We start from the raw sequence: 144179 nt of genomic DNA, 5'->3' as shown, positions 1-144179 counted from the left end.
TTATATGGTAGTAATCACTGGTTTATACACATTTGGTTTTCTAAAATGTGCCTCAAGCCCGTCATGAACGTCACCTGGGTACTTACTGCCGCACTATACGCGGCACCTGTATCTCAGTTTGTCATAGAAATAAAAGTGCGTGCGAATACAGACATTGTGCTATGTGCGCCTTGTTCCGTGGTTTGTAAGCGTGGGCCTATGCTGCACTGCCATGGCGGTGCCGGCTGGTGTGCTCAATGTAACATACGATAACTGAGACAAAAATTTGCGCCACGTATTTCTACTTTCTTCTATTCCGGCTATTTCCCTCCTTTCACTAGGTCCACTTCATGGTGCAGAAGTTTCATGACGGATGGATTACGTATCCGGTTACCACGGTGTTTATTTTACATTATATGTGGTTTATGACTGATGGGTCACATATTATGCTACTTTCACTATTTTACATTATACGTGGTTTTATGATTAATGAGTCACATATCCAGCTACTTTTACGAAGTTGTTAATAGTTTTTTCACGCTGTCTGCGTAGCCGTGCAAGAGAGAACTATGCCTTTTTCCTCCATTTTTATCTAGTTGATTGGTTTCTTGTTTTGTAGACAATCTGATGATGCCCCAAAAGGGTGAAACGTGTCATTGATACTACATAATTTCGCAGTTTTATTCTGAAATAACTTACATCTAGTACAACAGTAAAACTGTATACTAAAAAAGATAATTTGAACAAAGAAGCCAATTCTACCTTTCTCTTTTTGAATATAACAGTTTCAACAACCAGCTTGAATATGTGTCTTACGACAGGATGGTTAATAAAACTAAAATCAGTTTTACAAAAACAAAAACAAAAAAATGACCTATTGTGTATAGGTCTCAAATATAATGTAGAAACTAGGCGTAGTGATGCTACTGTTGTAGAAGATTTCATTGCTGATCTAAGGATGGATCTTGATAACCAAAAAATAGAAAAATCGCAAGAGATTAGGATCGCTCATGAATGTTGTAATATGCCAGCAAAAGAAATAGTAAATGTTTTTAGAGTAAACGAACACCCAATTGAGCATAAAGTAGTAAGTAGCATAAATCGTGAACATAAACAGAATGATGCTCTTATACCTAAGGCTAACGAAGATAATGCAGTAATTATGGCTTTTAAGAACGAATATACAGAAAAACCAAAAATTTTTCGAAGAGAATGACTAAACTACAAAAAGAAATTGGAATCGGTTTGAATAGTAGCCAAAAATTGATTGGAAAGTTTTGTAAAAAAAAAAGTTAGTAAATATGAATCCTAAGCCACCTACGCGGAGGAGTCAACTTGAAGTCCATACACAGGGGCATCCGATCGGTCGATCGTCGAGAGTACCCATAGTGCTCATCACAAGTTAGCCTGTTTTTTACACACACAGCTTATGTTTTTGAGAAAAACTTGTCGGTGAAAAAATTCTGAAGAATTGATTAGTATATTAACTAATATTATATACTCTACTCAGACGAAATTAAGTTTCCATTGATGTACTTAGTTTATATGCTCACGTCCCAGTGGACACAACTCTCGAAATAGTGGAGAAAAATTTGTTAATCCACGGGAAGATAACTGTTTTGGAAATTACGGAACTCAGGGCTCTGCTCAGGACCGTTTTCAAATATGACTTAGTCAATAAATTGTGCACACAGCCATGTGCTGCCTCTGGCCGGCCTGCTAATAGAAACATTCTAAAAATTCTTTCGATGTGAACTATTTTAAAGGAAGCGTCGAAACACTGAATAACATTAGTTTCTATGCACGATACATCTGAAGGGACGAGGGATGAATTAGAGCACCTGTTTTTAAACTTAATCAGTTTCACGAAAAAATTGTTTTTAAAAAAGAAATGGAAGACAGTAGCAGAGAACTGATTTACCTTGATCTTATAATACGAGTACATGACGACCAAATAGATTTCAATATTCTCCGTAAGAAGATTTTTTCTAATAATATCATTCCATCTGATTCGGCTCACCGCCAAGTGCAGAAACCAACCTTCTTACATTCTAGTATTCCTCGAGCACTGATTACTACATTAACATCGGAGAGCTCGTGAGATGAGATTCAATTAATTAAATCTCTTGCCACCAACAATGACTATAGTCCCATACTAGTTGACAGCATTTTGGATGAGAAAACCTCTTAAAATGTTACACATCAGATGTTAGAAAAGTGGAAGATGTGGATGGGAAAATTTGCTTAGAACGTAAGGAAGATCCATTTTCACAGTCGACTTTTACAAGATAAAGTGTAATGAATGTCCACATTTTTATATAGGTCACAAGGGGGAGGGGGTAATTAAAACTAGGTACAAGGAACATTAACCGAGCAAAGAGGCTATTACTATTCTTGGCTCCACATACGCTGCACATCTTGTGCAAAGCGGACATAACCCCTGTAATTTGGATGATACTGTTATTTTGCTTAGGAAGGAGAGTGTTGGGTCTATTGGACGAACTTAAAATTTTTAAACACTGTTTCAACAATAAGAATTCAATTTTGAACGATCAGCTGCAACTGTAAAACAAAAAATTTTTTCGATGGATTAACATAATTATTACATCGGGCTAGTATATGTTTTTTTGAATGCCAAACTCTACACGAGCGTTCCCAATAAAATGTCGTACTTGTTTTGTATAATCAGGTCACTTCTCATGAAATTTCCTAAGCCCAGTTTCCCTGCTACTACCACGTGGATGGATGATCATCCGGTCTGCCGAAAGCTATTGGCTGTGCACTCAGGCCTTGTGAAGCAAACTGAGGAGCTACTTGATCGACAAGTAGCGGCTCCGGTCTCGTCAACTGACATACGGCCGGGAGAGCGGTGTGCTGACCACATGCTCCTCCATATCTGCATCCAATGACTCCTCTGGGCCGAGGATGACACGGTAGCCGGTCGGTACAATTCGGCCTTCATGGCCTGTTCGGGAGGAGTTCAGTTTCGTTTTTGGTTGTCGTATTAGCGACATCTAGGCTCAGTTTTCTCAATTCCTGGCCACACATGAATCTTGCTCCATCAATTGGAATTTTATCCGTTTGTGGTCACACACACCACATCTAATATGTAAATTATTTAATTTATGAGAGATCCAGACGGCTGTTCTTACGATTGTCAGTTTTAATTTGACTCGGCAGTTTAATCAGCAGCTTATGGGTGGCCCTAATGCTTTTCGTGGACTACGAATGGAGTTCACCTGTGATATAGAAGCTGTATTTGGAGGCAGTACATGGCTGACCGTGGCCGTTGTTTGGGGCAATCATGCTGATTATGGTAGCCTCGAACCTTTCCCTGATGCTAACATCCTGGGTTGGATGGCTTTGGTGGCACATCACGATCAGCATGTAAAACGTAAGTTGTGGCTTATTTTAATGATTAAAAACTCTTGCCTTAGTTAGGCATTTGGTCTGTCGCTGAGTCTGCTGTAATATGCACGTGGCCATTTAGCTTATATTTATGATAACAGTTAGAAGTGTTTTTATTGCGTTATTGTAATAACCTCCACTATATGTATGTTGGTTTTAATAAAATGCTACTTTTTTAAGCGTTACATTTTTCTGTATATACTTATTTCTAATTTATTAGACTTCTGAAGAAGGCCCATTTATATGGGTTGACTACTACCTTTCGCAACCGGTGGCTGTTTTTGTTCCATATGTTACATTTGCACAGTTGTTTCTGTAGCCATGCTTAACGTTCTACAGACTGGCAATAGTTGATAACTTGAGAATGGATTGGTTCGCTGAGAATCTGATTTGTTCTTTCTCATAGGAGTGAAACTACAAATATTGTGCTAGTTATATACGAATGCATGGTTTAAAAACCACGTTTTTTCGGTGGATGACTCCTCGTCCATTGTCAAGTGGTGACTGTCATATGATTATTGTGACCATTCCTTATAAAGCAGCGCCACCTTCTTTGATGTCACTGGCACTCACCCAAGAGTCATATATGGTAACGGTTTCGTTGCGCCCGCGCCGCACCCGTTTCAGTCTTTTGATGGGCTGGTCCGAAGCTGTACTTAGTGCACACCGCCGCCTTTATTGAGTGTGTTGACATAAATCATTATCTCGATCGCTTCGTTTGTGGCTCTATCCAGAAACTATTAATCCGTATGACAACAGATGTCTCTTCGAATGCATACGATGTCCGTTTTCTAGACATTTTCTATTGCCGCTGATTACTCAGGTTACCGTAAGCGAAAACATCTCTCGTGTTCTACACCGCACTGTTTAATAGAACATACAGTCTGACCAACATAAAACTGCAGACACCCACGCGATATTTTACACACTCCTAGCTTTCTGAGACCTGCACCGTCGTTCACACGCCTCATTGATTTTAAAATGTTTGCTGGAGCCGAGAATATCGAACTGCTAGTGCGCTTGTTTAGAAACCGACTGTTAACTGAGCAGGAGAACGGCAAAAACGCAAGCTTCTTCGTGCCCTGAAGACACGTAAGCAGAAGGCCCCGATGAGAAAATAAAGACGCATATACGGCGCTGGAGCGAGCACCAGTTGCCAATTAACTGCTTAAATTTATTTGAGTGAAGGTGGATATGTAATGTTGAGTGTATTTTTAATGTTAAATACTGACTTTAAACTTCGGGTTTCCTATTTCGAATGGTGCCAATGCAAGATCGTAACACTAACCGTTGGTGGCACCATTAGACTGCCAGAGTGGATAGAGAAATTTAATACGAGAATTCTAAGAAAATCATGCCCTGTCTGAAACATTTGGCTATGAACTTTGATGGAAAACTGATTACTTCGAAACTAAAGATGGTCGCTGTGAAATTTAACCAAAGAAAGAATCTGTTTTCTACCCTATTTGGTTTACCTAGGTCGCACTTGGTAACGCCGCGCAAACTGCTTTCGTAGCTACAGCGCGTCTCGATAACAGCTGCAAAACCTAATTACTGAGATAACGCAAAGGTGCAATGAGTTCCCTAAAAACACTGCTACCATTCTTGCCTCATAATTTCTAATAGTGGTTTTAAGTAAATCGAAATTAACTCAATCAAATGTAACCAGTGTCACGAATGATGATGAAAATAGAAACACCCAGACCCCGGGTAGAGAAAATCCCCAAACCGGTCGGGAATCGAACCCAGGACCCCGTGATGCAGATGCAGCAACGCTAGCTACGTTTTCTTCCTTTTTTTCATTTTGTTCCTTTTTTTTTCATTTTGTTCGGTACTGTCCGTTGCGTTTGACCTGGGTGGACGACAGATGACATCCGTTCAAGTAGATCGTCGATTCCTTTACTCAGTTTTTTTTTATTAGAGAGCGAAAGCAGCCTCCTGACCGAACACCTTGAGCTACCGTGCCGGCTCCACCAGACCACGAGCTGTGGACTACAGCGGGAGAGCGGTAGTGTTAGAGTTACGTGCAGGCGGTGTATGGGTAATGCCGAACGCTAGAGGGGAATTGGGGCTCTAAACTGAAGCCTGCACTTACATTTGTTATAAATATTAAGTGAAGCTCCTCCCTGCCCACACTTGCCTGGTGACCATTCAAAAAGACCCTTCACCTCTGCTTTGATTCGTATCTAACAAGAATTCCGCTGAAAAAGCAGCGATTTGTTTTCACTTGGCTTCTTAACAATTTGTAACTTTCGGAAAAGCGTCATGAATGGTGAATTTTGAGTAAACATTTTAAGTAGATATTTCTCTTGTTGCCATGTTAAAATTTGCTTCTTTTGCCAAAAAACATAACAGTTTACACAGTGTCACCTCTCTGACGTGTTGTACAGACGCAATTGTAGAGAATTCTGAAACACTGGTTTATTAAATGAGGAACTGAGTGAAAGAAAGTCAATAGCTTATTAAAAAACCACTTACTCGCTACAAAATAGACGTGGAATGGTTTCACTTATGTTGTTCCAAGCCCCATTGCATTTCTCATTCCACCAACTATCGATGGCCCTTAGAAATTACATTATTTCATCGAAAAAGTCTGTATTTAGTAGAATAGATAAGGAACTTTTACATAATACGGTAAAATACTCTCCTATTTGTGAGATATTTGCCAAAATCTCATTTCAATATCTCAAACCACTTAAGAAATTGTAGTGTACGATGTAGTGGATATATATATCATTCGGCCTTCTTTATCGGTGGCGCGGCGCGATCGGAAAAGTGTGTGCTACGTCAGATCAGTTTTCTCGATACTGGTGGCACGTAGACACCTCCGCTCAAGTCTAAAGAAAAATTCGATAGATTATCTAAATTTCATACGCAGTAATTCATATTACGTAATTTGCACCAAACGCAAAATCATAGCGACCCCAATTCTCACTGCAACTTTTTCAGGTTTCGCGCACTGTATCACTTCCATGTAAATACCAAAATAACTACACTGAAGAGCCAAAGAAACTAGTACACCTGCCTAATATCGTGTAGGGCACCCGCGAGCACGCGGAAGTGCCGCAACATGGCGTGGTATGCATTCGGCTAATGTCTGGAGTGGTGCTGGAGGGAATGACACCATGAATCCTGCATCGCTGTCCATAAATCCGTAAGAGCATGAGGGGGTGGAAATCTCTTCTGAACAGCCAGCGGAAGTGTTTTAACTCAGAAGAGTGTTTCTGGAGACACTCTGTAGCAATTCTAGACGTATGTAGTGTCGCATTGTCCTGCTGGAATTGCCCAAGTCCGTCGAAATTAACACTGGACACTATTGCATTCAGGTGCTCAGACAGGATGCTTACGTACGTATCACCTGTCAAGAGTCGTATCTAGACGTATCAGGGGTCCCATTCCACTCCAACTGTTCACGCCCCACACCATTACAGGGCCTCCACCAGTTTGAACAGTCTCCTGTTGACATGTAGGGTATATGGATTCATGAGGTTGTCTCCATACGCATACACGTCCACCCGCTCGATACAATTTGAAACGAGACTCGTCACACCAGGCAACATGTTTCCAGTCACCAACAGTCCAATGTCGGTGTTGACGGGCCTAGCCGAGGCATAAATTTGTGCCGTGCAGTTATCAAGGGTACACGAGTGGGCCTTCGGCTCCGAAAGCCCATATCGATGATGCTTGTTGAATGGTTCGCACACTGACACTTGTTGATGGCCCAGCATGGAAGTTTGCAGCAATTTGCGGAAGGGTTGGACTTCTGTCACGCTGAACGATTCTCTTCAGTCGTCGTTGGTCCCTTCTTGTGAGATCTTTTTCCGGCTTTGGACGAAACCTGGTCACTGCGCATCGGCCACCTTGTTCTGTGCGGACTCTACCTCATTTCATGTAAATTATAAGCCACAATGTTGCAATTTATTTAGTTTTGTACTGCATTCTATACGGTCAAAGGACATTGTGCGAGCTTTTTCTTTGATTCGGCGGAACGTATAACCGCAAAGAATGGACTGTCGGCGACTCAGGAGATTTACAAGCAGTAACTGAGGCCTTGTGTACCAGGCAGTGAATTTCCTCTGAATGTGGCGTCCCGGAGCAGCGGCTGGAAGATCTGGCGGCGGCTGCGCGCTGCGGCGACAATGGCGGGGTGGCCACTGTGCAGACTTCCCTCCGCCCGGGCCGGCGCGGCGGTCCGCCGATAACATTGCAGCGGCCAGCCACAAAGCCCTCTGCGGGCGGACCACGCGGAAGGCCTTGTATTCGACGGAGCTACTGGTGTAAGAAGCGGTCAGCTGCGGAGGCGGGCACTAGCTCAGACTAATTCAATGACGCTGTGGTCCAGTGTATGAAATAGTCAAGAAAGACGACACGAAACATTTCGTTACCCTTCGCCTACACGATGTTACAAAGAACACGATAGAGAAATGAACAATATAATCAAATGTTCAAATGTGTGTGAATTCCTAAGGGACCAAACTCCTTAGTCATCGGTCCCCAGACTTACACGCTATTTAAACCAACTGTTACAAAGAACACGATAGAGAAATGAACAATATAATCAAATGTTCAAATGTGTGTGAATTCCTAAGGGACCAGACTTCTTAGTCATCGGTCCCCAGACTTACACGCTATTTAAACTAACATATGCTAAGAACAACACACACACACCTATGCCCGAGGGAGGACTCGAAGCTCCGGTGGCAGGGGAACAATATAGTTGTTTCTGAGGTATCGGTTGATAATTTAGCATACCCCTGAGATACTACCAGATCAGAACCCACAGATCTACAGGATGAATCGGTTTCTCCCCATGAGATCGTGTGAAATGAAAAAGCGAAATGGCACAGGGAATAATTAATTGCCTATCTGAATTACACAGAGGTGGCCCAAACGAACATTAAATATGGCGCGCATGAAACTAATAATAAGGATTTCCATTAAGCTACTAAACATAACTAAAGGTTGTTATAACGATCCACTTTATTGCGAGATTCATTGGCTTGGTTCAAATGGCTCTGAGCACTATGCGACTTAACGTCTGAAGTCATCAGTCGCCTAGAACTTAGAACTAATTAAACCTAACAAACCTAAGGACATCACACACATCCATGACCGAGCGAGGTGGCGCAGTGATTAGCACACTGGACTCGCATTCGGAAGGACGACGGTTCAATCCCGCGTCCGGCCATCCTCATTTAGGTTTTCCGTGATTTCCCTATATCACTTCAGGCAAATGCCGGGATGGTTCCTTTGAAAGGGCACGGCCGATTTCCTTCCCCATCCTTCCCTAACCCGAGCTTGTGCTCCGTCTCTAATGACCTCGTTGTCGATGGGACGTTAAACACTGATCTCCTCCTCCACCACACATCCATGCCCGAGGCAGGACTCGAACCTGTGACCGTAGCGGTCGCTCGGCTCCAGACTGTAGCGCCTAGAACCGCACGACCACTCCGGCCGGCGCGAGATTCATTCACATGATTCTAATCACTGAATTATCAAATAATTGTAAAATGGGACAAACATACAAAGGGATGCATGTCAGTCCTGGGCACAGGTGGTTGTGATTCAGATAGAGTGATATAAATACTGGGCCCAAGAACATAATTGCTGAATAGGTTGACAGTCCAAAGAAAAGACCCAGAAAACTACGAAGAAGCACCTAGTAGGCTATGAGTTAACTTAAAAAAACGAAACTTTGACTTGAACAATTAACTCCGCAGTTCACTCCTCATAACGTACACAAATGCACCTCATGCTTGCCACTCTGATGACATTCAAGTGCAGAGGATGTATGTAGTTGGGACTCACAGTTTTGAGTACAGTCGCAGCACCAGTGATGAAGATATCTCTGCCTGGAGATCTGAGCTGAAGCCTTTACTCTAATATGCATTGAGATGAAATCTCCCTGCCTGCCGTCCCAAGATGAAGTGTCTTTCTATTATTCTCCACAAAATATATCTGGTTCTGCCAGCGCCGTAATATTGGTATACTGGGCCCACGAACATAATTGCTGAATAGGTTGACAGTCCAAAGTAAAGACCCAGAAAACTACGAAGAATCACCTAGTATGGTATGAGTTAACTTAAAAAAACGACACTTTGACTTGAACAATTAACTCCGCAGTTCACTCCTCATAACGTACACAAATGCACCTCATGCTTGCCACTTTGATGACATTCAAGTGCAGAGGATGTATGTAGTTGGGACTCACAGGAGGAGGCAGCATGTCATTCTCAATGGAGAGAAGTCTTCCGAAGTAAGAGTGATTTCAGGTGTGCCGCAGGGGAGTGTCATAGGACCGTTGCTATTCACAATATACATAAATGACCTTGTGGATGACATCGGAAGTTCACTGAGGCTTTTTGCGGATGATGCTGTGGTGTATCGAGAGGTTGTAACAATGGAAAATTGTACTGAAATGCAGGAGGATCTGCAGCGAATTGACGCATGGTGCAGGGAATGGCAATTGAATCTCAATGTAGACAAGTGTAATGTGCTGCGAATACACAGAAAGATAGATCCTTTATCATTTAGCTACAAAATAGCAGGTCAGCAACTGGAAGCAGTTAATTCCATAAATTATCTGGGAGTACCCATTAGGAGTGATTTAAAATGGAATGATCATGTAATGTTGATCGTCGGTAAAGCAGATGCCAGACTGAGATTCATTGGAAGAATCCTAAGGAAATGCAATCCGAAAACAAAGGAAGTAGGTTACAGTACGCTTGTTCGCCCACTGCTTGAATACTGCTCAGCAGTGTGGGATCCGTACCAGATAGGGTTGATAGAAGATATAGAGAAGATCCAACTGAGAGCAGCGCGCTTCGTTACAGGATCATTTAGTAATCGCGAAAGCGTTATGGAGATGATAGATAAACTCCAGTGGAAGACTCTGCAGGAGAGACGCTCAGTAGCTCGGTACGGGCTTTTGTCAAAGTTTCGAGAACATACCTTCACCGAAGAGTCAAGCAGTATATTGCTCCCTCCTACGTATATCTTGCGAAGATACCATGAGGATAAAATCGGAGAGATTAGAGGCCACACAGAGGCATACCGACAATCCTTCTTTCCACGAACAATACGGGACTGGAATAGAAGGGAGAACCGATAGAGGTACTCAAGGTACCCTCCGCCACACACCGTCAGGTGGCTTGCGGAGTATGGATGTAGATGTAGATGTAGATTGGTAGCCAGTCACATTATACTGTACGTTCCAAGACTGGACCAAATGTAACAATTTCCTTATTGGTTAATCAGTACTGCTCAGTACTCTCACAAAGTGGGGCAGTACGTAGAGAAATTCCCTCCCACCACGCTCATGTTCTCACATTTCACGCAATGGAAATGCATGCACATCTGCATTTAGTAAGCAGTACCAAAATAATTACTGTGATCTAATTGTGAGTTTCCTTACAAACTTTAAACATGAACTTGTGTGACTTATTTTCGCCCACAACAGCTGTCTGCCAAGCTGAGTGCATTACATTTTTCTCCTGCCGAAGCAAATTTTGTATTTTCTAAGGGCATTCTTAAAATTCCTCGCTTTCTGAAAGATTATAACCTGCTGGGTACTCTCTCTCGCCTTGCCGCCCAGTCAGCAACCCCCTGGTGATTTTGCATCTGCCAAAAAGCAGCGCTCTGTTTCTGGTCAGTGCGTCCCATACCTGGCTGACTCGTGGCTTTCAGCGAAAACAATTTTTATTGTCTGCTTGTTTGGCTCCTTCTTGGAGCTCTTATTCACTCCTGTCCCATGTTACAGAAAAAAACACTAAAGGCACCCTCACCGTACAGAGTTACAGAAAAGATTACTACCCACATGTGCAGTCATTGGTTTGAGATTCAGTCCTGTATGTACTTTCATGCAACACTGATACATTAATAAATTTACACAACAGTTTGGGAAAAACTGTCTTGTAACATTACCAGCTTATTACACAGCACTGACAGGTAGCTTGTTTATCCGAATTCCGTGAGGCACATTTGTAACCTAAGTACTCTTCTTAAATAAAACGAAAACAGTATTAAACAAGTTTATTTTTACATGAAAACGTGGACCTTAATCTTATTTTCAAGACCATTTCTACCTACATCAGGGCACTTACCGTATCCTACGACCAGCTTCTCAAATCCATTGTTGCTGCCAAATCTAAAATTGCTTAAAATTCGTATACGGACGTTTCGACGTTGTCATGTTCCTCGTAGTGCTGAATAACAAGGTGATTCTTTAAGTGCAACAACATATGGTAACCAATAGCCGCTGGGTCAAAGCTATAATCGTTCCTAACAACATGATATGATGAGATCTTGAATGCGATAAAGCATATGCAGGCGGACATCGTCGTGCAGCAAAATTATCCGTCTACAGAGCATTCCATGCCTTTCTTCTGCTTTTCACGGTACAGTTTCTTAAAAATCTCGCAATACCTGTCTTCTTCATTGACTGAGCTACCCCGATGCAAAAAATTCATCTATCCAGTCTATTACAGCATTTCATCATTGCAGGTGCATACGCTGAGGATTACATTTCGCACAAATTTATTGTTGGGAACGGGAGAAGAACAGTCAAAGCCTCTGTGGCAAGCAGTGTTTATTGACCACGAGCCATGTACCAAAGATCAAATGAAAATGATTCATAGGTTTCGTTTGACATATTTTCTGGCTTCTGCAAGTGGTTCCACACTTTAATCTGATGTCATTTCGAAAAAGGATTCACAGGTTTTGTTTGACATATTTTCTAGTTTCTGAAAATCAGTTAAAAAGGATACAGATATCATGCATTAATTTTCAGTTTTGTATTCTCTCTACAGAAAAGTACATCTCAAAGGATGAGAAGATATCATGGAGGCAATTGGCCCGAGTCCTCAAATATTTCCTTGGCCTGTGGCCTCATCAGCGAACACATTCCGTGTCAAAAAGCTTTCTATTTCTCCCTTACCAACGCTAACAATGCAAGAATCTAATTTTTAAGGTGGTTATTTTGTTGTTAGTACTGAAAACTGTTGCCTGTTTTCTTTGTAAAGATTGACTGCATTCATTCATTTTTCCAAATATATCTGCCAAGAAAGCTATTCTGACTAACGAAGTTACATCGTTTAAATGGTCTTTTAACTTAAAAGAAATTTCAGTCTTAAAAGCTTAGTTCAAATAATCATGTTAATGTCTTACAATGTGATAACCATCTAACCTAAGTTAGGGGCAGTAGTCTTTTATGTCTGCTCCAAAATATTCCCACAATACTGAAAAGAATCGCCATTAAAGAAGGCATACATCAATGAAATTAATTGTTTTTCTGCTTCATCAAGAACTAATTTTAGATTTGGCAGCAATTCTTTTTCATCTAAGCAGGGTACAACGGCTGGAACAACAGTTTGAGGCTTTAGCGATACCACTTCTGTTGTTTCACCAGTCATTGCCTTTGCCCTACCTGTACAAATGTCGATACAATTGTTCTAATCGAGAAGAATTATTAAAAAAAAATGTTAATTGTGTTAAAAATTCGTTTTCGAATAGATTTAGTTGGGAGCAATGTGCACATAAGCAAGTCTTCTTAAAGTGAATGTTTATATAGATATCATACAATTATCAGCAAGGTGGCCATTCTAGCAACATCAGTCAATTCATTTATTTGCAAGACGAATTTGTTATGCTGAAGGCGACCAACTAGTTCTTGTTTGATATAGCCTGTGACATCGTTAATTTGATGCAAAATTGTGTCGTTTCAAAACCGCGTATGGGTTTATTAAATTCTCAGCGGTAATGTGTGCTTCACCCACTTGTATAATGCGATAGCTGACCGAATACAATACCTCCATAATTTTTTCATTCACAGTTTGGTCACATACAGCTTAGTTTCTTGACTTGTTAGAACTGTCTATTCTTACGTACAAAAAATTCTTCATTCTTGTTGTTTCAATCGGAGTGTATAGTCGGCGCATGTTAGCGTGTACCATGGAATTATTAGGAAATAGCTTGTTAGATAACACGCAGAGAGCTAAGCCGGTAGAATAAAACAAAATCCAAGACTGAAGTAAGATTCGTCATAGTTTCTTTTTTCAGCTTTAGTGAGTCATTAGATATCTTACTGTTTGAAACCACGGAGCTTGAAGTCATTAAATCACGTTTTTTAATCTCATGGTGTTGACTGGAACTTTTTGAGGTTGATGCCACATCTTTTAGGCGAACCACCTTTGAACTGTGAAACTTTTTGTTGCAACACATTTAAGCAAAGCTTCCAAATATCTTTTAAAATTAACACTTTAATTTTGCAATATAACAAACATAAAATAATATCCCCACAAAATACTGAATTTTACAACTGTATTCAATAATAAACACGAATCAAATACAGTGCAGTCCAAGAGCGGTGCGCAGATACGCAATGTCGCATTGGACAGTGCGCTGCAGTCGCAAACGGGAGTAGGAACAGTGTGTGTTCTGTGGTACGTGGCACGCGTTTATATAACACACACAGCGAAGCGACAAAGTCATTCGAGGCAGCTCGACGAGTTTGTGAATGAGAGAGAGATGGAGAGAGCGTAGTGCAATGTTCAGGGCGTTTGTGGATGAGACAAGGTATATATATATATATATATATATATATATATATATATATATATATATAGAGAGAGAGAGAGAGAGAGAGAGAGAGAGAGAGAGAGAGAGAGAGAGAGAGAGAGACACGGATACTCTTAACACAGCCCGAACAGGCCATGAAGGCCCAACGGTACCGTCCGGCCGCCATGTCATCCTGAGCGAATAGGCATCACTGAATGCGGAAATGGAGGGTCATGTGGTCAGCACAACGCTCTCCCACTCGTATGTCAGTTTACGAGGCCGGAGCCGCTACTTCTCAATCCAGTGGCTCCTCAGTTTGCCTCACAATTGCTGGCTACACCCTGCTTGCCAACAGCGCTTGGCAGACCGGATGGTCACCCATCCATGTGCTCGCCCAGCCCGAAAGCGCTTAATTTCGGTATTCTGACGGGAAACGGTGTTACCACCGAGGCACGGCCGTTGGCAGAGAGAGAGGGAGGGAGGATGAAAGAGTCAGCATGGCTGCTGAGCGCATCTGTAGGACGAGTATCGGGTCGACACGTAAGTTATCTACTCATACGAACTAAATTCTTTTATTTGCCGTTTTTGATCATAGCATTGTTTTAGATTTATTATGCTGCTTGTTGCCTCATTTTCGGCTATTAAGCACCGAGAGAAAAAAATAGCCTTCATAAAACGAACATAATATGATATTTATAAGAGCTGTTTTTGTCAGTGTGTGAAAAGACTTGACGTGCTTTGTTCTAGAAGCCTTGCGGGGCCCCAGGACTCCACGTAGCGCACTTTGAGTATCACTGACCTAGGAGTCTCCAGATCAAATCTCTCTCTACTGAGCTGAGAGAGCAATATGAGTAAACTTGCAGGCAGATTAGATCCATGTATTGGACTGGGACTCAGCCCAGAGTCTTGTCTGGCATGTACAGCATTGTTACTGACTGAGCTACCAAGCCTGTGGGAGAGTGGTACTGGTAGAAGTGGTACTGGTAGAAGTGGTCAGGGAGTCGCCAGCTGAACACTGATAGTACAACTGGTAAGTACAGTGACCACTGGAGGCTCAGGGTCTTAAGCTGCCGGTAAGTTAAAAGAGCGCACATCCAGCTGCACAATGAATTATTCATCCTAATGCTGTCTGTATGCCATTCTTCTTCTTGCTCTTCGTTCACGTATAAGCCACTATGGACTACGTTTATTTTGACTGTTCCTCCTTTCTTTTTCCCAGCTGCACTGGATAGCCGTGCAGTCTGACGCACCTTGTCACTGTTCGCGCTTCCCCCCCCCCCCCCGTAAGAGGTTCTAGTTCTCCCTCGGGCATGGGTGTGTGTTGTACTTAGCGTAGTGTGTAAGCCTAGGGACCGTTGATCGCTCCAGTTTGGTCCCATAGGAACGTAACACAAATTTAAAATTTTCTTTTCTTCCACATATCATTCATCATTTCGCGATGTATCTCCTCTCACTTCTCTCCAAGTGGCTCCTGACTTTCTTTGTAAATTTTTTTATAGAAGCCTTTGGAATCTTACAATTTCTTTTTCAATGGCATTCCTTCCTCAGCATCTTCTGGAATATTTCGAAGTTCATTTATGTCTCTTCCAATGTCTTTGCATCTTATGCCCCATATAAATGCATATTCTTTTTTCACTCTGTTCGGATTCACCCTTTGAATGTGGAAACAGAAAGTTATTTCCCTTTTCTTAATAATTTCCAAATTTCTGTACATGCACAAAGTTCACTGTTATTATGTCTCTGCATTGTTTTTCATCTTTAAGTGGTCCCAAAATTTTCCTTACTATTTATATTGTGATTCCCAGTGCTTTCATCATCGCTTTCTTGTTTAGAATTAAACATTCTGCTGAAGAAGACTTCTGGGCCAATTACTATAGAGCTGTATCTAAGAGGGGCAGTCAAATGAAAACGTGAGGGATCAAAAAAATAAATAGCTTTATTATTTAAAATCTAATTTCCATAAATTATAACACATTTAACCCACTGCGAGATCAGTACTTTCACGGAAAATGTTTGCGGTGTCCCACAGAACCATGACTGTATCCGTGCGTGCACCTTTTCGTCCGAAGCAAAATCGATGGCCCAGAATGTCTTTCTTTACGGTTCCAAAAACATGAAAATCACATGGGGAGTGGTAGGAACTCTCTGGAGTATGTGTAAGGGGTTCCCGGCGAAAATTCTGCAGCGTAGTCGCAACAGTTTTAGCAACATGCGGGAGGACTAAAATCGGGAAGAAACGGTGATAATAGGAAACAGATAGTCATTTTAAGCGAGGTAAGAGCACAGCGACGTGGTGCCTCAGAACAGTCCCAGTCCCTACGTTTTATCAATCAGTACGTTCGTGGGAAAACTAGTTACCGACTTCGAGATATCTTAGATGGAAATTACCACCTCAGTCCCCTGCAGGAGGCGTTGCCTGTATCCTGAAGAACATCTATCTGCATATGACTGAAATTATAGTAGCTACTTGGCAAAATAAAGCAGCAAACAGGAAACGGAGGACATCTCTTCACAGGGAAACCGGCGCCGTTTGTAATGCTGCTTTAAGGAGACTGTGGCTGACACGACATAAGCTATTTGTAGGAGCCGTGGTACGACGTTGATATGCTATGTGAACGCTCAGCATCCAAGGTCCGGACGAGATATTCCAATTTCGACCGTTGGGCCACTTGTCAGGAAAGAAATTTTCATCACTAAAGATAGGATCATTACAACTAAAATAAATGTGTGACTAGGGCCTCCCGTCGGGTAGACCGGTCGCCGGATGCAAGTCTTTCGATCTGACGCCACTTTGGCAACTTGCGCGTCGATGGGGATGAAATGATGATGATTAGGACAACACAACACTCTGTCCCTGAGCGGAGGAAATCTCCGGCCCAGCCCTTAGGATTGACATTCTGTCGCGCTGACCACTTCTTTTGTTGTATTTTGTCGTTGCGGGCGTCACATGACATCCGTTGAAGTTCGTTGTTGATCCTTTCACTCAGTTTTTCTTATTACAGAGACCAGCTGGCTCTCTGACCGAACACGCTGACTACCGTGCCGGCATCACTCGGCTACGGGGGCTGGACGATCATTACATCTGTTAATTACAGATAAGAAACATAACCTCAGCATGCTCCCTAGACACAGAAATGTTGGTCAGTCAGTTTCGCTACCTGTAGGAAACACAAAAGAACAATATTCATAATTTGGATTTCCTGTTCTTCCTTTCGCAGATAAAATTATTGGATATAATGCCCACCTGTTACGCAAAACGCTGTTTTTTCATGTAATCCAAACATGTTTCAGTAGCTTTGTGCTACCATCACTGGGCTTTCCTTCTTCTAATATCTGAAATGTAAACAAAAAAATTGTTAAAATGACTCTGAGCACTATGGGACTTAACATCTGAAGTCATCAGTTCCCTAGAACTTAGAACTACTTAAACCTAACTAACCTAAGAACATCACACACATCCATGCCCGAGGCAGGATTCGAACCTGCGACCGTAGCGGTCACGCGGTTCCAGACTGAAGCTCCTAGAACCGCACAGCCACACCGGCCGGCAAATGTGAACAAATTTTAAGTGATAACTAATCTACGAAAATAAGGCCTAAGGACAGGTTTTGTCTGTTGTTGACATTATCTTAATTTCATATTATACATTACCATCTACTCGTAGCTTATCATCTGCAACTAAATTCCATCAGTACATGATAATGAACAGACGGTCCTGCAGAATCGCATAATGCAAAATTACGACAGTGAGAGCACCAGACAAAGACTCCACAGACCTAATTTCTGTAGATTAGTTATCACTTACGTTCCCTTTTTACGGATTTCAATACGGTAAACTTATTGATGGTAGCACAAATATGCTGAAACATGTTCGAGTTATTTTTGCATAACAAGCGGACCTTACATCCAATAAGAGGAAAAAAAGACCTAAGATGAACAGGAACCACTGTAATATCAGCAAAATGGTACTTCGGTTAACGGTCACATTTGGTTCATGACCTTCATGTCCATGGAATTTCATTTCTATAAACGCTGTACTTAACATTATTCTCTAGGAGTTTCCATCTAGTTTATATGGATCAAAACGTTATGACCACATGATTAACAAAGTGCTGGTACACTTTCAAAACGTAATGAAGCAGCGATTACGCATGGCCTAAATTCGAGAAGTTCTAGTTATGTTTCCGGATGCTTGTTAACACCAGATTTCAGGTAACGCAATTTCTGTAAATTAAGGGACAGTGGTTTGTGTACGCGGAGCTGACGCCAGATAGCTTCCTATATATGTTCCGTCATGTTCACATCAGGCAAATTTGGTGCCAAAGACATCTGTAGTTCACTCGCCGAAACGAGACAGCAGAGGTAAAGATTATGAGTCACGTGCGAGGCCGACGAGAACGACAGGCCGCGGCACGTTTCCGTGACGTCACCAACTCGAGCCTACCTCGTGGCTCACGAGATCGGCCGTGTCGAACTTTGTTATTGTGATTGTGATTCATGGCGGCCGGTAACTGCTTTCTCTGTGCTAGTTTTCAGTGAATTGCACTCTATAGTGTGAGCTATTTCTACTAAATTTCTTACTGTTTACGCAACAAAGTCATCCAATGATCACCCAAGATTTTAAATGCAAAATAAATGCTAATGTAATGATGAGAAGCACGCATTTCAACTTCACAGATTTCAAGTAGCCATGTATTTTATTTCATTGTGAGTTTTAAGTTACAGTCGCGAGGTAGCTGTCAAATAATCCTTGAACAAACATCGTGGTGGTTACTTGCAAGAGATATTAATTGCATTTCGTTTTATTTCTAGATTTGGATAAATTTCGAAATGCCACGAAAGTGTAGTGTTTTTGGGTACAGATCCAATTACAAAATGGAAACAGAAAGAACAACAACATTTATATTGCCATCGGATGAAAATCGTCGTAATGTGTGGCTTAGACACATTCCAACTGACTTTTCCGAAGTGAAACAACCAGGTGTTTGCATAAAACATTTCGATGAGTCGTATGGGATTAGATTGGTTGGTTGGTTGGGTTGGGGAAGGAGACCAGACAGCGAGGTCATCGGTCTCATCGGATTAGGAAAGTACGGGGAAGGAATTCGGCCGTGCCCTCTGAAAGGAACCATCCCGGCATTTGCCTGGAGCGATTTAGGGAAATCACGGAAAACCTAAATCAGGATGGTCGGACGCGGGATTGAACCGTCGTCCTCCCGAATGCGAGTCCAGTGTCTAACCACTGCGCCACCTAGCTCGGTGTATGGGATTAGAGTGGACAGAATTATGGACAAGGGAGAATTAAAAGTTTTCCCAAGAGTTATTCCTGAACTAACAGATGATGCTGTACCCACATTTCCAAACACACCATCGTATGTTCGGAATCTATGCCTAAAGTAAAACATCTTGCAGTTACATGCAAAAAGCTATTCGGGAGAGTATTGAAACCCATAAGTATTATCTTCAGCCGGATTCTTCCGCAGCTCGTGGTCTAGTGGCTAGCATTGCTGCCTTTGGATCACGGGGTCATGGGTGTAATTCCCAGCCGCATAGGGCATTTTCTCTGCCTGGAGACTGGGTGTTTGTCTTGTCCTCATCATTTCATCATCATTATTCGTTACAGTGGTTAGATTGGATTGTGTAACAAATTGGACTGTGTAAAAAATTGGGACTTTGCACAGGCGCTGAGAACCGCGCAGTTGAGCGCCCCACAAGCCAAAACATCATCATCATTCCGCAGGATTCATTGGAAAGTCTGGATGACATAACATCACTTTTAGATATATTAACAGTAGTATGTGGTCTGTGATGAAGGAAGATGCACATTTGTCTCTTCGGACCGGACAGTGGAGTTTCTCGTGTCAATTCTTTTATCACAATACATTCTGATTTGACTTACAGGATAAATACCCATAAATATTGGCACCAATAAACTTGTTGTCAAGTCCTTTTCAGATAATCCAAAGATACTGAACCCTGAAAACACTTTATAAACTGTTATGTTACAAATGGAGAAAAAAGGGATAGTCCCAAATATAAAAAATAATTTAGAACGTGCCATCCAATGTCTGCAAAGTACATCCAGTTATGGAGAAAATGAATATTTAACATTTTGTGTAGAGCAACTTAACCTGTCACAAATACCAAAAAACAGTAGGCATTATGGCAACAAAACCATGACACCTGATTGTGGTTTATATGGTCATTCTGTTTCTGCTTATCATGCTCTCCGGAAATGTGTTGTTATTTTTCGACTTAGTTACAATTATCAGGTAGTCAACTCATCATTACAAAGTCGACAGTACCTGGAATACAGAGTTAGTTATTTAAAGCCACAAGAATTGTTTGTTCCTCTGTTAATGGATGAGATTTATGCTGAGCCACAGATTTTCTTTAAGTGTGGTGAAATATATGGAAGCAGTGTTTTTGGTGCTGAGACCCATGCCAAGACAGGTCAGGTATTTACAGTTTCCTCTCTTCTGTCAAAATATGATGATATTGTAGCTATTGTATCACTTGCCAATATGACAGTACGACAATTGAAGTCTTTAACAGAAAAAGTATTGACCTTGGTAGAAAGTACAGGGTTCAAAGTTGTCAGCCTTGTAGCAGATAATAATAATGTGAACAGAAAAGCTTATGAACTCTTGACTCCAAATAAAATCTTGCAACCTAGCATCGTACATCCTCTGGATGATTCTAGCAAGCTGACACTGCGCACATACTGAAATCCATCAGAAATAACTGGGAAAAAAAAGAAATGTAAACAATACACTACATTTTCCTGATATGACTAATCATTCTGTCAGATTGTCAGCATAGTACAAGCATATGGAACTTCTGTATGGGAAAGAGAAAAACTCATTGGTCAGGTATGGCCACACACTTTCAACCAAGGTTTTATATCTATCTCTGACACTTTGCCTATTTTAATTTACATTGGAGGTTATGCTGTTACGAAAGTTTTACAGAAGTGTTAAGTGTGATACATGCACTGCATGATTGCAATTAGATGAACAAGTCGAAGTGGAATCTTCAATGATTTTGTAAAAGAGTTGAACAGAGATCGACTAACCTTGCCGTCTGAGCAGACAATCTTTACTGTAGCACTGGTATGGCACATGGTATCTTTACTACTGGAAAACTGTCTACAGCAGTTCATAGCATGTACAAAGCAGCTATCAGTTGCTCACAATCTAAGTTTCAGAAGCCTGATTAACACTGCTGTCATTGATGCTAAGTGTAAATATTTGCTGTATGACATTCTATTATGTAAATTACAATATAATAGGGTGGTCCATTGATACTGACCGGGCAAAATATCTCACGAAATAAGCATCAAACGAAACAACTACAAAGAACGAAACTCGTCTAGCCTGAAGGGGGAAACCAGATGGCGCTATGGTTGGCCCGCTAGATAGCGCTGCCATAGGGCAAACGGATATCAACTGCGTTTTTTTTAATAGGAACCCCCATTTTAATTACATATTCGTGTAGTACGTAAAGAAATCTGAATGTTTTAATTGGACCACTTTTTTCGCTTTGTGATAGATGGCGCTGTAATAGTCACAAACGTATAAGTACGTACTATCACGTAACATTCCGCCAGTGCGGGCGCTATTTGCTTCGTGATACATTACTCGTGTTAAAATTGACCGTTTACCAATTGCGGAAAAGGTCGATATCGTGTTGATGTATGGCAATTGTGATCAAAATGCCGAACGGGCGTGAGCTATGTATGCTGCTCGGTATCCTGGACGACATCATCCAAGTGTCCGGACCGATCGCCGGATAGTTACGTTATTTAAGGAAACAGGATGTGTTCAGCCACATGTGAAACGTCAACCACGACCTGCAACAAAGTAGGTGTTTTAGCTGCTGTCGCGGGTAATCCGCACATCAGTAGCAGACAAACTGCGCGAGAATCGGGAATCTCAAAAACGTCGGTGTTGATAATACTACATCGATACCCGTACCATATTTCTATGCACCAGGAATTGCATGGCGACGTCATGTACAGTTCTGCCACTGGGCACAAGAGAAATTACGCGACGATGACAGGTTTTTTGCACGCGTTCTATTTAGCGACGAAGCGTCATTCACCAACAGCGGTAACGTAAACCGGCATAATATGCACTATTGGGCAACGGAAACTCCACGATGGCTGCGACAAGTGGAACATAAGCGACCTTGGCGGGTTAATGTATGGTGCGGCATCGTGGGAAGAAGAATAATTCGCCCCCATTTTATCGATGGCAATATAAATGGTGCAATGTATGCTGATTTCCTATGTAATGTTCTATCGATGTCACTACAAGATGTTTCACTGCATGACAGAATGGCGATGTACTTCCAACATGATAGATGTCCGGAAGATAGCTCGCGTGCAGTTGAAGCGGTTTTGAACAGCATATTTCATGACAGTTGGATTGGTCGTCGAAGCACCATACCACGGCCCGCACGTTCACCGGATCTGACGTCCTCGGATTTCTTTCTGTGCGGAAAGTTGAAGGATATTTGCTATTGTGGTCCACCGACAACGCCTGACAACATGAGTCAGCGCATTGTCAATGCATGTGCGAACATTACGGAAGGCGAACTACTCGCTGTTGAGAGGAATGTCGTTACATGTATTGCCAAATGCATTGAGGTTGACGGACATCATTTTGAGCATTTATTGCATTAATGTGGTATTTACAGGTAATCACGCTGTAACAGCATGCGTTCTCAGAAATGATAAGTTCACAAAGGTACATGTATCCCATTGGAACAACCGAAATAAAATGTTCAAACGTACCTACGTTCTGTATATTAATTTAAAAAACCTACATGTTACCAACTGTTCATCTAAAATTGTGACTATTACAGCGCCATGTATCACAAAGCGAAAGAAGTGGTCCAACTAAAACATTCATATTTCTTTACGTACTACACGAATATGTAATAAGAAATGGGGGTTCCTATTTTTAAAAAAAACGCAGTTGATATCAGTTTGACCTAAGGCACCGCCATCTAGCGGGCCGACCATAGCGCCATCTGGTTTACCCCTTCAAGCTAGACAAGTTTCGTCTTTGTAGGTTTTTCGTTTGACGCTTATTTCGTGAGATATTTGGCCTGGTCACGATGAATGGACCACCCTCTATATATCTGTATATACATCCAAAATTCTCCTAAATAATTCTGAGAAAATGTGCAATTACAAAGGCACAGATATTCAAGGAAAATCTAGAAAAGTAAGCAAATCTACGTGTGCATCAATTATGTATTTTTGTAGTGTTCCCCTTTTTTACTATATTCCTACCCCCCACTCCCACCCCCTCCTCCCTGCATTGGCAGGCTTCACCAGACGCATAATTCAGTGTATTAGCTCTTCAGTAGATTCTGTAGTATTTATTTCGCGCGTAGCAGTTTTCATTGATAAATTTCATTCTCAGTGCTTTTCCTTAAACAATAACTTCTGCAACAAAACCAATACACGAGTGTACAATATGGTCGACTTCTGTACGATACGTTGTAACATGGTCAGCAGCCATTAACAATAATCCCATATTCAGTTTACATTTTTAAATTAACAAACAGCCATTGTTGCTACGAGCGATTCATGTTCAACTGAAATTTATTTTAAAACCAGTGTCAAACTTTATTTTCTTGAAGCATATCTTACGTGTGGCATGGTCATAACTAGAAAACAATATTCAAAGATGGAACAGCAAAGACATACTATTCAGACGCAATCCGACTCGGACGAGAGACAAATGTTTGAAAATGACTTTACGACAGCAACCGGTAGTGACGATTCATCAAATATTGACGCAACTGTTAACGGAAATTTTGACAATAGGCCGTCCACCACAAAAATTTCAAAGTCCCAGTCAGAGCCCATGTTAACACATGACGTCACGTCTAATGACGCGGCGGGGGCAGTGACCTTGCAAACAGTGAACATTGCCAACATGTTACAAATGCTAATGAAACAAAACGCAGAAAATATGGCAACCTTAAAGACACAAAATGACGAAATTAAATCTGATCTCACAGGAATCAAGACATGTAATGACACTTTATGTAAACGTGTGGAACTTACAGACGCCACACTGACCAAACAGATGACTGAACTCAGTACGAAATTTTCCAAGCTTAATACGATACAAGAAAAGACTACAAGTGACGTAGCACTTTTACAGACACAAATAAAAAACCTTAATGTCACGTGTGAAGCTCTTACTGAACAAATTCAAACATATCCTTCAGTACATGACAACCTTGAAAAACGAATTACTGACGTGCAGAATAAATTTGACGAAGTTAAACAACACCTGACTGACAGATTACAATCTGATGCCGCAGCTCATTTTCAAAATATTAATAAAGAATTTCATGATTGGGTAGAGAACAAAGACAAACATTTTGATAGATGCATACGTGAAAATTTACCAACAATTGTGCACGACTCCGTAGCGGAATACATTACTAATAACAAACAGCTGATTACTGACGCAGTGCAGTTTGTCACTGCATCAATGACACAATTCACCGATCAACCACAGTCTGAATGTAACGAAAATATCAGTCAAAATGTACAGTTCAGAAACCAATATACATAGGAGTATGACGCACACATACCGCACACAACAAACACACAAGAACAAAACACACCACGACAACAACACATACCACGTCGTGCAAACACAAACACAAGCTATTATCATGGTAAACCACAGCAACATTATGGTAATTACTCGCCATCTGAACATTACAGTAATTACAGTGGAACAAATCCATATCATAATCCAAAGGAAGAAGAAAGCTTAATAAAACACAGGCAATTTCAGACTTTTATCCCAGAAAAACGAACCATTCATCCGGTGATTTTTCTTAAATCTTTTAGTAACGCATTTCCACGCACTTGGAGTGACCGGAAAAAGATTTCATATATTGTCGGTTACATCCAAGGCGATGCAGCTGTCTGGGCATACAGTCAAGCTGACGTATGTACCACGTACAGTGAGTTTGAGCGTGCCTTTCTGAACAAATCCTGGTCGCAATCCGTCCAGGAGCGACTCAGAAGACAAATTTTAGAACCTGAAACTTTTAACAGTAAAAATGGTAACTTACGCAGATATTTTGAAAAATACTTGAACATGGGACATTTTTTGGACGAACCAGTCGCAACAAGTGATATACTCCGTGCGTTGAAGGCCGAATTGCCTTTTAACATTAAAGAAATACTCTTACATATTCCGGATGACGATCCAGATTATTTTTTAACAGCTTTAGATTCGGTTGATATATTACTAGAAGATCAGCGCTTCGCGCGGCAAAACAGCAGCCACAATGTTTATACTAGTGGTATGCAAAACATGCAGGCTTGCCAACTCAATTCTGGCGCGTCCACAGTTGGATACGCGGTACAGCAAAAACAGCAAACTCACATGCCGTCTCAATACGGAAATCAAAATCAACACGCGTATTCCAATACAAACAACAGTTACAACAGTAATAACACTTCAAGCGGCAATCCATACAAAAGGCACCGCGGTAATAACAACAACAACAACGGTAACAACGGATACAAACGTAACAACAAAAACACAAACAGAAATAGAAATAATAATAACTACGAGCCAAGACAGCATCAAGGCTGGACTCGTAGCGATCAATACTTTCATTCAAACACTGCTATACCACAGCAGCCACCAGGACAAAATTGGAGCATACCTTACGACCGACAGGTAAGTCATAATGCGCAATAGCAACAACAACTGCAAAAGTTTGGAGATCACAACAGGAAATATCCGAATGTGAATATAATAGAAGTGACACCTGATACACAACCTCAATCTGTGTCAGTACCTGATACAAATGCTAATCCAACAAACTAGAAACAGTCACTTCTATGCCCCAGATCGTGGCTGAAGAATTCTTGGGAGGCGACTTCAATGTTAATCAGTTATTTGACACCACCATTGAACAACAAAATATTGATATGCCTAATAATTGTAAACAAAAACTACCTGTTTTATTTCTAAGATACAACCACAATGAGAATATATCAGATGAACCGTTTGCAAGACAGTACACAATGTCGTTCAAACACAAATGAAATTGTTTTAGCCTCTACTACTGGTGTAGTAGGTGGGATTCCAACTACTATTATCTTAGATACAGGTGCAGCTGTGAGCGTTTTGTCTTTTAATTTCTATAAAAAGATGTGTGGATTGGAGCCTGTGCCTGAGTTTCCTGCCCAAAACTGTAAAATAACTACTGCTCTAGGTAATAAGTCATGTAGGGTTAAGAAGCAAGTTTTTGTAAACATTAAAATAGGTAATTGAACCGTACAATGGCCATTCCTGGTTGTACAAAACCTTGTGACAAATTGCATATTAGGATTAGATATTATGAGCGAGAACGACTGCATTATAGACTTCTCCAAAGGTAAATGTATTTTAAATGATAAAGGCAGTGTAATTATTATTGATTTGGACAGGAGAACTCTAAAGCATAACAAACACTGCACAGGGTACAAGGTTCAGTTAGTACTTGACAATGACATTCAAGACATGCAAACACACTCATCTGGCACAGAGCTAATGGACTTGAAAACATTGCTTGCTCATAAGATAAATGAAGCTACAGCTCTCAGTGTACATGAACGTATGAAACTACAGGAAGTGTTATCCAAATATTTACAAGTTTTTACCAAACGATTAGGTGTTATCAATACGTATGTGTACAAGATTGAAGTTAAGCCTCACAAGATCTTCTACCACAAGACATATAACGTACCGTTATCTCAACGACCTGCTGTGTGGCAAGAACTAAAACAAATGTTAGACTGGAAAATCATAGAACCATTACCTAAGTTGTCAGACAAGGAAATCACACCTGAATACAAAATAAAAGAAGTATTGACATCACACAAACATAATAAAAAGAAAACAAAAGTTCAAGGCAGGAATGTTTGTACTACTTTGTACTCATCATAAATCTATAGCACTCAAACGACGCAATGCTAAGTGGCGTCTGCTATATGAAGGACCTTATATTATTGTTAACATACCGCATCCTGGTGCGTATCTGTTACAACATCCTGGAACTAACAAAATTATTGGGCCATACGCACACCGAGATCTTAGAGCATTTCATGCTAAATAATGTCAAAGCCATATCCATGAAAACATTGCTAAGCAACTCGCAAAACTCTATTTGCTACAACATAGATAATAAGTAGTACAGAAATTTTCATTTCAGCTGTACCAGTGACGCAGTTGAAGACAGAAGAACTTTTCTTTCAACGCCGCGGCTCTACCAAGAAGCCCATACCCATGAAAACATTGCTAAGCAACTCGAAAAACTCTATTTGCTACAACATATATAATAAGTAGTACAGAAATTTTCATTTCAGCTGTACCAGTGACGCAGTTGAAGACAAAAGAACTTTTCTTTCAACGCCGCGGCTCTACCAAGAAGACTGAATATTAAAGTAAAATTTATGATTACGCAGCAGTGAATGATATATTAATTTTTCACGGAACATTTGTGACTGTAGGTACCACTGACTTGGTATGACACCTGACGAACCGACAGACGTCATCTGTGAAGGGACCTTTTACTTCGAGAAATAGATTAGACGCACATCTCTCAGCAAGAAAAGCATCTACCAGTAGCCAAGGCCACACAGACACTATACACACACGCACAAAACGCGAGGAATCTAACAGTTTTCCGTCTCTTATTATTTTGAATATTTATTGAGTAGTGAAAACGCCTGGTCTTGCCTACTGATGTAATGAATGTTGTCTCTAACCTATCTTAATTTCAGATGACATCACAAAAAACATCGATAAAATCCCAGCAAAACCGTTACAGAGAACGTAAATATCTGCAATTCATGTAATCAAATGTGACATAATGTAATAATTTATAGCTATGTAATGATGATGTAAACATGTTTATGTGTAACTGAATTATGTTTATGCTAAGAAAATATGTGAGGTGTATATGTATGATTACTTATGTTTTTTTTTTTAAAAATGATGTATAATGTAACTGTTACTATGTGAAAATTTGAACGTAACGAGTGCCAAAATGTGGAAAACTTAAAAAAAAAATTGCGTAGTGAACCACTGTTCACGGACATTAACGTACATTAATAAGTCTGCAACTACGCAGAAACGTATGTGAAAGAACCTGTTAATGATATTCATCATGCATCGTACCTTTGTAAACGCGATGAACGATTTCTTTGATAAGTAACTACGAACATTTAGGTGAGCTATATTTTAAAAGGATAACTGAAAATGTGAAGTGCATAATTGGTGCATCGTCTAGTGACATTACTACAGTACCTAACTTCAATATGTTAACTGGATTAAATGGTCACAACGTGCCTGTCCACAAAACAACATGACGAGTGGAAGAATTTTGGCCGGCCGCGGTGGTCTAGCGGTTCTGGCGCTGCAGTCCGGAACCGCGGGACTGCTACGGTCGCAGGTTCGAATCCTGCCTCGGGCATGGGTGTGTGTGTGCTGTCCTTAGGTTAATTAGGTTTACGTAGTTCTAAGTTCTAGGGGACTTATGACCTAAGATGTTGAGTCCCATAGTGCTCAGAGCCATTTGAACCATTTTTTTTTTTTTGAAGAATTTTGGTTGGAACTTCAGGGAATGGAATGTTCTCGAAATGTGACGGACACACTTACCTGGACTATCCAAGGATCGACGACAGCTATGTGCCGTCCGGGGTTCTGCAACCAAGCTTCCACGGAATATTGAAAACGAACTGCATATGGACCAATTACCCGACGGGTCACGTCCGATCTGTAATAAACAATGCTTGTCGCAACGAACTGCATCACAACGACTATAATGGAAATAGGAAATGGACATGCTTATGTATCAATTACGTTGTTATACAGCGATGTTGCTGTGATCAAAAAACTTTACCACGACGACACTAACCTGTGAAACATTACTGTGCAGCAGATGAATATAAACTGTAATAAAGACACGATGTGTATAGGTCAACGCACCTGAAACAAAAAGACATTTTTCTTTGAAGCATTTCAATGCAATACTATGTAACTAAGAACATTCAACAATCTAAAGTTGTATTGTATTATAACAAATATTGTAATTTTAAAATTAAGTCACCTGTCATAGAATGTACTCTTCATATGTCATCTTGATGGCATATTTTCTTGGTGCAACGACGAAGAAACGCGCGCACACGAACAATATGAACTGTAATACTGTGCCGCGTGATCTAAATTTACGATATAACGGCAGTGCCGGAGTCACATAGACGCTTCTGCGCATGCGCGCACTCTATTTTGCCAACATAAGAACTTTTACGGCGCACGCGCGTCTTTCAAATTTTGTATATAATATACTGTATAATGTATGTCATGTAAATAGTTGTAGATAACTTAGATTTTCTTGTGCCTTTAGGTGAATTGCTCGCCTACAGGTGTGTCCTTTCGCCTCGCAATTCAGGGGGCAATATAAAGGCACATTTGCATGCCGTGCGTGAGTTTCCTCGGAAACGCGAAATCTTAATTAAATAATTAATCTCTGACAAATAAATAAAGCCTATGGCACAGAACTATAGCGCTATGCCGCTGATAAAACAAAATACAATTACGACACTCTTATGTTTGATTAAGAAGAAGGAGGTCGAGGAGAATAGCTGAGGCTGGAAGCACGTATATTTTATTAACTGGCACACCGCCATATTTGATGTTATATAAGAACACTGCGAGTTGCAATCTTACTAGGCACTCGATTCTGTAAAGAATTTATACTTATGAAAGTAGGTCGAATTATTTAACTGTAAGCTTATTCGTTGAATATATCTGATTTAACTAACTGTGTAAACTTTTTATGTTTAGTAGACAGTCACCTCTGTACGACGTATTGACATGGCTGGAAAATTATTCAATATTGAGATTTAGATTTGAGTCCGCACCTACCGCAGCAGTCTTTGGAAACGATTTAAATACCAAGTCCGATTATTTGAGTCTTATTTCACGGTCAACTACGAATAACATTGCATTTCCGAAAAAGCCATTGTCAAGCGTCTGATACCAAATAATTAAACGTCGACGTTCCAGATAAGCAAATATTAATTACAACCAATCACTATCATACATATACAATAACAATATTTTATTTTATTTATTTATTTATTTATTTTATAAATCCATCTAAGAAACGAGTGAAAGGTCAGCATTAAGTAGTTAGGAGAAGAAAATGATCCTGAATGTGTACAAGACAGAATGTGATTTACATCCAACAACAATAACATCAGAAACTGTCGCCAAAACTGCACATTTAACTGGGCTCAGCGGCTCGTCCGTATATCGAGTGCTTCGCGAACACAAAGCTAATCACTAAATAAGACGAAACTAGTAGAAAACTAATTCAAAATGTTGACGTCTTCGACAGAAAAGCCGTAAGGAGGAAACGGAACCAGTTTCTCTTTCTCAGTTAACGAAGAGCCTGATCTTCCGGACACTTAACTCTTTATTGATGGAGATCATTTTCAGGTACGTTAATAGTGGACATAAAAGCATGTTGTTCGACGAAGAAGAGATCAGTCTAAGGAGAAAGAACTATTAAAGGATAAAAAGTCAGCACGCCAGGAAGGTAAGAAAATTTATTACTTGGACAAGGCCTAGATAAATGCATGCCACACGCGGAATAAAAACTGGATACATAATTCAGTATCACCAGGTAAGAAAGTTTTTCTATATCTTCGTCCACAGGAAACTTAAGAGCACCATCCGGGAAAGGATAACGACTAATAATAACGCATACTGAGGGAGAGACAGGTTTTCTGGACGAGTGTTTGTGCACTTTCGAGTGGAAAAAGAGTGGTGATTGTCACGAAGAAATTAGCGCCATATCTCTCGAATCTTGGTTTCCCAAAGTACTTCCTCGCCTTGAGGATACTTATATTACTATACGTGATAATAAACAGAATGTTATAGACTGCCTTTCGTCCAAAAATGTTCCGTTTGAAAATGTTATGTTGAAGTGAGAACTGCTGGATATCGTCGAGGAAAATAAACCAGCTTGTACGAGTGCATATGTTGTAGGCACGGCGGCAAGATCACTAAACAGAGCAGTTTAAAGAAGGCCACAGAACCACTGCGAACAGTACGCGATTCAAGTTGTATGGGCACCAACTAAGAATTATGTGGCAGCAAGGAGCCAAACCTTTCAACTAGATGAGGTGAAAGTACTGCTGCTTGAAGCAGTCACTCAAGTAACGCCGGATATGTGGCACAAATGTTTGCAGCACTTTCAGGAAAGTGAAAAATCAGTGTGGGACATGGATAACGTTGAGGATGCTCAAAAGAGAGTTTAGTTATTAGCATCAACAGTAGTAGCAGCAGCTCATCTGACTCCTCAGACGGATGATTGTTCTGCCTGTGCTGGAAAAAATAAAAAGGTCGCCCGATAAAATTATTAGTGTATAGTTTTATTCATTTGTTCCATATTATTCTCCAAATGTAACTAAAGCACCTCTGTCACAGGGAGCAGGAAATAATGAGTACATAATTGTGTTCATAACTGCTGATTTTATTGTTTTTGTTTCTTACTTCTGAAGTATTAAGCATGCTAAAGCGCTTAGCTGTCGAGATACCTCACCCCCGTTTGTTCACACCCGCTGAACACGTGACCAGGTCATGCGCAACGCTTCTACGGGACAGCCCAGTGCATAGCATCGTTTACTCACACGTCATCGATTTGGCAAATGGAGTATGTATGACTTTACTACGATGTTCCTCGGGGCCAATGAATAGACGATACACTAGTCGTCTTGTCCGCGACATTTCGCGAACGCTTAGATCGTGCAGGACCCATGGTAACTCAATATTTAATTGAAAAAGTACCAAATAAAGGTCTTAATATTGTCGTGTGCTATCAGAACTTGCATTCATTAAACGAGCAGTCAAGAATTATTAAACACGTCTGAAATAGTTACCAGCCCATCACCGCAGACGGCAGTGTCGCGTGATGTGACGTATGAGCTACGGCCTGCCTTTCTCGTGGGCCTTGATACTCGTCACGCGACTGCATCACAATTCAGGTGTTGTCTGCTGGAAGGTGCCGCCACCGTCGGGAAAGACATCGGGCGTTAAGGGATGCAGATGGTACACAATAATGTTCATGTAGTGCACAGATATGGTATCATGAAGTCAGAGGTGGATGTCCCCCACAGTATTATATTGACGCCACCGGCTAGCTTTCCTGGTGCTCTGAGTGATCCGAGCATGCGTATCTGGACAAGGGCATGTATCAACAAACGTGAGTCTTCCGCCCAGGTAACATGTTTCCAATGATATAAGCTCAAATCTCAATGATCCCAAACCCGCAGCTGTTACACTGAAGCGCAAAAGAAACTGGTGTACGCATGCCTTTTCAGATACAGAGACAGAATACGGTGATCTGGTCGGCAACGGCTGTATAAGACAAGAAGTCGCGCAGATGTTAGACCGGTTACTGCAGCTACAATAGCTGGTTAAAAAGATTTAAATGAGTTTGAACATGGTGTTATAGTCCCCTCACAAGCGACGGGACACATCTCCGAGGTAGCCATGAAGTGGCGATTTACCCGTAAGACCATTTCACTAGTGTACCGTGAATATCAGGTACCCGGCAAAACATCGCTGCGGATCCTGCAAGAAAGGGACCAACGACGACTGGAGAGAATCATTCAACGTGACAGAAGTGCAACCCTTCCGCATATTGCAGCAGAATTCAATGCTCGACTATCAACAAATGTCAGCGTGTGAACCATTCAACGATACATCATCGATATGGGCTTTCGGAGCCGAAGGCCCCCTCGTTTAACCTTGACGACTGCACGACACAAAGCTTTACGCCTCGCCTGGGCCGCTCAACACCGACATTGAACTGTTGATGACTGGAAACATGTTGCCTGGTCGGACGAATCTTGTTTGAAATTGTTTCCAGCTGATGGACGTGTACGGGTGTGAATCCAAGGCCCAGCATGTCAGCAGGGGACTGTTCAAGTTGGTGGAGGCTCTGTAATTGTTGTGGGACGTGTGCAGTTGGAGTGATATGGGATCATGATACGTCTAGATACGACACTGACACGTGAAACGTGTGTGAGCATCCTGTCTGATTATCAGCATCCATTCACGTCCACTGCGCATTCCGACGAACTTGGGCAATTCCAGTAGGACAATGCGACACCCCAAACATCCAGAATTGCTACAGAGTGTCTCCAGGAACACTGAGTTGTAACACTTCCGCTGCCACCAAACTCCCTAGACATGAACATTGTTGAGTATATCTGGTATGCCTTGCAACGTGCTGTTCAGTACACATTTCAAACCCCTTGTGCTCTTACGGATTTATGGACAGCCCTACAGGATTCATGGTCTCCAGTATTATTTAGTCATTATTCGAGTCCATGCCACGTCGTGTTGCGGCACTTCTGCGTGATCGCGGGGGCCCTACATTATATTAGGCAGGTGTAGCAGCTTCTGTGTGTCTTCAGCGTATAACTGACCATGTCGTTGGGTCAACATGGGAACAGGTCGTTATCGTGTGCTACTGAGTCCTTGAAATGGGCTGACTGTGTGCTCTGAAATATTTGCTATCTAAGCATTATAGAGTAGTGATTACAAAAGTTATTACCTGAGAACAAAATTATGCGGGTATAGGAAATTAAATTTTAAATAGAATTTTTTGCATAAAACTAAATCCAAGATGGTTAACATGGGCAAAAATATCTACGGAACGTATCATAGTATTTTTTCTTGAAAATACAAGTGTTCAGTGTTAACCTCCATCAATTGCATCGCTGTAAATTGTTCATTGCGTCCACTCAAACTTCTCAGAAAAGGTATCTCGGCTCAGAACGTCATACAAAAATGTTTTTCAATTCGTGTAAATGTCATCCGTTTGTTTCCTTAAAATTTATATTCAAGAAATAAAAAATAATAATGTTACTTTAGGAAACACGCCCGACAAAAGGGTACGGTTTTCGAATTCATTTTCTGCCCTTTATCAAAGTCGCTTAGCTGGCCTGTGTGGCCGTGCGGTTTGGCGCTTCAGTCTAGAGCCGCGTGACCGCTACGGTCGCAGGTTCGAATCCTGCCTCGGGCATGGATGTGTGTGATGTCCTTAGGTTAGTTAGGTTTAAGTAGTTCTAAGTTCTAGGGGACTGATGACCACAGATGTTAAGTCCCATAGTGCTCAGAGCCATTTGAACCATCAAAGTCGCTTATGTCATCGGATTTCCCCATTTGCGGCCCTTTCCGTCACTGGAATAATTTCCCTTTTGCTTCTGGTCTGCTTATATACTTTGCCTATCGTATGACGTGCCCGCAACGCCACCAGTTACATTAAACGTCACGGCGGGAAATGGCCATAATGTGTTGTCTAATTAGCGTATAGTGATTTCCTGCAGCATCACCTTCAACTCACGTATCTAAAGCTGTTTTGCACCGAAATTGGAGCCTTCGTAATGAGGCACTTGCCACTCTACTGTACTCAAATTTTCTGTGGCACCTTATATATGATATCGTAATGCAAAATTCACTGAGGTGACAGACATCATGGGATAGCGATGTGCACTTATACATATAGCTGTAGTATCGCCTACACACGGTATAAAAGGGCTGTGCTTTGTCGGAGTTGTCATCTATACTCAGGTGACTCACGTGAAAAGATTTCCGACGTGATCATGGGCGCAAGACGGGACTTAACAGACTCTGAACGCAGAATGGTAGTTGGAGCTATACGTAATGGACAATCCATTTCGGAAATCGTTAGGGAATTAAATATTGCGACATCCACAGTCTCAAGAGTGTGCCGAGAATACCACATCTCAGTCATTACCTCCCACCCAGACCAGCAGAATGGCCGACGGATTTCACTTAACGACCGAGAGCAACGGCGTTTGCGTAAGAATTGTCACTGTTAATTGACAAGCAGCACTACGTGAAATAACCGCAGAAATCAATGTGGGATGTGTGATGACCGTATCGGTTATGACAATGCGGCCAAATTCGCCGTTAATGGTCTACAGTATTAGAAGATCATTCGAATGCCTTTTCTAACAGCACCTCTCCTGGCCTCGTGACGATACCGGTTGGACCCTGGACGACTGGAAAACCGTAGCATGGTCAGATGAATCCCGATTTCAGTCGATAAGAGCTGATGGTAGGATTCGAATGTGGCGCAGTCTCCACGGAACCATGTTGTCAATAAGGAAATGTGCAAACTGGTAGTGGCTCCATAATGATGTGGGCTGTGTTTGTGAAATGGTGTTCTGTGATGCAACTGACCCGATCATTCGATGTGGTTATGATCGGCTACATGCAGACCATTTGCAGCCAGTCACGGAATTCATGCTCCCAAACAACGACAGAATTTTTACTGGTGATAAGACGTCATGTCACCGGGCCACAGTTATTCGCGATTGTTTTTAAGAACATTCTGGACAATTTGAGCGAATGATTTGATCCCCCTTCGAACAGTTCGTGCACAGAATCCTACACTGGCAACACTTTCGCAATTATGGGCTGCTACAGATGCAGCACTGCTCAGTATTTCTGCAGGGGACGTCCATCATTTTGTAGAGCCAATGTCACATCGAGATGCTGTACTAAACCAGACAAAACGACGTCAGGCACGATATTAGGAGGTATCCCATGACTTTGGTCAGCTCAGTATAGGCAGGTCACTGCCGCGAACCGAGTAGTGTGTGCAACCAACACTGAGTAAAGCTGATGACTGAAAACATAGAGAGCAACACTAAGAATGAAAGTTAGTGAGCACAAAATAAGTTCCGATTAAAAACGCCAGGGTAGTTTTAAACAGGAACATCCGCACAGTCATAGCTCGAAAATCACTGTCCCCATAAAGTGGGGTAACACCGGTATTTATACAGTGGCATACTGAGTCTCCAGAAATTACACGGAGCCATCGCCGCCGTAGTCTGGAATATTAAAGTACGAGCTGCCGTTGGTTTGGTATACTACAGTTTCTCATTAGTATGGTGTCATTTTACCCATCGTACTGGATGCTCCTCAAAAGATTAAGTTGGAACCGAGATTTGTACACATGTTTACAAACGCCCCTATTCTGTTCTGTTAGTTGTCTTTCTAACGACTATAAATCCTCGTGTTGTGTCTCCAAAGCGTCAAAGTACATTCTCTGATGTCAGGCGCACAGTGAAGAAAATATGAAGCTGCCTCATTGTTCAGCTTTGACCTAGGCAAAATGTTCTTTCCCAGGTAGAGCCTGGATGGCCTGCCAATAGACTTCAGCTACTGAAGTCGACAAAGCCCTCTTGCCATGTAGTAATTACTTGGAATGATCGCTAAATATTTATGACTGCTTCGAGTAATCATCAACAGATAACTGTCAAAAAAAAATAAACACAATTTAGAAAACATTATGTACCAGTACTAAAAGACCAATGCAACATGGGAAAGGAACGTACACGTTGAGTATAAGCACTTGAAATATGCAAAAAAGCTCAGATCTACATCTACATATATACTCCGCTAGCCAGCAAGCGGTGTGTGGCGGAGGGCACAATTCGCGCCAAAGTCGTATTTACCCCCCCCCCCCCCCCCCCCCCGTCTGTTGCACTCGTGAATCGCGCGAGAGAAAAACGGCTGTCTGAACGTCTCAGTACGAGCTCTAATTTCCCTTATCTTTGAATGATGATCAATGTGCGATATGAAAGTTGGTAGTAATAATATATGCTTTACGTCCTCGGCGAAGATCGGATTTCGGAATTTAGTGAGCAGCCTCTTCCGTTTAGCGCGTCGTCTAGCTGCAAGTGTGTCCCACTTCAAACTTTCTGTGAGATACAGACGAACAATGCTCTAACACTGGACGAACTAACGTATTGCAAGGAATTTCCTTTGTTGAAGGACTGCATCGCTTCAGGATTCTACCAATAAACCGCAATCTAGAGTTCGACTTGCCCGTTATTTGCCTAATCTGATCATCCCATTTGAGATCATTTCGAATAGTCACATCCAGATACTTGGCGGATATTACTGCTTCCAAAGACTGGGCATTTATTTTGTACTCGTACATTAATGGGGATTTTCGTCTTGTTATACGCACTAGGTTACACTTACTAATACTGAGAGATAACTGCCAGTCATTATAGCACACATTTCTTTTCTGCAAGTCCTCATTGATTCGTTCACAACTTTCGTGTGATACTACTTTCCTGTAGACTACAGCATCATCGGCAAACATTCTCAGGCCGCTGTCAGTACCATCAACCAGATCTTTTATGTAAATCGTAAAAAGCAGTGGACTTATTACGTTGCCCTGGAGCACACCTGAAGTTCACCTGAAGTTACACTTGTTTCTGTTGAAGTCACCCCATTCAGGACGACATACTGCCCTCTGTCTGTTAGAAAACTTTCTATCCAGCCACATACGTCATCGACCGTGCGGAACTCAGTCGAACACCTTTCGAAAGTCGCGAAATATGACATCAACCCGGGAGCCGGTATATAGAGCCTGTTGTATATCATGCACAAAGAGGGCCAGCTGTGTCTCGCATGACCGCTTTTACCAAAAACCGTACTGGTTTCTGCAGATGAGCTTCTCAATGTCTAGAAAGGTCATTATGTCTCAACACAAAATATGTTCCATGATTCTACAACAAATCGATGTCAGTGAAATTGGCCGGTAATTATATGCAATCGATTTTCTACCTTACGGGGATACCGTCTGGGCCAGATGCCTTCCTGGCGTCTAAGGATCTTAACTGCTGTACACTAAACACTATGACAGCCATCCTTGCGTTTGTTCCATAATTGAAAGGGGGAATGGTGCTGCAGCCTTCGCCCGTAAACGATTTTTTGAAAGCTAGATTTAGAATTTTGGCCTTCTGTTTATCATCATCCGTTACATTACAAGTGACCAGTGCAAGAAAAATGTATACTCTTATGCTAAACTGCCGTGAAGCGCATTTTCAAAAGACGACGTCGCATGTCGTATTGTTGGCAGCAGACTCGAGAACCGTATTATTTCGACTTGAAGCCAGATGCCGTTGATCTCATATAGAAAAATACCTGGACATAACATATACAATATGCAAAACATCGTAAATACTCGTACCAACGTTACATCTGTTTTTTGCAATAAGCATCATATTCTCACTGAAAGAATGTAGCAACATAGCATACTTTATAAATAAAACCAATCACGGGATATTGCAACACATACAAAGAACGTACAGCACACTAGGCACAAGGTGGAGGAGGGAGAAAGGAAAGGAAAAGAACTACTGACGTCAGCTGCATCGGGTATTCAGGCGAAATCGGCGCCGAAAAGTGAAGATGTATGCCCGACCGGGATCCGAGATATCGTGCGTACTACGAACTTGGGTTAACCACCGCGCCACCCAAACACAGCGTTCATCGCACTTCCGCGGATTATCTCGGCACGCCTCCCGGTCGACCCACATGTTCTTTCGGACATGTCCGAAAGAACAGACACCACGCTTTCATATAACTAGGCATAATATACAAATATTCCATCAAGATAGAGCCATGTAAAGGCCATCATTGTAAAGGAAGGCAATACGCATTTTAATTACACTCCTGGAAATGGAAAAAAGAACACATTGACACCGGTGTGTCAGACCCACTATACTTGCTCCGGACACTGCGAGAGGGCTGTACAAGCAATGATCACACGCACGGCACGGCGGACACACCAGGAACCGCGGTGTTGGCCGTCGAATGGTGCTAGATGCGCAGCATTTGTGCACCGCCGCCGTCAGTGTCAGCCAGCATACGGAGCTCCATCGCAGTCTTTAACACTGGTAGCATGCCGCGACAGCGTGGACGTGAACCGTATGTGCAGTTGACGTTTGAGCGAGGGCGTATAGTGGGCATGCGGGAGGCTGGGTGGACGTACCGCCGAATTGCTCAACACGTGGGGCGTGAGGTCTCCACAGTACATCGATGTTGTCGCCAGTGGTCGGCGGAAGGTGCACGTGCCCGTCGACCTGGGACCGGACAGCAGCAACGCACGGATGCACGCCAAGACCGTAGGATCCTACGCAGTGCCGTAGGGGACCGCACCGCCACTTCCCAGCAAATTAGGGACACTGTTGCTCCTGGGGTATCGGCGAGGACCATTCGCAACCGTCTCCATGAAGCTGGGCTACGGTCCCGCACACCGTTAGGCCGTCTTCCGCTCACGCCCCAACATCGTGCAGCCCGCCTCCAGTGGTGTCGCGACAGGCGTGAATGGAGGGACGAATGGAGACGTGTCGTCTTCAGCGATGAGAGTCGCTTCTGCCTTGGTGCCAATGATGGTCGTATGCGTGTTTGGCGCCGTGCAGGTGAGCGCCACAATCAGGACTGCATACGACCGAGGCACACAGGGCCAACACCCGGCATCATGGTGTGGGGAGCGATCTCCTACACTGGCCGTACACCATCCATCGTTCTACCATTCCTAGACCGGCAAGGGAACTTGCTGTTCCAACAGGAAAATGCACGTCCGCATGTATCCCGTGCCACCCAACGTGCTCTAGAAGGTCTAAGTCAACTACCCTGGCCAGCAACATCTCCGGACCTGTCCCCCATTGAGCATGTTTGGGACTGGATGAAGCGTCGTCTCACGCGGTCTGCACGTCCAGCACGAACGCTGGTCCAACTGAGGCCCCAGGTGGAAATGGCATGGCAAGCCGTTCCACAGGACTACATCCAGCATCTCTACGATCGTCTCCATGGGAGAATAGCAGCCTGCATTGCTGCGAAAGGTGGATATACACTGTACTAGTGCCGACATTGTGCATGCTCTGTTGCCTGTGTCTATTTGCCTGTGGTTCTGTCAGTGTGATCATGTGATGTATCTGACCCCAGGAATGTGTCAATAAAGTTTCCCCTTCCTGGGACAATGAATTCACGGTGTTCTTATTTCAATTTCCAGGAGTGTATTTTTCAAACAAAGCAAGCAACTGTCATAAAAATTTTCTTTTTTTTTAACCATATGATATATAGCATCCCTGTATCTTGTATGTCATGAAGTTTTTTTTATGACACCAGTAAATTATGTAGTGGGAAAAATGGTGGTTATATTCTAGTATAATTTTAAATATAATTACATTTATTACATAAAATTCAGTGAAAATATACCACTGGTGTGGCATTCTCCCTGTCCCTTCTTTGTAACCCTCTGTCGCTTAATGCTACCCTTCCTATTAGAATTGTTCCCCCACTCCTCCACTACCCCCCCCCCCCTTTCAAATCCTATCTACCTACTCACTGCTCCCTAATCCATGTCCCCTTCAACCATATGCCTCTTCCCACTCCTTAGTGTCCCCCTACCCCCGCACATTTGTCCCTAGTCCACCCTAACACGGTTTGAAAATTTGTTATTATGATAAGGTTTTGTCTGTTTTGACATGTCTCTTTTGTGGTCTCAGTAGGTTGACAGTTGCTTGCTTTGTTTGAAAAATAATTAAAAAAGTGTATATTGTCTTCCTTTATGATTATGGCGTTTACACTGCTGGCGCTCTATGGAATATTTGGACATTGTGCCTAGCGTGCTGTACGTTCTTTGTATAGCCCCATGACAGTTTTTGTTCATAAGGTATGCTATGTTATATTTTTTATGACGATATGGCGCTTATAGTAACAAAAAAGGTGTAATGTCGTAAACGGTATGAAACTTCCCCTTTGAACAATTCTACAGGACTGTGCTTAACCTGACACACAATATTTTTAGCGCAACGCAATCTGACTTTCAAAATTCCCTACAAAAGAATGGCCCTGACAAACATTAAACTATACCTTTCACAAATCACTTACCTCACAAAAATCTTCGCTGCTCAAGCTACTGCAGTACAGCGAGCGCCACTACTGCCAGCTAAATAGAAGATTCAAACTACTGAAGGCACTAACTACTGATAGGGATAGTTAGCAAATGAAAGATATTAATAGAGAGCAAACAATGTATTTACCTTAATATCATCACAAGTCATAATATATATATCAGTTCATGACAAATTAGAAACCTCCGCCATCTCTCTCCCCACATCCACCACTGCTGGCGGCTCACCTCCAACTGTGCAACGCTACGCGCTGTTAACAGCCCAGCTGCCGCTGCCCAACACTACAATGGCAGACAACAATGCAAACTAGCCACAGACTGCACACAACACAGCCAGTGATTTTCATACAGAGGTGGCGTTACCAATAAAAAACCTAAACAGCCTACTTACATAGAGAAAACATAAACAGCCTACTTACATAGAGAAAACATAAACAGCCTACTTACAACGGTATATCCCGGTATGTTTCGATCTTTGAGATCAACGGCATCTGGTGCCAAGTTGCAGTAATACGATTCTCGAGTGTGCTGCCTTCAGTATGGCATTCGCTTAATGGCGGTTGCACATGAGACATTTTTCTTGTATCGCTCACTTGTATAAGCTTTCCTTAGCGAATTGCAAGTACTTACACTCAGTGAGTACTTTCGTTCTTCATGTTGCATTGGTCTTGCAGTACCGACAGTTACGATTTTCTAATTTCGTCTTTTGTTTTAAATTTGGGTACAGCTATCTGATGATGATTACTCGAAACGTGTCACAAATAAAATATTTAGCGATCAGGACGTTTGCATGGAATTACTAAATGCCAAGTCCGAATGGTTGCATACCATAATACAGATGATTTCATCAGTCCAATGGAAGGAAGCCCTCATTCTTGATGGCACTTCGACGGTATCGACTTGGTAAACTGTAGAAAGTGGATAAAGCTTTCGCTTTCTTTTTTTTTTTTTTTTTTTTTTTTTTTTTTTTTTTTTTTTTTTTAATATGGCTTCAGACTAATCCTGATAGATCCGATGCGTCAAATTGATTTTGTAGAAACCTGTTTATCATAAATCAACTACTCTGTTATAGTTATTAAGGCAATATCAATTTTATTTTAATTTGAAAACGTATATTCCACATTATTCTTATCGCAGAATCTTCCATATATAGTCGGCTACAACTGCAAATGTAAGTTACGAGATTTCGCTGCTTAATTTTAATGAAGAAATGTTCTTCTTGTTATCCTTGCATGGTTTTGTTCAAATAAAATAATTACTTTCGTGCTTCTATGATCTTTTGCTACATTGTATTTGTCACTATACCCGACAGCTTTTGTGATTATCGTGTTGAATTCTCCTTGTTTCTCCTGTAGGCAACGATGTGACACAGCACCAACTGCTTGGCTATATATCGATTTTAATAAGTTCCGAATCGGTAAAATCTCCGCCAGCTCCTTGTCGCCAGAGGCATAGAACCTCTCCGCAATCTCCGTCAAGGCATACAACTCTCTTGTATGTAGCCAAAAGGAAATTCGAGTACAGCTTTCTTCATAACTTGTTCTTAAAGAAAAGGGGGAACATAGGGAACCAGTTTGCTGGCAGTAGTTATCTCGGATTGGTTCACAGGTGGCTTTAGCACAGAGGTCATGTCTAGCGCTGACCTCCGTCGACCCCGCAAGCTGGGGACACCTTCAGCAGCAGCAGCAGAAAACGCACGGCTGTGACAGACGCGGCCGTGTGGCTGAGGGCGCTGAGGACGACTTCTGCAACCGTGGTCAGGTGGTGAGGAACCAGGGATGTGATGAGAACTACTCACCCACTGGAATGAATCAGCTCTCTTTCATGACTCATCACTCACCATTTACTCAAAAAAATAAAAATAAGCAAGCCACCTTGGCTTTTTAATTGGGCAGGTTCGCCCTTTCTTTTTCCTGCATTTTTCTGGTCTGTTGAGCTGTTTTGTTTCCCCTTTTCTTCTGTCTTCTTTTCCTGGTGCTGCCCCATTCTATTATAATTATAGTAGGGTATGGGTGTTGGGATGGGTCAGTACTTGTACTGACAATCCTGTTCTCTCCGTTTCCACCCACCCCCTTCTCTTCTTCCCTCTTCTTGCTGCTCTGACGTCCCTTTCCCCTACTTGTTTGCGTGTTATCCCTTCCCCTTCACTGTACTTTGCTGTCAGTGTTCTCCCTCCTTTGATTTCGATCCACCTAGACCATACCATACGATTTCATATTTTACTAGAGACAAAATATAATCTAAGAAATACAGCTTAATTGTAAATAGTTTAAGGGCCTAAATTCGACATCGAGAATCAATGCCCCCCCCCCCCCCCCCCAAATGAACCTTGGACCTGGCCATGGGTGGGGAGGCTTGCGTGCCTCAGCGATACACATAGCCGTACCGTATTGATTGGGCATTGTAACATTAAGCTAAACGATCTTGCTGTGCTGGTACTGCGAACGGCTGAAAGCAACAGGAAACTACAGCCATAATTTTTCCCGAGGGCATGCAGCTTTACTCTATGGTTAAATGATGATGGCGTCCTCTTGGGTAAGATATTCCGGAGGTAAAATAGTCACCCATTCGGATCTCCGGGCGGGGACTACGCAGGATGACGTCGTTATCAGGAGAAACAAAACTGGCTTTCTACGGATCGGAGCGTGGAATGTCAGATCCCTTAATCAAGCAGGTAGGTTAGAAAATTTAAAAAGGGAAATGGATAGGTTACAGTTAGATATAGTGGGAATTAGTGAAGTTCGGTGGCAGGAGGAACAAGACTTCTGGTCAGCTGAATACAGGGTTATAAACACAAAATCAAATAGGGGTAGTGCAGGAGTAGGTTTAACAATGAATAAAAAAATAAGAGCGCTGGTAAGCTACGAAAAACAGCATAGTGAAAGCATTATTGTATCCAAGATAGACACAAATACCACACCTACTACAGTAGTACAAATTTATATGACAACTACCTGCGCAGACGACGAAGAGATTGCAGAAACGTATGATGAGAAAAAAGAAATTATTCACACAGTGAAGCGAGACGAAAATTTAAAAATCATAGGTGACTGGATATCGACAGTAGGAAAACGAAGAGAAGGAAAAGTGATAGGTCAATACGGAATGGGGGTAAGCAATGAAAGAGGAAGCCGCCTGGTAGAATTTTACACAGAGAATAACTTTAATCATAGCTAACGGTTTAAGGATCATGAGAGAAGATTGTATACGTGGAAGAGACTTGGAGACACTGGAAGATTTCAGATACATTATATAATGGTAATAAAGATAATCTGAACCAGGATTTAAATTGTAGAACATTTCCATGGGCCGATGTGGATTCTGACCACAATCTATTGGTTATGAACTGCAGATTAAAACTGAAGAAACTGCCAACAAGTGGGAATTTAAGGAGATGGGACATGGATAATCTGAAAGAACCGAGGTTGTAGAGAGTTTCAGATAGAGCATTAGGAAACAATACCCAGAACAGGGTGAAAAATAGAGTAGAAGAAGAATGAATAGATTTGAGAGATGAAATAATGAAGGCAGAGGAGGATCAAGTAGGTAAAAAGACGAGGGCTAGTAGAAATCCTTGGGTAACAGAAGAGATATTGAATTGAATTGATGAAAAGAGAAAATATAAAAATCAAGCAGGCAAAAAGGAATATAAACGTCTAAAAAATGAGATCGACAGGAAGTGCAAAATGGCTACGCAGGGAAGGCTAGAGGACAAATGTAAGGATGTAGAGGCATATATCACTAAGGGTAAGATAGATACTTCCTGCAGGAAAATTAAAGAGATCTTTGGGGAAAAGAGAACCACATGTATGAATGTCAAGAGCTCAGATGGAAAACCAGTTCTGAGCAAAGAAGGGAAAGTAGAAAGGTGGAAGGAGTATAAAGAGGGCGATGTACTTGATTGCAATATTATGGAAACTGAAGAGGACGTTAGTCAAGATGAAATGGAAGATATGATACTGCGTGAAGAATTTGACAGAGCACTGAAAGATCTAAGTCGAAACAAGGACCCAGGAGTATACAACATTCCATTAGAACTTCTAATAGCCTTGGGAGAGCCAGCATGACAAAATTCTACCGTGTGGTGAGCAAGATGTATGAGACAGGCGAAATACCTTCAGACTTCAAATGGTTCAAATGGCTCTGAGGTCATCAGTTCCCTAGAACTTAGAACTATTTAAACCTAACTAACCTAAGGACATCACACATATCCATGCCCGAGGCAGGACTCGAAACTGCGACCGTAGCGGTCACGAGTGTCCAGACTGAAGCGCCTAGAACCGCTCGATCACAGTGGCCGGCCCCTCATACTTCAACAAGAATATAATAATTCCAATTCCAAAGAAAGCAATTGTTAACAGGTGTGAGAATTACCGAACTATCAGTTTAATAAGTCACGGCTGCAAAATACTGACTGAAAAACTGGTAGAAGCCAACCTTGGGGAAGATCAATTTGGATTCCGTAGAAGTGTTCGAACACGTGAGGAAATACTGACCCTACCACTTATCTCAGAAGATTGATTAAGGAAAGGCAAACTTACGTTTCTAGCATTTGTAGACTTAGAGAAAGCTTTTGACAATGTTGACTGATACGCTCTCTCTCAAATTCTGAAGGTGGCAGGGATGAAATACAGGGAGCGAAAGGCTGTTTACAATTTTTACAGAAACCAGATGGCTGTTATAAGAATTGAAGGGCATGAAAGGGAAGCAGTGGTTGGGAAGCGAGTGAGACGGGGTTGTAGTCTATCCCCGATGTTAGTCAATCTCTGCACTGAGTAAGCAGTAAAGAAAACACAAGAAAACTTAGGATTAGGATCTAAAATCCATGGAGAAGAAATGATAACTTTCAGGTTTGATGATGATATTGTAATTCTGTCAGACAGAGCAAAAGACCTGGAAGAGCAGTTGAACGTTGAAGATTTTTCTCTTTAGCAAAAGTGACAAAATGCAGATTACAGAGTACCTGACGGCTCAACACAAAAGTTTTGTCTCAAGTACAGATAGTGTTGAGGATCAATGGACAAAGTTCAAAACCATCATACAATATGCGTTAGATGAGTATGTGCTAAGCAAGATCGTAAGAGATGAAAAGAGCCACCGTGGTATCACAACCAAGTTAGAAATCTGCTGCGGAAGCAAAGGGAACTGCACAGCAAACATAAACATAGCAAAAGCCTTGCAGACAAACAAAAATTACGTGAAGCGAAATGTAGTGTGAGGAGGGCTATGCGTGAGGCGTTCAATGAATTCGAAAGTAAAGTTCTATGGACTGACTAGGCAGAAAATCCTAAGAAATTTTGGTCTTATGTCAAAGTGGGAGAGAGGGATCAAAACAAAATGTCCAGACACTCTGTGACCAAAATGGTACTGAAACAGAGGATGACAGACTAAAGGCCGAAATACTAAATGTCTTTTTCCAACGCTGTTTCACAGAGGAAGACTGCACTGTAGTTCCTTCTCTAGATTGTCGCACAGATGACAAAATGGTAGAAATCGAAATAGACGACAGAGGGATAGAGAAACAATTAAAATCGCCGGACCTGATGGGATACCAGTTCGATTTTACACAGAGTACGCGAAGAACTTGCCCCCCTTCTTGCAGCGGTGTACCGTAGGTCTCTAGAAGAGCGTAGCGTTCCAAAGGATTGAAAAGGGCACAGGTCATCCCCGTTTTCAAGAAGGGACATCGAACAGATGTGCAGAACTATAGACCTATATCTCTAACGTCGATCAGTTGAAGAATTTTGGAACACATATTATGTTCGAGTATAATGACTTTTCTGGAGACTAGAAATCTACTCTGTAGGAATCAGCATGGGTTTCGAAAAAGACGGTCGTGTGAAACCCAGCTCGCGCTATTCGTCCACGAGAGTCAGAGGGCCGTAGACACGGGTTCACAGGTTGATGCCGTGTTTCTTGACTTCCGCAAGGCGTTCGATACAGTTCGCCACAGCCGTTTAATGAAGAAAGTAAGAGCATATGGACTATCAGACCAATTGTGTGATTGGATTGAAGAGTTCCTAGATAACAGAACGCAGCATGTCACTCTCAATGGAGAGAAGTCTTCCGAAGTAAGAGTGATTTCAGGTGTGCCACAGGGTAGTGTCGTAGGACCGTTGCTATTCACAATATACATAAATGACATGGTGGATGACATCGGAAGTTAACTGAGGCTTTTTGCAGATGATGCTGTGGTATACCGAGAGGTTGTAACAATGGAAAATTGTACTGAAATGCAGGAGGATCGCAGCAAATTGACACATGGTGCAGGGAATGGCAATTGAATCTTAATCTAGACAAGTGTAATGTGCTGCGAATACATAGAAAGAGAGATCCCATATCATTTAGCTACAAAATAGCAGGTCAGCAACTGGAAGCAGTTAATTCCATAAATTATATGGGAGTACGCATTAGGAGTGATTTAAAATGGAATGATCATATAAAGTTGATCGTTGGTAAAGCAGATGCCAGACTGAGATTCATTGGAAGAATCCTAAGGAAATGCAATCCGAAAACAAAGGTTACAGTACGCTTGTTCGCCCACTGCTTGAATACTGCTCAGCAGTGTGGGATCTGTACCAGATAGGGTTGATAGAAGAGATAGAGAAGATCCAATGGAGAGCAGCGCGCTTCGTTGCAGGATCATTTAATAATCGCGAAAGCGTTACGGAGATGATACATAAACTCCAGTGGAAGACTCTGCAGGAGTCTCGGTACGGGCTTTTGTTGAAGTTTCGAGGACATACCTTCACCGAAGAGTCAAGCAGTATATTGCTCCCTCATACGTATATCTCGCGAAGAGACTATGAGGATAAAATCAGAGAGATTAGAGCCCACACAGAAGCATACCGACAGTTCTTCTTTCCACGAACAATACGAGCCTGGAATAGAAGGGAGAACCGATAGAGGTACTCAAGGTACCCTCCGCCACACACCGTCATGTGGCTTGCGGAGTATGGATGTAGATGTAGATGTAGATGTAGAGCGGAATGGACAGTATCAGGAGGCTATAAGATGAACATCAAAAAAAGCAAAACGAGAATAATGGAATGTAGTCTAACTAAATCAGGTGACGCTGAGGGAATTAGGTTAGTAAATGAGACACTTAAATTAGTACATGAATTTTGCTATTTGGGGAGCAAAACAACTGATGATGGTCGTAGTAGTGAGAATATAAAGTGTAGACTGCCAATGACAAGAAAAGCGTTTCTGAAGGAGAGAACTTTGTTAATATCGAGTATGGATTTAAGTTTCAGGAAGTCTTTTCTCAAAGTATTTGTATGGAGTGTAGTCATGTATGGATGTGAAGCGTGGACGATAAATAGTTTAGACAAGAAGAGAATAGCAGCTTGCGAAATGTGGTGCTACAGAAGCATGTTAAAATTCGATGGGTAGATCATGTAACTAATGAGGTGATGCTGAATAGGGCTACGAAGTCTTTCGCGTCGTATTTCTTGAATAAAAATCTCTCGGTGTACATGCCGCGTCATTTCAGGATAAAACTCCAAGCGTTCGACCACTACCGCCATGGTCGTCGTCAGGGCTAAAACTGACTGTCGTAAACTATTTTTTTTTCTTTATTGTATTTCAATTCCCCATTGGGGCGGGCTGGCAGCAGCATATGCGCTGCTCTTCAGCCGAAAGACAGAACAAACAATAGAAGACAGTTAAAAATATACAAAGGAGAGAATATGGTGAACATAGATATAAAAAAGAGGGAACATCATGGAAGGCAATAGACAAAAAAAGGGGCGACTATAAAATGGAGAGAAAAACCGTAAAAAAGTAGCGCGCACAAAAACCACACACTGCGACAATTAAAAGAACTCAAGGTACAGTATGATCGGAGCATAAAAGTACCGACGGATGGCGTAGCACGTAACAAACACTGACAGCGAACCTCAAGGCAGCACACAATAAAAATCACACCTCTTGATGCACGGGAGAAACAGCACTAAACACAACACTGACATGGTACACTGACGACGATCAAAGCGGAGGATCTGCCAGGCGCTAGGAGAAGAGGGAGACTGGAAGAAGGGAGGGAGGGGAAGAGAGGGGGGAGCTGGGCGGGGGGCGCGCTGAAGAGGGCCAGGTAGGGAGGGACGTGGGAAGGAAAGAGGCAAGGATGGGTTGCAGGGTCTCAGGGAGGGGGGGGGGGAGGAGGAAAATCCGCTCTGGTAGAAGGAGTGGAGAAAAGTGGCCGTGGGGAGGGGGGGGGGAACAAGGCCAGGTTATAGTTGGAAAAAGGCTAGATGTCATGGTGAAGTTCAGCATCCGGGAGGGGAGGTGCTGGAAATTGTCCTGATGAAGGAGATGGAGGGTGTGGAGTTGGAGAGAGGGAGGGATACAGCGATAGAGGCGCAGCAACGGTCAGCAGGTGGAGAGGAAGGAGGGAACCAGAGGGTGGGAGGGATCAAGCATGCGGACAATGTAAAGGATGCGGAGATGTTGGGGGAAGGGGATCAGTTCATACAGGAGCCGTGTGAGGGAAGGAAGGCGGATACAGAAGGCAAGGCAGAGCGCATGGCGTTCAAGGATTTGGAGGGCCTTGTAAAAGCGGGTAGGCGCGGAGATCCAGGCAAAACTGGCATAACAGAGGGTAGGACAGATGAGGAAGTTGTAGGTGTGGAGGATGGTAGAAGGATGCAATCCCCATGTCTGGCCAGACAGGAGTTTCAGAAGGCAGAGGCGGGAATGGGCTTTCTGCCGGATGGTTTGGGGATGAGGGGTCCAGGTGAGGTGTCGGTCGAGGGTGAGGCCAAGGTATCTCAGGGTGGAGGTGAGCTGGATTGGACGACGATAAAGGGTGAGATAGAAATCATGGAGACGAAAGGAACTGGTGGTGCGGCCTATGATGATTGTCTGGGTTTTGGATGGGTTGAGACGGAGGAACCACTGGTTACACCAAGTGGTGAAAGTGGGTTTGAAGGGTACGCTGGGACCGTTGAAGGGTAGGATAGAGAGCCAGGAAGGCGGTGTCATCAGCATACTGGAGAAGGTGGACTGGTGGCGGTGGCTTGGGCGTATCAGCTGTATACAAGAGATAAAGGAGAGGGGAGAGGACAGAGCCCTGGGGGGACGCCAGCAGTGGGATAAAAGATACGGGAATTGGTGTTGTGGAGGGTGACATAGGAAGGACGGTTTGAGAGGAAGGAGGCGACCAGACAGACAAAATTGATAGGCAGGGCGTAGGTTTGGAGTTTAAAGAGGAGACCGGGATGCCATACACGGTCATAGGCATTTTGTAGGTCAAGGGAAACAAAAATGGCGGAACGAGGGGAGTTGAGCTGGAGGGACAGAAGGTGAAGGAGGTTAAGGAGTTGGTCTTCAGCAGAGAAGGAGGGTCGGAAGCCACACTGGGTAAGGGGGAGGAGGTGGTGTTGAGTAAGGTGCTGATGGTTATGGTGGGAGAGGATGGATTCGAAGATCTTACTGAAGATGGTGGTGAGGCAGATGGGACGATTGGAAGAAGAGGCAGAAGGGGGCTTGTTGGGTTTGAGGAATAAGAGGATGCAGGAGGTCTTCCACAGGTCAGGGTAGAAGTCAATAGAGAGGATGAAGTTATAGAGATGGGCGAGGACAATCAGGAGGGAATAGGGGCTTTCTCGAAGGTGGCGGGGCTGTGTTGCGTTTGGACCAGAGGATGAGTTTAATGTCTTGTGCTGTGATGGGAGTGTTTATGTCGGAGGGGGCAACTGCCCCAAGTCTAGGAGCAAGTGGAGTGACCGAGGTTTCAGCACGTTCCATGACGGTGGGGAAAAGAGGATAATCAAAGTGGGGATCATCTGGGATGGAGAAGACCTCGGAAAGGTGAGAAGCGAAGTGGTTGGCCTTACTGAGGTTGTCAGGAAGGCGGCGATCGTTATGGAGAAGGGGGTAGTGGGTAGCAGAAAGGGAACCAGTAAGGCGATGGAAGGCAGACCAGTACTTGGAGGAGTTGATAGGGAGGGTGGCGGTGAGTCGTGTGCAGATCTGGCGCCAGTCTCGGCGTTTCGATGCTGTAATAAGGTTCTGTACGTGTCGCTGTATTTGCCGGTGGCGTTGTAGTGTATCCCTGTCACGAGTGCACAGGAAGGAGCGATAGAGGCGGCGGGATTCACAGAGAAGGAGGACAGCCCACAGACGGAGAGTGGGATGTTGGGGGTGTATGGTTTTAGTATGAACATGTGCCTCCACGGCGTCAGTAATTACCTTCTGAAGGAAGGACGAGGCATGGATGATGTCATCAGGATGGCGATAGGTAAGAGGGTGGCTTTCGACCTGGGTGGAGATGGAGTCCCGGTAGGCATCCAAGTTAGCACAGTGGTAGTCATGGACGACCTTGGAAGGGGGTGCAGGGTGCGGAGCCGGAGGAGGGCGGTGAGCAGACGTTATGGTGAGAAGGACAGGGAGGTGATCGCTACCTGTGGGGTCAAGGATGGCGACGGCGATACGCCCAAGGAGGTTGGCGGAGGTAATGACATCTGGGGTGGTGTCACTTTTGGGTCGGGTGTGCTGGGGAAGGGCAACAAGGTCACCTTGGATCATGTAGAGGAACTGATGCCACCGCCGAAGGGCAGCAGGAGTGTGGCTATGGATGTTGAGGTCGGCGGCAATCACATAGGTGGAGAAGGTGTGGTCAATATGCGAGATGAAGTCATAAGGAAGAGGAGCAGTGTAGCAGACATAGATGGTGGCACAGATAATGGTGAGGAAGGGAAGAAGACGCTGAGGATAAGGTGTTCAGTGGGGTCATTGAGGAGAGGTTGTGGCTGGACAGGGATATGCTTTAGGTGGCCAATTGTGACTCCACCCTGTGTACGAGGACCAGGAGTGTCAGTGCGGTGGAGGATATAGGGAGAGGTGTGGATAGAATGGTGGGGTTGGAGAAAGGTTTCGTTCAAGAGGAAGGTGTCGACCTGGTGGTGGGAGAGGGTGTGCATGAGTAGGTACTTGTTGGAGTGGAAGGAGCGAATGTTCTGGAAGAGGATGTGATACTCATGCCGCGCCATAGTGGGAAGAGAGTGGGCAAAAGAGGGAAGGGAAGAGGCTTAAACTAGGGTGTTGAGGCGGGTGAAGTGGGCTTGGTTGTGGGAGTAAGTAGCAAAGGTGTTCAGGTGGAAAACAGAGCAAGCCGCAAGGGAGATTTGTGGGAAGGTGTGGGGCCACTGAAAAGGGTGAATGTTTTGGAGTACAACAGTAAGGAACCAGATGATGTCCTCCACCGTGGGGGGTGGATGGAGGGAATTGTTGGGATGAACAGGGGGATCAACGGGACAAACAGGGACTGTAAGCTCAGGGGTGGCTGGAGGGGGTTTGGCTTTACACTTGTGGGAGTAGGTGGGATGGGGGCCATTGCAGGTGTTACAGGAAGGAGGAGCAGCGAGGTTGGGGCAGTTCTTAAGAAAGTGGGAGGCCTTGGAATGGGGACAGGTGGGGGGGGGGTTGCAGATGAGAGTCAGGTGGTCATTGTACATCAGGCACCGCTGGCAACGGTAGGATTGGGGAGGGGATTTGGATGATTCAACAGGGTGGCGATGGTGGTATATCAGGGCACTCTGGGGTGAGGAGATGGTCAATGGAGGGGGCAGACTCAGAGAAAACCCACATGAGGTAGGTGGGACCAGAGGCATTGTGGATATGGCGAGCAGAGCGGATTTCCAGGTCCAGGTGGGAGTTTAGTTCCACTAACGCTTCATCCTCCGTGATCAGCAGGCTGAGCTTGGTGATCACTGCTGTGTAGGTGGGGGGGGGGGGGCGATGGGGAGGCTGGGGCTGACAAGGAGTGGAAGAGGAAAGGAAGGGTGTCAGAGATGCATGGGGGCCAAACATAACTCATGGGAGTTTACGGAGGAGGTCTGTGTGGAGGGGGGGGGGGGGGGAATTGATAAGGACTGAGTCCCTATGAGGAATGAGTTGGGAGATGGGAGCACCAGGGAAATACTTTCGTATCTCCACGGTGAGGGTATGAGCATCGAGGAACTTAGGATCGGGAGTTGACAGGACAAAGGTGTGGAGGGTGGCGGCTGGGGTATGGGTGGCTGGAGGAGGTGTGGTGTCCATGGAGACGACAAGAGGAGGGGGTTTTTTGGACGCTGGAGGCTGGGAGGAGGGGAGAGGGACGGGGAGGAGAGGGAGGTGGCGGGTGGCGTAGTGGAGGTGCCAGGAGAAGCAGCCGGGTCAGTGGTGGCGATGGTGGCTCGGTGCCACGTGATTCGTGCAGGAGATGCAGATGACAAAGTGACGGGGTGGGTGAGAGAGGGGAAGCCGGCCACCTGAGGGGTGGCAGCAGAGGCGGCAACAGAGGCTTATGTGAGGGTGGGGGTAGTAGTGGGAGCTGTTGAGGGTGTGGAGGCTGGAGGAAGGGAGTAGAGGTGGGGGTATACAGCAGGGGAGGAGATAGGGGGATCGGTAAGTGGGAGAAGGGGAGGTGAGGCGTAAGGAGGAAGGCCAGGGCTGGCACTCCAGGAAGTGACTGTGGAAGAGGGGGAGGGGGAGGTGTAGATGACAGTAGAGGTGGGAATACTCATGACGGACGGACAGCAGGCGGCGGCGGCTATGGACAGAGACGAATGGACGGACAGCAGGCGGCGGCAACGACGACGGACGGCGAGCAGGCAGGCGGACGGGCGAACAGCTATAGAAGCGAGCGGCGGGCGGGCAGACACACAGACAGACAGACAGACAGCAACAGCAACAGCAACAGCAACAATCTTCGAAGACAGAGATTCCACCCTGCGAGTAGCCCAGGGGATCCAACCCTCTAGATGTCGTAAACTAGCGAGGCTCCCACTTTTATATACAAAGGACTGCTTCTGATTGGTTGGAATACGTCATAGCAACAGTGATATGGCGCGTAGTGAAGTGGTGCCCTCTACTTCCATAGATGTAGTTTCTATCCAGCGTTGCTTGCAGTGCCATCCCTTAGATCAGGAGGTAAAGTGCGGCAAGTTTTCCTCTGCGATTTTTCTTTATCCAGTGCATTCTTCCAGGTGTTTCTAAGTGCATAGCCGTTGTCTCTGTTAAAGTTACCATCGCTAAGTCTAATTTCGATTGCTTCCCGGATCACAGAGTCCCAGTAATTCGATGCGTGGGCTATTACTACGTTTCTACTCATGTAACGGTGGCTACAGCGCTTTTCTGATTTCCCAGAAGTTGAGGGATCTCTTTTTCTACGTAAATGTGCATCAGATTAATATCTGCCTAGTTCGACAATCACCACACATCCCAGATCATGACTTCCTTGGAGCTGAGAACACTCTTCAGACAGCTGTTACTACTTTATTCACACCCATTAAGAGATATAATCTGTTTGTGTCTTCAAAGAAAGCAGAAGTTATGACTTTCAGGGGCCAGGGACCAGTTGCCAGCAAAGTAATATTAAATGATTATAAATTGTAAACCCATTTAATGTCTTAGGTACTAGTTTCTCATTCATGACAGAAATGGGGAAACAATAGATAGTAGAAAGGTTTAATTGTGTTAACAGAACCATATATAGGACCTTTAGAACTCAAGTAAGAAAGGAATCTCTGACTATGACCAGTAAAACGATGTCAGAACCAACAGGACTGTGACAAAATGAAATGAACAAAGAATACAAGCACTGGATATGTGATTGCTAAAAACAGTATCAGGTACACACTATCTGACGGGAGGATGAATGCTGATATCAAAGAAGCACAGTAAGTGAAAAGCTATAATAAGCAGATTAAGATATACAGAAACAACTGAATGGACTTCGTCACAAGAACGGAACATGAGAAAATACCCGAATTAATTATGTATTATTATCCACTGGGTGTAAGGCCTAAGGTAGAATGAAAAAAAAGTGGTAAGATCAACAATTGCAACCAATAGTATGTAACAGACAAATGTGTATTATACGGAGATAAAAGAAGACACGTTAAAAATATTATGATTTTTTTAAGTAATTGTAATGCAGTACGTTTTGAAATAGTACATAAAGCACTTATTGAACGTAAGAAGTGTCCCAAACGCATTAATCTGATCAGATTTAAAAAAATGAAAACCACACAAACACACACACACACACACACACACACACACACACACATAAAATAATTATATAAGTAATTACTGTTGTTACAGTATTGAACAATATCCCGTAAAGCTGAATTCTGATGGCGAGGCAATGGGTCAAGGAAGTGTGCTGCAAGCTAAATCAATGAATGAGCTGGGAGCACACATAGAAGGATGACTCCATAGTCGCTTTGTAATCCATTCCGTGAGAATTCCTCGTGATAGTGATTGACCGGCAATCTGTATCAGCCAGCATGCAGGGCTGGCTGGCGATCAGATTCAGATGGAGATCAAAATCGGCAGGAGATTGAAATCAGCCAGCACATGGGTTCAGTGATGATTGGGATTGACCAGCGATCAGTATCAGCCAGCATGTGGGATTGGCTGTCAACCATGAGTGGCCAATGATCGGGATTACTCAGAGATTGGGATCAGGTTATTGGGATCTGCAGAAGAGTGCGATCTGCCAGTGCACAAGATCTGCTGGTGCGTGGGATCAGTTGCCGAGATGAAGGTTGGTGTCTCTTTGCGATCTGCTCCGGGCAGATGGTGGCTGCAGGCAGCTGCTCGTGTCATTCACATGATCACCAACAACATATTCTGATTGTGATGTTATGTCAAAGACGAAACCATTCATTCATTTGTATGTAAACGCTAATTGGGCTCGTGGAATTTGGGATTTTCTTCTCAGATCAAGAGCAGAAATACAGGGTGTAAATGGTGGCTGTTTACTACATACCCCAATAGTGTATGGAAAGTCTAACAGTTTGATATAGTTCACCTTTGGTCTATCAGCTCAAGTTGGCCAAAAAAACTACGTAAGCTAAGGTGCCTGCACGTCTTGCAAGGTTTTCAGTAGTCTCTTGCTCTCTTCATGCAAATTATTACAAAAACTTCACGAATTACATTCAAACCCACCCACCGACATTCATCTCCCTCCAGTCTGGATTTCTAATTGTAGGTCATGGTACTCCCACCTACCACTGTACGAAAATGTGTGAGTACACGAATTATTTTCCATATTTGACTCTTTATGACCTTTGTTCACTGGGGTGGGTATTAAACCATGGGCTTAGGCAGCTATCTCTAAATCGTTTTTCAAACTTTCGCATGAGAGTGCTGAAAGGAAAAATACTGTTGTAAACCTAATGCAGAAACTAATTACATTTATGGAACACTGTAAACTGAACCCTTACAAACACAGTAGTTTCGTAGAAGGAAGTCCAGATAAACCAGACGATTTAATTGTTAATTTTATGCTGGCAACATTCAGAAAATTGTGAGGTAAAATTTTTACAAACGTTCGTTTTACAATCTGGTAGCGCACGGTTAAAGTGGTGGCATAACAGCCCAGTCTATGAAGACCAAAAGGGTCAGATATGGAAAATAATTCGTGTAGTCACACATTTTTCTACAGTAGTGGCTGGTACTGGCAGGAACTAGTGCTAGAAATCGTGACTTGTGGAGACGAGTGTGTGGGTGACTCTGAAGGTTACTTTTGTACGTTTTTCTTGAAAGCTCGAAAAGTGCGGCCTGTAGCGAAAAAGTAATACAAAAGTAAATTACACTAAATGTCCTACAAAACATGTCCTACTCATTTTCCTCCAGACCTAATAGTTTTCTAGAAGAGAGCGAGAGAAACTGAAAACCTTGCGCGATACACCTGCACCGTAGCTTAGTTAATTTTTTGGTCAGTTCGAGAGTAGTTTGGCTACCTGGTAAACCACAGGTCACGTATATCAAATCGCTTCTTCTCGTCTTTCTCCACATCACCGCTGTACGTTGTGAACACTTACACCCAATATAAGGCGCAGAGTATTTTCTGCTTGAAGGCAGTGTTCTGAAGAACTAATCTTCCGTCATTTTTTATTCTTTCCATGGCTGAGAAAAACTGCACACATTAGTAAGATATGCAAATCAATCAATACATGCACACACATGCTATTTAATAGCACAATTTTTGCAGCTTGGGAAACACTTCCTTCAGCATGTGACGTGGGGCGCTGTTGCATCTCCCTATAGCAGAATCTTCATTCTGATCACTGATGTCACCAAAGACACATTTCGGATCAGTGGAGGTATAGCTCCTTTTTTCCAAATCAATCATCTCTCAATCCTGAGAAGCTGCTGGCCCTTTAATGCAGTTCAGGAGCAAGTCGCTCATCTCTAGCAATGACGACAGGGCCGCCTGACCATGAGTAACGAGTCACCATCAACTTCTTGAATAATTACTATTGATCGATAAAAACATATCTCGCTTCCATCTAAAATAACGAGTTCCTCATCAAGGCCTTGAAGGCCCAAGGGATGTCGACCGACCGCCGTGTCATCCTCTGATTTGCGAGAGCAGGCAGATGCAGGATGGAGGGGCACGAAGTCAACACAACACTCTCCCCATCGTTATCCGACTTTCCACACCATGGAGCCTCAACTCCTCATTCAAGAAGCTCTTCAGTTGGCATCAAGAGGCTGATTGCACCCCTCACTAGCCCTCTGACCAAGCAAAAGTCTTTGGCAGTTGCGGGAAACCAACCCAGGTCGCCGGCAGTGATCTACGTTAACCGCTCAACTACGGAGATGGACCTCTATCTCAGATAGTTATGTCAAGTCAGTACACGTGACGACATCATCTTCTTCATGGTTCTATGGTTTCCCGGATGGGTTGCGGTTACACTTTTGTCTGTCATAACAGCACAAGTGCCATGATTGTCTTTGACTGCCATCGCCATCAGTCAGGTACAAGGTCGGGCTTCAATTTTATAACCACAATGCTTCCCATTTCTGCTACTTATTTATACGACTTCTTTCTTTTGTATAATGTTCAACTTTTCAAGTGGCGTAATTGCTAGTCTGACACTGACGTGTGTTCTTGGCCCTAAAACTTGAAGGGAAATCGTTAAGTCCGATTACATATTTCATATTTGGAGTTGTAAGCAACGATTTCTACTTTGTATCACCTAACGCTTGGCATGCTTTTAATGATCAGGTTCAAAAATGGTTCAAATGGCTCTGAGCACTGTAGGACTTAACTTCTAAGGTCATCAGTCCCCTAGAACTTAGAACTACTTAAACCTAACTAACCTAAGGACATCACACACATCCATGCCCGAGGCAGGATTCGAACCTGCGACAGTAGCGGTCTCGCGGTTCCAGACTTTAGCGCCTAGAACCGCTCGGCCACTCCAGCCGGCAATGATCAGGTAATCTTGAATAAGTACATCAACATAGGTAAAATGGTATATTTGCGTGATGGTCCATAACAGGCAAGATGGTAATTATTCGATAACGAACGTGGCCGAGAAAGCGCTATCTACTGAGTAAGTCTGGCTCAGAAGTTGTCGTAGTAGGAAACGTCGGAAATAATTCGTACAATGTCATGGTTACTTATTCCGCTACTGCTAGTGTATTCAAGAGTGAATTTAAATCGGCAGTTCGAAAGGTATGTGTGTTAGAAAAAGCTTGGGCCATTCTCATAAGTAAGATAATGCAGTGACTGTATTATTCAGAATTACGATGCAATGTTCCTACGGATATTTATCCACCAATACCGGGCAGCGGTTTTCAAGACAAACGTCTCCCGTGTGCGGCAACATATATGATGGATGTCCGACTACAGGTTGTATACACATCGTGGAAGTTATGTGGAACTTTGGATCTGGCCGTTTTAATACGACCGCTCGCGACAAGCGGAAAATCGCTGTTTGAGTCCTGGTTCTGCCACAATTTTCTTTCTTTCTTTTTTTTTTTTTTTTTTTTTTTTTTTTTTTTTTTTTTTTTTTTTTTTGCCGTCTTTCGGTTATACAGCTGATGGTTGTCCATATTCGCAACTGCGAATACATTTCATGTACTCTCGTAAGTAGTTAGAAGTAACCTATGATATCTAGATGAAATGCAGAATTGAATATGTAATGTCTGACTCGAAAAACATCTGTAAGGTAATCACACAGCACATCTTTCACAAATCCGGAGCAACAGAAAAAGTCTCTGCATAGCTCAAAAAATGAAGGAACAGTTTCGTAACAGCAACATGTTCCCTGAATATGTTCAAGCCACTCTCTTGTAGTGTCTAGTTGTGCACTCGGTCCGTTTCTAAGATTTTCTACACATATATTCAGAATGCAGAAAATAATTACCTAACTGGAATACTAATTAACAGAAGCCTGAAATTCTGTAATGACAACATATTAGTGCAGAGAAGCAGTGCTATCACATATCTCATATCAGCGTCTAGCAACACAGGATCATACGTAGTATTACGTTACAGAATTCCTGTAAACCATATAGCGTGCAAAGAGACTGTGTTTAATATTAACAATCAGTGACCACTCTGCATCTGAATATTGGTTGTTGAAACTAAATACGAGTAAGAGTGGCATAGTTCTGTATCGTCGCAACACAAGACGGCTGGTTGATGCTGTGGCACATTTAAATGTAGTATCTACTGGAAAATATGTTTCTGGCAAATCCGTTCACGACACATAATGTTAATACAAATGTATTTCCACACTGGACTAGTATTCGGGAGGACGACGGTTCAATCCCGCGTCCGGCCATCCTGAATTAGGTTTTCCGTGATTTCCCTAAATCGCTACAGGCAAATGCCGGAATGGTTCCTTCGAAAGGGCACGGCCGACTCCTTCCGCATCCTTCTCTAATCCGATGAGACCGATGACCTTGCTGTCTGGTCTCTGCCCCCAAACGACCGAACTAACGTATTTCCATTATTCACTAGGAGAAAACGCAATTTACAGATAAGCGTGGATAATACAACTCGAATTTTTCGTTACACAACCAAGATACTACCATCACAAACATAATTCTTTGATTGTCCGTTACACACATTGGCACGCTACTGACTGCAGCGAAAATTCGTTTCCGTGTACTACGGCGCAGAGATGTGACGTCATATGTTTTCAGAACTCGTGCGACTGGACGTTGTCGGTTCCAAGGAGAAAGACTGGGACTCATTTTCTTCAGCTCCGAAATCAAGATATTCAGCTTTATACCCTACTCCTTCCGATTAAAATTAATCACATATTTAACGATCTGTGTACCCTCTCTATGGAGTAGTTATAAAAAGTATACCTTTTTTCAATTCTGATTCTCCTAGAAAGTAGCATCTGCTGTTGCTGGCGTGTAATAACGTTGACTTATATGCGGTTTACCATTTATGATTTAGAGGATGGTCGAACGAAAACCATAAAATGGCTGCGGATCTCACAGTAGAAGAAAGAGCAAAGACTGTCGACAGGTATGAAGTTTGTCGGTCGGTGGTGCAAACTCAGATGGTGGAGGCAACGGCGAGATAGGAGTGCAACGCTTAAGACATTCATAAATATTGGTAATGTGAAAGTGGCAAGTCGATCTAGAAGACCCTCAACATCCAACTCGGAAGACAATATAAATGTTGTTCAGTGCATTTTTTACAGAGCCATTCAAAGTCAACATGGCAAGCTGTTAGGGAAACGAGATCGTCACGTCATACGGTAATGACCATTTTAAAAATTAAACTATTTTTCTCGACCTTGCAAACCACTTTACATGCAAAACACGTTCGATGAGGACGGCGGCAGGAGAATGGAATTTTGAGTGACTATGTTGACTGGGGAGATGATTATACCTATCTATAGGACAATATCCAATGGTTTGATGAAGCGGTATTTCACGTTTTATTTATTTATTTATTTATTGTTCCGTGGGACCAAATTACGGAGAAGTCTCCATGGTCATGGAACGAGTCAATACATGAAATTATAACAAGATATTAGAAACAGATAAAATGAAGTCGTAAGTTTAAATAAAGAAAATCAACAACGTAACACTGGAATTTGTTTAATTTTTTAGCTCTTCCAGGAGCTCCTCGACAGAATAGAAGGAGTGAGCCATGAGGAAACTCTTCAGTTTAGACTTAAAAGAGTTTGGGCTACTGCTAAGATTTTTGAGTTCTTGTAGTAGCTTATTGAAAATGGATGCAGCAGAATACTGCACTTCTTTCTGCACAAGAGTCAAGGAGGTGCATTCTACATGCAGATTTGATTTCTGCCTAGTATTAACTGAGTGAAAGCTGCTAACTCTTGGGAATAGGCTAATATTGCTAACTACAAACGACATTAAAGAAAATATTTTCTGTGAGGGCAATGACAGAATTCCCAGACTATTGAATAGGGGTCGACAACAGGTTCTCGAACTTACGCCACATATAGCTCGAACAGCCCGTTTTTGAACCAAAAATACCCTTTTTGAATCTGAAGAATTACCCCAAAAAATAATACCATACGACATAAGCGTATGAAAATATGCGAAGTAGACTACTTTTCGTGTTGAAGTTTCACTTATTTCAGATACTGTTCTAATGGTAAATAAAGCAGCATTTAGTTTCTGAGCAAGATCCTGGACATGGGCTTTCCACAACAGCTTACTATCTATCCGAACGCCTAGGAACTTGAACTGTTCCATCTCGCTTATAATATGCCCATTCTGTCTGATCAAAATATCGGTTCTTGTTGAATTGCGAGTTAGAAACTGTAAAAACTGAGTCTTACTGTGATTTAGCATCAAATTATTTTCCACAAGCCACAAACTTATTTGATGAGCTACATCATTTGATACTGTTTCAATATTACGCACAAGGTCCTTCACTATCAAGCTGGTGTCATCAGCAAACAGAAATATTTTTGAATCACCTGTAATACTAGAAGGCATATAATTTATATAAATAAGAAACAGAATTGGACCCAACACCGACGCTTGGGGAACACCCCACTTAACAGTGCCCCATTGGGACTGAACATCACTACCACTCTCAATATTGCGGAGAATTACCTTCTGCTTTCTGTTCTTAAAGTAAGAGCCGAACCAGTTGTAAGCTACTCCCCTTGCTCCATAATGGTCCAACTTCTGCAGTAATATTTTGTGGTCAACACAGTCTAAAGCCTTCGTTAAATCAAAGAAAACACCTAGCGTTCGCAACCTTTTATTTAATCCGTCCAAACCCTCACAGAGAAAAGAGAATACAGCATTTTCAGTTGTTAAACTATTTCTAAAACCAAACTGAACATTTGACAACAAATTATGTGAATTTAAATGCTCCAGTAACCTTGTATACACAACCTTCTCGATAACTTTAGTAAACACCGGTGGCATAGAAATAGGTCTAAAATTGTCAACATTATCAATGTCTCCCTTTTTATAAAGTGGCTTCACTACCGAGTACTTTAATCGGTCAGGAAACCGACCACTCCTAAAGGAAAAGTTACAGATATGGCTAAGTACTGGGCTAATATACATAGAACAATACTTCAGTATTCTGATAGATACCCCGTCATATCCATGAGAGTTCTTGGTCTTTAGTGATTTAGTTATTAACTCAATCTCCCTCTTGTTAGTATCATGGAGGAGCATTTCAGGTAACAGTCTCGGAACACTTTTTTCTAAGAGCGCTATATGATTCCCTGTTGGGACTAGGTTTCTATTTAGTTCACCTGCTATATTCAGAAAGTGATTATTAAATACTGTACATATATGCGACTTATCAGTAACACGGACATTCCCACTACGCACTGATTCTATATCCTCGACCTGTCTCTGCAGACCAGCCACTTCCTTTACGACTGACCATACGGTTTTAATTTTATCCTGAGACTTAGCTATTCTATCTGCATACCACATACTTTTTGCCTTCCTAATAACATTTTTAAGCACCTTACAATACTGTTTGTAATGGGCTGCTGCATTTAGATTTTGACTGTTTCTAACGTTTTGATATAATTGCCACTTTGTTCTACAAGATATTCTTATCCCTCTAGCCAGCCACCCAGGCTGCCTGTTTGTGCTAGTACTTTGTTTTGAACGTTCTAACGGAAAGCAACTTTCAAAGAGCACGAGAAAAGTCTTGAGAAAAGCATTATATTTATCGTCTACTGTATCAGCGCTATAAACATCTTGCCACTCTTGTTCCTTGATAAGGTTTACAAAGGTCTCTACAGCAACTGGATCAGCTTTCCTAAACAGCTGATGACTATATTTAACACGTGTTGCAGCACAAAAATCTTTTAGAGTTAAAATTTGTGCATCATGATCTGAAAATCCATTCACCTTTTAGCTAACAGAATGCCCTTCTAGTAATGAGGAATGAACAAAAATGTTGTCTATGGTTGTTCTACTGTTCCCTTGCACTCCAGTTGGAAAGAATACGGTTTGCATAAGATTATATGAATTAAGGAGGTCTACCAGCATCCTCTTCCTTGCACAGTCACTTATACAATTGATATTGAAGTCACCACATATAACTAACTTTTTGTATTTCCTATAAAGTGAACCAAGAACCTCCTCTAGCTTTAGCAAAAATGTTGTGAAATCGGAGTCTGGGGATCTATAAATAACAACAGTTAGAAGTTTAGCTCCGTTAAATTTAACCACACCTGCACAACATTCGAACACCTTTTCAGTGCAGTACTTTGAAACATCAATTGACTCAAATGGGATGCCGTTTTTCACATACATGGCTACTCCCCCACACCGCAAAGAACTCCTCGAAAAGCTGCCAGCCAACCTGTATCCTGGTAAAGGAAGCCTCTGAATTATCTCCTTATTTAAGAAGTGTTCAGATATACCAATAATTTCAGAGTCAACATCTATAAGCAGTTCACTAACTTTATCTCTAATACCTTGTATATTTTGATGAAATATATGAAATATACCAATTCCCTCATTACTCGGATACCTAAGCTTTGTCAAAAGTGGTTCCTTTGTTAGAGAGACTTCCCTTAAGCAGGAATACCTGTCAGCTGACTTCAATCTAAAAAGGTGTAGCTCTAACACCCACTACTGCAGCAATTTTCCCATGAGTGATCCCACCAACCCCACCTATGCTGTCACCTATAAGCTTTGCCAACCTCCCCTTCCCATACCTGTTGAGGTGCAGGCCATGTCTAGTGAAACCCGTCCTGCTGATAGACTCCACCGACACCACTGAAATGTGACCCATGCTTTCTGACATCAGAGCACCCCCAAGTCTCATGTTATTACGCCTGACGGCTGTATTAAGATGAGGCCGATCGTGACGCTGAAACACTTCCACGAAATGCACATTCGTGTTGCCAGTCTGAGTGGCTATCTTTTCCAGGTCACCATCTATGTCATACTCCCCATCCCAATCAATACTATTATCAGCCCCACCCACAATCACTACCTGATCCTCTTTAGTAAAATCCCTACATAACCCCCCTAGCCTGCCGATGTGGCCGTGCGGTTAAAGGCGCTTCAGTCTGGACCCGCGTGACCGCTACGGTCGCAGGTTCGAATCCTGCCTCGGGCATGGATGTGTGTGATGTCCTTAGGTTAGTTAGGTTTAATTAGTTCTAAGTTCTAGGCGACTGATGACCTCAGAAATTAAGTCGCATAGTGCTCAGAGCCATTTGAACCATTTTTGAACCCCCCTATGTTAACAGTCACCAGAGCCAATCCTGCATTAGGCTTCACAATGCTGGTGACCTGGTACTCACTCCCCAGCACTTCCTGCAACTGCTGGCCTACACCTCTGCTATGAGAACTACCTAACAGCAGAACCTTCTTCTTCCTCTTCGACTTTGCAACTGTTCTAGCTACCGTAACTACTGAGGTCTGCTGCATACTTCCTACATCTATAGCTACTAGAGATTGCTCTCCACTAGACTCTGACAGTTGGTCATATCTATTGTAAACACCAGTAGTAAAACTATCTGAAAATCTTCTTCTCCTAGCAGATCTCTTGCCAACAGCCAGCTCCCATTCCCCAGCCCCCTTCTCCCTCCTCATCCTATCTAGCTCCTCCTGTGCGTTTTTCAACTGCACCTGAAGGGCACAGATCTTACGCTCCTGCTCTTCTATTAACTTACTCTTGCTACATAACCTGCAGTTCCAGGGGAGGATCTCACCAGAATGCCCAATGGCTTCCCCACTGCATTCCCCCAAGTGAAAATACTTCGAACAAGTCTCACACCGCAATCCACTACTCACGGACCTACGGCAAAGCCCACACTTCTCACTCATGGTAAAATTTTACTTTTTCTAAGTTCCGCTACTACAATAAGAAGATGTTAAAAACCTGACTACAATAATCACAAACTTACTCTACATGGGAAGTAACTACTATTATTAACAGTATTAATAAACAACAAATGTGAATATAACAAAAGACTAATACAGAAAGAGAATCAAACGTCTAATGATACAGTAACGAAGCTGAAAACAGTTCCCAAAAGGTTCTTCTGAAATTATTTCACCAGAAAACACAAAAAACTCCGGTTGAAGACTACTAAAGTTCCTAAATAAACCACTATACACAAACAATTAATTAGTACTTAGCTTTCGATGCGCCGCTACAGCTGCAATTGGTCAGCGCGGAATGTAAACACAGGTAAGAGGTTACGTTGCTTGATACGAAACACTCACAAATATAAGGTCCCAACACAAGGAAGGCAGAGGTGAATGAAGAAACCACTAATAAGTCACTTAAATAGTAAATATTATCACAAAAACCGTTAAAATATGTATCTGAAACCTAAAAATATATAAAAACTTGGAGAGCGATCTCACACGCAGTCACTCGCTTATGACGTCACACCAAAGATCACGTTGGAGGTTTTATGAACCGTAAAGTTTGAAATAATGAAATCAACTCCAAAAAGTAGCAATTTGGTCTGGATTGACGTCCAGCGGATACAGTGACCCATACCTGTTACACGACTTCATGAATGGTGCACGATACCTGGAGATATTTCGAACGTATGTATGACCTGTGATTCAAGAATAGGAAAGTAGAAGGGAATTGTTGCTCATGAAATATGGAGCTCCATCCCACTACGTAATTCCTGCTTGCAGACAATATCCCTGGCTGATGGATTTGCTGACAGGGACTGACAGAATGGTCTACATGCAGCCTTCATCTGATCCTATGCGATTTCTTTATTTGTGGATGCGCAAGAGTAAAAGTTGAAATCAAAGTATATTAATAGTCTTGAACAAAACGTCGTGAAGTATTTGCAATTAGCATACGTTGAAAATGTAAGATAATAACCAAATGGTACGCTCTAATGAAGTATTTAATGGAAATAAAAACTATGATAAGTTGTATATTTTTTGAAATAATCATTGTTACAAATAGGTACTGACTTTGCAACCACCATGCCTACAGCCGTTTGTACTATCATCGTTGGTCGACCTAAGACGGTCCTGCATCTTCCAAGTGAGTTTTTTAGATTAAGGTGAGGTTTCATTTCTTCAGTATTTTTCTTTACGCTATCAGTGACTTCTTTAATCAACAGCAGGAAAGCTTTGGATTTCACAGTCATCTTCTCATCACTCTTTACGTGGTAGTTTTAACGCTCTTTTTATTTCAGTGGACGAGTACCCTTATTCAGCTACACATTGATAACATATTCCAGCTATAGCAGCTCAGATTCACAGACAGACAGACTTGCCTGGAAGACAAGCAAATTTAGAAAACGTAATTTGCATCAACCTTCTCCTCACTGTAGATCTGAATCTACCGACTGATCTCACTGAGTTGTGCATGATGTAACCTCCCCACTACATTTTTGTTTCCGTGTGGAATTTAGCCCAACTTTACGCCCCACTCTATAAAAGTCTACGTATTAACAAAACTATATCCCCACAAACTATCATCCAACTTCAGCTACTATGCTAACCTTTGACTAAAGAGAACGTAATTTGAGCTGAACTGTAACTAATGTGAATGCAGCTTGTCTTTAATTAAATGCGCAACTGAAGTAAATTAGTTAAAATTACCCTCACCTCGCGTCTTGACGGCATTGTGGCAGATTTCTCGAAGGCACTCGAGTCTTGACAACATTGTTGCAAATTTCTCGAAAGCACAACAGCAAGCAGATAGCGGTTAAGCTAGACTGCTGTTTCTAAGTACATATTAAAACAGTAGCATGTGGTAATGCGTAGTGAAAAACAAGTGGATGGTGACAGTAACTATTCCTATGAATTAATATTCCAAGATAACGATTTTAGAACGAAGTATGTATTCAAAACAGACAGGGTAAAACTTCGTGTGATCTTCACAACACACACACACACACACACACACACACACACACACACACACACACACACACACACACACACACACACGCTATGTGATCAAAAGTATCCGGACACCCCCAATAACATACTTTTTTCATATTAGGTGCATTGTGCTGCCACCTACTGCCAGGTACTCCCTATGAGCGACCTCAGTAACCTTTAGACGTCGAGAGAGAGCAGAATGGGGAGCTCCACCGAACTCACGGACTTTGAACGTGGTCAGGTGATTGGGTGACACTTGTGTGACGCGTCTGTACGCGAGATTTCCACATTCCTGAACATTCCTAGATCCACTGTTTCCTATGTGATAGTGAAGTGGAAACGTGAAGGGACACGTACAGCACAAAAGCGTACAGACCGACCGCGTCTGTTTACTGACACAGACCGCCGATACTTGAAGAGGGTCGTAATGCGTAATAGGGAGATCACACAGGAATTTCAAACGGCATCAGGATCCCCTGCAAGCACTATGACAGTTAGGCGGGAGGTGAGAAAACTTGGATTTCATGGCCGAGTGACTGCTCATAAGCTACACATCACGCCGGTAAATGCAAAACGACGTCTCGCTTGGTGAAGTAGCGTAAACATTGGACGATTGAATAGTGGAAAAACGTTGAGTGGAGTGACGAATCACGCTACACACTGTAGCGATCCGATGAGAGGATGAGGGTATGGCGAATACCCCGTGAACGTCATTTGCCAGCTCGTGTAGTGCCAACAGTAAAATTCGGAGTCGGTGGTGTTATGGTATGGTCGTGTTTTTCAAGGAGGGGGCTTGCAACACTTGTTGTTTTGCGTGGCACTACCACATCACAGGCCTACATTGAGGTTTTAAGCACCTTCTTGCTTCCCACTGTTGAAAAGCAATTCAGGGATGGCGATTGCGTCTTTCAACACGATCCGGCAACTGTTCATAATGCGCGACCTGTGGCGGAATGGTTACACGACAATGACATCCCTCTAATGGACTGGTCTGCACAGAATCCTGACCTGAATCCTATAGAATACCTCTGGGATGTTTTGGAACACCGACTTCTTGCCAGGCCTCACCGACCGACATCGGTACCTCTACTCAGTGAAGCACTCCGTGAAGAATGGGCTGCCATTCCCCAAGAAATCTCCCAGCACCTACCTGAACGTATGCCTGCGAGAGTGGAAGATGTCATCAAGGCTAAGTGTGGGCCAACACCATACTGAATTCCAGCATTACCGATGGAGGGCGCCACGAACTTGTAAGTAATTTTCAGCCAGATGTACGGATACTTTTGATCACATAGTGTAACAGTGGTCTAAACAATACTATGCTTAACAACGTGAACAATGATTTAAAAATGGTACATTGTTGACATAATTTCTATAAAAACCAAACAGCTTATTCAGTTAATATGTTAATGCATGTCTCAGGGAAGTGGAGTGATCTTTCTCTCAGCTATGAGCACGTTAACTAGCTGACAATAATCATTTCTGGCTGCCCAGTTCTGCAGTCTTACCTCAAACTACTTCTCTTCAAAAACAATAACATTCTTCGCTTTCTAATCTACTCATGGTATTCATCCTTGTTGTCCGTTACAATAATTCTTTCTTCATCTAATAGATACCATCACAAGTCAACACAGCACTACTGAATACGTCCATCACCTATCACACTGCAACTAAGAATGTATCAGACTGCGCCGAGGCAAAGACTTTGCCAAGACCAGAACAAATATTGTTTAAGAGTACTGACGTGTACATCTGTGACATATAAAAATCAAAATGATATGACCACCTTACAATGAAAAGACCCAGTTCCTCTTTGCCACGCGCTCCACAGCAAAAAGGTAACGTCCAAGTAACGAACCAGATGTTCGGTTTTCTGGTTATATAGTTCCCAGTGCCAGAAAACTGCAGTGAAATCCAGGCAGCTCTCCAGCGGATCGGCGACTGGTTCATGGGTTTATAGTTAATCCTTAGTGTTCACTGCTTGACAACTGCTACAACAACAGACAATTGGCAAGTAACAACTGACAACTGCTACATTACACCCGACCAAAGATAGTAAAGCGGTGTAGGACGTGTGAACTGCAGCGAAGCCTGAGCACGAACGCGCTGTATGTATTCGACAGTTCATAGAGTTCGGTGTTTGTCGAAGGTCTTTGTGGAACTGATTAGTGCGACATTCCATGTGGTACGGCACCATGTGAGCAAGACATCATTTGAGTGCTAACAATTGTGGTCGACCATTTGGGCGGCTCAAGTCCGAACAAAATATCACTGCTGTGACCACAGAAACGGCTGAGTCCAAAAGCGTCATCTCGCAATTAAAAAAGGCCACTGAATTCGGAAATGCTATGCGGAAGCATGACTGCTGTCGTAGACAAGCTACCATACCACAAGAGGATCGATAGTATCCCTAAAGGCGGAGAGAAGAGATATCCCAGCGCTGCAGACCTTACAACCGCTACCAGAACCGTTTCGCGGCGATTTCATCAGACTGGTTTGTATGCTCGGGAGTCCGTTAAACGCGTCCCACTTCAACCACGTCATTATAGAGAAAGACTTCCTTGATGTAGGGCGCATGATGTTTGGGGTCAGCAACAGTGGTCCAGAGTGATGTTCGCCGACGAGTCCCGCTTTACTGTGACAAGTGATTCCGGTCACCGTTTAGTATGGAGAGAGAGCGGATCATGTTACACACCACGGAATATTCATAAACGTCATCAGTATGGCCTAGGCGTTAAGGTGTATACAGGCATTATACACAATGGCCAAACACCGCAGCATATCTTTGCTCGAGGTACCGTTACACCACAGCGGTATTGCATAGGGATTAATCTGGATCACTTTCCTTTAGTAGTCTGGTAGGTCCAGATTTTCTGTTTATGGACAACAACGCCCGCCTACACAGGACCGCTGAGGTGTAGGATACACTGGAAAGTGAAGATACTGAACGGATGGAGTGGCCTGCATACTCCCCGAATCTAAGCTCTAAAATCGAAACTGGTCATAATAAATATCATTGCGATCTAGACTGTTATTTTAACTAAATTATAGCACCAGATCACTGTTCTCCTTTTGACAATGTCATTTCAATTTATTGATCTACAAAGCAAGCATGGGATGCTCTTAGAAGGCGTGTTTCTCAACGAAGGTCCTCCCTGCACCGTGCAAGAACAGAAAACCGCATAGGGAAAAGATTGAGACAATATCCTATGAAGTTCCACAACTGTTTTGAAGCCAGCATCAATAACAGGTGCAAAATGTCCATTAGTGCCCAAGGAGGGCAAGGTCTTTACTGAGAGTCCAACTGTGAGTCTGACATGTATCAAACATAAACGTTGTATGTCTGCAAAACCTGCTGTGAAAGGATATCAGTGATAAGATTCGCTGATGCCATTGCCATCCTCGACGAAAGTGAAGAAGAATTACAGGATGTGGTGAATGGAATGAAAAGCCTAATAACTATGAGCCGGAAATAAGGAGAAGTGGCAGAAACGAAAACGGCGAGAAACTCAACAGCAGAATTGGGAATCACGAAGTAAACGAATTCTGCCACCTGGCAGCAAAATAACTCATGGCGGACTGTAGAAGCAGGACACAAAAGGCAGACTAGCATTGGCAAAAAGGGCACCCCTGATCAACAGAAGTCTGCTAGTATCAAACATAGGTCTTAATTTGAGGAAGAAAGTGTCTACTCCAATTCCCATGGCTCTGGTGGATATTAAAAAAAATAGCAGCGACCACTCCTTTCGGACTTTTCGACTACTATTTCATGTAGTTCGGCCTCATGAACGCTGCACAGAAGAGGCGGAGGTTCATGCACGAAGTGCTATTGGAGATGCCATTTCTGTTTTGTTACATGGATGAGATTTTAGTATTTCCTGCTTCAGCAAATGAGCATGTAGACCACCTGCTGCAGCATTATTATAAATGAAGCTAAGTGTGTCATGGGAAAGAGTGAAGTTAGTTTCCTGGGATACTTAGTTTCAGCGGAGAAACTGGCTCTATTACCTGTATGAGTCGATGTTGTGTGACAAGTGCCTCTTCTCAGTATGTACGAAGGCCTTTGTAGATTGTTGTGCATGCTAAGCCGTTATAAACGCCATCTGCCAGGACTGGCTGTAGCCAAGGAACCACCCACGTTACTCACCGGAAAGAACACTGCTGGCAATCGAAAAATTTCGTGAACTTCCGAGGCCGAAACAGCATTCCGGGATCTGAAGGAACTTTCACGGGCAGTGCTGGTAGGACATGCAAAACCGGCAGTCGAGTAGCCATTACGGTAGACGCAAGCGAGGCAGCAGTAGGCGCAGCCTTGCAACAATAGGCAGACGAGAAGGAGCAGACGTTAGCATTATTCTCTAAGAATTATACGCAACAACAACAAAAATCGAGCTCCATCGTCTGTGAACTGCTTCAGACGTACATGGCAGTCCGAAATTTTCGCACAGCCGTAGAGGAAAGACATTTTATAATCTTCTTGGACCACAAGCCTCTGGTTGTTATTTTCCGACGAAGCACGGAGCTTAGACGCCGCTTCAGTACTGCCACGTTGAATATATAACTCCGTTCACAACAGACGTGCGGCAGATAGCAGGAGAGGAGAATGTTGTCGAAGATCGCCTGTCAAGAAACTGTGCCAGATTACGATCTATTCACTGGGACGAATCAGCGACGAAGCAGCCTGTCGATCCTTTTCTACTCTGTCTTCTGCAGTAAGGACTCACAGGATTACGACTCAGACGAGTATCATTTCGTAAGTTGTGAGAAGGAATTTGGTGTAACGTGCAAGAGGTCAACAGCGGCCCTATATTCCACAACTAAACTGCTGGCAAGTTTTAGAAGCGCTGCACAGTCTAACATAACCAGGCGTGCGAGCTACAGCTAAGGTGGTCGCTGCCAAAGTGTTGTGGCCCGCGGTACCAAGACATTGTCGGTGGAAAGTTTACGTCCCACGCTCAAGACGTCGCTAATGTGTAATCCGCACAGTGGACGGAAGCACTCCTCTTCGTCTTATTGGGATTACCCAAGGCAATAAAGGAGGTTATTCAATGCTCTCCAATGCAATTAGTTTACGGCAAACAACTGCGGGTTCCAGGGGAATTAATCTTCCCAGACTCCACGCAGCAAACGGAACCACAGCTCCGTACACAGTTTGCGCAAAGGCTCAGTAATCGAATGAGGAACATACAGCCAAGCAACATCACCAGATATGGCAGACGAAAAGTGTTCCCGTACAAGGACTCAGAAACAACGTCCCACATGTGGCTTCGGAATGATTAATTTTATACCCCACTTATTTCACCGTATGCTGGACCGAACAAAATGATAGAAAGGGGAAGCCACACCCTCAAAATCAATAAACACGGAAAACAACAAACGGTGTCCCTCGAGAGGCTCAAAACAGCATACAAAGAAGGGCGTACCCCGAGACATCGATTTCTGAGGAGAAACGGGACGAACCGACGAACAGATCCACGGAACAGGTGATACAAAAGATATCGAAACCGACACTGCAGCCATAAGGCAGGACGAATCTAAGACTGTAACCAACGTTTACACAACGACCAGCCGGCAAATAAAGTGCTAGTTCCCTCACATACAGGAAGTGCCTGGCTTTCGATAAAAAGGGGCCGGGGGGGGGGGGGGGGGCTGACGCGACAACATCAAGCAGACGATGTATCACAACAAGTGAATAGCGGTCCCTTTGGAATGTAAAAGAATTATGGTAACTCATGTTGATTCTTTTAATTTGTTCTTTTTAGTGCGTGGTTCGCGATATAGAAATAGTCATTTGAAGCAACCCTTCGTATTCTTCCGCAATAAAAATATATATGGCTTTCGAGTTCTCAAAATCTCACGAAATACCACGTATCGTTTAATTCAAGAAAATGGGGATACTAACTACTGGTTCCTAATAGATGTATGCTTTAATGAAATTTGTCACAAATCTTTCTTTTCCAAATTAACAGCTCACATCATGGAATCAAATATCTTCACAAATATTTAACGTCCAGATAAGTGTCCAGAGCAGGCTTCTGTGGCCGAAAGGTTCTAGGCGTTTCAGTCCGGAAACACGCGGTTGCTACGGTCGCAGGTTCGAATCCTGCCTCGGGCATGGATGTGTGTGATGTCCTTAGGTTAGTTAGGTTTACGTAGTTCTAAGTCTAGAGGACTGACGACCTCAGATGTTAAGTCCCATAGTGCTTAGAGCCATTTGAATTTGAACGTGTCCAGAAAGATGTCAGTTTTTTAGAAACACACATTTTTAATAAGTTAACAGTATCTCCATAGAGTTAAACTAGTAATTAAGTTTAATAAGGGCCTAAAGGTTTTATTGGCGGCCAACTCCTACTCCACTGACGAATGTCTTAGTAGAACCGACTGATGTGTCTATGGTATTAATTGTATTAAGTGAGTATTACATAAAATCTCACTTCCACACATCTTCACTAGGGTAATGTGATCAATGTAAATAAGGTGAGATGATTTTCTCTTTCATGATGTCTGGCGACAATAGCCAGAGAATATGCACTTCAGTGTATCGTACATTAGCATGTGTTTTTCTTGCCTTACTCGACATCCATTACGACCGTTTCACTTGAGTTCTGTGGAAGGTCCATTAACACATGTTCTTTTCTTTGTAAATATATATTATGTATTTTTGTTCTAACGTACTGCTGAACCTGGAGAATCTCCTCACCACGGATCTATGTAACAAAACAACGTTTAATCTAATTTAACCTTATCTCTAGATGAAGGAACATTTGCATTATAATCAACCATAACTCTGTTCTGATAACGTTTGACAGTCGTTTGTTGGACCTTCTAAATATTGTGTCAATTCGGTCTGAAAATTGTCAAGAAATCCGGGTAGACTATCAGAAATTATTCCGCTGGGAAAGCATACGAAGGCACATAACTCTGTCTGACTCGCAACAGTAGAATCAGCTTAACATATCACGCATCCATCCTGTGGGCAAGAATAACGTACAGAATAATTGAAAAGAAAATTGAAGATCTCTTAGATGACGATCTGTTTGGCTTTAGGAAAAGTAAATGCACCATAGAGGCAGATCTTCCGTTGAGAACGGAAGCAAGATTGAAGAAAAAATCAGGTCACGCTCATGGGGTCTGTCGATCCAGAAGAGCGTTCGATAACGTGAAATGGTGGAAGATGTTCGAAATTCTGAGAAAAATTGAGGCAGTAAGCTATAGGGAAAAACGCGTTATTTACAATATGTACAAGAACCAAGAGGAACAATAAGACTCGGAGACCAAGTACGGAGTGCTCAGATTAAAAAGCTAGTAAGACAGGGATGTAGTTTTCGCCCTAGTTTTCAATCTCTGTGACGGAAATTAAAGAAAGGATCAAGAAAGGGATTAAAATCCATGGTGGAAGGACACCTATAGTAGGATCGCTGACGACATTGCTATCCTCAGTGAAAAGTGAAGATGAATTACAGGAATGGTCTAATGACTACAAAATATGGGTTGAAAGAAAATCGAAGAAAGTCGAAAGTAATAAGAAGTAGCAGAAATGACAACAGCAGAAATGAAACAACTGTTTCTGTAGTCACGTTCAGAATGTGTTGCGCAATGCACGCCTTCAATGCAGCCAAGTCTGTAATAGGACCACTGAACACAGCATCTTTCAGATAGCCTCACTGCCAGAAGTCACACGGATTAAGATCAGTTGATCGGGACGCCCAGGCTGTAGGGAGACGGTGGCTGATCATTCTAGTGTTTCCGAAATGGCGCTTCAGCAGCTGCTTAACAGGATTAACAACGTACGGAGGTGCGCCATCTTTCATAAAAATGATCCCATCCACATATCAACGCTGTTGGAGAGCTAGAATGACATGTTTGCGCGAAAGACACTCATAGCGCTTATCAGTGACGGTACAGGTAACAGGCTGGAGCACCTGTCTCTTCAAAAAACTATGGCCCTGTGATAAATGAAGTCATAAGCCCGCACCACACAGTGACCTATTCAGGATGAAATGGTACTGGTTGATGTGCGTGTGTATTTTCCATTGCTCATATTTGACAATTCTGCGTATTGACATATCCTGTCACATGGAAGTTGGCTTCGTCTGTCCACAAAATCTACCATTGCCAATCATTGTCCACATCCATGCGAGCAAGAAATTCTAAAGCAAAGGTCTCTCTTGCTGGTAGTTCAACAGGAAGCAACTCGTGCACATACGTGATTTTGGATGGGTAGCAAAGAAGGATGTTTCATAGAATTTTAGGACCGTGCTCACGGGTATGTCCACCGTTCGGACAATTCTTTGTGCATTACACGTTTGCACACCACCACTCGTCTCCTCCAGCATTGCTGTGGCCACTGCTTCCACTGACGTCGAATCAATTCGTTTCCTTCCTCTACCTGGTTGCACACAAATGAACCAGTCTTTTCGAATTTCCGAATCATTTTCTTCAGACCCACGGCAGTCATCGGACCAACGTCTTTTACCAAACCCTTTAGTGTCCCGAGCTTCTGCAGAGCGAAATGTGCAAAGTCATAATTCTTCTAAAGCAGCTTTACAAGCAGAGCGCGATGCTGCATTGAGACAGTCATGGCGAACGTCGCAGTCGCGAAAGGATGAAAAGCCGTGTACCCGGTGTGTTTATACCAACTTCGATGGGTCGTGCGCATGACAGATGTTTCCATTTACGTATTCTGACACATACAGCGCCATCTATTGATCAATTTTTCACACTATTTTTTTTCTTCTACCATACGTTTTCTACATCTGCATCTACATACATACTCCTCATTCCACCATAACGGTGCGTGGCGGAGGGTATCTCGTACCACAACTAGTATCTTCTCTCCCTGTTCCACTCCCGAACAGAACGAGGGAAAAATGACTGCCTATATGCCTCTGTACGAGCCCTAATCTCTCTTTTCTTATCTTTGTGGTCTTTCCGCGAATTGTAAGTTGGCAGCAGTAAAATTGTACTGCAGTCAGCCTCAAATGCTGGTTCTCTAAATTTCCTCAGTAGCGATTCAGGAAAAGAACGCCTCCTTTCCTCTAGAGACGCCCACCCGAGTTCCTGAAGCATTTCCGTAACACTCGCGTGATGATCAAACCTACTAGTAACAAATCTAGCAGCCCGCCTCTGAATTGCTTCTATGTCCTCCCTCAATCCGACCTGATAGGGATCCCAGACGCTCGAGCAGTACTCAAGAATAGGTCGTATCAGTGTTTTATAAGCGGTCTCCTTTACAGATGAACCAAATCTTCCAAAAATTCTGCCAATGAATCGAAGACGGCTATCCGCCTTCCTCACAACTGCCATTACATGCTTGTCCCACTTCATATCGCTCTGCAATGTTAAGCCCAAATATTTAATCGACGTGACTGTGTCAAGCGCTACACTACCAATGAAGTATTCAAACATTACAGGATTCTTTTTCCTATTCATCTGCATTAATTTACATTTATCTATATTTAGAGTTAGCTGCCATTTTTTACACCAATCACAAATCCTGCCCAAGTCATCTTGTATCATCCTACAGTCACTCAACGACGACACCTTCCCGTACACCACAGCATGATCAGCAAACAGTCACACATTGCTATCCACCCTATCCAAAAGATCATGTATGTAGATAGAAAACAACAGCGGACCTACCACACGTCCCTGGGGCACTCCAGATGATACCCTCACCTCCGATGAACACTCACCATCGAGGACAACGTACTGGGTTCTGTTACTTAAGAAGTCCTCGAGCCACTCACATATTTGGGAACCAATCCCTTATGCTCGTACTTTAGTTAGGAGTTGCAGTGGCGCACCGAGTCAAATGCTTTCCGGAAGTCAAGGAATATGGCATCCGTCTGATACCCTTGATACCCTTCATCCATGGTTCGCAATATATCATGTGAAAAAAGGCCGAGTTGCGTTTCGCAGGAGCCATGCTTTCTAAAGCCGTGCTAATGCATGGACATCAACTTCGCTCTCTCAAGGAAATTCATTATATTCGAACTGAGAATATGTTCGAGAATCCTGCAACAAACCGATGTTAAGGATATTGGTCTATAATTTTGAGGATCCGTCCTTCTACTCTTCTTATACACAGACGTCACCTGCGCTTTTTTCCAGTCGCTCGGGACTTTACGTTGGGCGAGAGATTCGCGATAAATGCAAGCTAAGTAAGGAGCCATTGCAGTAGAGTACTCTCTATAAAACCGAATTGGAATCCCATCAGGACCTGGCGATTTATTTATTTTCAACCCATTCAGCTGCTTCACAACCCCAGGGATGTCTATCACTATGTCCTCCATACGGGAATCTGTACGAGACTCAAACGACGGTACGTTTGTACGATCCTCCTGCGTGAAAGATTTTCTCAAATGCTAAAATTTTGGCTTTCGTTTTGCTGTCTTCCGTTGCCAGGCCAGACTGATCAGTGAGTGACTGGATGGAAGCCTTCGACGCGCTTACCGATTTTACGTAAGACCAGAATTTCCTTGGGTTTTCAGCAAGATCTTTTGCTAAGGTATGACGGTGGTAGTGGTTGAATGCTTCGCGCATCGTTCTTTTTACAGCAGCACGAATCTCTACTAACTCTTGCCTGTCCTCATTCTCCCGATCTTTCTTGTACCGCGAGTGCAACTGCCTTTGCTTCCTGAGCATTCTCCGAATTGCGCTGTTAAACCACGGTGGGTCTTTTCCGTCCGTAACCCACTTTTTCGGCACATACTTGTCCAATGCGTGATTTACAATGTGTTGAAAATTTGCCCATAATTCTTCCACGTCCATCGTACCGGAAGTAAATGAAGTCGATTCATTTAGTAAGTGGGATGCTAACAACTGCTTATCTGCTCTTTCTAGTAAGAATACTCTCCTAGCCTTCTTGACCGACTTTTTGACTTTCGTAAACATAGTCGTAATGACAACATCATATTCACTAATCCCTGTCTCAACGATGACACTGTCGATGAGGTCTGGTCTGTTCGTGGCTACCAGATGTAAAATATTTCCATTACGCGTTGGCTGTCGAATTAGCTGCTCAAGACAGTTTTCGGATAATGTGTTCAAAAGTAGTTCGCACGACGTCTTGTCTGTACCACCTTTAATGAATCCATAGACATCCCAGTCTATACGAGGTAGGTTGAAGCGTCCGCAGCTCGTGGTCGTGCGGTAGCGTTCTCGCTTCCCGCGCCCGGGTTCGATTCCCGGCGGGGTCAGGGATTTTCTCTGCCATGTGACGAGTGGGTGATGTCCTTAGGTTAGTTAGGTTTAAGTAGTTCTAAGTACTAGGGGACTGATGACCATAGATATTGAGTCCCATAGTGCTCAGAGCCATTTTCTCAGGTTGAAGTCGCCTCCGACTAATATAGCATGATCCGGGCACTTCTGCGATACAGAATGTAGACTCCCTTTGAATGATTCTAGAACTGTCACGGTGGAACCTGGTGGCTGGTAATAACACCCCACAATTAATTTTATTTCCCCTAGCCCTGTTAAAGGTGTCCAGATAACTTCACAATCACACTCTACTTCGATCTCAGTAGACACAATATTTTTGTCAACTGCAATGAAGACACCACCTCCTACGGTGTCTAATCTGTCTTTCCGATACACGTTCCAACCCTCAATAAATATTTCAGAACTTCCTATCTCAGGGTTCAGCCAGGTCTCAGTCCCGAGAATAATTTGCGCGCCACACGCTTCCTGGAGGGCAGTAAATTCAGGAACTTTATTCCGAACACTCTGAAAATTTACTGCTAATATCTTGATAGCTGAAGTGTCTTTACACTGAGCGCGTCCCTGATTTCCCTGCCTGCACGTCGACTGGTGAGTGTTCATCAGGACACCTCGCAATACTGCCTAGCCTAAAAAAAACCAGGTGCACGCCACAAGTACTCTGCTACCCGAGTAGCCGCTTCCTTTGTGTAGTGCACCCCTGACCTATCTAGGGGCGTCCTACAATCTCCCCCCTCCCCCCGTCTCTCCACTCGGCTCCAAACCAAAGGACCCCAATCCACTCTGGGGACGATGGTGCAAATAGAGAGCTCTGCTTGCACCCCGCGTGGGAGGCCAGCGGTCTTCACCAAATCCGCCAGCCGCCTGTACGAACTGAGGATTGCCTCAGAACCCAAACGACAGACATCATTGGTGCCGACGTGAGCAACTACTTGCAGACGACTGCACCCCGTACGCTCGATAGTCGCAGGCAAGGCCACCTCCACGTCTTGGATGAGGCCCCCCGGCAGACAAATCGAATGCACGTTGGATTTCTTTCCAGCCCTGTACGCTATTTCCCTATGGGGCTCCATCACCTGTCTAACGTTGAAGCTCCCAATAACCAGCAAGCCTTTGCCCCCGTGTGCCTGCTCGGGCCCTGCTAAAGGAGCGGCCACCTGCCCAATGACAGGACATTGACACTCCGCCTCGAGCGACGAGAACGCGTTGCAGTCCGCCATTCACCCTGTGGCGAGGGCGGCCCCAACGCGCCGGGTACACTAGAAGGTGCCTCGGCGGCTGAGTCAGCGGGTGCAGCAAGCGACACCTGGGGTGTCTCAAGCGACGCGCCAGACCCTACGCCGTCGCTGCACCTCGAGGCAGCATCGTGAAGGCGGCTGACCGTGGCCAACAGCACGCTCAGCTGCTCGCGAACCTCGGCCAGTTCCTCCTGCGAACGCATACAGCACACACACACCCTATCCATCCTACTGCTAATATCTAACGACTCCGCGAATTTATACTCTACGGCTGTCAATAAGCAATATTACTCCTCTCAATACGAGAATACGCAAGGATTTTATGTAATTAAATATGCAAGCGCACAAACACTCGGAAAGAAATTAAGAATCAAACTAAAAGACAAATATGAAAGCTAAATATGTGACTCGCTACTGCACTGCTGCTGCACTGATACTTCACCAGCGGCTGCTCAAGGCTCACTTTTCCCCCTTCTCCGCTAATGTTCTGTTGCAATTTGACGTCATTCTGACCTGTGGTGTTATTTCTACAGGGTACATTTGGACCACAGCATTGTATAGTAGTGAAACATGGACTGCGGGAAAGCCGTAACAGAAGAAAATCCAAGCACCTTATATGTGGTGCTAGAGAAAAATATTGAAAATTAGGTGGACTGATCAGGTAATGCATGAGGAAGTTCTCCGCAGACTCGAGAGGAAAGATGTGGAAGAAGGGACAGGATGATAGAACTGTGCGAAATGTATTCGCAGTTTCGAACATGGTAACCGTCAGCTGTGTAATGGAATGACGACAGTTAAAACTTTGACGAACTTTGGATATTCTGCTTATCGCATCTTCTTACCGTTATGCTATCCGAGCACCCTCAACGGCCAGATCAAAGGTCCACACGTCATCAAGCACGTGTCTACAACGTGCACTCGTTCGGCCATTATGTATATTGCCGTATAGGGGAGACATTTTCATAAAAATCTGACATTAAAATGCCTTTGTTGTTCAGAAGTACGATGTAATGTCCCGTCGGGCAAGCTACTTTCAGTTAAGATTTCACCTCTGTACGAGAATATACATAATGGACGTAAGAGTGCAGGTTGTAAAGGCATAGTTGACGAACTATGGAAATTTGGGTCTGGTCGTGGAGCGTGCTCTGACAGCCTAACGTCATGCAGCCTCTCGCTATAAACGGGAGATCCGGGTTCGGGCCAGTTCAGGTGTAAATTTCCGTTGTCGCCAGTCCATTAAACAGCTGATGCTTCTCCATATTCGCAACTGCGAATACATTTCATGTATCTCATAATGGCTATAGTCATCGCAGACCCTGTTCCTTCGTACAGGGAAGCATCTTAGATGGAACACTGCATCATGCTTCTGAATAACACACGCACTGCAATAACGGATGATAGGACATCTGTTAAGACATCAGGGAATAACTTCCATCGTACTGGAGGGAGCTGTAGGGCGTGAAAACTATAGAGGAAGCCCGATGCTGGAGTATATACAACAAATAATTTGAAGACGTAGGATGCAAATGCTACTTTGAGATGAAGAGTTCGCCGTATGAGAGGAATTTTTAGCGGGCGGCATCAAACCAGTCAAAAGAGTAACGATCCTCCACCCCCCTCAAAAAAAAGTATATGATGCCCAGAATAAACGGTACGCAGATATCGATATGTGTGACAAGGAAGCTTTTATTACGGCCTTTAAATCTGCTGCTAAGGGCCGCCAACCGTGTAAGGAACAGATGGAAAACGGGAAAGTTAAGGTCATTTGGGACGTTGCCTAAGCTCGGTTCCGGGAAGGCAATCAGCCGTGTCCTTTTCGAAAGGACTACCTCCGCATCTGCCTTAAGCTATCTGCAGAAGCAGTAAAAAACCTAAATTTGGATGGTCGTACCTGATCAGCCGTCTTACCAGGGCGCCATTTCACTCGGTGGAGGGAACAAAATCGGGGGAGGACAAACCCGTGAGAGGCTCAAGAAGGCAGCGCTCTCCTTTCCGACAGCATAATGGTCGCGACGGCCGAAAATAGGAGCAGTCTGCTGCTTCACGTTTCATTAGCCTCTAATGGTCCTTAATTACAATCTGTCAAGACGTAGTCCAATATGTAAAATGTGTCCTCAGTTCATTACGGCCCGTTAAAATTCCAATGAGTTAATTTATCTTGCGATAGACTCGGGCTGCTGAGTAATAAACTGCGTTAATGGGGCGGATATCGGCCGTAACGAAGGCCATTTGTTTTCTGCGAACAGGCTGCGTTGCTGCTCATCGCCGTGCGTGATGGAAGCGCATTTGTTGACACACCCTTACCAACTTTACAACAGCCGTCCGTAACAGGTGGCATACTAGGAATCAAACCAGCACAGTTTCAACACTTATTGGATTATCATCTCATCCCATTATGCATCTGTGTTCCTTTCCTTCAAGGAGACGATTTGTACCAGCTGCATTTTTGAGGGATGTAGTCACCAGGGTTGTGTTGCACTGTTGTTTGACCCATTAACTGCCAATTTTTTCTTCACTCTACATTTACCTCAGACGTGCCTGAGTCACAGTATCTGGGAAAAGGAATGTAAAATAAAAAAAAGATCTTGATATGTTTTAGTCAATCCCTAATTGCGGTTAATGGTGCATGTAACATCTTTTTTTACTTCTTTTATTTTTGTGGCAGATAAAGTAGTCAATATGGAGGCCCACATTGCACACAGGGCTCTGTTTCCTTGCATTTTTCTTGCAAATTCTACATTTCCTTTCTATCCCCAAAGTCGTGTGTTCAGTAAGGTGGCCGGTTAGAGAAGTCCTGAGTTCAATTGGATCACATGAAGTGAATGCCCTCGGATATGATGGACGAGCCGCCATTTTGGATCAGAAGCAGCAGATGATTGAGCACGATACGTCCTTGTCACCATCCTTTTAATGTGGAGCAGCTGAATAATTTCATTCGTGAAACAGTAGATGACGGGTACAGTACATGACCTACTGTTTTAATCCGAATCTCACTGGTTTCCCGTAAATGAATTGTTACAGATAATGGTGTCCACAACATTGAACCAATCTCTCTTCGAAAAAGAACTTGAAATTTGAAGAAAAACTTGAAATTTAATGAAATTCTTATTCAATGATTCCATCATGGGAAGAATTTCGAATAGCTGTTGCTCTGTGTAGCACACTGGTCACTTCTCCAGTTCATCAAAAAATTCTTTAAAGTATTCTACTGCAGACTTTCCTACCAAATGGCATTAGCGCTGTTCAATTTCTTCAGGATACGTGTCCGTTGTGCTGTAAGTTGCATCTTCAGTTGTTCAATTAGAAGTGACATTAGTTTCCATTTTCTTCTTATGATGGGCTGCTCCATTTTTCTTCATTAGTATGAACTTCAAATGTACCTGGAACATCAGCTGAAAGAGTACCTCTCAATATATTTTCGTTGATAGCATCAGTCAGACATCAGGTACGCAATATGGAGAGATCTCGACGATGTCAATGTTCTCTCATTTGTCCCTCCTCATCAGAAGAAGCCACGAAACCGCGGTAATTTACAATGTCTCCAATGTTCCTTATAAAAACTACTTTACCGCGATTCACTGTGCAAAATGATGTTTTAGGCGGAACCTGTCACGAGCCCCAAATGGGAATCTAAATTCGGTGGTAAAATAAACTAAGCCTTGGAAACAAAAAATCGATAAATATCTTCTAAAACCAACACAGAAAATGCCACTTCACGTGCACTGCAAGTTATTTACATAATTGTGACTACTACCGTTTTGTAAACTCCTTTAACTCTGGAAAACTTTACCTCTTCACACAAACAATCCTGTGCAGTTCACTCCTTTACATCAGCTGATCGCGTTCGGGAGGACGACGGTTCAATCCCGTCTCCGGCCATCCAGATTTAGGTTTTCCGTGATTTCCCTAAATCGTTTCAGGCAAATGCCGGGATGGTTCCTTTGAAAGGGCACGGCCGATTTCCTTCCCAATCCTTCCCTAACCCGAGCTTGCGCTCCGTCTCTAATGACCTCGTTGTCGACGGGACGTTAAACACTGACCACCACCACCACATCAGCTGAGTAACAGTCAACGCAAAAGCTTGACAAAGGTCCAGGCAACAATGCAAAATAGTAACAGTTGCTGCCAACGTAATAATAACCTAATATATAATTCCCGATACAAAGACAAATCCCAAACTGGGGATCATCGAAGGTGTTTTTTTTTTTAAGTCATTACTCTTGTGACTGGTTTGATGCGGCCTGCCAGGAATTCCTCTCCTGTGCCAACCTCTTCATTTCAGAGCAGCACTTGCAACCTACATCTTCAATTATTTGCTAGATGTATTCCAATCTTTCAGTCTTCCTCTACAGTTTTTACCCTCAGGAGCTGTCTCTAGTACCATGGAAGATATTGCCGACGTCTTAACAGATGTCCTATCATCCTAAGTACCACTTGCTGCTAACGTAATTACAACCTAACACTAATTCCCAGTCCGAAGACAAATCCCCAGCTGGGGATGTCTTCAATTATTTGCTATGTGTATTCCAATCCTTCTTTCTTCCTTTTCAGTTTTTATCATCTGGAGCTGCCTGTAGTACCATGGAAGATATTCCCGATGTCTTAACAGATGTCCAATCATCCTATCCCTCATTTCCATAAATTCCTTCCCTGGACAATTCTCCGGAGAACCATCTCATTCCGTACCTTATGACTGCACCTAATTTTCAACATTCTTCTGTAGCACCATATCTCAAATGCATCGATTCTCTTCTGTTCCGGTTTTCCTACAATGCTGTGCTCCAGACGTACAACTAAGGTCTGTGTTTGACACCAGTAAACGTCTTTCTACCAGGAATGTCCTTTTTGCCAATGCTAGTCTGAAATTTACCTCCTCCTTGTCCGTCCGTTAGGACCGTTTTTCTGCCTATCTAGCGCAATTCCTTAATTTCATCTCTTCGTGATTACCGATCCCGTTGTTAAGTTTTCGCTGTTCTCATTTGTGCTACTTCTCATTACTTTCGTCTTTCTTCTCAATCCATATGCTGTATTTACTAGACTTTTCTCTCCATCAGAACATACTGTAATTCTTCTTCATTTTCGCTGAGGATAGCGAATCTAATCATTGATATCCTTTCACCTTGAATTATAATTCCTCTTTTGCACCTCTATGTTATTTCCCTCAATGCTTTTTCGATACACAGATTGAACAGTAAGGTGAAAAGAGTACATCCCTTTATTACACCCTTTTTAATCCATGCGTTTCGTCCTTATTGTTCCTTCTTGATTCTTGTATATACTGTATCTTACAAAGCTTTCCCTATTTTTCTCAGAATTTCGAGTATCGTGTATCATTTGACATTGTCGGCCAATCCTATGAACGTGTCTTGATTTTTCTTTAGTCTTGCTTCCATTGTCAACTGCAACGTCTGACCTGCGTCTCTGGTGCCTTTACCTTTCCTAAAAGATCACTCCATGTTAAGTGGCCTAAGGGTCCCCACTCGACCATCTCCAATTTTGATGAAATTTTTACGGGATGTACATACAGACCACACATGAATCACTGCCAAATTGCAGCTTCGTAAGTGGTATGGTGGGGGCCACTAGCCACCTTTTCGTAGAGGCCCGTTTTTTGAAATTGCGAATGAAATGAATAAATGATCAACTTCGTTTTACCATTGTTCAGGATCTAAATGACCTGTCATGCTGAAACTTGGTGATCCTGTTCAAACTCTTGGGTACAATAGCGTAGTTGTAGTACAAAAGGTCAAACTATGGTAAATTCATTATAGTGTGCTATCAAAGTGACTCATAAATCTTGCCGTACCAAATTTTGGCTGTAATTTATTGCCTTGTATCTACTGAAAGAGTAGCTTTCTGAAGCTAATAGTTTGGTTATCTGCAGCCTGCCAGCATGTCATAAAGTTCTGCAAGTGGCACGCAGATTGCTCAAATATTAACTGAGTTATCGAAGTTAGAAGTGTCCTAAAAAATTTAATCAGTCAATTTTAGCTCACGTTCAAAAGGTCGTATCTCAAAAGGGATCACTCAAATTTGATTCTTCTCGACACCACTGAAAAGAGCTCACCTTGTTTGATCAGAAAACATTGTTTATATTTTGGATACTTTGCATTTAAGAACAAATACTTTTATATTTTCATTATATTACATTTCTCGACATTGCGACTGAAATGAATAACTGATCAACTTTGATTTACAATTTCTCAGGATCTAAGAGACCCGTCATGCTGAAACTTTGTGATCCTGTTCAACGTTTTGGGTGCAGTATCTCAGCTGTAAATCAAAAGGTCAAACTATTGTAAATTCATCATAGTGTGCTATCGAAGTGGTTCATAAATCTTGTTGTACCAAATTTTGACTATACTTTATTGACTTGTATCTAACGAAAGTTTTGAAAACAGTGATTCAGATGACAGCATTGAGTTCTAACAGTGTGCACGCTATAGAGATACATTAGAAACCAAGCAGATGACCACCGAGGATTTTAGTGAAGATCTGATTTCAAAAATTGACAAACTTTCTACTCATCATTATGTTGCAAAGCACCAGAGCAAGCACCTATAATGCATAAAAGAAAGCTGTAAGCCAACTGAACTGATCATATTAATGGACTTTGCTGAAAATTATTCCTTCATTGTCCAGGATGCGGCTCAAGGTTTCCACTGGAATAACAGCCAAGTGACGTCACACCCATTTGTTGTGTACTTCAGAAATAACTTGGACATCAGTATCATCAGCTACTGTATAATAAGCGACAATAGTTTGACCTTTTGTTTTACAGCTAAGATATTGTACTTAAAACGTTGAACAGGATCACAAAGTTTCAGCATGACAGGTCTCATAGATCCTGAGTGATGGTAAATCAAAGTTGATCATTTATTCATTTAAGTGGCAATGTCGAGAAATTTAATGTAATGAAAATGTAAGTTTATTTGTTCTTAAATGCAAAGTCACGAAAATATGAACAATGTTTTCTGATCAAACAAGCGGAGCTCTCTTCAATGGTGCCGAGAAAAATAAAATTTGAGTGATCCATTTTGAGATATGACCTTTTGAAAGTGAGCCAAAATTGGCTGATTAAATTTTTTCGCACACTTTGAACTTTGATAACTCAGTTATTATTTGAGCAATCTAGGTGCCACTTGCAGAGCTTTATGACATGCTGGCCCTGGCTGCAGATAACTAAAGTATTAGCTTCAGAAAGTTACTCTTTCAGTAGATACACGGCAATAAAGTATAGCCAAAATTTGGTACTACAAGATTTATTAGCCACTTTGATAGCACACTATGATGAATTTACCATAGTTTGACCTTTTGTACTACAACTAAGCTATTTTACCCAAAAAGTTGAAGAGGAACTCAAAGTTTCAGCACGACAGGTCTCTTAGATCCTGAACAATGGTAAAACAAAATTGATCATTTATTCATTTCATTCGCAATGTCAAAAAACGAAACGAGCCTTTAGGAAAACGTGGCTAGTGCCCCCCCCCCCCCTATACTACTTATGAAGCTGTAATTTGGCAGTGCTTCATGTAAGGTCTATATGTACATCCTGTAAAAATTTCATCAAAATTGGAGATGGTCGAGTGGGGAGCTTGTCCAAATTTAGGCCACCTGACATGGAATGACCCTAAAGCCAAACTAATCATCATCTGACACATTCTCAGTTTATTTTCCTTTCTTCTGTATACTATCCTTGTCAACAATTGGGCGCATGAGCCGTTCAGCTGATTTTGCGATAATACTAGCACTTGTCGGCTCTTGCCGTTTTCGGAATTGTGTGAATAATGCTTTTCCGAAAGTTACATAGTATGTCACCAGGCTAATACATTCTACACACTAACTTGTTTATTCGCTTTGATGTCACTTCCTCCACTGATCTTAAAAATATGGAATATTATCTATCCTTTCTGCCTTATTTGATCTTCAGTCTTGCAAAGCTGTTTTAAATTCTGGTTCTAATACTGGATCCCCTTTCTCTTCCATATCGACTTCTGTTCTCATAGAGGCCTTCAAGTTCTCTTTCCACCTATCCGCTCTCTCCTCTGTACTTAACAACAGAATACCCATTACTCTTTTAATGTTACCACCTTTGCTTTTAGTTTCAACGAAGGTGGCTATTAAAGGGTTCATAACCTGTTAACTTGTCTCTCTTGCTGACATCCGAGCAATGTGGCACAGTGACGAACGCGCGGGTCTCTCAGTCGACAGTATCGGTGTTAAAATTCCTCTGCGGGCATTCGCAGTTAAGTTTTTCATGATGCAGACTACTTCGCTGCTTTGAAAAAGGACTACATTGGTACCCTTCCTCCCCTTGTTCCTGACCGTTTATTATTCCAGTTGAGATAGTTTTTCGCCTGGTACAGCGAATCAAATATAAATCCACGGATCTGACTCAGATACCCTACACATAAACAGTTGCTTGTTACAGGAGTCCCCTATGAAGGTCGTAATAACTAGACAGAAGAAAGGGGAAACTTTTTGTGATTGTCCATCTTATTGCGTGGACCAGGGACTTCAGCTGATGATATACTCGTTCATAAGAGAAAAAGTACCACCACAGCCCTACCTTGAGAATATCTTTATTCTACCACACGGCTAGATTCGGCAGCACATTACCGCGATACTCACGCGCCACCACTACTGAAAGGGTATTTGATTTACATGGCGCATTTTCTGCGGAGTCCTCGTTACTAACACACATGGGATAGCTTTCAGCAGGAGTCAATACCCGACACCGTGTTGTCTCCAATGCCTCCAACGGCATTGGCGGCAACACAGTGTCGGTTATAGACTCCCGATAAAAGCCACCTCACGTGTGCTGGTAACGATGATCCCTCAGCAAATGCGCCATGAAAATCAAATACTCTTTTGGCAGTGGTGGAGCCTGAGAATGGCGGTAATGTCCCGCCGAAACGAGTCGTTTGATAAATACATTGTCAAGATACAACTGTGGTGGTACTTCTTCTCACATAAGTGAAAAACTTTTTGTTTATGCCCTAAGAAAGAAAACCTGTATCACATAATTTTCGCATATCCTATATTTAGTTGACGATATGTACGGTTTGCATCATAATCCATATCGAAATTTGACTCGTATGAAAGTGTACGAAACAGAGACAATGTTTCAGTCTCATGTGTAGCACAGCACGAAAATAAAAAAGGGCGCGGCAAGCAGTTTAAACGGGAATAGAAGCTTTTGAATTGAATTACTACAGAAGAGTGCCGAAAATTATGTGAGTAGATCGAATAACTAATGAGTTCTGGCACTATTTGGCTAAATAAGGGGCCTCCTGGGAAACTAAAAAAAAAGCTCAGTTTGGTAATGGAGGAGAGGTTTAAAACCGCAGAGCGAGATCTATTCATGGACTCAGGTAGCAAGTGCAAATGTTTGTGGGGTCAATAGTTATCCGTGGATGGAGTGGCTTGGACAGGATAGATCAGAGTGGATAGCTGCTCAAACGAGTCTTACGTTTAAAGGCAAGAACAACAACAACAATAACAAAGTATTGTTGGTTACGAGTCACCATGGAATTCAGTATTAAATTTTTTGCTAGTTTCTACAAATTTATTTGACATGTAGTCTTTTCGAGTAAATCCATCATCTAATTGGGCTCAGATTTGTATGAACAATAAATATAGAACCATTACGTTACCTCTCACAATTTACTGTACCTATTGAAGGATGCGTTTCATGACTCGTTCTCGCATCTGAATGCAATGAATAACGAATTCTTTCAACAGTCCGTCGATGATCTCGTAAATCTACACAACACTGTACAGCTCGTCCCTGGAGTTCCTCAACCTTATTGGCGTGGTGCTGTACACTTCTGCCATGACGCTGGACAGAACAATCCTGAGGATTGAGGTGATAAACTTGGAAGCCAAGGCACACATACTACGCGAGCAATTCATCTTGCATAATACTAACGCGTCAGACGTCGCTTTGTATCAGCAAACTGCCCATCAAGCGCCTACAACATTCTACAACATACCACAACGTTCCGGAAGATGATCATCCTCAAACAAACCTGGAATATCCTGCTGCAGAAACTTAAGGGATCCCCGTCCGTCGAATTTTCTTGGAGGAATTATCTTCACGAGGAATTCTGTCAGTGATGGCTCGTAGAGGTACTTTGGAAACTTTGCTGAAAACTGTTCCTTGGCGGTCTCATGTTTACTGGTCGATTTTACTTCTATTGTCGTATTCTTTGGCCCCCATCCGTTTTAGTTAGTAATTTTGAAGCAATCCTTACACACTGATCAGCTAAACTGAAGGAAGAGAGAAATAAAGCAACACAACAAATTAACTATTAGGTGGAAATAAATAAAAGTGCGAGACCATGGTGCCAAAGGTCTTCCAATCGTGCACAGAAATCTGGACACCACATAAAGTGAGATCAGCGTGACTATAGCACCAAATGGGCCTGGTCCCGTTTCAGGAGCAGAAAAGACAGTGGCGTGTGAAACATCGAGAAATTAATGCTCCCGTTAATGGTATCCCTCCTTATAACCTGGTCCGGAGACAAGTTCTGGAAGACTTCACACGGGAAAGAACCACTGGGAAATTGAAAGGACAAAGTGCGACGAGTGTATCCCAGGAATTTGGTACTGCTCGCAGTGTCGTTTCACTTGCATGCGAAGCGTTCTGAACCACAGGGACTGCTGCCCGAAAGAGAGAAAGCAGTAGGGAATGCTCAATTTCAGCAGTAGATGACTGCTAGGCTTTGCCAAAGGCAAGAATGGACCTAAGTCAAACAGCGTGTCTAGTTGCACCTACATTTAACAGGAATGCAACCCCATGCACTACTGTGACACGGAGGCTGCGGGGTGGGGGGTTCGTTATTTGCCCGATGACATACAACACTGCGCATCGGCGGCAACTTTTGCAGTGGTGCCAGGAGGACTAGATCAACAACGAGGGTCGCTTGTTATTCTCGGACGAGAGCAGAGTCAGACTGAGTGGTGATTCTGGACGTACCCTCATATCGCGACAGGTAGGAACAAGTAATGCACCCAGGAACATTGTCGAAAATGATCGTTATGGTGGTTCAGGTGTTAGTGACCAGGTCAACGGTTTTGTGACCTTATTTTCTTTCTCCATGTGCGTCTTTCCAGAGACGCATTCGGACCTGACTTCGTTTTCATGGATGATAATGCGCTACCGCACCTGACAACGCAGGTGGTAGAGCTCTCGGGACGGCAGGTTATTCATCAAATGGACTGGTCTTCATGTGTCTCTGACTTACATCCCGTCGAGCATGGGCAGGATGCGTTCGGGAGACGTATCGCACCTCCACGTGAGCCAACGACAAATCAGTACTTCTCAACCGCTCTGGTGAAGGAGTGGATGATGATGATGTTTGGTTTGTGGGATGCTCAACTGCACGGTCATCAGCGCCCGTACAAACTCTCAATTTTTACACAGTCCAATCGAACCACTGTCACGAATGATGATGATGATCATGAAATGATGAGGACAACATAAACACCCAGTCCACGCACAGAGAAAATCCCCAACCCAACCGGGAATCGAACCCGGGACACCGTGATCCAGAGGCAGCAAAGCCAGTCACTAGATCACGAGCTGCGGACTGAAGGAGTGGAACGCTCCACCACAAAGACTCCCTACCAGCCTCGTGACCAACATTGGAAAACGTTGCAGAGTATGCATTGCTGTCCATGATAATCACATACCTATCTACCGCCTTTTGTTAACTCCACAGGACCATAATAAATCCTGCGACTTCAGCGTAGTAACTGTCGTCGAATAAAAGTGTCATTTCATTCGTTCCATTGCGTATTTATTTCGGCTGTCTTTCCATACACGTCCCTAGTTTCATCGAGCTATCATACAGGACAACGACTCTTCACGAGAAAATTACTTCTGTCCTATATTTTTGCACAGCAGTGTTATACCACGTGGCCTGCACGCTCAATAAAGGTGCCTTACAGACGTAAATGAAGAAAATAAACCAGTGAACAACGTTTTTGGTGATACAAGAACATACACGCGAGTTGTCAGCAGCCGCGCAAGTCGGTGTTCGCAGAGAAGGGTGCGGAGCCCTGCGGCAGACTTAATTCGACCCCAAAATCTGCGGGGAGGCAGCCGCTTAACTGGGGTGCGCAGAGCCGCTGTTTTTGCAGTATGTCCCCCATCCAATCAATACACCGACCCTCTGCAAAAACCAATATTTTCCCCTCCATTCCACTTTCCATCCTCGCAGCAGATCCCAATTTCTCGGCTGGGTAAACATATCCGTCATCTGCGTTATGAAGTGGGTCCGAGCCTAATCCGGTAATCTCATCTGGTATAAATATTTGCCTCGTGCGTTGTAGCCACGATGCGAGAATTTCTGCATTAACGTGTTGCAAGTTGTTACAAGTACTGGTTCAGGAATATCCTTGTAATTAATGAAACACTATGCTGACGCATTTTTGATGTGAAAGTTCATCACTGTACGCCTTCCTATGTCCCTATCCGCCTGCCCTCATCTCTCCCATAGCGTGTCCCCCGATTCTATTTAACATTTGCTTGTTCAAAACAAACCGCCCTTTCCCTTACTGAAAATTATATGTAAAAACAATTTCCACTTATAATATACTTTTTTAATCATTGTACCGATAGTAGTATTCTATTAATTACAGATTTCGTTTTCAACAAGATTCCTGCATAACAAACGTTTTAGTGATAATCGGCAAAATTTAATGTAACGCTGGCTTGTGACACCAATATTCCATTCTGCACACGAGTTCGTTTAGTATCTTACAGCCTCTCATTGCAATGCTGTACTGTCAGTACTCCAGTTAATCATTTTTATAATTTGTTTTAAAATTGTTAGTCTTCTTTCTTAGTTTTTCAATTTCTTTATCAACTGTTAGGAAGAAAAGGAACACAGCAATCAGTCGCAGTCCAATTCGCTATGTATTATCCTTGCCTAAGCAAATTTCATCTACGAATATCCATCTTCAGTGCTAAAATACGAGTAAATTACAGAATCACTGCTGATTTGCATAAAAAACAAGTAAATTACCATGGAATCCAATACAGATGATCCATTTTAGTAAACATGCCATTTGAGTGAGTTGTAATCCAACATGCTCCCAGCCGTGCACGTCATCATTTGACTTCATATTTCAAAAACTAGTTCACGCAGTTCCTGCGGATATAGTAGTGTAAAGCACATTTGTTATTAAATAAAATCAGCAAATGTATTTGCATATCACATTTAAGGTATGTCAAGAAACGCCAGTTTACAATGTGTTTATTTATGTGTTAGTGGTGAGACCATCTGATATGCAAAAGATCATTAACTAGTTCACACGATTGTCCCCAATAGAACTGTTATATCACTTTCTAAATAAAAGTAAATTTTTTTATGAAGATCGTGTTGCTAAAATATAGTTACATAACAACTGGAAAAATCTAGAGCAGTCTCTAGTATCGTAGTGGTTAAGTAATCCACTATATAATTGACTTAAAAGAAATGTGAATGTTATACAAATTGTTTTTTTTAAGATTTGTTAACATCATAGAAACATACTGAAGATCAAAATGACAAGGCTATTATGACCAAGCACAATCAATAAAAACATACCAACGCCTTTACTGAATTAAATTTCTCACCTAAAGTATGGTGTAGCTCAATTTGTGGTGCGGTACTTGTAAACAACGATATGATATATTGCCTTATATTTACATTCTAAGGCTAACAGTTGAATGATGATCTACTTGTTTGGCATTAAACCCAATATACCATTGGATAGTACAAACAAAATGGAAGAAAAACCTATCCACAGATAGTAACAAGTTATGTTCTCACATACAATCTTGCCTAGTGTTTTCGTATTTAAGGCAGACCAACATTTCCATATCAGTTCCCTCCTGGGTCTTGACGTCACCTATCCTGTAAAGAAAACCGTCGATGAGCTTTCATAGACCTTACCAGCACTCGCTCATTGTGCAGGTGAACGCCAGACGATCTCAGATGGCAGTATATCTCTGTCTCCTTCCAGAGTCCATGAACCTGTTCTTCTCAGCTACGTGCAACAACCTGACACGCGATCTCACAGAGGGAAAGATATGTCCACGCTCACACGCTCATTTAGGTTGGTAGTGAAACTGTATCTCTCAACTACATCTCGCCTACCCAAAGCTACATTCTCACCAAACCTGATCTGATCTTAAGTCTTCTACCCGTCCCACGTAACAGACATCACAATATGGACATAATATTCTGTACATACCAGATTGTGGTACACATTTCTTTTATGTACCCCACTAGCTAAGATATGTCCAAGATTGTTTGTAGCTGGAAAGAAATTTTTTTTCTACCGAGGTTATTTTTGTGCAAAAAGTGTCACAGTATCGCAATCAAACGTATTTGTCACTTCCATTCCATCATTGCCTGAAGACCTTTCTACACCTTTGTTTTTTACAATATTTTTGTCAATTGTATCTACGTAATGAGAGAGGGGGGGTAGCTATTCGCCCTAACAGTGTTTTGAATAGTGCCTAATTCCTTTCCTTGCTCAGCTGGAGAAAATGGGAGCCTTATCAACTGTCTGCGAATTGTGCAGAGCATCTCTTTGACTCAGAAGTTCCCATGGAGCCTGGTGAATTAATTTAAAATTAAAATAATAAAACGTTACGTCGTTGTTTATATGACGAATCTTACGCTGAGTGGTGACGCTATGCAGATGTATTTAACTGATGTTTTGAGATTGTGAAATAAATCGAAAATATTAATATAATCGGTATCAGAATCTTTCTTCATGATTTTGGAAGAGATTATCGTAGTTGAATCATCCACGACACCTAAAAGCGCAAATGTTAGTATTTAATCTGATATGGTTTTCGTTAGCACCAGAGACGTGAAGTAGTTGGGAACAAACTGTTAATGACTGGTACTTACTCGTAGCCACGACGTAGCATCGTCCGCCTTGCTGTTAGAGACGTCAGAGCCATATCTGGTATCGAGTGGTAGAAAGCATTGTCAAACCAATGGTTGGTCTGTCTCTTCAACCCGCCTAAAGTGGATTGTGCTCAAAGCGATCCAGACTGACGTAAATGCTAGTCGTTGTGCAAGTCTTGGCAGGAAGCAGCACCTTACGCACGAATGCTATTAGCGGGAGCGAACTACGGTAAACGGGAATGCCTACATTCAGCTCCTAGCGTAGTCTACAAGGTCTGAATTTTGGAGTTTCTTGTTTACCAGATCAAGGATTCGATAGACAGCCGTTAAGAATGTCGGAGGCTAGTCGAGTCCGTTGGCAGTCCTAAGAGTGTAAGAGCCAAGTGGTTCACGCTCGAGGGTGTAGGTAGTGTTTAGCAGGATAATCCGACTAATCAGTATATACATACGGAAGGAAAGCAATTAGAGCCGTCTTATGTAAAGCTAGCCTAATCAATGGTGTCTGGTGGGCTAGAACTTTTTCAGAAAAGTAACGGCGTTGCCCCTCAAGAGACTTATAACACTGCTAAACGAAGTAGATGGAATTAAGGAATTCTGCTCCCTTGGAAGCAAAATAGCCCATGACGAAGGAGGACATAAAACTCACACTAGTACAAGCAAAAAGGGCATTCCTGGGCAATGGATGTCTTCTAGTACCGTACATAACCCTTAACTTGAAGAATATCTTTCTGAGAACGTCGTTTCGAGCACAGTATTGTATAGTAGTGGATCATGGAATGTGAGAAAACTGGAATAGAGGAGAATCGAAGCGTCTGACGTGTTACAGAAGAATGTTGAAAATTTGGTGGACTGATAAAGTGAGGCATGAGGATGTTTTCCGCAGATCCGGCGAACTAGGGAACATACGGAAAACGCCCTAAAGAAGAGACAGTATGGTAGGACATACATTAAAACGTCAGGGAATAACTTCCATTATACGAGAGGGAGCTATAGGGGGTAAAAACTGCAGAGGGAGCCAGAGGTTTAAATATATACAGCGAACACATGTACCAGTCACATTAACGTTACCACCACTTCTTTTCGACGTCAACTTAAAAGAACGACTCACAGGCGCCAGGCGGTGGCACTAGCAGCGGAGGGTATACAAAGCGTGCCGGCCGAAGTGGCCGTGCGGTTAAAGGCGCTGCAGTCTGGAACCGCAAGACCGCTACGGTCGCAGGTTCGAATCCTGCCTCGGGCATGGATGTTTGTGATGTCCTTAGGTTAGTTAGGTTTAACTAGTTCTAGGAGACTAATGACCTCAGCAGCTGAGTCCCATAGTGCTCAGAGCCATTTGAACAACTTTTTGGTATACAAAGCGTGTCGAGGGAAAGCGGAAAACACTGCAGTCATTGTCATAATGCGGAAACGGAGCAATTCATCTGAGGTTCAATATGACATGATCGTTGGCTTTCGGGTCAAGGGTCGAAGCATTTCCGAAACGGCGAAGTCTGTAAACTGTTGGCGTGCCGCCAGTCGCCGTATACCGTGCATGGCAACATGGCGCTATCCAAAACCGGTGGCGACGCAACTGTGGTGCACCACACGCCATAGATCACAGGATTGAACGACGGCTGCGGAGATGTGTATGGGTTAGTAGATGTGCAACTGTTGAGCGACTGAGTTCCCACATGAACATAGGAGCTACCAATAATGTCTCCTCAACGACCGTTCAGCAACGTTGCTGCGTATGGGCTTTCGCAGGAGGCGCCTGGTTCATGCACACATGGCAACTGCTATACATCAACGGCGAAGGCTTGAATTTGCACGCCAATACCGCAACTGGAGTCCACTGTGTGCAGACAGGTAGTCTTTTCAGATATGTCATATGCTCCATCGGACAGATGGTTGTTGGCGGATACTGCCCTGCAACACATGTCGGAAAGATCCACGTCGGGTGGAGGAGCGTTACGGTCTGTATGGTCTGGGGAATGTTTTCGTGGCATTCTCGGCATTCTGAAAGGCACACTGGATCTACACAAGTATGTGTGTTTCCTTGGGGACCACTTCCAACCCTATATGCAGCTTGATTTTCCTCAGCACAGTCGCATCTACCAGCAGGAAATTTGCGAAGTGTCATACAACTCGTAGTGTACGTGCTTGGTTCAAAGAGCATCTGGGTGCAATTACCGTAATCGCCTGCGTACCAGACTCCCCGAATTTAAACTCAGTCGGCAATCATCTCGATCGTGCTGTTCGCACCACGGATCCCCAGCCAAGAAACACAGAGCAACTGGCCAGTGCTCCGGAGTCGGCATGGCTCCACATCCCTATCGGTTCCTTCCCGAACTTCACTGACTCCCTGCCTGCATGTAAGCGCTGCAAAAGGTGGTTATTAGGGCTTTGGAAGGTGGTCATACTAAAGTGACTGGATAGTGGAATTTAGAACATTCATTACATACTAAACCTGTTATTTCAAAAATGTAATCATTACATAATGAGATTTTCACTCTGCAGCGGAGTGTGCGCTGATATGAAACTTCCTGGCAGATTAAAACTGTGTGCCCGACCGAGACTCGAACTCATTACATGTTTATCCAGCAACTTTTCAGGTATTTTATCACACTTGTAGCTACAAAATCAATACTCTCATTAGCATTCTGACATTCTCTGTTGCTAAATTTTAAATTGACACTATTAAGCATATTGGTTAACTGTGTTCTATTACGTACAGCTACTGGAAACTTTGAGTTTTCTACTCGACCAATCTGTTGATCATAAACAAGGGCAGTGAGACTTACGTATGCACTAACTGTGATATGACAAAGAACTTTCAGAACTTGAATTTCACTAATTACAAGGATATAAACACTAGTCTCCTTTTTAGCGTAGATTCATTCATTGACATCACAACTATTAATTTGTTCATATATTTCCTTCGTGGCTAGTCAAACTTTCCTTTAGAGCGGAGTTGATGAAAGCATTTTCAAAACGTGGTCTCCGATCATCGGGATATTCTGTTCGTGTTGAAGGTGTGGATAAATATACAGCGGCTCCAGGTAATAGTCAGGGAACTGCATCTACGACAGATATTTTTCCTATTACCTTTCCTTATAAGTCAAGAGGTGCCATAATTAATTTTCGTGACTTAGTATTATTTGCTGATGTGCTTATTTCTATACTGTATGCATGAAAGTGCAGCTCACAAACCTGTTATAAATAGTGAAATAGATTATGTCAGAATGACAAACAATTTCCATCTACAGGCTACGCTTGAAAATTACAATCAACGCCAAACTAAAAAAAATATTCAATGGATTCCCTTACTACAGCTGCTACCTGCCACAGAGTGATAAGTAGAAGTAAACGTATTCCGATGAAGTGCGCTTATCCATCCTCTCCTTGCATTTGTATCATGAGGAAAATGGAATACACTGACTCTTTCTTGAGTAGTATAATTGACTCTACTAGCAGGCATACAGCTTCTGCATGGCGTATTTAAACGTTCAATTAGTATTAACAACAACAAGTAAAACTCTTCTCCGTTATTCAGTTCACAATCTATACAACAGAAAAGCAGCTACCTAGAATAGATATCTCATCCTGCTACCACCCGTAGCGCTTACTTAACGAGTGATTCCGAAGACATTGTAACAGCATTATTTCTAGGTGGCACTGCTTAGTAATAAGGATAAATGCAACTTCTGTGGATTTGGTGAATACCTTTTTTACAGTTTTACTTGCTCTAGTCATTTGTGCGAATGCAGATGGATCAGGAATAGACTTGCATGCTGACAAGAAGGTCTGCAAGTAACTACACGACAGACATCCAGACTACATGCTACCGCAAAAGATAACACTTTATTGTCATTTTCACAGATATAATTACCATTCCTTAAGAATATTATCTGTTAAAAAAATGTACACTTCAGACGTCGCTGCTTAGTGATGCTCAATGATCAAAATTACATTTTCAGTACAGTAAGCCAATAAAATTTCGGAAATGCTTCCTGCCTACATACGTGTAAGTCTGAGTCTTTTTATGTTTGTAGGGGTAGCGTCTTTGATTCACAATCAAAGTATCTTCCGTCCCGGGTTCGAATCCCGAGCTTCTTAAATTTTGATTAATAATCAGCATTGACGGCCGAAGACTTCCGGAATAAGAAGTTACCCTCATTCTGCCAACGGCCTTGCCAAAGCGGGAGGAAAGTGGACAGAGGTTCTGGGCACTCTCTTGTTCTAGGAGTGGGAAACTGCTCCTAAAGGTGGAAGATTGAGCAATGATCAACAGCATGAGGGTGCAGAAAGCAATGGAAACCACTGCTTTAAAGACAGGTAACGTGTATCCACAGGACATGTGGCCTGTAATTGACGAAGTGTTATGATGATCTCTCCATTGGCAAAAGTTTCCGGAACAGTCCCCCATTCGGATTTGCGGGAGGGGACTGCCAAGGGGAAGGTTACCGTACGAAAAAGATCGAATAATCAACGAAAGGATAACGTTCCACAAGTCGGGGCGCGGAATATCAGAAGCTTGAACGTGGTAGGGAAACTAGAAAATCTGAAAAGGGAAATGCAAAGGCTCAACAGAGATATAGTAGGGGTCAGAGAAGTGATGTGGAAAGAAGACAAGGATTTTTTGTCACATGAGTTTAGAGTAATATCAACAGCAGCAGAAAATGGTATAACGAGAGTAGGATTCGTTATGAACAGGACGGTAAGGCAGAGAGTGTGTTACTGTGAACAGTTCAGTGACAGGGTTGTTCTTATCATAATCGACAGCAAACCAACACCGACAACGATAGTTCAGGTATACATGGCGACGTCGCAAACTGAGGATGAAGAGATTGAGAAAGTATACGAGGATATTGAAAGGGTAATACAGTATGTAAAGGGGGATGAAAATCTAATAATCATGGGGGACTGGCATGCAGTTGTAGGGGAAGGAGCAGAAGAAAAGTTTACAGGAGCATATGAGCCTGAGACAATGGGGAGAGGAGAAAGACTAATTGAGTTCTGTATCAAATTTCAACTAGTAACAGCTAATACTCTGTTCAAAAATCACAAGAGGAGGAGGTATACTTGGAAAAGGCCGGGTGATAGGGAGGATTTCAGTTACATTACATCATGGTCAGACAGAGAATCCGAAATCAGATACCTGATTGTAAGGCGTTCCCAGGAGCAGATATATACTCACATCACAATGTAGTAGTGATGAAGAGTAGACTGAAGTTTAAGACATGAGTCAGGAAGAACCAATACGCAAAGAAGTTGGATGCGGAATTACTAAAGAATGACGAGATACGCTTTAAGTTCTCCAAGGCTACAAATACAGCAATACTGAACGGCTCAGTGGGCAGTACAGTTGAAGAGGAATAGACATCTCTGAAAAAGGGCAATCACAGAAGTTGTGAAGGAAAACGTAGGTACAAAGAAGGTAACTGCGAAGAAACCATGGGTAACGGAAGGAATACTTCAACTGATCGATGAAAGGAGGAAGTACAAAAATGTTCCGGGAAACTCAGGAATACAGAAATACAAGTCGTTGAGGTATGAAATACATAGGAAGTGCAGGGAAACTAAGACGAAATGTCTGCAGGAAAATTGTGAAGACACAGAAAAACAAATAACTGTCGGAAGGACAGACTCAGTAAACAGGAAAGTCAAAACAACCTTCGGTAACATTAAAACCAAGGGTGTTACAATTAGGAGTGCAACGGGAATTTCAGTGTTAAATGCAGAGGAGACAGCGGATAGATGGAAAGAATACACTGAAAGCCTCTATGAAGGGGAAGATTTGTCTGATGTCGTAGAAGAAGAAACAGGAGTCGATTTAGAAGAGATAGAGGATCCAATATTAGAATCAGAATTTAAATGAGCTTTGGAAGACTTATGATCAAATAAGTCAGAAGGGATCGATAACATTCCATCAGAATTTCCAAAATCATTGGGGAAATTGGCAACAAAGTGACTATTCACTTTGGTGTGTAGAATGTATGAGTCTGGCGACATACCATCTGACTTTCCGAAAAGCATCATCCACACAATTCCGAAGACGGCAAAGAGCTGACAAGTGCGAGAATTATCGCACAATCAGCTTAACAGCTCGTGCATTCAAGTTGCTTACAAGAATAATGTACAGAAGAATGGGAAAGAAAACTGAGGTTGCTCTAGATGACGATCAGTTCGGCTTTTGGAAAGGTAAAGGCACGAGAGAGGCAACTGTGACGTTGCGGTTAATAATGGAAGCAAGACTAAAGAAAAATCAAGACACGTTCATAGCAATTGTCGAAAGTAGGAGTAAGTTATATGGAGAGACGGGTCATATACGGTATGTACACAGCCAAGACGGAATAATAGGAGTGGACGACCAAGAACGAAGTGCTCGTATTAAAAAGGGAGTACGATACTGTTTAATCTTTACATTGAGGAAGCAATGATGGAAATAAAGGAAAGGTTCAAGAGTGGAATTAAAATTCAAGGTGAAAGACTATCAATGATACGATTCGCTGACGACATTGCTATCCTGAGTGAAAGTGACTGAAGAATTACATGATCTGTTGAACGAAATGAACAGTCTAATGAGTACAGAGTATGGACTGAGAGTAAATCGAAGAAAGACGAAGGTAATGAGAAGTAGTAGAAATGAGAACAGCGAGAAACTGAACAACAAGATTGATGGTCACGAAGTAGATGAAGTTAATGAATTCTGCTACCTAGGTAGTAAAATAACCAATGGCAAAAAGCGCATTCCTGGCCCAGAGAAGTCTACTAATATCAAATATCGCCCTTAATTTGAGGAAGACATTTCTGAAAATGTACGTCTGGAGTAGAGCATTGTATGGTAGCGCCACATGTACTGTGGGAAAACCGGAACAGAAGAGAATCGAAGCATTTGAGATGTGGTGCTGCAGACGAATTTGGTGTACTGATACCATAAGGAATGAGGAGGTTATGCGCAGAATCGGAGAGGAAAGGAACGGGTGGAAAACACTGGTAAGGAGAGGGGAAAGGATGATAGGACTTCTTTTAAGATACGTGGGAATGAATTCCATGGTACTAGAGGAAGACAGAGGTTGGAATACATCCAGCAAATAATTGAGCACGTAGGTTGCAAGTGCTACTCTGAAATGAAGGGGTTAGCACAGGAGAGTCAGTCAGAAGACTGATGACAAAAAAAAGAAAAGGTGAGTGTTGTGTTTTAGTACGCGAGCACATCCTCGGCAACCTAACAGACCGTGAGGCCGTCAAATAGCTGCAGATGGTGGATAATGAAAGAGATGGACCTGAAGACAGTAGATTACAGTTGTTTCCATGGAAATTTTATGTGTGTGTGTGTGTGTGTGTGTGTGTGTGTGTGTGTGTGGTGTGTGTGTAATTCTTTTTCTTTCGACTTATTGACTATAAACCGTTATACTCTGATGTAATATTCGTGTTGTGTGGTGACAGAGATAAAAGACAGGGTGAAACACAATGGCGGCAGTAAATGAGGGAAAATTTTCCGTGTTTCTTATTCATTCGGTGTTAATACCATCTCTTCTGAAATCATTCCATGTCTTTTCTACGCTTACATGATCAGATCGAACAGAGTGAAGACTGTCTCTTAAAAAGGCGTTAAGAGCATTTTTACCAAATTTTTTAAATATATGTACTTTGGGTATATTTTGATGGTTGTGGGTGTTGCGGTATTCAGACTAGCAGCAACTGCCTTCTGGTCGCTAATCCCTGTATCCGTCATGATATTCCCTGTTTGTCCAGGATTATTTGCTGCTAAGAGGTCAAGTATGCTTTCGCAACCATTTACAAGTATGCTTTCGCAACCATTTACATTTCGAGTAGGCTCATGAAATAATTGTGCAAAGTAATTTTGAGAGAAAGCATTCAGTACAATTACGGATGACCTTTTACAGCTGCCGCCGGCTTTAAACGTACACTTTTTCCAGTATATCGAGGGTAGATTGTATATACCACCGACTATAATTATATGAATAGAGTACCTATATGAAATGAGACTCAAATTTTCTTTGAACTGTTCAGCAACTATACCTTCTGAGTCGGGGGGGGGGGGGGGGGGGGGGGGGAAGGGGTTCGTAAAATGATCCAATTCATAGTTTAGCGCGATTGTCAATTATAGCCTTTAACCACACTATTTCGCAGGAACTGTCTACTTCAGTTTCACTACAAGGTACACTACTTCTGACAGCAATAAATACTCCACCAACTGTATTTAATCTATCGTTTCTGAACACTGTCATGCCTTTTGAAAATATTTGGCTTGAATTTATTTCTGGCTTTAGTCAGCTTTCCGTACCTATAACTATTTGAGCGTCAGTGTTTTCTATTATGGCTTGGAGCCCTGGTTCTTTCCAAAAATAGCTACAACCATTTACAACTACAATACCGATCGTTTCTACAACTACTTTACTGTGTTTTACCTGTCCCCTTTTAGACGGACGTCCTTTCTGTGGTTTCCTGAGACCCTCTAACCCAAAACACCGCCCAGTCCCTTCCACACAACCCGCACTCGTGTAGCTGCCTCCTGTGTGTAGTGGACTCCTGACCAATTAAGCGGAACCCGGAAACTCACCACCCGATGGCGCAGGTCAAGGAATCTGCAGCGGTCACGGTCACAGAACCAGCTGAGCCTCTGATTCAGACCCTCCACTCGGCTCTGCACCAAAGGACCACAGTCGCTTCTATCGACGATGCTGCATATGGTGAGCTCCGCCCTAATCTCGTAAGCAATACTAGCAGTCTTTACCATTTCCGCTACCAGCTCGAAACCAGAGAGAATCTAATCCAATCCAAAGCAACACACGTCATTGGTACCGACATGAGCCACCACCTGCCGTTGGTTACGCCCTGTACTCTTCCTGGCATACAGAAGCACCCTTTTCCACATCCGGAATGACTCCCCTCCCCAGTAGGCACACGGAGTGCACACTGGCTCCCTGCCCCTCCTTGGCAGTCTTGTTCCTAAGGGGCCCCATTACGCTCCTAACGCTGGAGCTCCCAACTACTAGCACACCCACCCTCTGCGAATGCCCAGATATTGTGAGCCAAGAAGCTTCTTCAGAAACAGGGTGGGAAGATTGGATTCGGCTTAGAGACTTCATCATTCACAGATCACGTCCGAAACTTGAAAGTTAAACGAACTGCGGACGCCCTACGATCAGCCCTGGGAAATACTTTCGCTGCCTGCCAGACTTTGCAATGATCTCCCACTCGATCACAGGTTAGGAGTCAACCTCAGTGCAGGCAGTACCCGGGGCGGCCACAGCAGGGGATCAGTCGGGAGACACGTGAGAAGTGCTCGACGTCCCTCGCATCCCTGTGTCCGATCCCCCCCCACCCACACACACACACACAGTGATGCCCCTTGGCAGCAGCTTCAAGCTGCATGACGGAAGCCAACACTGCCTGAAGCTGTGAGCGAAGGGTCACCATCCCTGCAATCACAGTTCCTATCCATTACTGAAGTCGCTCCTTTTTAAGGCTCTTAAAAATATCTAACAAAGAACGGTGTACTCGCCTTAATTAGCAGCAGGAACTTGCGGTGTTCTCTCACTGACAGTCTAACCGACACTGAACTACACTTACCAAAACAAAGTAAAGCCTGTACGGTACGGAGGTCAATACAAGCTTCAATGACAACGGTGGTTTTGTACCCTACATTTTTATTAAAATGAAAGGTTGTGCCTATTAAGCACTCAAACACGCAAGAAATTACAAAAATAAACTACTAACTACACAGATAATCTAAAATAAGTCGCTCCTGTTTGAAGCTCGTCAGTTGAGAGATATATATCATATATCAGTTGAGAGATATATACCACATAAATTAATAAGCAATGATACTGAGCCCCCATGGTACATAAAACGGGTCTGATTGCTATTGCAGAAGCAACGAAAAAAGCAAGCTCCACAGTTAGCAATTATATACGACCACTCGCTCTAGGAAAGATCTGCACCTAAAGACTGGAAAATTGCTCATGTCACACCAATACCCAAAAAGGGAAATAGGAGTAATACACTGAATTACACGCGCGTATCACTAACGTCGATTTGCAGTAGGGTTTTTAAACATACACTGTGATCGAGTATTATTAATTACCTCGAAGAAGATTTATTGATACATAGTCAGTACGGATTCAGGAAATATCGTTCTTGTGAAACTGACGGATGACATCAAAAAAGTTCAAATAAGGGCAGCTCGTTTTGTATTATCGCGAAACAGGGGAGATAGCGCCACAGACATGATACGTCAACAGGAGTGGCAATCATTAAAACAATGGCGTTTTTCGTTGCGACGGGATCTTGTCATGAAATTTCAATCACCAGCTTCCTCCTCCGACTGCGAAAGCGTTCTGTTGGCATGTTGGCACCTCCTACGTAGGGAGAAATGATCATGATAAAATAAGAGAAATCAGGGCTCGCACAGAAAAGTTCAAGTGCTCGTTTTTCCCGTGCGTCGTTCGAGAGTGGAACGGTAGAGAGACAGCTTGAAGGTGGTTCATTGAACCCTGTGCCAGGCACTTTATTGTGAATAGCAGAGCAATCACATAGATGTAGAAGTAGATGAGGATGAAGACAAGGAGGCAGTGGAGGGGGATGTGATAAGGTATCCAGGGTTAACGGGTACTCTCCACTAAGAATTTAATTCCACCAGTCTGTCAATACAATTTAAGGAACACTACTAGTCCGATAATCACATTAATTTGCCACGATAAAAAAAGCGTGGAGTTATTTTATATATACTATCTTCATCACGGCAGATTAATGTGATTATAAAAATAGTAGATATTATAATGTTGTCACCTGATTACTAGAAGGCTTAGGGATCCTGTCAGTATGGAAGAAAATACCAATGGTTGTAGCCAGTGGAACCTCTTCCAGTAACGCTCGAAGCTCATTTTCGAAACAGTCTGTTTAAAGGAGTCTTGTAAGACGACGCGGTTAGCACAACAGGCTGAATCAACTGATAATCACACATTTACAATGCATTATTACCCGTTCACTCCAATACCAGAGGTGAATCGACAGAGAAAAACCAAGGATCGCACAAGGCTTAGTCCTTCAACAGCTGGATTTGTAATCTGACACACTATTGGCACGCAAGCGACACCAGTAATCCTTACTTAATACGTATAATCTTTATTGACATACTGAGATCTTCTTAGCGTTTATTTTAAAAGACGGTCATTCCAGCCACTACTAATAACGGAGATCCTCAAAACCAAAATCCCCATTGACATATTTATCTCGTAGTCGTTTGTAGTCCGGGATTGCAGGTCCACAGCTTGATATATATGTTTACGGTGATCTTTTAACTTGATCTATTATTCTGTATGTACGAAAGCACATAAAATCTATACACTGAACGACTGAAGCATCCTCCTGTGCGAATGGCTCGGTGTTGCTACCTCTACCCGAGGCAGAAATCATGCAACGCGATGTCGCCTAGTGAAGCGTCTGCCAAGACTCTCACCCCAACAAACGCCTACACAAGTGCCGTTGGACAAGAAGTTATCTCCTTCAGCTACTGCCTCTGTTCTAGTGTCTAGTGATGTCAGACAAGTCCTACATCGGAACTACGACTTTTCTCACGATTCAAATTAAGAATCGCGTAAATTACTGATAGTTCACTGCTTCCAAATGGCACTGGAAGTCCCTTACAAAGTGCCATTTCCGGTCGCATTCGATATGTGTTTATAAGATACTGATTTAACACAGTTGAAGGAGCTGGAGAAGGTTAAATACGTCTAAAAACAAATATCACTAGAAAATTCCAAATCAAAACAAATGTAATCATGAAGTTCATGAAATGATACCTTTTGATCAGATGATTAGAAAACTTTAATTTGTTGCATTTAGGTAAAGTGTAATGAATGGAAATGGAAATGTCGTGTGGCTAGGGCCTCCCGTCGGGTAGACCGTTCGCCTGGTGCAGGTCTTTCGATTTGACGCCACTTCGACGACCTGCGCGTCGATGGGGATGAAATGATGATGATTAGGACAACACAACACCCAGTCCCTGAGCGGAGAAAATCTCCGACCCAGCCAGGAATCGAACCCGAGCCCTTAGGATTGACAGTCTGTCACGCTGACCACTCAGCTACCGGGGCGGACTGTGTAATAAATGATACTGATATCCATACTAATGTTATAAATGAGAAGTAACTCTGTCCGTTACTTTTCACGACTGAAGAGCTGAGCCGATTTTGATGGCTTTTAGTATGGAAATAGCTTGAAGGCTGAAGAAGAATATAATTTACTTTAGAAAGTGAGTAGTACAAGATATTTATTTATTTGATAAATAAGACTCGACCTGTGGAAAAATTTGTCCCCTTTGAAAAAGCTATTTACTCATATGCTTTTGAACTTTATCATATTTTGGTAAATTCTTTTATTCGTAGACATGTTCTATGCAACATGACTCAGTGTTATGAATACAATTCTTATACAAACCTCAACGTCTATAATCCATACTTCCTTTCTAATATTATTAAATGCGAAAGTAACTATGTTTTCTGCTTTTTTATTCCAGTCTCTGATCACAAATGAATTCTTTAGACGATGACCGGTTTCAGTCTGCAATGACCATCTTAAGATCTTTTTTACACCATGTCCTAAAGTGATACGGCCATAATGGCATCGGTCAAAACATATAAATATAACCAGCATAGCATCGTCACATAGATTTAAAATATGGTGTAGAATAGGCCACATCGTCCACAGTCTTCGTAGTTGGTGAAACTATGTTTTTATCGTTAAACCGCAGAACCGATTTCGGATAAATTTGATATGGATATAGCTTGAACAAGAACATGGGATACTTGAGGAAGTAAAGAAAACAATCGACCCCTAAAAAAGTGAAATAGGGAAGGTAACATGCTTTTTTACATCATTGAACATAAACAATGTTGATAAATTATTAAATTTGTTGCAAATCACATCGTGCCGCCACGGCGTGCGTAGGGGGGGGGGGGGGAGGGGGGGAAGGCGCACGTCACGCACACCTACCAGCTTTGCTTACTCGAACAGGTAGGCACGTGAGGTGGGGGGGGGGGGGGTGGCACTGACGTGATTGCACGTACAATAGGTTACTTACTTACCGTCACTCTTCATAAGAAAATTGCTTATATTCGAACGCAGCTGTGAGAAACAGACAGTGTTCTTATAAAAGTGTGAATTAAGTAACGGCAATTAAAACAATCTCTCTTAAGGAAATTCATAATCTGAAACGAGGTTATTTTCCCCTCCTGCTGCGACTGAAATGCGCTGGTATTCAAAGCGTAGGGACGATATTAACTTTCGCATTATGTGCCACTGCCAAGTAACACAGATCGATAAAACTTGAACCACGCGTAGAAAGGACTGTTATAGTATACAACAGAACGTACTAGACAGAAATACGCCTTGCGACGAACTGAAGTGATACTTTCATTTAACGACAATAATTGTACTGACGTCATCACGATTTATGATGTTCATCTGAATACTATTAAAGAAGAGACATGGTTCTTAATAGGGTGTATGACCACTGCGGACGGCAATGCATGCTGTGCAAAGTGCTGCCATGCTGACCACAAGGTTGTTCGTTTCTCTTGCTAGAGAGTTCCATTCGTCCACGAGCGCGGTTTACAAGAGCTAGATGGTCGCTCCTGCATGTGTATGTGTTGCAATACGCCTTTCCAACGTATCCCACACGTGTTGTGAGTGACTTAAATCGGACTAACGGACAGACTAGCTCATTCACCAACTTCTTCTCATTCAAAGAGCTCCTCCAATTGCACTGCTCAAATTAATCGCGCATTGTGATCCACAAAAACGAAGTGCGGGCCGAATGCACTCTTGGAAAGAGGCACATGGCGAAGGAGTATAGTGTCACAATATCATTTACCAGTAAGTGAACCTTGTTCAAAGATGTGGGGGTCAGTATGCCAAAGCAACAGTTGGGCTCCCCACACCATAAAACCTGAACCGCCACAACGATCATGTTCGTCAGTGTTGGCTGGTTGATTCAGGAGAGGGGACCAAACAGCGAGGTCATCGGTCCCATTGGATTATGGAAGGATGGGGAAGGAAATCGGCCGTCTCCTTTCAAAGCAACCGTCCCGGTATTTGCCTGAAGCGATTTAGGGAAATCAAGGAAAATCTGTATCAGGATAGCCGATCGCGGATTTGAACCGTCACTGTTCTTTGGTGCATTACCCACCGTCAGATGGGGAGAGTTTAGAAAGCATAGGCTCTACCAAACTGCGAAATTGGTATGCGCATTTTTCGTATTATTTTATTATCTTTGGCTCATTTCATTTTTTATCACATAGATAACGGAGGCTGTTTGAGGTCTCATTACATTATAGTGATCGTATATTTTCTGCCACATTCTACAGAACTGGGCAGTGGAGGTTTGTGAAGTCTAGAACTCACTCGGCATTGGACTCAAGTCCAATGAAATTGAAAAACTGCTAGTTGCCTTATATAACGCCAATTATTTCTCGTTACTGTACATGCAACGTAGTCCCCCCATTGAATTCGTGTGATTCACAATGAGATCTTAGGCATCCAAATGGCCAATACCGCAATTTATTTAATCCATTGCCGTATCTTCAGTAATGCTTGAAACATGTTATTGCTTCGCTATATACTCAAAACTAAATCAGCTGCTGTGAAAAACAATAAACTACAAAGTTTTCACAATTATTTGTGCGTCCTTCGTAAATGATGAGGTTCCCTCGGTGAGTGGGCTGTTAATGGCAGGGTGTATCTAGCGGCAGGTTCTGTATTAAAATGTATAGGTGTGAGCGTGAAGATAAGCGCTAAAACCTCTGAAGTTCTTGGATGCCTGTAAATTACTGATGCTAGCAGCAGATTCACTTCGTTTACTTGAGGTAATTGTAAATTAGGAAGCAACGTGGTTTCAACTATAGACAATTTTGTGGCGTTGAGTAGGCCCGAATGTGGTAAATATACTTCATCGTAGTGTTCCATTTCAAAGTTCAAGCATTAAATTTCAAGATATAATGCTCATTTGGTGTGTGGCAGTAGTCAGGGAACTTCCTTCATCTCTGAGGCGAGGCATTTATATAGTCTGATACAGTGAGCTTTAAACTACTGTCATAGTAGGCCTAAGTAGCGACTGTGTGGGTCCTAAACTTAAATGTCTCTCTCTCTCTCTTTGCTGTACGCAGCTGATACATGTTTCAGTTACATGACGGAAGATTTATTCATAGGAAAATGATTTATATTCTTTTATGGTTTAAATTAGTGAACTCCGAAACCGGCATTTTTCGAACGCAACACGTCGCAAATTCTATACTGGGCCCCTGATGAACGTAGTTACGGTCGGAAAGTTATTTAATATGCGTTCCGGGTCAGGGTTGTTGAAAAAGTCAGGCTTACTGAAAGCCGATTAACCGAAGATGACTCAGTTTTAGAATATGGCACTGTCTATTAACAAAGAGCGTATCTAATGCGCCATATGTAAAGACAGCATGGAAGATATAATAGGAGAATTAGAGTATCAGCGCGGATTTTTCTGATGTATGGAAAACTACATCAAGTCTTCTGCACGCTTGGGTGGTAATTCCTCCCTTCTAGTGAGGTGCAGACTTAAGTTACGTGATGCATTTCTGGCTCTGACGCTCCAAAAGCAAGCAATTAAGGCACACTGCACGGAGCGAGAATACCAAGTTTAATATAAAAAAAAAAGAATGCGTAGTACAAAATATACGAAAATTACATCTCTTTAAAGCACACACACAATTTCAAGTAATTACTTTGGCAAAAACGCGTCGTGTATTTACGTATGGCACATACAAAGAGAGGGTCTTTGTATGCCGCATCTATTTATCATAATTAAACGTTATTTAGTTTGTAAGATTAAATGCACAAACTTTAGTACCACTGGAACTGTACAATTATTTTGATACTGTCGTCTACCTGAGTAATATGTTTGCGCATGCGTTTAATTTTCTCGATTTAATCTCAAAGCGACGTCGTCCTATGGGCACCACTCACCCTTGCCCTCCGTATCAAACAGAATAACCTTTTTAGAGAGAGGAGAAAAATTATAAAATCTCTCGGCTTAACGTGGCGTCAGTTGCATAAGGGTAGAGAGCGCACAATGATTAGTTAAGCATAACAACCATTCGAATTTTAGAGTCCGTAAAATGCTTCATTCGGGCGGTGACTGCATAAAGGTGTCACTTGAAACTTCTCAGTTACGCATTTTCATTTGAAGAAGTGAAGATATCGTCTTAACTCGCAGTCACTTTTTGTGTGGTTTTGAATCCCTCTGATATAAGGTAACCACCCATATCATGGACTAACACCAATTTTTATAGCCAGTTATGTTGCTCTAACACACCTATGTTGGAAGAATGGTTACTTAGCAACAAATTCCCATGTCGACAAATGCTTCATCGGAGGTGGTCGCCAGCTAGCAGCAACTTTCGTGGAATGGCATCTAGGTGGGGGCAGTAACCAGCCAGTGGCAAATACAATCAACCCTGCAGCCAGTTCACTTCCCCTAAGCTAATACCTTTTTGCGTTTTTACTGTTATTATGCTCTTATGACTAATAATAATAAACATGAATCGTAATTAATAATAATAACAATAATAATTATAAATAATCATTTTAATAATTTCCTGGGCAATATACGACAGCATGCCGTTCAAAACTTCTGCTTCGGAGTTACTAGAAATGTGTTGAAGGGGAGACATTTGAAGAAATATAAAGGCACTAGTAACTACAAAAAGGTATTTGGAGGGTTTTAATCCGTTTTTACCTCAGAGAAAGAGAAGACAATATATATATATATAATCTTGTTTCGAAGAGAGGGCCAAGCAGAATTACGTAACACATCGCATTTTCAAGGTAGATGAAACCGGACTTAAAATAATCTCTCAAAACAACTAAACTGAGACGTATAAAACAGGTCGGGTGTCTTAGAGGTTGAGTTTGTTACCTGTGCTGTGAGGTCTTTATCATTTCTCGTGTCGCGTATATCAGTTGAAGGCAGCTTCATCCCTCATTTCATTATATTTCCACGCACTCGGTTGAAGCCTGAATCGCTGGATGGAACTCCGCAGAGTTTATCTACCACGCTTCAGAATGGATACAAAGTAAACTGTTCGTTGAGCGGTTTAAGCATTTCCTGCTACAAGAAGAGCACCTAGAAATGTGTCTGATAATGTAAGGGCATTTCATCGCTACAAAAAACATCACTCGAATGACCATGGCTAAACATATTGTTGTGTTGTTCACCTCTATCCACATTGTAGCCATAAACTCCGCCCACAGTTCCAAGGTAGATGTTCCACTCAGTGCTCTGAGTGAATTTAGAAAATATTAGATTGGACCACTCAATGAAAACATTTTCTCTAAACACAATTTTTCTACAGTAGAAACAACTGAAGTCCCCTTGCCATTCCTATTCCTCTTACGACAACCTACAACGACGCTGATATTATTGTAGGTGAAAGTTGAGATGAGAAATGTAGACCATCCGACATGAAGATGAACCGTGCATCGCAGCCATTGGCTTCGAAAAATTGAACTCCTAGCAATATCGATGAAACTAAAGATCCATGACCACGCCCATCATTTGATTTCAAACCGAGAGGCGTTGTACCTTTGTCTCGCGTATCTGAGACCAAAGGAAGAAAATGTTGTGCTGTGCTGTTGACTGGAATCCCTTACGTAAATGATCTTGTAGCAGAGAAGCATGAGACGGAAACAAAAGGGAATGGGAATCTGGGGAGGAGGAAAGTAATGCCAAGAAAAACTCATCGAAAGCAGCTAAGTAATCGGTCCCAGCAACTTTCAACAAAAGTTGAAGACTCAGAGGATGAAGACGATACTGGCTACCAGCACTGTTTCGAAAATTATCAGTGACGGTTTCTAATGGATGTTGGATCAAGTGTCCACGATGTGCATTGCGGACACATCAGTGTGTGGATATTGGTGAGAACGAAAACGGCTATTTGTGGAAAATTATACCCGAAATTTGCTGTCTCTCTTTACGTTTTCTCGACAGTAATAATGAACTTTTTCTCCTTGAAAAGACTTGTATTATCCAATTAATTTTATAATCTCAAAAAATATTTTTCTCTGCGGCTTTTGTAATTATCTGATCATTACACGCTTTCCCGTGGGTCTACTGATGAGTTAGGTCTTCTCCTTTGCCGTAGGGCTATTTTAGGAGTTATGTCTTTTCCTTTTGTCCGGTAACAATGAAAAAATTGAAGGCGGTAGGAGGGTAGGCAGACTGAACACCCTGTAATTTTGTTCTAGATCAGTTGCATCTTACCTGGAAAATCGCGAAACCTTAAGATTACCGTTATTCCCGCCCTTGCCTTACCTACAGGTCAAGGTATGTTACTACTGGTTGGGCTATCTGGAGTGAAACTATAATGCACAGATAAAATGTCTTAATACTGAAGATGGCAAGGACATGTAACAATTAATCCTTCTGCCATCGATGAACAGCCATCTTTTTCTAATATTTCAAGTACGAAACGTTTAAACTGCAGAAAGGCTAATAAACGAACCAGCTATAAACTCTAAGAAAAAGGTATCCTTTTGAGCGTAGGGTGTAAGAACACGATACTGACAAACTTCTAGTGAATGCCCTGAGCAACAAACTGAGGACAAGTGTCCATGTTAGGAATGATCATCCAACAGTAATACAGAGCATCATAGGGACAACGACTTCCTCTACGCCACGCCTCCGGCAGCGAACGTGGATTTTGTATGCAGAGTTCTAGAAAAACTTTTCGCAGTTAACACGTATCTATTACACACTGAAGGCGGTCGACTGAAACGGTCTTAAATAGGGAAGCTGGAAATAGTTACTGCGTAGACAAGAAGCTGACCGTGTAACTGGACGCCCTATATTGTCGGTGTATGGTGGTTTTTGGTATGGAGTTTTACTAGCCTTAGATTATTTCGGGATGACCTCTAATACGGCCAAACATCTATCGCTACTCAAGGCATCTGCTTCAATGGAAGTTGCTGCAGTCAGTCGTGTCCAGTACATAGCAACAACAAGTTCCTGAATCGCGGAACTGCTATGTAAATTAAAAGAAATTAAATTTAAACATAAACAAAGTAAAACGAAATTTAAGAGCTTTGGCGGGGACAGAGAATACAAACCAAGTTTCAAACAGTGAACATTGCAACAGATTCTGTTTTTTATAAGAAAGTATACAAAATTAAATGTATTGCCTATCTGTAGGATTCCAATGGGCCTGTCATCATGTATCACTGACGGACACCTCCACCCGAATATACCAGGCATAGTGTCAATGCCTTCAAATCTTGGATGTGTCATTCACTGCAACCAAGTTGAACCGAAAGGCTACGAGCTGTGGAGATTCTCATGCAAGTCCAGTGGCAGACGCTACGAAAGATGCGTTGTGCATCACGATATGGTTGACTTAAAATTTCTGAGAGCGTACGTTCCTAGTAAAGTCAACACGCGCCTCACTTGCGCATATAACTCGGGAAAAGACTATAAAAGTAAATGGTGAAGAGTTTACATGGAGACATACACAATACTCTTTATTCCCGTGCCCCATTCGGCAACTGGAACAGAAAATGGGAGAGGTGACAGCGCGACACGATGTACTCTCCTCCATACACCGAAAGTCACTTATAGAGCAAAGCTGCAGGCTACATGTAGTTTCTTCATGATCTCCGTCCTTGGTGTAGCTGTGTTTATCTCCCAACCATATGTGAGAGCTATGAGCTTCAACACGTTCTCCTGGTTGAATGGTCCCTCTTCTATGAACAAATCGTATGCAGTATAATAAGGCTGCGTTGTGTAACACTGAAAAAGCCAGTGTCCAAACTTTACACGAAAAAAAATCTGCGAACAGATGACGTTAATCTCCAGACTGTCTTGCGCTTGTTTCCAATCCACGTATCTCAGCGCTGGGACATGTGTATTGGTCTACGTCAAACCTCTCTAACACATCATCTTCAGACCTTAGAGCGCCTCTGCTTTCGTTTCGCACGCGCCCTCTACCGTTGTGGCTTCGTTTAACCCATCCCTTTAATCCAGGTACCGACAAATAGCAAAAAACACACAGGGGTGAGGCAAAAACATAATTGGATCCTTTCTTACGTAGAATGTGAAATTATGTGTTTATATCTTCTCCATGAGATGCATGTGATAGGGGTCCGACTGCTCAGCTGGGTGGTTGGAGATTTTCTCCGCTCGTGGGGCTCGTTGTATTATCTTCATCGTCATTTCATTCTCATCACCGGCGCGAAACTCGCCCAATGTGGCGTCGACTGAAATAAGACTTGGACTCGACGGCCCAACTTCCCCGGATGGGACCCCCCCCCCCCCCCCCCCCCCGGCCAACGATGCCACCCTGTTCATTTGTCTGCCTGCTTAGCTGATGGTTACGTGCTTATCTCCAATGCTGTGGGCCTGGGTACGATTACCGCCCGGGTGGGAGATTTTTTCCCCTCGTGGACTGGGTGTTGTGATGTTCTCATCATTTCATCCTCATCGCTGGCACGCGAGTCGCCCAGTGTAGCGCCGACTAAACTTAAGACTCTCACTTGGCGACCAAACTTCTCCGGATGGGGCCTCGTGGCCAGCAATGCCATACGATCATTTCATTTTTATGTCACTGGGCTCCGACCTAGCGAATTTCGTTATGATGCAGCACAACAGTACGATCCAAACCACGAATTAGGTCTGTTAGTGCCTTGTTTACGCTGCTCTTCGCCCTCTGTCACCACTGTGCTTTAACGATCTCTATGGCGCTTGCACGAGACTCGTTTCCTGCTACGTCAGTGCCCTAGCGACGAGCGTTGGCCCATATACTATAGCGTTGAATAATGTTTACAGACCTGATTTCTACCCCCACTTTGTTACTCAAGAAACCTTCTGCAAGCCCTCGGTGGTGGCCAGTGTCGTTTTGGCACAGACCATCGTTACTCCGAAGATTTTTGTGCCTTTATTCCTTTGACGTCGGACAATGTTAATGTGGAAAGTGTCCACTGGCGCCGTGCTTCACACTTCACGTTGATCTGTAGGTCCAGCTATCATTCACTGGGTAAGTTAGCTGAAAGGAAGGCAATAGCATACCAGTTCCAAAAGGACCACGCCCAAAAAAGGCCTGTGGTGTTCACAGCAAACTATGGCGTTAAGACCGCGTTTCCTTCTTATAATACTTGTTTTACGAACATGAATTAATAGTTCTGCAAATTTTCCAATGTAACTACATGGAATCTGCAACTGTGCTCTACAAGTGATCGTTGGTGTACGAAGGAGAGTACATCGTGTAGCGCTGTCAGCTTTCCCATTTTCTCTTCCAGTTGCCGAATGGTGCACGGGAATAAAGAGTGTTGTATATGTCTCCGTGTAAACTCGACTCCACCATTTACCTTTATAGTCTTTCCACGGGTTATATACGGGAGTGAGGCGCGTGTTGACTCTGCTAGGAACATACGCTTCAGAAATTTTATAAGTCAACCATACCGTGTTGCACAACGCCTCTTTTGTAGCGCCTGCCACTGGAGTTGCATGAGAATCTCCATGACGCTTACGCACATACATCTTCATCTACATAAATATTCCTCAAGCCACCGTATGGCACATGGCGGAGGGTACCCTGTACCACTACGGGTCATTTCCTTTCCTGTTCCACTCGCAAGCCGGCAGGAGTGACCGAGCGGTTCTAGGCGCGACAGTCTGAAAACGCGCGACCGCTACGGTCGCAGGTTCGAATCCTGCCTCGGGCATGGATGTGTGTGATGTCCCTAGGTTAGTTAGGTTTAATTAGCTCTAAGTTCTAGGGGACTGATGACCTTAGAAGTTAAGCCCCATAGTGCTCAGAGCCATTTGAACGATTTTTTTCCACTCGCAAATATAGCAGCCGAAGACAACTGTCTACATGCCTCCTCACGACCCCTAATCTCTCTTATCTTCTCTTTGTGCTCCTTAAGCGAAATTTACTTTGGCGGCAGTAGAATAGTTCTGCAATTGGCCTAAAATGCCGGTTCTCTTTTTCAAAAAGAAAGAACGTCGGCTTCCTTCCAGTAAAGCCCATTTGACTTCCCGAGGCATCTCCATAATACTTTCCATTTGTTCGAACCCACCTATAACAAATCCAGCAGCCCACCTCTGAACTGTTTCAATGTCTTAATTCGACCTGGTACCGATCCAAACACGCGAAAGTACTCAACAATGGCTCGCACTAGTGTCCTATATGTGGGATCCTTTAAAGATGAAAGACACATTCCTAAAGTATACCAATTAACCCTCCTACACAGCACAGCATAGACTGCTGCGTACTGTGTATACCAATTAACCCTCCTACACAGCACAGCATAGACTGCTGCATACTGTGTCCGCCAGATCCTTTGTGTTCCCTGGGATACGATATCCGTATCTTTGATGAAAATTCACCGTCGGGGACAACATCCTGGGTTCCGTTTCTTAAGAAGGCTTCGAGCCACTCACGTATGTTAGAACCATTCCGTATGCTTGTACTTTCAATAACAGTCGGCTGTGTGATACCGTGTCAAATGCTTTGCGGAAATTTAGGAATATGGAATCCTCCTGTGGCCATTCATCTATGGCTCGCAGGTCTTGTGTGAGAAAAGAGCAAACTGGATTTCACCAGAGAGATATTTTCTAAACCGTGCTAATTTCTGAACAGAAGCTTCTCCCCTCTTGAGGAAGTTTATTATACTCGAACTGAGAATATGCTGAAGGATTCTGCACAAACCCATGTTAGAGATATTGTACTGTAATTTTGGGGTTATTATACAGTAATTTTGGGGTTATTTTGCCCTTCTTATATACAGGAGTCACCTGAGCTTTTTCCGTTCGCTTGGGACTTAGCTCTGTGCGAGAGACTGGCGATAAATGTAAGCTACCTGAGGCGCCAATGCTGTAGAGTATTCTTTGTAAAACAGAAATGGGACTGCATCCGGACCTGGTGACTTATCTGTTTTTCACTGCACCAGGAAAACTTATTCCTATGTCCTCCATACTGGAGTCTGTGCGATTGTCAAACGACGGTATGCTTGTATGATTCATAAATGCGAAATGTAGGCAGGCCGGAGTGACCGAGTTGTTCTAGACCTACAGTCTGGAGCCGCGCATCCCCTACGGTCGCAGGTTCGGATCCTGCCTCGGGCATGGATGTGTGTGATGTCCTTAGGTTAGTTAGGTTTAAGTAGTTCTAAGTTCTAGGGGACTGATGACCTCAGAGGTTAAGTCCCATAGTGCTGAGAGCCACTTTTTTTGGGAAATTTAGAACTTCGGATTTACATTTGCTATCTTCTATTGTCACACCAGAATGGTCAACCCACATAGTGATTTTACATAGGACCAAGATGTACTGCTAAGATATGCTGCGGTAGTTGTAGTAAGATTCGCGCTTTTTTTACTTTTTTATTTTTATTTTTTTTATAAACGCAGGAATTCCTATTAACATTTGCTTGTCGTCATTTGTACCTTCTGGTTTGAACCGAGAGTGCAACAGAATTTGCTTCCACAACATTTTTCGAATTTCGTTGTTAAATCATGGTGGCTCTGTTCCGTCGCTAAGTCACATCCATCGTACTGGAACTAAACGCTGTGAGATCATTGTATAAGTGGATGCTACAACTGTCTATGTTCTCTTTCTAGTAGAAATATTCTCCTGGCCTTCTTGATTGTTAACGTTTGTACCCAAAGTCGCTATAATGGCATAATGGTCTCTATACTGACGCAATGCTATTTGTAGGTACAAGGTCTTAAATATTTCCGTTGCGTGTTGACCGTCGAACTACTTAGTTTCCGAAAACTTGTTCAAAAGAACGTTGCAAGACTGTCTGTCGGCCCCCTGCAACAAATCCATAGACGTCCGAGGTTGAAGTCGCCTCCAACTACTAAACAAATTTTGTTTGACATTTTTAATGTAACTACCGTTCAGCAACGGTGAATGTAAATGAATGACGAGTCGCCGCATGGCACCAGCCACATACGGGCCGTTTCACAATCTTTTAATTCAGGGTACACTTTTAATGTGAAGTTTCTTACGCTTAGCCCAGTTCCAGTGGCAATTTTTCCAATGGATTTTGTTTGGTTTTAATGATGGTCAGACATACCGTGTTACTTGATATGACCTTCCTTGCTCTGAACTTTGTCGTGGACAGTGTGTGATAGATCGTGTACATGTATTTCTGAAGACGACAATTTTACAATTGTTGAACCACGGTCAAGGGCTGTTAATAAGCATTTATACCTGCAACTGGCTGACTGATATTCTTTGGATATTCTCTATTCCGCTTGTCAAGCATACCTGATAAAGAGTGCCGGACTGACGAGCTGCACCGAAAAAAAGTCGAGCGCGGGTTTTGTAAACTGCTTTCCTCAGGGGGTTACTACTATTCTTGAGCATTCTTCCACTGAATATCACTCTGGCATCTGTCTTTCCTACGATTACTCTCATGCGGTAGTTCTACTTTAAATAGTTCCGCAGGCATGCTCCAGGGTAAATGAAGAGTGTAACTTCTCACTCATTGTTCAGTAAACCATAAAATAACGGGTCTTCTCGCCTATCTGTATACAGTACATTGCATTTGTCTGAGAGTCGACGCCCAAAGTAACCCACGAAAATTTGTAGCTGGACCAGTTCCCTTTCAGACTTTGCTTTCTTGATAAGTCATTTTAACAATTTTTTTTTTTTGAAACCTTGATCCCCTCTTTTGGTAAGTTATTTTTGTTCCCCATTTCTGATCTTCTTGACCCAGCCTCTTCGTCGTTTCCCTCTCGTCCCTTAACTGTGTGATATTAATTTAAATTATCGGAAATAATACACTACAATTAGAGAACCAGTTCTCTTAGTTGAAGTTAATGAAGGAAAATTGTCACTGTCACGTTGACGTTAAATAGACGGCGCTTGCCTTAGCGCCTTACCAAAAGGGAAACCAAACTCACTGTCTAGAAACTGAGATCGACTTTTGCAGCGCATTCTTCTTTCTTCACTAAATAAGCGAAATTAAATCGTTTTGTTTCTAACCATGATGATTCATTCTCCACAATGACAGCATCTTTTTTCTTTCCACTAATTTTTACTCCTTTCAGCGTTTTATACATCACTTTTCCTTGAATCAAAACGCCAAAAAAGTCGAATTTTCTTCTGCAGCTACTATATTTTGCCGAGATATTATACCGTGGTCAAATGATTTTTTGCCCTCGGCCACCGACGATGTCTTGAACAGAGTTGCCTTCGATTTGACGGAGGCCTCAATAGCATATAGCCCTGTGTAAAATCCCTCATCTTTTTTTAAGTTCATCAAACATCTTGGGAAAAAGGCGTCAGAGTATTAAACAAACTCATTAGCAACATGCGAGTAGCCGGCCACGGTGGTCTCGCGGTTCTAGGCGCGCAGTCCGGAACCGTGCGACTGCTACGGTCGCAGGTTCGAATCCTGCCTCGGGCATGGATGTGTGTGATGTCCTTAGGTTAGTTAGGTTTAAGTAGTTCTAAGTTCTAGGGGACTGATAACCACAGCAGTTGAGTCCCATAGTGCTCAGAGCCATTTGAACATGCGAGTATGTTTAATGTGGGTCAATGACGCTCGATAATCGGTAGCAAGAAAAGGAAGTAAACAGAAATCGATGTTATTAGGGCAGGGTAGACGTGGTTACTATGAAGATAACGGTGGGAAAACGATTAGAGGAGAAAAAAGTGAAATGTCGAAAATGAATTGGTTAGCTGCAGAAAACTATGCAGGATTTGGTATGACATCATCAAGGTCCTAGCGGGCACTGTGGCAGGCTAGACAGAACGGCAAGAGAGATTGACAAACATGACAATAATTTCATTCGGAAAGAGGAATCCGTCAGGCTCGTTCCTGAAGGGTAAGTGCACCATACTTGCTCTACGAGACTACTACCGACAGGGCCAAATTACTCTCGGCTGTAAAAAATATTTCACTTTATGATCCATCGCTGATATACGCTATCTGATTAAACAAATCCTGACACCTCTATGTAGCTGATGACTAGACGTCACGAAAGGCTGATCTGTCAGTGTAACAAAGAGGCGGGCAGTATTGTGCTATCAGTACAGAATCTGTAATAACTGAGTGGGTCGATCAGGAGAGAAAAGTGATTTCGACTGTGGACTATACTCTGTTCACCACAAGAATAAACCTGATGTAAACATTACGCCGTGTATTCTCCCGCGTTTGCTTGGATCTCATTGGACTTCGTTCCAAGTGGCGCGGAAGCCAAACTGTGAGCAGTACAATCAAGTACGATCATGAGGAAACGTTATGTACTGTGTTACATGCACAGAGACAGAGCGATAATGCGGGACAGCAGCTTTACCGGCACATTAAACTTGGACAGCACTGACCAGCCAGCAGTCCAGCTAACCTGCAATGACGTGTGCAGTTGCAGTTCAGATGTAAAAAGGATCGAGAAAAGAAACAATATAGCTTCGAATGTCATTTAACTTTTAAAGAGACTGAAATAATATTCGGAGAAACTGCGGCACTACCGCATCTTAGGTGACCAAACTGAAAGCATAAAATGCACTCATTATCACCTGACATAGTACTCTAATCTCAAACAAGAGTGACGCAAATTTCTAACTTCAACAAAGGGTAATTTTTCTGAGCGAGCTGTGTGTAATGCAAAAGCATACTTCAGGGATTTCACCGTACTGTTGAATACTCGAGGTATTAATTACAGTCAGTCGTCTGGTAATCTCTTAGCTCCTTCCTTATCCGGATCCAAGAAATTTCACTTCTGGAAGCCTCACCTGCTACGTTGATAATGAGCCTATCAAGAAAAGAATCCACGAAGACAACCAGGCGCCGCATGTTCTCTTCTTCTTTTATGACGAGCCGTTCTTTATCCCGCCAGCTTTCGGTAGTGACATGTGAAAAAGGAGCGTGCGTTAGTCCAGTATGGCTGGCAGCTTAACAGTCTTGTTACTTCTCGGGCCAGATCCCGCAACTTGGCTCCAGATCAGTTCTCTTGGGTTCATAATGTTATGGTATAGTAGCAAATGTAAAAATACAGCATTTGTGTGGTGTGCACGATGCTGTGAAAGTGATTGTTTTTCATGTTTCTACGATACGTTTTATGTGGTATAAGACGATGGACATAGTCAAAATGAAGAGGATTTAGTTTTTCAATTTTGACTTAAAAATTAAGATTTTATGTTTTCTTAATTTTAGCAACTTTTACGAACAGTCTTTCATAAGACATCGATAATTAAAAATTTGTATTTGAAACGAAGACAGGAATTTTGCGTCCCAATATGTAATTTAAAAAAAATAAGGCGTGCATTATTCATAAAACTGATGAGTTTTACGGGATGTAGGTATTTCAGATCGAACGAGAAAAATGAAGTATGATACTGGAGCGATTTGAACCAAAAACTATCTGTTTTATTTGGTTACCATTCCTTTCGGCTACACGTGCGACTGTATCTCAGACAGCGGCTGGGAAAACTTCAAGCCAATTATCTCCGTAAATTTATGAAAAACATTGAGAACAGCCTATTTCTCGGTACTTTTTAACCGTATTCCGCACGCATGTTTCACTACGGAACAGAAAGCAGCCTCAGCCATTTTCATACTGAGCATTAACAGCGCGACAATAGGGCAGAACGCTGCAGATGCTGTGACTGTACACGATTTTTGAAATTGTTGGCAGGAGAGACCGCACATTGATATAGTTTTAAAAAGGACGGGAGAGACCATGTATGGATACATTTTAAGAAAAGAGCGGGAAAGATGGCGCATTGATACATTTTGTCTGTACCAGAAAGCGTTGTTGGTGGGAGAGACCGCACTTAGCGTTCGTAGGAAGTCAGTAGTAAGCGAGATGTGAAGCGAGTCGGTAGCAGGTCTGAAGTGAAAGGTTGAGAGGAGCGGTGCGCCTGCCAGCCACCAGCTATGATTTACAAGAGATCATGAACGAATGTACAGAGACGTCAGCTAACTATTATCATAAGAGGAACTAATATTATTGAATTATTTTTTTAAGAAACTGAAGACAACTGAAGGTATGTTTGAGCAATGCCAGTTGTAAGATTATTGAAAAAAGTAAGTCCCATTTGAACGTTTGTATAATCATTTCATTCAGAATATAATTAATTTTTGCCAGCAATATTGCATTACTGATTATAATCCATCCCAAAAAACATCAATGTAAAACACTGCAAAATTTTATTGTTGTCAAGAAAAAGTTTAACTATTAATTACGTAACGTCAGTCAAATTAATTAAAGAATAACGTCAGCTTTGGTAATAAATACAGCCACTTTTTATGACAGCCCACCAGCAGCTAATAGAGTATAGTAAAACAGAGTATGTATATTCATGTCGGAGTTCGATGTAGCTGTCAGATGGCGATCCAGTAACAGTAAAAAAGGCAAGGAACAGTTTTGGGTTATCGCAGATAACGACTGAGGGCCACGACGACGACACATTCTATGTTTCGTCGAAATAATCAGAAAATCACTTTTAATAAGCAGCAATTAAATTTGTATGCGAAGATTGAGAAAGAGAATAAATTTCAAAGGGAAGATTTCACTTGTTATTATTAAGCAAGAGATAGAAATCCTAAGGGAAGGTTTCATAGGTTATCGTAAAAAGGAAGGTTTCATCATGAACGGATTACAACCATTGGATCTCGCCTTGGTAACAAATCCAACAGGGATATTTCAATCCTCCTGAGGTTTCCACGGTCCACTGTTGATGATGCCATTGTGAAGTGGAAATGCGAAGGACCAAGGACAGCTAAACGGAGACCCGGCACGCCTCATGTACTGACGGACATGTTTGCGCAGAATAGTTGTAGAAATAGCATGGAATCATCGAAAGAATCATCCGTTATTTCCACAGTGCTAGCAGCAGCACAGCTGTCATAATGAGTGGTGCGTATGGAGTTGAAAAGAACAGGGTGCAGTGCTCGAGCAGCTCCTCATAATCTACACAGTTCTACAGTAAATTCTAAGCGGTACATTAGATGATGCAAAGAGAGACGTCGCTGGACAGTGGATGACTCGAGTGATTTTGGAGTAGTGAATCACGCTACACTCCTTAGCAATCAGATGTAATGGTTGGGGGTTTGGCGAATACCTGGAGAACGTCAACCGTTATCTTGTGAAAAGCCAACAGTGAAGTACAGAGAAGGTGGTGATACGGTAGATTCTCTCTTTTTTTCGTGGATATGGAGTGGTCCGCTTATTGGATACAGTAGAAGAAATGTTCAGAGATGATGATTGTTTCATCATGGCAATTCACGCTGTCAAAAACCAATCTGTGGGCAATTGTTCGTGGGCAGTGACTTTCATGAAATGGACCGGCCCGCCCGACCTGAACTAAATGGAACACCTTTGGGATGAGTTAGAACGCGACCTCGCTCCAGTGTCCAGCATCCAACGTCAATTTCATCTCTTGAGAAAGAATAGGCTGCCGTTCATCCACAGACGTTCACACACCTCATAGCATCTCGAACAGAGTTCAAGCCGTCATAAAACCGAACGCCAGATACACCCCGTATTAATGTCCATCAATAGCTGTCCATATGGTATCGATAGCTACGACGCCACAGCGTAGGTACAAGTTCTTAGGTTGGCACTACGAAAGCGGACGATGCACACCGACGACAGCGCCCTCTAGTCGGCGCTGTGCAGCTCTACGAGCGCCGCTCCAGATTCAGCCCATGTGATCACGAGCAGACGACCAACCAACATTGTTTCAATTTCATAGCGCGCGAGCCCCTAAAGATTTTGCCTGTGTAACTTCTGTTAGCTTTGATACATCCTGCTTGGCACCTACGTGCTCCTCAGTACAGAGTTATGCATTCACGTTTATTATTGTGTTGAGATATATTAAAACCACGTTTACTTTACTTGCTGTACCGAGATTTCCACCTCACCTGCTCCTCATAGCTTCCTACTTTGGGCCTACCCTCCAAATTACGGGAGCAGACCCACGCGCCGCCTTCCAGGTGGGATACAAAAGTCCATATATTTTTAATCAGATACGGTGTTTAGGTCACAGCTACTGGCGCATAACCGTAGTACATAAAATATTTTCCGGTTAACTGCTTTTCACGGTATATCCACGCTTAAGGCGCATTTAAATCTGTACGTCTTGCGCTTAGCCGCCGCGCTCCTGTGCTTGCCTCGTAAGCAAGAAGAGACATGCGCAATACCACTCACAGATAAAGGAAACCACCCTGGTCCAGTGATGGACTTGGGGAGAGAAGGGGAATGAGGAGATGGACAAAGAAAGAGGGAGGGGGAGATGGACAGAACAGAGAGAAGTTTATGACGTATATCAAATATGGTTCAAATGGCTCTGAGCACTATGGGACTTAACTTCTAAGGTCATCAGTCCCCTAGAAATTAGAACTACTTAAACCTAACTACCCTAAGGACATCACACACATCCATTCCCGAGGCAGGATTCGAACCTGCGACCGTAGCGGTCGCGCGGTTCCAGACTGTAGCGCCTAGAACCTCTCGTCCACCCTGGCTGGCTGACGTATATCCAATTCCCACACATATTAGAAACGTTTGCTTTCTCTTCTCTGTCTTTTAGATTCAAGCAGGCTGAGCCACAGCTAAGCGTGGCCGGATACAACTAGTTGAATTATATACATTCTGGAGTGGGAGACCCGAACTCGTTTGTGTGTACGTCTAGAATTCCTGGCCGGGTGATACACGAAATAGGACAGACGGCTGTTTCTGAGCTCCATCACTAAGAACCTCCACAACTGTTTACTTACCTTAAAATTAAATATGGAAGGAAGACTGTTGCGTTCTTAGAACGGACCTAATAGCTCAGCACTCAGAAGACTCGCTGTCATTGGTGAGCAAAATAAGGCACAATTCTGACACTCAAAATGAAAGATTAAAAATCTCAGCTTCTTGTGGGAGGGCCTGTGGAACCTACGTCCGTCCGAGACTCGCCAGAGGACTCTTCAGCCAAAAAGTGGGACTTGGATTCCGGGCTCTGAGGGAGAACAGTCTTCGGTGCAGAACAAACTTAGAGAATTTGCAGCCACCACCGTGGCCTCTCGCAGGCACGGATCACTCCAAGTATGGTGAGCAATTGCAGTATTCATAAACCGACCTACAGGAAGTAGTCCACGTGCTAGATGAAGATAGAGGAGGACACACGTTTCTTTCTATAGTTATTGCTGTCGTCTCCGATTAACATTCGGCAATCACTGTGCGACTTCTGCAAACTTACTTCTTTCCCCAAATTTCCTGTTAACTGTATGTAACATATTCACTCCAACCTCATTACGCGGTCTTAGCGAAGGTACAGACATTTTAATTCCGTTGTAAGCAGTATTAAAACTGCAGGAATGTCGCAGTTTACTCTCTTTGTGCACTTGTGCTTCACTTTAAAATCTACAGGGAATTGCAATAATAGGATTTTCCAGTGACCATTGTTTCATTCAGTAGGTTGATGAACTTCCAAATTTTTTTAACGTCTTATGAGTTACAGCATACATGTTCTATGCGTGATAGACCCTCCCTTGTTTGATAAATTAAATTCATTGAGATATCCATTTACTGCTACCCCACAACCTACAACCAGTTGCAGTTTTCCTGTCTAACGGCTTCTAGGGGCACCAAAATTGATATTCAGTATTTCGCGTAATTATTGACCGAATTTAAAAACTGAAAGTCTATTATAATCCACTCATTAAGAAGTGCAGGGTACGGCGGCGGAACTTACTAATATAAAAAAAAACATAAATCAGAAAGTATTAGAGACGTCAATTTAATTCTTTTTTCTTTACAGAGAGTAACATCCAAAGTTTTGTTCCATTAATGACTAACTGCACCAACGCCGATTAAAAAGCAAGAAAACCGAGGGTCCCGTGATCACAGTTAAAACTTAATCTCAATTAAGTTGTCTCTGTGCTGCACCATCGTTAAAAGCCGATTACCAAAACGCAGTTAGCTAATCGTGACTCTGACTGCGGTTAACTCCGCGTGTTACAAAGGAAAGCGCCCATATACATGCTAAGATAATGATATTTGCTGTCTGCCTGTGACAAGGGTGTTGTAAACGCCTTGATTTGTGGTACTTACGCGCGCTTTTCATATCGTTGGCGTAACGTGAGCGTTGTTACTGCACTATGGAGATCAAGAAAAGGACACCAATTTTTTCCAAATTCGAAGCAGACATACTTTTGGAGTTGGTTGCCTCCAATTCAAGTATATTAGAATGTAAAAAAACGGATGGTTGCGCAGTTAGGGAAAAATTGGATGCACAGGAAAATACAATTTAATTCAACTCCAGGTAAGATTTTATTTTATTTGAATCATAAATCAATAAATATCTGTCTAATGTATATTAAAACACTATTATTCATGGTGCTTAGATTAATATTGAATAACAATTCAAGATACACACAACAAAAATGATATCAGCTACTACAAAATATATCCATTTCAGGTGCAACAAGAAGAAGGCCTGAAAGGCTTCAAACACGTTACGAGAATTTGAAGAGGAGCTTGCGGAAGAATTTGGCTGAAGAAAAGGTTCAACTCTATAAAACAGGGGGGCGAATGGCAGTACCAGTACCTAAAAAGGGTCCACACGAGGCAAAACTACTGGAAATAGTTGACGCATCACTGAAGCCACAGGAAAATACCTTTGATTTGGATGCACAGTACAGTGTAATAAGGGATCTAATTGTAGATGTAGTTGATGATGCAGCTGTTGGCGATGCCAGCAGTACCACAAACAGTAATGGAACTCTAATTGCTGATGAAGCTGGCGCGAGCCTGATCCCAGCACAGGTTGTTATGCAGAATGTTCAACAACCCTTCTCCAAGCCGGCCGAGCAGTTCTAGGCGCTTCAGTCTGGAACTGCGCGACGGCTACGGTCGCAGGTTCGAATCCTGCCTCGGGCATTGACGTGTGTGATGTCCTTAGGTTAGTTAGGTTTAAGTAGTTCTAAATTCTAGTGGACTGATGACCTCCGCTGTTAAGTCCCATAGTACTAAGAGCCATTTTGAACCTTCTCCAAACCTTCTAATGCAGGAACACAAGAAACATGTAATCGGAGAAGGATGCCACCGAGACCTAAACCAACTTCCTCCTCTGCACTGGACAGTATGATGCAGAAGAAGGTGGAAGTATTCGAGCAGCAGCTGAAAATGATGAAGAGAGAACATATGAGAGAAATGAGAATAAAAAATCTCAAAATTTTGGCACTAAAAGAAAAATGAAAATATTGGAAGCGGAAGAATTCTACCGAATGTAGTGTAAATGTTTAAAAAACATTTTGTTATTTGTGCACTATAATAATTTCCAATAAAAATAATTACATATTTTACATGTATTAAGTAACAGTTTAACTCAGTGAAAATTTTAATCAATTATGGTGCAACGAACTGCTCGTCCAGGTAATGTGTCATCACGATGCATTTGTTGACCGGGAGGGATTGGCTCATTATCGTCGATATCGGGGCCCCTCTCGCTACGTAATAGCCTCAGCAGCCGCATAATTTCCGTATCTTCTGATGGCTCTTCCTTGCTTGTGCTCCTTGCAGTATTATGCAAGACAGCCGTACTCACTATAATTTCCATTGTCTTTTGTGGATTACACCTCATTCCCATAGATAAAATGGGGAATCTCCTCTTCCACAAACCATATTGTCTCTCCAAAGTGTTCCCTGTTGTAATGTGAGACCTATTATATCGGTGCTCTGCCGCACTCCGCGGATTTGAAAGTGGTGTCAGTAAATAAGGTCTGCATGTATAGCCACTATCTCCTAGAAGTGACAGACTGGTATTTCACCATTTTCAAACTGTTCCCTTCGGGCACAATTGCGAAATATTGTACAATCGTGCACAGAGTCAGGCCACTGAGCCACAATGCCCCGTATTATTAAACTGTGTTCGCTGATTGTTTGACCATTAAAGGAGAAAAATGATTTCCTATTGCCAAAAATTTTGCATTCTGTCCTCCAGGTGATTGAACCCTTATGTGAGTGCAATCCACTGTACCAATGACTCCAGGAAATCCAGCCTGTGTGTTGAAACCATCCATCATAGAGCGTACTTCCGCTCTAGAAGGAAACTTTATGTTTTGACGAGACATTGTTGCTATGATTCCTGACACTTCACTTATAATTGAAACTTCCTGGCAGATTAAAACTTTGTGCCCGACCGAGACTCGAACTCGGGACCTTAGCATTTGCGGGCAAGTGCTCTACCGTCTGAGCTACCGAAGCACGACTCCCGCCCGGTACTCACAGCTTTACTTCTGCCAGTATCTCGTCTCCTACCTTCCGGCAAAAGTACAGCTGTGAGTACCGGCCGTGAGTCGTGCTTCGGTAGCTCAGAGGGTAGAGCACTTGCCCGCGAAAGGCAAAGGTCCCGAGTTCGAGTCTCGGGCGGGCACACAGTTTTAATCTGCCAGCAAGTTTCATATCAGCGCACACTCCGCTGCAGAGTGAAAATCTCATTCACTTATAATTATTTGTGCCGGTGTAGAATGTACATTAGCACTGTCACCAACTACTATATTAAATGCTCCAGTTGCGTATGCCCTTAATGTCATCCGAAGTCTGTTCATGGGCGAGACCAAACTATTTCGGTACGTTGGAAATTCTAACCTATCGTGGATTTGATCCAATAACCAACACACTGTTGCTTTTGAAAGACCAAGCCTCTCATCAAATTTCCGATCACCGTAATCTTCGAAAGGGTTTTCCCTTTCCACACGTACACAAACACGGTGGTGACGATTTATATGTTGAAGATATAGCATTCCTTCGTCTTCCATGCCATTTAAAACGTCAAAACGCGTTGCCATGTTGCGTGTTTACAATAAGTTAACCGCGATTGATTCAAGATAATCGACCCTTCCAGCTCGGTTAACTTTAATCGCGATCAAATTCCTCGATTAACTTTGATCGAGGTTGGTGCAGCCGAATATCGAGTTACTCATGGTTAAATGCTAACTTGACCGCGGTTAACTTTTAATTGGCGTTGGTGCAATCGGCCCTAAGTTTTAAAAATGATATCTTGAAGGTGACCTCTGTTCTGATCAATCCATTTGGAGAGTCGAAATCGGAAGTTTCGGTCCACTTTTTCCAACATGTCTCTGTCGATGTTCGCAATAGCAACACGAATATTATTCCGTAGCTCAGCCAGGGTCTGTGGACGACTAGTATACACCAAGGATTAGAGATAGCTCCATAAGAAAAAGTAGCATGGCTCTATATACGGCGAGCGCGCTGGCCACTGGAGATCGCCCCCTAAAGAGATGAGACGATTGGGGAAGTGTTCGCGCAACATGGTCATCGATGTACGTCCCGTGTTATCTGTGGCGGCATCTTGTTGGAACCAGACATCACTCACATCCATTTTTTCAAGTTCTGAAAGAAAAAAAACTGTTCAATCATCCGAACATAACACTCAAAACTGACCGTCACTGCCCTGTCGTTCTCTTCGAAAAACTACGGACCAATAATGTCAACTTGAGGTAGTGCACACCAGTCACAGGTTCTGTATGCAGGGGCTGTTCATAAAGTTCTCGGGGGTTCGTGCCACTCCAATACCGCATACTTTGTTTATTCCCAAAGCCAGACAAATTAAAATCTCTCTCGTCGTTGAAGAACTAAAGCATCATGAGGCAGCTCATCGATCAAGAATTCACACGCATTTTTTCGTGAAACGAAATCACGTGAATGAAGGGTGTGCACCACTGACAGTTTATACAGATAAAAGTTCAACAATTCATGAAGAATCCATCTCACAGTGCGTTCAGAAATTGCAAGGGAAGCTGCATGTTTGCGTGCAGATTGCTTGTGGGAATCCAAAATCGATATCCTTATCGTCTCGATGTTTTCAGGCGTCCTGTTGCTTCTTGAAGGTACTGATTTCTTTTTATGCACACTTCCAGCATGCATAACGCTGTCTACCCACATAACAATTGATTTCTCATCAGGAACACGGCCTACAGGCGCGATGCTGAACTGTTTCCTGAATGCACGAGACAAATATTACAGTTAGAAACTGTGTGTTTGCCTTGAGGCGCGCATATACCCCAATTATATTCATCCAGTATTTGAAAAAGATAGCTCTTCGTGGTTTTCAACAAACCTTACATAATTTCAAGACCTTACGAAACTTTTTCTAGTAGACACCCCCCTCCCCCCAAAATGATGTAAGAAAAATCTTTATGGTTTTCAATATATTCACTGTTCATGCAGTCAAACTTAAACATCAGACACGACGTTTTAGCCCTTAACTCACGAGGTGACTTTTCTGTAACGTATACTACAAGGGGAGGTCTCTGGGACCCCTATGTTTAAACTGAGATTTAAGACGCAAATAGTTTGAAATTTTTAATTTGTGTTATATAGCATTTATTTTTAGAATTATTTAAGTCTTGTTTAAATTCTCCTTGTTTACTTTATTGCACTAAATAAAGCTTGCAACATTTACTTGTTAATACGTAGAATCACTTACTTTTGTGTGGTTTTTGATATAGTGCACATAAACGGACTGTTAGAGAACTGGGTTTACGTTCTGAAAAATTATACCCTCATTGAGGCAAGTAAATTTCCACATAAAACTAATTTCCAGTTTTTAAACTTGCACATAAAAATTCCACTCGTGAGGGACAAACCGAAAGGCTGCAAAATTGACATTCGGTGCCGGGATCTACATTTACGTCAATCCAGTGAGTGGCCAAATTCTAACTCCCCGAGGAAACCACAAAAATTCAAGAAATAACCTTCAAGAAGGAAACCCAATCTTCTGTTACACTTTTTGCCAAGAGGCATGACTGTAAATTCTGAGGGATACTTCGAAAAATTATTGAAGCTTTGGAGCACTATTCAAAATCGCCAGCGGGGACTCTTTTCTAGCGGTCTCGTTCTGCTTGGCGTCATGTCGCAGCAAGAACAAAGACGTAATTAGGCAAGTTTCATTGGGAATTACTGGATCATCCACCATACACCTTTGACTTAGCACCACCTGTTTCCAAAACAGAAGGAATGTCTTGGTGGAAAGCGCTTGGAAAATGATGACATGTTGAAAGAAACTGTTACTAACTGGTTTAGCAGCCAGGCGACAGATATTTTGATGCTGGGATCTAAATCTGGTGCCACGACTTGACAAATATTTAATGTTCTTGGTAACTATGTTGAAAAGTGAAAAAATGCACGTTGTAGGTTCTCATACAATTTACGTTCATAAATATTCTCTTAATCCTTTACAGATCAGTTCTAACTTTAAGGAAGACCCTATATTTATATGTAAACACAGCCTTTAAGTAATAAATAAATTATCACAATCATGATTCTGTCAAATTATTTATTTTCATTCTAGAACTTTAGCTTGTCCTGCGATGTTGTCAGTTGGTGGGGATAGCACCACCGTTATTTATTCACTGTTATTTTTTATCGCGATCGCAGTTATAGTCAGTTTAATATGATTCACATAGTTTATTAGACATTCAATTTCCAACTAGTTTTCTTCCTTGTTTCATATGAATGTTACCACCTTTTTTGAAGCTGATTAAAAACTGGTAACTCCTTTACACGTTGTTCTAATACGTAAACAAGTGTAGAAACGTTAATTTACCATTCACTTGGTAAATATTATATCTCCAATAACGAATGACAATACTTTCGCCCTTGGCTATTAGCTTTACATAAAAAAATCACCATAAATGTTTACATACCGTATCTACAGATATTGTGTGAGACCTTCTACTGTAAATCAGTTAAAACTGAACAGAAGTTTCTTCGGTGGAAGGATTTATTACCGTTTCCACCTCTCATTCATGGAACTTTGAAATTTCAAGCAGAGTTTAGCTTTACTTTTGAATGCATTATGGGAACAGCAGTGATCAATGTCTTATAAATATTTACTATTAAAAACAGTCTCGATCACGATTTACTTATCAAGGTGACCGGTTTCGACCACTACTGTGGTCATCTTCAGACCTACAAGTTGTATACAAAACTCTAATTAGAGGGCTACATATATTAAAGAAAATACATAAAGCTCACAAACGTTGAATTACCATGGAGTAGGAACCTCTTTTTGTTGGAGAATCACTACTGGAGAAACTAGTGCACGTCTTACTATATATAATGGAGGCTCCACCCACTTCTGACTGCATGATGACATTACTAACCAATGAGTTATAAGTCGAATTACAATTTAAAATTTCTTAGTTAAAAGAACATTGTCAAGAATTAGAAATAAATACACACTAAACTTAGCTTATTAAACAGCTAATGTCAATTAAGAAGTGTTAAAAATATTTCAATATGTAGGAAAATAACTTCGTTTTGGCAGTACATGGGCTGCCCTCTCAAGGCCTCTCAGTGAACCATTTGGAACCACTGGTTGCCATGGTGAAGTTGGACGCCGTTGCAAAGATGAGGCACCAGGCTTTTTTCGCTGAAGTTGTTGTAAAGTCGATAGTCGAACTAGTGGTTGCCATGGTGAGGACAAACGCCAGTGCAAAGATGTGGCAGCAGGCTTCTTTCCAACGAAGATGTTGCGAAGTGGAATGGCGAAGACTGTCGCGTCAAACGATGTATTATTGACCAGCAACATGTCTTTATTGAAACGATTTTTAAAGAGTAAGCTACAATAATCTGTGGCTGACATGTATACAACATGCTGCACAAATACGATATGAAGTAGTTGTCCATATATATGAAATATTATCTATGAAGTTGATATGTAGATTACATGTGCCAATTTTTTAAAGGCATTGCTATTCCTCAAGTTATATGCCAGTCTTATAAGCAAATAAAATTGAAAGAATTTAAAATTATAAAATTATGAGCCATAGTGTCAAAAACAAAAGGATGTGAATTAGCACTATGCAGTCTAAAAGCATATAAGCAAAAATTCTAAAACAGATAGTCAATCATAAAGTAATGTTTGGTAAAATACAATTACAATGTAAAGATAAAGTATTTGCTAAAAGTCTTAATAATTAAATTTTTTTAACCTTTTAAGACAAAGGACAGAAGAGTAAACATTCTAAAGCAGATCATCGAAAAGCTCAAAGAAATGTTTGTCTTTGAACTGAAGTTGTTCGTTTAAAACAGTTAATGGATTACTTTTGTAAAGTGAAAAGATTTCAATTTCTTCTAAGGTATTTAGCAGTGGTCCTTTTGGCACAGTATGTAATATTTTCAAATTGCTAGAAATGCAACCCTCAGAATGATTGTATCCATCAAGATGTTGACCAAATATTGATTTGGTACGTGCAGTACCAGTAGTATGTTCTTTGAAACGTGTTAAAAAGTTACGGCCAGTTTGGCCAATATACTGTTTCTCACAGTCATTGCATATTATTTTGTAAACACCTGACTTTTGGTATATATTTGAGTCTCCAATTGTGTGTTTCAGTTTCATCTGTAGGGGGTTACTAGTTGTAAATGCTATTGTCACGCTTGTGTTCTTAAATAATTTATTTATTTTATCTGAGATAGGTCCCATGTATGTCATTTGTGTAAATCTCTTCTTGGAATTTATAACGGCATCATCTGTTTCTTGTAATTTTTGATATAACAGATCAACCTGATGGGAATTATAATTGTTAGCAACTGCTATCTGTTTTAATGTATCAATTTCCTTTTGGGTTGCATAATGTTGGAAAGGTAATTTCAGTATCCTATGTATCATAGTTTTAAAAAATGCATGGACCACTGGGCGACAAAGACACAGCCAACATCTAAGTGGTAGCGAACCAGCGTGACAGAAAACGGGTGACATGGAGTGAAATATATGAAAAACAACTTTATTTATTGAGGACCACCATACTTCGCTTGTATAAAGACAGAAATGTGAAAAGTGACAAAACTGCTATGATACGAATGATTAATAGATGAAATAAAAAAGAAAAATCAAGAATTTGAGGTCTGTTTTTCATCGGGAACATAAAAGGATTATTAAACCGAAAAGTGGTTCATCTCCTACAAAAGAGAAATCCTGACATTTTTGTTAGATATTGATATTCCAACACAGACCTTTTCAACAACCGAAAACGTGAGGTAAGTTAATTAACATTCCTAAATAATCATTTTTAAGAGAATAATTCAACTACTGACGGATCCAGAGGTGAGGTAGGGGCTCTAAGAATCAGAAGTTCACAGTTTTTTCGTGCCGCAATTTTTACGCCCAGTTTTGATGCAAATTATCTAGCATTGCTGTATTTTTTACCTTCTTACAAAATCTACAAATTGGCACTTAATTTATTCAGTTTTGGAAAAAAAAGGTCGTATGGCAATGTTGGCCGGGAGGCCCCATTCGGGGGAGTTCGGCCACCGTATTGCAAGTACTTTTTAGTTGACGCCACTTTGGCGACTTGCGAGTCAATGATGATGAAATTATGATGGACGCACAACTTCCAGTCCCCTGCCAGGAATCGAACCCGGACCCCCTGCGTGGTAGGCGGTAAAGCTACCGCTACGCTACGGAGGTGGACTCAGTTTTGGAAAGTAGTGCTTAAACGAAACGAACAGTAATTGCATTTGAACCCTCGATCTATGAATGCAGTGTTTTCACAGCCCACAACTGATTCATTCTTTAGACCTAAGTAACCGGGTCATTCCGTGTCAAATCGCCTAATGTCGAAACATTTTCGTGCTCGGCCAAGACCCATTTCGACAAATTTTTATGTGAATACTAGTACATTTTCCCAATGAACATGCTGAAGTAACGTGCGTCGATGCAATAATGGTCGAGATATAATCGCTTGTTTGACTCGGAGCGCGGCTCCGCGCAGTGAGCGTGAATTTCTGGCGACTTTGAGCTATTGTATATCGCGTGATATACCGTCGTCCATGATTTTGTTGAAAGAAATAAAAATTGGCCATCTTGAACAACTCTATGCGTTCTCTTGAGAATAATAATGAAAAGAACTGACTTGACAACTTCGCCGTCTTTATAACGTATAAATGCGATGTAAATAATTGAGAAGGGGTAAAAGGAGTAAAATGCGAACGCTCACAAATCTAAAACTTGAAAGTAGTGTAACTTTTCATCCAAAACTGCATGAAGTACAATTGACAAATGTGAAAACCGTAAGGTGAGAAACGTATAAATGCGGTTTCACCGTATTAAAGATAGTTTGTAAGAAAACTTAATAAAAGCATATAATGTAATTAATACAGCCTTTATTTCAAGCTTGCAGACCAAATGTTTTCCCAATTTAGATTCTTGCAAATAAAAATTTAAAAAAACATGTTTTCTTCAATTGACCTTCTCCTTTTATTACTTCTGTGTGATTCGTAGAAATTAAGTAATTAAGCATTAACGCAGATAAACACATTTCTTTTACATTCAAAGTGTTTGTGTTACGTCTCTTGTGATTGTATTGCCAGGATTCTTTTCTTTGTCTTCACACAAAATACCTCAGGAATTCATCCAGGAAGTCGTTTGTAGCTTCACCTGATTTTCGTGGTTTGCGCCGTAAATTCATCATGCGCGCATCATATTCGACTACCGTCCTCCATGATCCAGGAATGACAGTTCCATCTTGTGTATCAGTAACTAATGTTCCATTAGGGCCATGGAGAGTTCTTGATTTACTGGTTTTCTTTAAAAAGTTGTGTAGGTATACACAGGCAGGTGTGACAGTTTCTGCGTTTGCAACATTTACCATTAAAGGTTTTCAAAATACAAGAAACATTCAAGCTAATAATCCGAAAGTATTTTCTCCTCCCCCTCCCCACTCTACATGCGTGTGCTTGTCTATAATCGTATATTCTGTCCTTAGAACCTTTTTCTTGATGTGCTGGATACGACTTCATAATGTGTGCTTGTGGGGAAACGCATCTTCAGCTTCTAAAATGTATGGAGATAACACTTCACTCCCAGGGAGTCAGTAATGCGACTTCTTTTTCCGTTAGTTTTTGGCAGATTGAAGTTTGGCGAAACACTTCTCCGTCAGAATTTCTTCCTTGACAACCAATATTGGTACACAACAGCAAGAGTTAACATCCACAGTCCTCATCACAACAGTCCTGGATGATCCTTTGTAATTTAAGCACAAGCTGCTACCATTCTCTGGGCTCTAAAGTTTTCATATCTTTTCTATCCATGGCTCCTATACAGTGTGGGTAGTTCGAGGTTTTCTAAGAATTATTAGCTATTACCTTCCATTCATCTTCATTTGGTGGCATCCGCAACATAAGTAAAGATTGCACGTTATTATTTTATAGAAAAAATGGTTCAAACGGCTCTGAGCACTATGGGACTTAACATCTGAGGTCATCAGTCCCTTGGAACTTAGAACTACTTAAGCCTAACTAATCTAAGGACATCACACATCCATGCCCGAGGCAGGATTCGAATCTGCGACGCAGCAGTCGCGCGGTTCCGGACTGAAGCGCCTAGAACCCCTCGGCCACCGCGGCCGGCTTTTATAGAAACGAATTAGCTCTAGTTTATACTTCTTCCTTTTTCTTAGGAAGAAGAAGATTCGGCATCTGATACATCTGGAAATCTGGTTACTACAACACCAATTCCCAGCCAATAAATATAATCTGATGACGTTACAAATTTGTCAAGTAACGAAGTTTAAAAAAATTTCTTTCATCCAAGAAGAGAGCTAAATATATACACTGCCATTGCATATTCCAAACGTGAAGTAGAAGCATATACTGTATTATAACAAGCAATGAAGAGTGATGAACGCACAACTTATAGTAACACTAGCGGACCCGACAGACGTTCGGCTGCATTTTTTTGTTTGATATTTAAATGATACCCATCTTCTCCTTCTTCCCAAAATATCAATGGATACTGCAAAGCGTCGTAAGAGCGATGACTGTCTTCAACCGTATGCACTGTGTTATCTCTGCATTGGATTCGTATATCTCGACGTTCAAATGCGTCGCCAACCATAGCAACTGCAACTTCATTAACGGCCGGTGCATTATATCGGCCCGCGTGCTGCCCAGATGGTACTTTGTCTGCTGTATAGTTGTCGTTTTGCAGTCTGTTAGAAACGGTATTGAACAACTGGACCAACTGGTTGTGATTCTGTAAAAACGGTTCTAAAATACCCACCATTTCTCGCTCCTCCATCTGCTAGATATGGTTGTACTGGCAGCATGCGTTTATTTGCTGCTCCTCATCACCCATGAAGTAGATTTGCAGAAATTTTGAATCGGTATCAGGCATCGGCATTAAAGAACCAATTTGATGATGCACTTGGCCATGAATCTTAAACGATCAATATCATCATCATCATCAATTAAGACTGATCATGCCTTTCAGCGTTCAGTCTGGAGCATAGCCCCCTTATAAAATTCCTCCATTCAGTGCTAACATTGGTGCCTCTTCTGAAGTTAAACCTATTACTTCAAAATCATTCTGACCGAATCCAGGTACCTTCTCCTTGGTCTGCCCCGACTCCTCCTACCCTCTACTGCTGAACCCATGAGTCTCTTGGGTAACCTTGCTTCTCCCATGCGTGTAACATGACCCCACCATCTAAGCCTGTTCGCCCTGACTGCTACATCTATAGAGTTCATTCCCAGTTTTTCTTTGATTTCCTCATTGTGGACATCCTCCTGCCATTGTTCCCATCTACTAGTACCTGCAATCATCCTAGCTACTTTCATATCCGTAACCTCAACCTTGTTGATAAGGTAACCTGAATCCACCCAGCTTTCGCTCCCATACAACAAAGTTGGTCGGAAGGTTGAACGGTGCACAGATAACTTAGTCATGGATCTGACTTCCTTCTTGCGGAAGAGAGTAGATCGTAGCTGAGCGCTCACTGCATTAGCTTTGCTACACCTCGCTTCCAGTTCTTAACGTTGAGTGAAAATTGCGACCATTCTCATTCTGAATGATTTGTGTCGCTCCAAATGATGTCACTTGAAAGCATGAATTGAATGGTTCCGGTAGCAAATTCAGTGGTGGCAATACAACTTTTCCAGACGCGCAGCAGAAACCGGCCGATTCACCTTTGTATTTGAGTGCATGACAGTGTTGGCATTGTTTGTTCATAGCACCGATTATAATTTGTGAATGTGACGAATAGTCGATGTCCGAATCATATTCAAACGCAAGACGCAGAGTGATGCACGTGTCAACGCGCGATACACTTTCAAACGCTGTTGTTCACGTGTTCTGAATGTGTCGGTGACTCGTTGACGGGCCAATCTTTGTCTCAATGCACTAGCTCGAAGGCGTTCGTTGCGTTGCTCTTGACTTTCATTAGGAAGTCTGATTGCAGCCTGGTTTCTTAAATTTTCATTGTCCGTCAATTGATCTTCTCCCGATTTATTTAACCGACGGCTCTGGACTAATTGTGAATTCCGAGTCCGTCGACCAATATTTCCTCCTCGTCCACGAAGACATGGCATTGTTTTATGTACCTAACCTATATGTCGATATAATACACTTAATATTCACTGAAATGCGACACCTGAAATATCAAAAGACACCGTAAAAAAATGAAAATGTCAAAATAACGAAACACATAATATAATACACTCAAATTAAAATGTCAAAAAATAAACGAAATCCAATGCACGTAACTTGCATCTGAATATAATACGCTCAATATTGCACACAAAAATGCAACGCCACCTACCGTGCTGATTTAAGAATGTAAATTTTCCAGGCCCCCACTTGAATGCATACACAAAAATTCATTAAGTCGATCCAGCCGTTTAGTTGCAGTATGGATAAATAACTTAAATACCGACTGCAGCGCCATCTGCCGGGCTGGTTTGTGAATCTAAATCTTCCAGGCCCCCACTTGAATGCAGTCACAAAAATTCATTGAAATCAATCCAGCCGTTTCGTTGCAGTATAGATAAATAACCCAGATACCGACTGCAGCGCCACCTGGCGGGATCATTTGTGAATCTAAACCATCCAGGGTGCCACCCAAACGCGTACAAAAAAATTCGTTCAAATCGGTCCAGCCGTTTAGGGGGAGTTCAGTGCCATACACACGTACAGTAGAATTATATATATATATATATATATATATATATATATATATATATATATACTCCTGGAAATGGAAAAAAGAACACATTGACACCGGTGTGTCAGACCCACCATACTTGCTCCGGACACTGCGAGAGGGCTGTACAAGCAATGATCACACGCACGGCACAGCGGACACACCAGGAACCGCGGTGTTGGCCGTCGAATGGCGCTAGCTGCGCAGCATTTGTGCACCGCCGCCGTCAGTGTCAGCCAGTTTGCCGTGGCATACGGAGCTCCATCGCAGTCTTTAACACTGGTAGCATGCCGCGACAGCGTGGACGTGAACCGTATGTGCAGCTGACGGACTTTGAGCGAGGGCGTATAGTGGGCATGCGGGAGGCCGGGTGGACGTACCGACGAATTGCTCAACACGTGGGGCGTGAGGTCTCCACAGTACATCGATGTTGTCGCCAGTGGTCGGCGGAAGGTGCACGTGCCCGTCGACCTGGGACCGGACCGCAGCGACGCACGGATGCACGCCAAGACCGTAGGATCCTACGCAGTGCCGTAGGGGACCGCACCGCCACTTCCCTGCAAATTAGGGACACTGTTGCTCCTGGGGTATCGGCGAGGACCATTCGCAACCGTCTCCATGAAGCTGGGCTACGGTCCCGCACACCGTTAGGCCGTCTTCCGCTCACGCCCCAACATCGTGCAGCCCGCCTCCAGTGGTGTCGCGACAGGCGTGAATGGAGGGACGAATGTAGACATGTCGTCTTCAGCGATGAGAGTCGCTTCTGCCTTGGTGCCAATGATGGTCGTATGCGTGTTTGGCGCCGTGCAGGTGAGCGCCACAATCAGGACTGCATACGACCGAGGCACACAGGGCCAACACCCGGCATCATGGTGTGGGGAGCGATCTCCTACACTGGCCGTACACCACTGGTGATCGTCGAGGGGACACTGAATAGTGCACGGTACATCCAAACCGTCATCGAACCCATCGTTCTACCATTCCTAGACCGGCAAGGGAACTTGCTGTTCCAACAGGACAATGCACGTCCGCATGCATCCCGTGCCACCCAACGTGCTCTAGAAGGTGTAAGTCAACTACCCTGGCCAGCAAGATCTCCGGATCTGTCCCCCATTGAGCATGTTTGGGACTGGATGAAGCGTCGTCTCACGCGGTCTGCACGTCCAGCACGAACGCTGGTCCAACTGAGGCGCCAGGTGGAAATGGCATGGCAAGCCGTTCCACAGGACTACATCCAGCATCTCTACGATCGTCTCCATGGGAGAATAGCAGCCTGCATTGCTGCGAAAGGTGGATATACACTGTACTAGCGCCGACATTGTGCATGCTCTGTTGCCTGTGTCTATGTGCCTGTGGTTCTGTGAGTGTGATCATGTGATGTATCTGACCCCAGGAATGTGTCAATAAAGTTTCCCCTTCCTGGGACAATGAATTCACGGTGTTCTTATTTCAATTTCCAGGAGTGTATATAGCGAATGAACTGCATGATCTTCAGCCTAGAGCAACGATAATTGTGAAACATCAGCTTCATATTACGGGAATATGACGGACTACTTCCACGAGTACAAACAGCTACTTTTCTCGTCCTCGTATTCAATTCCTGTCACCAGTGCTATATGTGACGGCGAAAAACAACCAAATGGTTCTGAGTTTACAATACTTACACTTCAGTAAACAAATCAAAAGTTTGCTGTGTGGCTACGTATTATGCCAATTAAGATATAAATAACAGTTTCTATTCACTGACCCTTCTTCAATTCTGTAAATAAACAAACATTATTTATAAAAGTTCAACTTCTAAAAACTTACGTTTAAAAACTCTTAAAGAACATTGTTAATGGCTCTGCATACTTATGGTACTATGCGACAAGTATTGGGGATTGAAATTCTGAAAGGCTACGTAAGTGATGCACACATGTCTCCAGCAGCTAGGTATCTCAAAGTCAACAATACTCGCACTTGAGTAGTATCCCATCATAGCAGCACAACAGATGATGTCTGCTTTTTCACCCAAAATTCAGCCTACTCGTAAGTGTGAGATTTTTGAACAAACTAACATCATTTGAAACAAGGTTTTCGAAATTGTCTTCGCAATTTTCACAATTTTTAGCAAATAAATGTCCGACATACCACTTACGCTTCTTCCGTTTTCTTATTTTATTGCCATTTGCGAGGATCAAATAAGCAGCAGCTGGCACTGCTTCTGATGGCTGTTGTCGAACAGTTGTTGAATAACTAGAACGCTTTTGGGTTATACTACAAGCTACGGCAACAAGTAGCAAGTGACAACTATCAACACATTCTTTGGCGACATTCGACTTGCGACGGAGTAAGGAGACGCACGGCAACATCTAGCAAAAAGACAACACGTGTAGCAAGCTACAAGTTCTTGGTTGTCATTGGAAACGTGCCGTTATGCCTAAACTACAATATGGCGGCCACAGGGACGTGCAGGTAAGCTAAGATTCTGCGATCCGAGACCAGTCTGCATTTGGCAGTCGCAGAGGACGGTTTCGCGAGCGTGTAACTGTTGTTTACCTGCTAATATTGTCAAGAATGTTCTTTTGGTAATAGTTATCGGTTCGTTACTGTTCGTGACAAGTATTGTTTACGTGTATCTTGGGCAATTCAACAGAGTAAAGGAAAAATAGAATTACAATGGAAACACATGTCAGAAAGAATACTGTCAAACTTGAATTTTCAAAGAACAACGAGCGGCTCCCAGCCTTAGGAATCCAGCAATCCAGCAATCTTAGAGATAGCTCAGCAGTACTTAGTCAAAGGTTTATTTCAAAAACTCCTCTAGTTTACGAATGTTCTGTTCTGTTCTGGAACGTTCAGGAAACTTTGAAATACTACTCACTTCTGGACTTGTTTTCTGTCAGTGCAGTAGAAGGCATGTACCAATGGAAGTGCCGAAGTTGCAAGACAAAAGTTACATCCTTATGGTGACATTCGTGGGAACGGGAACGAAGTACAGGCTGACTATTGTCCGCTTCCAGTGGTATACGATCATTAAAAATGAAGCTCAAAAAGCTAATTCCACTAGTGACAAACATAGGGGGCTATCAGGGCTGTGTAACGTGTCTGGGGCAACTCCCAGCGTGCTTCATATTCAACCAAACTGCCCATGTCAAGCATGACTGCCAGAGAGATATTTTCGCGTACAAATAAGTTACGAAAGGTCAGCCACAATTTTGCGATATGGTTGCGGGCACGAACTGATTTTCAGATGTGAACCATACCGTCCCAGCTGGGAACAATGAGAACGCTGTCCCGCGATCCCCCTGATGCTATCAGTAGTTCAATGGATCACAGTGATGGAAGCACAATATTTTTGAAGTATACTCACCGCTGACAGCAACACCGTTTATAGAGAATCAATGTAACACTGGTACCAGGAAAACAGCTTCGGCACCAACTGCTCAGAATCAGTCTAGCAACATGGTTGAGGTTAACAGAAGGTTAAAAAACATGACGTTCCACACATAAGTGCGAACGTAGGTTGACAAAGTTCAAGAACTATTCTCAGCAGTTCCCTGACAGATGCAAATCAGATCGTAACATTATATGCGGAATCGGTACCAGACTCTAAAGCAGAGGAATATCCTTTCCACAGAACAACAAGTCCAATTAGTAGAACAGCAAAAAAATGCGAAAAACTGCAGTTCATGATGTAGGGCCACATATTGACACACAGAATGAATAATCTAAAAGAAAGTACTGATCCTGGTGAGAGTCGTGTGCCGATGTGGCCGAGCGGTTCTAGGCGTTTCAGTCTGGAACCGCGCGACCGCTACGGTCGCAGGTTCGAATCCTGCCTCGGGCATGGATGTGTGTGATGTCCTTAGGTTAGTTAGGTTTAAGTAGTTCCAAGTTCTAGGGGACTGATGACCTCAGATGTTAAGTCCCATAGTGCTCAGAGCCATTTGAACTATTTGAGAGTTGTGTGGCGATATAGTTAAGTCATAAACGACATGATCCATCCTCCCCTGGCCCCAACACACACTATATACCGAGTACAACCTCACTATGGAGCAAGCACAAACTGCGGTCCCGCTCGTGGTAAAGCATCTGACATGCGTAGTATCCGGCCCGCCGTAGTTATTGACTGCTTCCCATAACGAGTGATTCGCACAAAGAGTGGAAGAAAATTATGAGAAACTGGTTCGCTTCAAGAACGATGGTTCGCATAAAGACTATCTCTAGTGTTTTTTTCCAGTCTTTAATAACCATTTCAAAAATCACTTTCTGGTCGGGATCGATCTCTTCGGCTACTATTAAGTGAACACTGAGTCAGGCGTTCTCTAGTATAAATGAACACTAAGTCAAGCGTTCTCTTATAAGCTACCGCTGTGTAAAGAGGAAACTCCGACAATGCTGCATTCAGACAGCTGCAGTGATCGCAAAGCGCCTCGCCCCGCAATTGTCACCCGTGCCCGTGCTTGGGCTCCCGCGACGATGTTGCCAGTTCGGCAACGATGTTGCAAGATCTTTCCTTCGCTGTTGTATGGTTACTTCCTCTTGCAGTCACCCCAAGGATAGTAAATAAACCACGCCGTCTACATCGGGCTCCCAAAATCGGTTTTCCTACACAGATGTCCCAAAACCGCTTCATGGTGGTCATGTAAATTCTTCAAAATAGATTCTGGAAATCGGCTTCTAGTTGCCGGTTTTCCAATTCCGCAATCGTTTTGCGCTCCCTTGCAAAAACAACTTGTTTTGAAACATGCTTTAGACTGTCAGATTTCGTCTTGTTGTTAAAAATTTTCGGCTAATATGGACGGAGTGGCTTTTTGCGCAGTGAAGGGTAGCTAGAAATATTAGAATGAATCTGTTTACACCTCATCTAACTGAAGAGAAATATTGATTGAGCTGAATAAATCAGAAACTGCAACATTAACTGGGCTAGCAGATCCGCTTT

Source organism: Schistocerca serialis, chromosome 1 (genome assembly GCF_023864345.2).
Source record: "Schistocerca serialis cubense isolate TAMUIC-IGC-003099 chromosome 1, iqSchSeri2.2, whole genome shotgun sequence".
Taxonomy (NCBI): domain Eukaryota; kingdom Metazoa; phylum Arthropoda; class Insecta; order Orthoptera; family Acrididae; genus Schistocerca; species Schistocerca serialis.
Note: the sequence above shows the minus strand (reverse complement) of the source record.